The following is a 144179-nucleotide window of genomic DNA, read 5'->3' as shown; positions in this document are numbered from 1 at the left end:
GATTAGTTTGCTTAGCAGATTCCTAATGCATTGATGGACAAGATTAAGCCAAGATGGGAGCATGCAATGCAAACTATAAAAGATATACATGAGTAGACACTAAGGCAGCTTATGCCAAATTTAAATGACAAGGAGATGAAAGAATCTTTGAAGAAAAATGAAGAAAAGTTAAAAAATTTAAGATTCAACACCTATCATATACTATTAAAAGAAATTGAGCATGTTGTGAAGAATACTACAAACACATGGAAGAATGTCTATCTTCTTCACAAACTAAGTGATTTTGTAGTAAGTGTAAGTGATAAGGATGATGATGATGATCAAGAGGAGAAATATGAAGAGAAAGATGATGAAGAGGTGACTCATTTTGATAATGTAGATGATGAAGAGGAACAAAAGCAAGAAGCTACTGAGGAAGATGTGCAAGATACTGAGGAGACTGGCCCAGTGAAGATTATTGCAGCAGTCATAGCCTCACTTCCTCATTTTCCCAACAAAACATTGATAATATCAAGCCTGGAGACAGCCTTAGCAAGATTGATTTTGACTAGCACTGAAAACACAAGTACTCAATCAATCTCTGCACTAGTCTAGCTCAGTACTTCATTGATAGTAGTGCCAAGTACTTCATCTACTGAGCTGCAAACTCTTCCCTCTACATTAGTTTTGGCTACAACATGTATTTCTACTAGTATTTCAATGAGTGTGGTATCCATTTTTGCAGTGAGTCCTACCATTTCCACAATTGTTTCCATTCCTAGTATGCAAGCAATAAGTGCAAGGATAGTTGAGACCAAGCCTAAAACAAGCACAAAATTTTTGGGTAAAGGAAAAGAAAAGGAGGAGGATATAAATCTTAATGAGGAGATTGACATTCCAAAATAGGACATCTCAAATCTAAATCCAAATCAGATGGAATTTTTTGGAGAACTACTTCAAAAGAAAGCTAAGTGGCAAAGGCTTAGAAAGGAGAGAAACAAAGAGTTCAAAATCATTGAGGATGCTAAGAACATTCTAGCAGAGGCTCTAGGCATTGAGGTTGATACTTCTCAACCAATTTTGTATCAATTGGCAGAGGTAGTCCAGAAATATAATGAAGATTTGGATGGACGGGATAAATTATTGCAAAAAGTCAGGAAAAAGTTTGAGAATAAAGTTTTAGAACTTATTGCTCAATAAATTGGCATTCATCAAGTAGAGTTATCTACTATTTTAGGCTCTCTAGAAACCTCTTGCATTAATGAATCTTTAATCTTTGGCAAACTATGTGATACATCAATTTTCACAAAAGAGATAAGAATAAATTATCAAAAATTGATGAAGATCTGAAGGCAAGTGCACAATAATTGCAGATTGACCTGAGTTCTAGCTTTGCTAACTTCAATAAGATCAAATTTTTGATAGAAAAATAGGCATAATTGCTCAGAGAAGAAGCAAGAATCAAATCTACATTGATAGATATTTAGAATAAGATTCTCCCTAACATGGATGCATTGCAAAAGCACATTGCACATTAAAAAATGCTCATCCATGACAATAACTTCTCCATTGTAGACCACATGATTGAATTATCAGCAAAAGTATAGGTTGCATTGCACACATGCAAAGTCTTGCAAGAGAATTGGGACAAGACTTTGGCACTCATCCTAAAGGTACATTCAGACTTCTTGTCACGTGTTGACATTACTATATATATATATATAGCATAAATCTTTTGCATTAATGTCAAAAGGGGGGAGAAGCTATAAGAAGATATAAGGGGGAGAAGATGTTAGAAGATATAAGGAGAAAGGGGGAGAAAATTGAAAGAAAATTGTAGATTGTATAGAAAATTTATATTGTATGTATAGTATACTATAAATTATGTATGGGGGAGCATTGCCATGTACAGAAAAATATCTCTTACAAAACCAATTTTGAAAAATCTCAAAAACAGTATACTCTACCGAGCTGGAGACATAAGGTGATGAATTAAGATGTTCTTGAACATTCTTGAATTCAGTTTTGACTTATAAGTGTTTTTGTCACTAATGCCAAAGGGGAGATTGTTGACATTCCAATCATGTTTGTTATTAGTGACATACACATATTCAAATTGTAAGTTCATATCGAGCATATTGTACAGTTAACAGTGTTAACCAAGCATTTGAGTTATTACTGAGTTTTATAGTTGCTACCGAGTCCTTCGGACTGATTTCAATTTGTGTTGAGCAATTACTACAAAATTGATGATCGCCAGTGTAAACCAAGCATCTCAGTGTATGTCAAGTTTACCAATGCAAACTAAGTTGTGCAGTGCTTATCAAGTTCACAATTGATGTAATGCAAGTCTAGTGTTAACTGAGCTACTCGATGTTAAAAAAATGACTCATTTTATATCGAGCTTGAAGTGATAGCATTGACCAAGCTATGCAGTGAGAATCAAGTGATTCAGTTTATATGTCGAGTTTCACAGTATTCATCGAGTCTCCAGTGCAGATCGAGTTCAAGACTACTTGGAAGTGATTAGTATGGACCGAGCTTCTATGTCTACCGAGTACATGATGATGTCAAGCATTGACAGTGGATGTCGAGTATCAGAACCTCACTGAGTCAATCTTCAGAACTTGAGTTTCTACACTTTGGTCGACTTTGTAATATTTGTGTAAACTTGTATTGTGGTCAATTTTGTAATTGTGTAATTGGATTGGTATATATGTAATGTATTGTATTACATCCAATATATAGAAGAGAAGTAATGTAATCATCAGAGAAGAGCAAAAGAGTGAATTACAAAGGCTACAATAGTATAAGGAACAACAAAGATTTATCTATACAACAAGGTAATTTGTACACTCAAAAGAATCTCATTCAGGAAACCAAGTTGCAGATCAAAGATCAGCTACTGCTTCTTCCTAACAGGTGGATCAGTCAAATCCTTTAACAAGGTAGACCTAATAGTATTATATAAATCTCTTTACCAAGTGCATACTTTATTGTATGTTTGTAAATTCTTTTGCAAGGTGGTTCTAGCAGTCCTTATTGCTCCTAATAGGGCAAATCATCAAAAGTTATCATTGTAAGCCTTAACAGGCCAACTTTATACTGCAGTACTAAAACTTATGGGTATCATCCCCACCCTAGTTTTACTTTCTATTTGGAAGGTTTTTGGATCACCAAATCTTGTGTGTTAAAGTGTTGTGTATGCTTTCATGTTTTCAGTTTCTCATGCATGCAGTTTGATCAGAATTCACATAAAGGATTAATTAACATTTAAGGATTAAATTTTTACAAGTTACTGATTCACCCCCCCCCCCCTCTTAGTAACTTAGCCTATCATAATATTTCCAATAATAAATATGTTAGGTTTATTTCTATTCATTATATTTATTTATGATAATTAATCAAAAATATCATTAATGATCTGAATAATAAAATTGGTATATTGTACACCATGATTATAGATATTTATATATTTGAGAGTATAATGTTTTTTGTGACATATCTAAACTAATGTTGTGTCTAAATTGAAAGATAAAAGTATAAGTAAGTTGGATAAAAATCCCTTTTGGGTCTCAAAAGGAGACATGATTCAAACTATTTGTGCTTAGATTCATGATGGATAGGGAGTGTGCACAAGGGGAGGAGTAAATCGATCGTATTGGGGCAATAAAATCTCAATATGGATAAAGATCTGAGGGAGCCCCAAGTTGAGCATGTCCAACCTTGAGAAGCAGCAAATCTACCATCCATATCAAAATTAAACATGTTCCTAGTGGGTAGGGAGTGTGCACAGGGGGAGGAGTAAATTGGTTGTGTTGGGGCAAGAGAATCCCAATATGGATAGAAGTCTAAGAAAGCCCCAAGCTGAGCATGTCCAAATTTGAGTAGTAGTAAATCTACCATCCACTATGGAATCATACACCCTATTATAGTACTAGCTATAGAAAAGTTGTTAAAAATATGCATCTTCAAGAACTTTTGATTTTAAGACGAAGGAAAGGAGCACTACATTCATGATCAAAGTGGTAAAACATTTCCTTACCTTTTATTATTTCAATTTGTAAGCAAGATTCTAACATGTATACTATGTGTCTACATTGTGTCTTCATGCATCAATATGTTTGCTTCGTGTCTTCTTCATGCCTTCATGCATTTGTGTGTCTACCTCATGCTTGCATCACGTCTTCATGCATTAATGTGTTTACTTTGTGTCTTCATTCATATGTTCTTGTACATGCTATTATATACCAACATGTTTACTTTGCAAGTGTCTAACACATATGCAAGAAAGAGAATGAATCCAGACTATGAATTAATGAGGATCAAATCAATTGCTTGAGGACAAGCAAATTTGAGAAGGGAGGACTATGATATCCCCACTTTAATAGGATTAAATAATAAGTAATTATTAAAATAATATAAAAGAATAAAATATAATTGTATTATGAGTGAATAATAATAACTATAGTTATCTTGATGTAATAATAAAATATCATATAATGATAATATACTATAATACTAATGTATTAAATATAACTAATAATAATATATTAATGAAATGTAATAGATTATTAAATTAATTATATATTATAGTTATAAAAATATTATTAAAATAAGTTCCAAAGGACATGACCATTGGGAATATTAGATATTTAATAAGGGAGAAGCAAGGAGAGAGGGGGGTATCAAAAAATTATTTTTAATTCTTCTCCAAAGTGTAAGGATCTGATTTGGGATCATTATAGACATCAGTAAGAAAACAATGATTAAAACATATTTATCATACTTGTATCAATATGTTTTCAACACTATCCAACACTCAAAAAATTATGCTTCAATCCATCAACAAAATAAGCATTGTCAGTGTTAGTTTTACCATCAAGAGTAATGAATCCAATTCTTGTTATATGACAGGTTGCATTGTTACCAACTCTAATAATACCTCCATCATGATTATTGAACTTAACAAACTTATTCATTTCTCATGTGATGTGAACAACCACTGTCAATTATCCAATCATATTTCTTTTCCACTTGGGAAACTAGTGTTCTTTCTTCTCTAATTTGTCTATCAAGATCATCTTCCTTGATAGCCACAAACCCCAATTCATCATCAATTTCACTTTGACCTTTCTCATCTGATTCTTCATCTTCATTTGCATACAAACAATTTCTATCTCTTCTAGTCTTAAACTTTCCCTTATACCTTTTCTCTCTTTTAGGACATGTAATGACCAAATTCATCACAAGTCCAACATTTAAAGATTTTCTTACCATCTTTTTTCCTTTTCACAAGAAAGGATATACCTTGCTCAATCTTCTTGTCTTCATCAGATCTGTTGCTACCAGCAAAATCTCCATGTGTGCTTGCAGTCCTTGTCAAATTACGTCAAATGTTTAGGGCACTAAAAGTTGTTTTGACTCTAGCTAGATCTCTAGACTATCTCATATCTACTTATGTGGCTTCTAATCTTCTGAGCAACATTTCCTTGGTAAAATCCTTAGTGTAGGGTATCAATAGTTGAATCATCTGAACTACTTGCTTAAATGATGGCATCAATCTTTTCAAGATTTTCCATACTACCTCATCTTCTTCCTTGATTTCACCATGAGACTGAATTCCTACAACAATTTTTGATATCCTACTAATATAGCTTTTTACATATTCATTTTTCATCATCTTAGCATCTTGAAATACACATATCCAAGTCTGCAATCTAATTATTTTTCCATGTGTATCACCTTCAAAAGTAGATTCTAATGCTTTCCAAATTTCATGAGATGTTTGAAGTGAATTTACCTAATTGTATTCATTCTATGAAAGAGTTGATAGTAGAAGTTCTCTAGCTCTCATGTTGCACATGAACATATCTATGTCTATTTTGCTACATTCTTCAAGTTGTTGTTCTTTCACAATTGACTTCTTACTCTTTATCAAGATCCAATAATTTGAGCCCATGGACAACAAATGAGTCTTCATCTTCTCCTTCCAACTGTCATAGTTGGCCCCAACATATCTATGACTATCCTTTCTAAAAAGATTCACCATCAATCTCCTGAAGATGTTAAGCTTATCTTTGAAGGACCTAGTGTTCTGATACCAATTGTTAGAATATATAGTTCACCATTATAACTGAGAGGGGGGGGTGGATTAGCTATCCAACTAATATCATAGTTATCAACCTTATTAAACTTTAACCATATGAGTAATATAATCAAAAACCACAACAAGATACTCATATACAATAACACTAGATATGTTAACTAGGGAAACCCTTGATTAGAGGGAAAACCCTAGTGGGGATGATACCCACAAGATGATGTACTAATATAAATATTCCGTGTTAGAGGATGGACCCTGTTAGGAATCTATGAATACATATAGTACATATGAGTCCCTACTAGGAGACTTTGAATCCTCGTTTAGGAGTTGCCAACCTTGTTAGGAGTTGTGGAAAACAACTAGACCCACTACCCAAACATCTTCAAGGATAAGACCAATGAACCCACTATCCAAATGATCTATGTATTATTCATTGTAGAATAATAGAAATGAAATGTATTTTCTTGCTCTTCCTTTTTCCTACCAACCGAACCTCTACTCCTTATGATCTTTTAACCAAATCACAAAACTTGCATCCAATAATCCATAGGGTTGCTTACATGCATTCACACTTTGCACTTCATACAACGATCACAACACATTACAATCAAGGAAAACATCTTTCCTTTATACCACATCTTTAAAATAATTTCTTGAGTTGGCCTTGAGCCTTTCCTAATTAATTATAATAAGATAATTAATTAGAATTACAATAGCATTATCAATTCATAGTCTATATAAAACTTCACACATGCGATACTAGGGCTTATGCACTTGCTGACATCACCAACAAACTATCTTCTATCATTGCGTAACTGCACAACTCCTCATTGCATCTTAGATGTAAGACAGCGAACAAACATCGAGAACACTTTCCAAATGCTTTGTCTCTAAACTACTCTGTGCAAATCAGGTACAAATTTTGTATGTCTTTGACTTAGACTCTGCACAGTGAACCACATCATCAGGACATTGTGCTAAACATGTCCATGACCATGCATCACTAGAAAACCAAACCATTGTCCATATGACTAAGATCTATGTCTATTACTCAGCCAATCTCTACAAAAACCATACTATGTTGACATCAATGACAAACATAATCATGAATGCAACATGTCAATACTCTCCAATGCTTAGGATACTCCCCCAAGTTAGTATCATCAACATTCATGCTAACAGTAAATAACACAGACAACAAGGACTATTCTACAAACAACAGACATGAACAATAAAGTGGAAACATTTTTTGTTGATGCAAGACTGCCAAAGAACCCAAGATGCTCTTGCATTAGACATCTCAAGTAAATGAGGACTAATATCCATATTAGGAAGCCCCAATATTCTAAGAAGAATCACAAAGATCTAGCATAGCTTCAGATATCAAAGAATTGTCTTTACCTGGTTATTCTGCCACTAAACCAGATACTCCTTGTAGTATTTTCCTCTAGTGCTCTTACTCACTCTAGTATCCAAAGCTCTTTCTATTCCCTCTATCTTCTTCTCAAGGGTAATCAGGATTATTAGCAACCTCCTCATCAAACTCAAAATATTTGTAGATGTATAAAATGTTGAAAATAGGTGAGATGTCCATGTCTTTAGGCAATTCAACTTCATAAGCATTTCCACTATCACACTTCCTTAAGATTTTACAAGATCCAAATTTCTCCATCTTCAGCTTGTTATACGTCCCAACTAAAAATATGTTCTACTTCTAGTGTACCATCGCTTCATCTCCAACCTTAAAAGCTTTATGTTTTCTCTTCTTAACTTCTCTCTCCTTATATTCCTAGTTACTATTATTTAGATTATTCTTCACTTCCACATGAAAATTCTTCATAAAGTCTACAAATCCCTCTGCTTTAACACCACTCTTCATTCAACACTTAATATTCTCAATTCTATAGTACCTCTAAGATGCACATCATTCACAATTTGAAAAGGAGTATTCTTAGTACTTATGTTACTAGCTTGTTATATGCAAATTTTGCGTGTGCCAAAATCAAGTCCCAATTTGTAGGTCTATCTTCAATCAAATATCTCAACAAGTTACCCAAACTTGTGTTCACAACTTCAATGTGTCCATCTATATGTAGATGAGATGTATAACTAAAGTTAATCTCAATATTCAACTTCTTCCAAAGTGTTATCCAAAAGTAACCAGTAAACTTAATATCTCTATTTGAAACATTAGTCTTAATTTCTCTTAAAAATAGACATGTTATGTGTATTGCATCTGATGTCTTCTTATGAGATATGAAATGTGTCATCTTTGAAAAAAATTCAACTACCAAAAAGATAGAATCATTACCTCTATGAGTTCTATGTAATCCCATAACAAATTCCATATTGATATCTTCCCAAGGTTTACATGGAACATGTAAAGGTGTATGAAATCCTATATGCTGACTAGTTCTTTTAGCTTCTTGAAAAATTTTAAAATTCTTCACCATCTTTTGAACATCCTCATATGTCTTTGGCCATAAGTATCTCTCAGAAATCAACTTCATTGTCTTATCAATCCCAAAATGTCTTGCAAGTCCATTGCTATGTTTCTCCTTAATGATATTTTATCTTATAGATCCTCTTGGTATACACAACTGAATTCATTTAAACAACATGTCTTCTTAAATGAAATAATCAATTGAACCATTTATCCCACTCATCTATCATGTGATTCTTACAAGCTTTCTAGATTCTACAAAATTAGGATTATTTTCATACAAGTTCTTCAAATCATCAAACCCAAGTACTTCAACCCTCATCTATGTCAACAAGCTTCTTCTTCTGATCAAAGCATCTGGTATCTTATTTTATTGTCCACTCCTATACTTCAATGCAAAAGAAAAGTTCTTCATACACTCAACCCACTTCACATATCTCTAATTCAACTTATTCTAAATTTTTAAATACTATAAAGCTTTATGACCATGTACAACACAAAACCTTAGGCGTCAAGTAATGTCTTCATTTCCTCAAAGCTTGAATAATCGCATAGAACTCTTGATCATAGATTGTATATTTCTTCTTATAATCATTCACTTTATCACTATAGATAGCTATAGGCTTACCTTCTTGACTCAAAATAGCTCCAATTGCATTCCCACTAGCATCACAATCAACTTGAAAAACTTTAGTAAAATCAGGTAAAGCAAGCACATACAACTCTACTACCTTTCATTTTAATGTTTCAAAACTTTTTTTTGTTCCATGTATCCATTTGAATTCCCTTGTATCACCTTTCATTGTCTATGTCATAGCATTATATATTGAAATAAAATCTATGATAAACTTTCTGCAGAAACTTGCCAATCCATGAGATAATCTAACTTCTCTAGCACTTTTAGGCATAGGTTACTCAAGAATAGATTTTTCCTTTTCAAGATTCATCTTAAGTCCATCAACAAAGATCACAAAACTAAGGTATACAATCTCTTCCTTCATAAAAGAACATTTTTTTAGGTTTATCAAAAATTGCCCTTCTTTCAACTTCTACAACACTTGTTTGATATGCATTAAATGTTCCTCTTTAGCCTTGTTGTAGATTATTATTTCATCAAGATATGCAATCATAAATTTACCCAATAATTTCTTCAAAACTTCATTTATCAACATTATGAAAGCACTAGGTGCATTAGTTAAACCAAAAGGCATAACCGACCACTCATACAAGCCCACATTAGTCTTAAAAGTAATCTCCCATTAATCTCTTTCTCTTATTCGAATATGATGATATCCACTCTTCAAATCAATTTTAGTAAAATATTTTTCTCCACTCAAAAAATCCATAATGCCATCCATTCTAGGGAAAGGAAACCTATACTTAACTGCTATTTTATTTATAGTTCTGGAATTAGTGCACATTCTCCATTCTCTATTCTTTTTAGGTGCCAATAGAATAGGTACTGCACAAGGACTATTTTTTTTTTGGTCAAACCTTTCTCAATAAATTCTCACACTTGTCTATTCAATTATTTATTCTTTGTAGGTACTAGTCTATGTGGTACTTTATTAAACAAATGAGCTCCAGGTATCAAATCCATAAAATGATTAATACTTCTCATAGGAGGTAAACCATTAGGTACATTTTCTGAAATAATATTTTGAAATTCCATCAACAAAGATCTACCCTCGGGTGCATGCTCAATTTAATCTTGTTTCTTAATCTTTCTAGGGATCAAAGCAAAACAAACATTATGTTTCTTCATATCCTTAACAAACTGATTTCCTTCAACCAAGTAGACTCTAATGGTGGCACATCGATTCTCTTTAGGTTTCTCTATCAAAGGTAACAATACTTGTTTCTTTTCATTAGCCCAAATAATATACTAATTCAATCTACTATCATGCCAAATGTGTCTATCATATTGACAAGGTCTTCCAAAAAGAATATGACAACAATCCAAAGGTATAATATCACATAAAACTTCATCATAGTAATTATCAATCTTAAATTTCACAAGGCACTGTTCACTTACAAATAACTTGTGCTCATCCTTGCTTCAAGCAATTAGGATGTTTCAATATTTGCAACTACAACTTAGATACTAACTCCTTAGATGCCAAATTATCCAAACTACCATTGTCAATGATCACTTTGCAATTTTTTTCTTCAATCTTACATCTAGTTTTGAAAAGAATTTCCCTCAAAATAAGTCCTCCATCCATTTGTTCATTTGACAAGGTTTTTATGATCGTCAGGTTCTCTCCAAATTTAGGGTCATTAGGGGGATCAATAGCTTCTTCCTAAATAAAAGCATTTATGCTACTAATTCCTATTTTCTTACCAAAAATGGTACATTCAAAATCTCTATTTCATTCTCCACATTTAAAACATGTTCCCTTAAGCCATGATCTATCTTCTCTCTTGCCAATACTATTATTTCTAAGGTAAGAAGAATTACCTCTAGTGTGGCTACCTCTTCCTCTGCCAACATTGTCTTCTTTCTATTCTAATTTTCCTTTGTCATGAGATTTGTTTTTAGATATGCTACTTTGTATGTAAGATCTACCTCTACTTCATTAAAATCTTCATCCTCTTATCCTTTGTCTATGATCTTGGTTCTTTGCCAATATTTCTTTAGCTCTCAAGGCATACAAATATGCTTCTTCCACACTTTCCATCTTCACAAAATTGATCTCATCTTGTATTGAAGTTCTCAGACCATTTAGATATCTAGAAAACCTTTTCAACCTCATCATCAATATGTCAAAATATGATGTTCAACTTGTAGAATTCCTCAGCGTAATCTTTTACAATCATATCTTTATGTCTCAAATTTTGTATTTTTCTTAACAAATTAACTTGATAATTAATAGGAATAAATTTATTTTTCAACTCAACAACCATTTTGACTCAAGTCTTGATCTTTTCCTTTTCTCTTTCTTGTTTATCAATTTGCAAGTGCTCCCACCAGAGAGAAGCATGTCTTCCCAATTTAGTAGATATTATCCTCATTTTTCTATCCTTAGGATACTTTCATAATTAAACTACTTCTCAATCTCAGAGATCCAATCCAAAAAAGAATCTAGATTAAGTTTTCTACAGTAACTTGAAAGTTCAAAAGAAGGTATTGAAATCACTCTACTCATGGATTTCAAGAATCTTTCTTCATCTTCTTCCACTTCAGGTTTCGGATTAGGTGAAACTACTTCATCACTAACATCATCAAGATGTACTCCTCTTCTTTGGATTGTCTCAATATCTTCAAGTCTAGCTGCAATTTGTCTCAACATGTTCATAATAACATGATCTACATTTCCTCTACCTTGGACAATTTTGACAATAGTTCCTACAAGAATCATAACCCTCTACAAGTTATAGGTCAAAAACTAAACTTGTCACCCTACAACCACTCCAGGTAAGTTTCTGCACGATCCCAAGACTTTACGAGGAAAGGTACCTTCACTTTGATACCACCTAATGCAAGGGATAATGGATAAATGGACCCAAGGGAAGAATTCACCAAACACCCTAGTAGAGTTACACACAAAAGCCAACAAAAATATGGAAGACATAACAATTTATATTAAATTCAATGCAGATATACTAAGATAATCATCATACAATGTGTCAGGCATACAAGATAAATTGATTTTTTAAAATCATGTTACAAGTGGAGAAGACATTAATGTTCAAGTCTTGAAGGTGTGAGCATAGACATATCAAATGCATAGGCTTGACTGAGCAATACAAAAGAAGACTACGTAATTTTAAAGTACATGTTGAGTGATGATAGTGTCAACCAAGCCATGGTAAGTGCGAAGAAAATTTAGTCTTGACTGAGTGACAATGCATGTGCCAAGAAAGAATTTTAATAGTGATCGAGTAACCCAATGATGACCAAGTGTCAGAATAAAAGGTTGGTTGAGGAAATTTTTTTTTAACTGTTTATGAGAAATCATAATTTCTAGCTGACTAAGTTGATTTCTTGGAATATGGAAAGCCCATTGAAGATAAGGATCAATGAGTTGGATCATTTGATACTAGGAAAGGATTAGGTAAACGACCTAACAGATGGATTCCAAGAGAAGTTTCTAGAAAAGAAGAGATAAACAAAATGGTGATCAAGTACATTTTATTTGATGGATCTAATTGTAAACCCTAAGATCTACAGTGTTGTTTAAGCAAAAAAGATCACAATTACTTATTTAAGGAGGTACAAAGACAAACTTTCTAGATGCCCAAGTATGTGTAGAGAGTATATGTGTATGTGAAATTGTTCCAGAGAGTTGGAGTTGTTGTTGATGTTATTGACAGGCGAATCTAAGCAAAATGTTGAGATGAGTTGAGAAGAAGTGAAGGGTGATTACTTGAAGGGTTGCCAAGCAAATATGAGATTGAGATGATAATGGAGGCCTATCGGTGAATAAGCTCAAGAACTAAACATAGATTTGTACATACAAAGTGAGTTGTACTTAACAAATCAAAACCTGCTATTAATTTCTAACCATTGTAAACAATATTTGAAATCCTTTAATCAAGGTTGACCTAACAGTCATAATGACCTAACAATCATATGTAAATCCTCTAACAGGGTGACATTCTAATGGAATATCCTAAAGTCCTATAACAAGGCTACTCCTAGTGTGTTTTGTAACCTTTAACAAGATTGGCTCCTAATATATCTCACTTCAAAAGAGTGAAATTTAGTGACATGTTAATGGTGGATTTTCCCAAATTGGGTTTCCACATTATATCCTAGTATTAAATTTATGTGGATGTTATTATGGTGTTTTACCAATTAATATTTGCATTATGCAAGTTTGTTATATTTAATAGTTTATAGTAGAGACCGAGCAATGGAGTGATAAGATTTGAAGTTGTTTAAGTGTTTGTTTATTCAATTGGTACATCTGAACCTTGGATATCTGATTCCCCCTCCCTCTCAATTATTCTAAATATTCTAACAATTGGTATTAGAGAATCGGTGCTTGTAGACAAAAGTTTGAAGGCACTCAAAGCTAAAGATCATGGCATACAAAAAGTAGGTACCAAAGTTGAACAAAGAGAATTTTCCTATATGACAAATGTTGATGAGGCTACATATAGCTAGTATTGGTGATGCTGCAATAGATTTTCTGGACAATGCATATGTGAACATAACAAAAATCCCTTTGATTGCTCAACAACTGAAAGAAAAGCAAGAACATAATTAAGCAATGTTGGAGATTGTTTCAACCCTAAGCTATGTTGAGTTTGATGACATAAAAGAGTGCAAGATTGCAAAAGAGATGTGGGATAAACTGAAGACCATATATCGAGAAGATGAAAATATCATGAGAGCCAAATCAAAAAGTTTGAGAGGCAAGTTTAATGAAATGGGAATGACAGAAGGCAAGAATATAGTTCAACACTATGCAAGAATCAAAGAAGTTGTTAATGTTATTCAAGGTGCCAATGGAAAGATTGAGGATGAAACAATAATAAGCAAGGTATTGAGAACTCTACTTCATATTGTTGTGGTTTCACAACACACACCCCATTTCTCTTAGAAATGGGGACCCCCTAGTAATTTTTTTTCTTTCCCAAACCCCTAGTCCAGGGTCTGAGTCTTTTTTAGGGCTCTACCTAGAGTTTGGGTCTTGCCTAGTACACTGCCTAAAAAACCCAATTGTCAAATTTGAGAGATTTGGACCAGAAAGGTGAAATAGAGGTTAAGGTGTGCATTACTACACCTAGCACACATGCGCACCTATCATGGGTACACAAGTGTGCTAGATGTGGAAGTGTGCATGTACACCCTTTGGAGGTGCGCACTTGCACATGTGCACATATCCCAAAGGTGTGCATGGTCCTGAGTCTATAAATACCCAGGACCACCCCTTCCCTCATTCATTATTCTTCTTCAGGCATTTACAAGTGCACCTCTACACCTACAGAGGTGCGCCAAACATCTTGCACACACCAATACACACACTTAAACATTAAGGTGTGCACCTATGCACATATCCTAGGTGTACAGGTGCACACCTTTATTTACCATTTAAAAGGTTTAAAACACAAACACTCCTAAGGGGAAGGTGCACACATGCACACCTATCCAAGGTGTGTAGGTGCACACCTTTCATCAATACCTAACTAAGAACCTAGGTAATGGTGTGCATATGCACACCATTTTAGATCCTATTAACTGGAACACAAGTAAGGGTGCGCACATGTGCACCCCCATTAAGGTGCATACGTGTGCACCCTTAACCTTGCAAAGTCAACCAAGTCCCCATTGCACATATAATGTGCACAATAGTTTACATACACATGTGCACACCCTATCTGGGTGTGCACCTACGCAGGTGAGCAACTGTGTGCAAATGACTATTCTCAAGTCATTAAGCGCACCTAGCACACCTATTAAGGTGTGCAAGTGTAGTAAACTACATAAATATAGCTAAATGAAGGATTTGATTGGTTTTGTGAGGGTTTTGGGGTTCTGGATTTGGTTTTTTAGCAATTAGGGTTTTGTTAGGGTTTAATTTTCACCCTTTTGGACTAATGTTTTTATGTTTTGTGCAAATAAAATGGCTTCCTCATTATCCTCACTTGTAGAGAATATGTCTCCAAAACTAGTTGTTTTCAAGTTTCAAGGTGCACCAAAGAAATCATGCTTTCAAGATGCACATTTAAAGATTAGAGATACATAATTGGAACATATAGACTAGAATGCATTCTTAGTACTTTGCAATAAACCTAAGGATAGGTCCTCGATGGTCTCAACACTTTTAAGATCAGGCTCGCATCCTAGTGCAATCTTCAAAGCTTGTCATGGCCTTGGCAGAGAATTATGTGTCAGAAGAAAGAGTTGTGAAGAGTATAACAGGGGAGATAGTCTTGGATTTAAGACCAAGGAACATTGAGAAAGTCTTCTATCTTCTGAGAGCAGGATCAATATGTGAAAATTACTTATCATCAAGCAGAAAGATGGTATAGGGAACATGAAAAGGAAGCTAAAAAGATCATACAATTGTCATTCTTGATTGATAGAACACTAGTGGGACAAAGACCAAGCAAGGTAGATATGTTCAAAGGATGCATGAAGGATGATATCAGATACTCCATTATGCTTTTGAGTAGGGTTATGGATTTACCAGCAACTAGGCACCTGAATATTTGTATGGTACATTTCATTGAGACCATTAGAACAACTAAAATACCAATTGATTGGGCTACAATACTAAGTGAAAACTTAGATGAGCAGTTGGTAGGAGTCAAAGTCGACCCCAAGTTTTACATGACATCATACTTGGTGTATTTACTACTATTAAGGACAATTGACTATCCAAGATTGTATAAGAAGAAAGCATGCAAGATGCTAATGCTTCGCCTTATGCAATATATCTCCAACTAGTAATGAAGAAGCTCTCAGATTAGAGCAAAGAATACATAATAGTCAATGATGCTTTCATTTTTGCAATCATCTGATTCATTGAGGGTGATTATGCCAAGAGCATGTCAGTAGAGGCAACGGCAAGGATTCCAGAGATGTGTGCCTATTACATCTAGTTCAAGACATTCACCTACCCAAGGGTAGCGGGCATAATTGTGAATCCAAATAAACTCTTAAGATATCCATCAAATAGGCTCATTTTACTAGAGACTGCAAGAGAACTCACATCTGCATATGATAGAGTGAGAAAATAGCATCAGAAGACCTAGGTATGGCCCATCACTATAGGTCCATTTGAAGTTGAGTAGAAACAAGATATCATGGCCTTTGATTTAGAATGGGATCAATATCCCTTGGAAGACTACAACTCTCCTCATCCATTTTTTGATAATATTGGTAGAGTTCAACTTTTGGCAAGAAACCAATTCGTTCATGAAGATGTAGTAGAAGATCATTGGATGAATGCAATAGATGACTATGATATCTAGATTAGGGATTATTGTAGGATGACTCTATATATAGCAAGTAGTGCCTTGAAGATAAAGATCCCACTTAAGGTTTTTCAACAAGACACTCAAGAGGTCTTGGATCCCTTGTACAATCGTGACAAGATATTTGATAGACCAATTATGAATGTAGAGGTTGACAGGGAAGAGAATGTAGATATCAATCATAGGGTAAGACATATAATCAAATTGACAAAGGACTAGATCAAGAAGCCCTTTAAGCTGGACCCAGTTCCTTAAAAAATCACCTTCCAAGCTACAACAAGCCCAGTTAAGGGTAAAGGTGCAAAAGTAATAATACCAACTTTCCCTACACAGTCTTTAGTCAAGCCGCAAATAGTATATAAGCATGATGGAGATGTTGGATACTTTAGAGTTGACCAAGGGAAGAATAAGGGGAAAAGAGCTTCTCCAAACCAAGTTGAACCCAAAGCTGAAGTACCTCAACAAGAAGAGACAACTCAACCCCAAGAGGCAACTCAAGCAGCTAAGAACCATGAGCCTCAAAATGAAGGAGCAACTCAAGTTCAGCATATTCCATAGGTGCCTCTGCCAGAACAAGAAAAGGAACAAGCACCAAAACAAGAAGCATAGGAGGTTTCACCACCTGCTCCAGAGGAAGAAGCCTCTCCCTCAGTTGCTAAAAAAGCTAAAGTTAGACCTATGGTCGAAAGGACTAGAAGGCATAAGATACAAAGAAGGGTTATACCTTTTCCTCTAGTCCCATAAACCATCCCTAAAGAGGATGAAGATGATGAAGAAGATAATATCTCGTTGAGTCAAAGGACATGCTTGGCAAGGGCCACTCAGGAAGAGAGAAGAAGAAGCTCCATCATCACGTTGCCATCTATTCCCAGGTAACCTATTGAGGTTACAACTTCAGAGGATGAGCAACAACAATAGATGGATGAAGAAGAGGGGGAGGGATCAGATATTTTCAAGATGTTTGATTTCAACTTTATGCCAATAGGGACTGAAATGGTGAGTGATAAAATGTGAGATACACCTATGAACCAACATTTGGGAGAGGATTGGAATCAAATGCCACCTCTACCATAAGGATCTTCACGTACCTCACCACCACCATTACAGGATTTGTCATTTTTGGACAAAGGACTAGCTACTCCCCTCCCTCCTATCACTGAAGAAGAGAGAGAGAAGTGTGTGAAGAAGAGCCCGGGAAGAGACCAACCGATGAAGTATCCAAGGAAGGACATATACCTGAAGGACCTCAATGAACTTCTTAAGATACAGAGGCTACGACTTTCGGTACAATAGATGCAGGGGCACTAAATATAGATCTCTCACAGAAGGAGAAGACTCTAGAAAGGAGGGATAAGGAAAAGGGCCTACAGGGAAATCCTCCTTTTCAACCAAATATATGTCTCCTATGGGCACTATACTAGCCTAGTTGAAAAGGGAAGTTATGGTCTGATGAAAGCGACAGTTGAACCTCAATGAAGAGGAGAGTATGGATGCATTAGTAGAAGCCATCAAGAGGCCTAAGCCACCTATGAGTGATGTGCAACAATTGACCTTCATAATGAAGAATAGAGATTAGGACCTACTTGCTCACATAACCATTCCTCCTCTACATGCTAAGATCGAATATTTGACTCCTAAGGACTATCAGATTATAAAATTCCTATTAGGAAAGCCCACAGTTGATGAAGTTAAAGTAATGATCACGACGAGTGTTAGGGAGGTATTCAAACATTTTGATGATACTGAGAATGAATTAATAAAGTTGCGCAAAGAAAATGAGCTACTAAGAGGATATCTGCATAAAATTGTAGGTCCATTAGATCAAGCCCACCCAAAGGTTACTCTCGTTGTGGCATTAGAAATTAGAGATAAGGAGAATGTCCAAGTTGATTCATTTTTGGGAGCATGTTAGCAATGGCATGACAATTTTGAGCAGAAAGGTGTAGAAATAATATAGGCTAATTTGAACTTATTGCATAATGTTCATTCTAACGTAGAGAAATTGATATCTATAGTAAACTAGGATTTTGGGCTTATGGATGAGGTGCATACCTGGGGAAAAGACCTTCAAGCACTCCAAACAATAAAAGGTCAAAGGTATCGTACACTCACATAAGTGTATACAATAAATGAGACTAATAAACTTGAGGATTGGATTGAGAAGATAGCTATTGGAAATAAGGTCATGGAAGCACTTCATGAATATATTTAGAAGTTAAAGGGCCAATCTCAAGAGCAAAAATTGGATGCAGATATGTATTATGATGCCATTTCCCTTAAGATTTTTGAAGATGAGTCAAAGATGAAGCTCAAGTTAGTCTAAGTAGTAGTTGAACAATTTTGAAGAAATTTTGAGGATGCTTCATCTGACGAAGATATTAGGCAAGCATTCAAGACTGAAGAGGTATTGTTGAGACTTGATGGTAGACTTAAGGATTTTGCAGAAAGTCTCAAGAGCAAAAATTGGATGCAGATATGTATTATGATGCCATTTCCCTTGAGATTTTTGAAGATGAGTCGAAGATGAAGCTCAAGTTAGTCCAAGTAGTAGTTGAACAATTTTGAAGAAATTTTGAGGATGCTTCATCTGATGAAGATATTAGGCAAGCATTCAAGACTGAAGAGGTATTGTTGAGACTTGATGGTAGACTTAAGTATTTTGCAGAAACTTGAATGGATATCAATAACCATCGGTAAATAGTTAGGCATAAATATGAGGCTTTAGATTTTTCAGAAGCTTCCCAAGTGATGGAGATTATAGAGAAATTCAAGAGAAAACATCAAGACATCACTCTCGTATAAAGAGGAAGAAAACCCAAAAGATAAAAATTTAGTTTTGATACTTGGGAAAATTTTCGATTTTCGAACCTGCTACCCAAGTGCGTAGGTGCATTGCTTCAGAGGTGTGCTATTTCAAAGGTACATCAAATTTTTTGAAGAAGTCACAGGTACACCGATAATTAACTACCAACTCCAAAGTTAGAGCTTTCCATGCACCGAAAACACATTCTAACGACAGTTTAACTCCTAGAAACATTCAAAGAAGGCCAAGCTTCCATTTTTAGAGCTTCCAGTGACTCCCATATCCTCTTACAACTTCCTTCTTCTTATCTACTACTTCTTTCTTTGTTTTAAGACATATAAAGGCTCATGCACCCATTAATTGATATAAATAAGGGTGGAGTCCTAATTAGCACATTTAGAGAGTCAGCTTGTACATAAATAGATTTGTTTTATTAGTTTAGAAGCATATATTTGCATAAAGAGATCTCTCACTCTCAACACAAATTGAAGAGATGATTTCTTATAAATTCAAGAATGTAATATGTATTACAGGCCATTATTTTGATGCAATAATATATTCTTTTGGTGCTCTCATTCTGAGTGTAGTTATTCTTGCCATAGTGTGTTATTTTTGTGGATTCTTATTCATGATAATAATGGAGCCAATAGTTTTGTTGTGTTGATTTGATTGTGTGATATTTTAGTTTTGGTGTTTGTTGTGTGTTGACGAATTTCGCTTACATATAGAGGTGGAGAAGAGATCACCTCTTTTGTTCCTACATAACTTCCTATCTTGCATGAGCACACTTTCTATGGCATTGTGATTTGATAAGAAGTGAAACATCTTTTGGTTTTACTAAATTCCCATCGACGATTGCATCAGTGGATTTGAGGAAGCATTGCTCCTACTTTCATCAGTTTTCTACCTGATCTTTTCAACGATTTAACTTGCAAATGTGTTGTTACTATGGTTTATGTCCATTAGGACTTTCCCTTTTATGCTATTTACTTTCATCTCTCGTTATTTTATCTTTGTTATTTTCTTTGCAAACCCTTGGTTAAATTAGGAATTCATATAGTTACATTGTTATATTGCATTCATTAAAAAATATAAAATACCAAAATCATATCTCTTTTTTTTGTGGTTAATTTTGAAACAACAAGTAGATTGATCATCTTATTTGAAATTGGTACGAATCAGCAAAGGCCTCTTTATGAAAAAATACATTTATCTTCAATTGAGTGGATTCCAGTAGGTCACAAGGTTGCTTGAAACCTTTGAGTTGGTCCTAGATCAACTTTTCAAGAGAGAAGTTCAAACCGATTCCTGTTGTTAAGCATCGTGCAAAATGATAGCTCAACACCTATATATGCTATTAGGGTTTTGCAATACAAGAACTAAAATGTACACCAAGTAATGGCCTAACTCTGGAAGGTGTAATTGGTAGGCTTATTGCTTTTGAGATGTCTAATTTTGATAATTACACTCCTGCTACTGTTGAATCTACTTTTAAATCACAACTGATTCTTAGCAAGAAAGAAAAAAGGAAAACATGCGAAAAGTGGTAGTGATACTTCTAATGATGAACTTGATGAACTTAAGACAGTGATAGCTAAAATATTTGGAAGAGGCAACGGAAAATACAAAGGTAAACTTCTCATTATTTATTTTTCATGCAACAAAGTTGGTCATATTGCGACAAGATGTCTTGACTGAGAAGACAAGGATGAAAGAAATGAGAGCAAGTACAAAGGAAGAAGAGATGATTGTGACTACAAGAAGAACAAGGACTACAGAGACAAAGGTAAGAAATTGTTATATTGTTGAAGAAGAAACTGATACTGAATCTAGAAATGATGATAAAGAAGTAGTCTATGTCACTATGAAAGAAAATTCTGATGAAGATGAGAAAACTATTTTAATCTCTTATGTGAATAAAAGTGATAGATGAATAATTGATAGTGGTTGTTCAAATAACATGACTAGTGATAGAAGTAAATTTGAGAACATTGGACCATGCAAGGGTAGCTATGTTAAATTTGGTAATGATGTTCCATGTCTTGTGAAAGGTAAATGATCACTTCAACTGACAGATAAGATCAAATGTGACAACATTTATTGGGTTGAAGGACTTAACTATAATTTTTTGAGTGTTTCACAATTAAACAAATTAGGTTACAAAGTTGAATTCCATCACAAAAAAGGCCAAAATATTTGATGTTGATGGTAAGTTAATAGGAAGTGGTGATCAAACAAGAGTTAACTTGTTCTATCTAGATTTATCCGGTGAGACATGTTTGTTTGCACAACATGAAGATATTTGGTTATGACACAAGAGGTTATGACATTTAAACTTTGACAATTTGGTTAGCATTAGAAAAATGAAAAGAGTAAGAGGTTTTCCAAAACTGAAGAAAACTAACAATGCTATGTGTAAACGATGTCAATTGAGAAAAATAACAAAGTCTAGTTTCAAGAGCAAAACATTTTCATCTAATGATAATTTGGAATTAGTTCATACTGACTAATGTAGACCTATTAGTGTTCAAAGCTATTGTGGAGACAAATGTTTCATTCTATTTGTTGATGACTACTCTAGAATGATGACTGTAATGTAAAAATCTGATGCTTTTCAGTTATTTAAGTGGTATTTGGCTAGAGTTGAAAAGGAGACAAGCAAGAGTTTGAAGTGCTTGATATCTAACAGAGGTGGTGAATTCATTTATAATGAGTTCAACATATTTTAGAATGATAGAGGAATCAAAAGATAGACATATGTTTCGAGGACCCCTCCTTAGAATGGAATAGTTGAAAGAAGAAATAGATCAATAATGGATTGTGCTAGAACATTGATGATGGAGAAAAATGTGTCACAGAAATACTAGAGAGAAGTTATTGGAACAAAGTGGGTATTCAAGAACAAGCTGAATGAAAAAGGTGAAATCACAAGGAACAAGGCTGGATTGGTATGCAAAGGATATGCACAAGAAGAAGGTTGTGACTATGGAGAGACACTCTCCCATTTAGCATGACTAGAAGGAGTTAGAACACATCTTGCATATTCTTCTTATAAAGGATCTAAGGTATATCAACTAGATGTTAGATTTGCATTTCTAAATGAGATACTTGAAGAAGAAATATACATTGAACAACCTCAGGGCCCATTTGGCGAGCATAACAGGAATACATATTCTAGAATACGTATTCCAAAATTTTTGAATTCCTTGTTTGGATGCACCAAAACGAAATTGGAATATGAAGTAAAATAGGAATACGTATTCCAATTTTGGCCCAAAAATGGGGTTTTGCAATTCCACCCAAATAGATGTTATTGGAATACGTATTCCTATTCCACTTTTTTTTATTTTAGAAAACATAAATTTTGGGGTCCACGAATTCCCATCAAATATTGGCTGAACCAAATGGAGAACAGGAATACGTAGCCCCATTTTCTATTCCAGAATACGTATTCCTATTCCGCTCGCCAAATGGGCCCTAAAGGATTTGTGGATCCCACCAAGAATAATATGGTGTGTAAGCTCTGTACAAAGCTTTATATGGTTTGAAACAAGCCCTAGAGCATGGTATGTAAGACTGCATAACTATTTGGTGAAAGGTTTTGCAAGAACAAATGATAATAACAATCTGTACTTAAAGACTGGCAAGAATAGTGAGGTATTGTTATTTAAAATTTTTGTTGATGATATCATATTTGGAGGCAAGGAAGCATTATACAAATCATTTGGTGATGAAATGGAGAAGGAATTTGAAATGTCAATGTTTGGTGAGATCAAATTCTTTGTTGGTTTACAAGTGTATCAAATGAAGCAAGGTATCTTCATTACTCAGTCCAAATATATCAAGGAGATACTAATTTTTTTTTGGGATGGAAGATTCAAGACTAGTGAGTACACCTATGTCTACTAGACATAAGTTATCTAAGGATGATGATTCTACTAATGTGAACCAAACTTAATACAAATCAATGATTAGAAAACTACAATATGTTGTGCATAGTAGACCTAACATTGCATTAGCAGTTGGGATAGTTGCAAGATTTTATGTGAATCCTAAGGAAAATCACATGATGGCAGTGAAAAGGATACTAAGATATTTGAAAGGAACATAAGACTTCCTATTAATGAATCAACCCAAGAACTGAACATAGATCTGTACATGTAAAGTGAGTTGTACTTAATAGATCAAAACCAATGGTTACTTTCTAACCATTGTAAATGATATTTGAAATCCTTTAATCAAGGTTGACCTAACAGTCATAGTGACCTAATAGTCATATATAAATCCTCTAATAGGGTGACATTCTAATGGAATGTTCTAAAGTCTTATAACAAGGCCACTCCTAATAGGGTGATTAAATCCTTTAACAAGGTCACATTTAACACTGTGTTTTGTAACCTTTATCAAGGTTTGCTCCTAACAGATCTCATTTCAGAAGAGTGAAAATTAGTGACAAATTTCTGGTGGTTTTTCCCAAATTGGGTTTCCACATTAAATCCTTGTGTCAAACATGTGTGGATGTTGTGATGGTGTTTTATTGATTAATGCTTACATTCAGCAATTCAGTTATATATAGAACATTGGGTAACTAGTTGATGTTGCTAATAGTTTACAATAGAGACTGAGCAACAGAATGATAAGATTTGAAGTTGTTTAAGTGTTTGTTTGTTCAATTAGTACATTTGGACCTTGGATAACTGATTCACCCCCTCTCGGTTATTCTAAATATTCTAACAAAGGCATACTTGGTTGTAGCCATATATAACTGAATTCACAATCAATGAGCTTAGAACATCAAGCTTACAAAGTCAAACTTATTGTTATCTTTCTTCTACTTACTTGATTAGTTCCTACTCTAATCCTAGATCTTAAATATATAGCTATCAAGACCACAAGTCGACTTGACAGATACAATTATTACAAAAATATAGGTCCTTCCGCAAAGGGAAATCAATAACCACATAACTAAGCAAAATAACATATGTGAGATCAAATATAGGTCCACACCCGATCCAAGGAGGAATCCCCAAGACCCTAGAAAACCTTGAAATCACAAAAAACCTCACAAAAGCAAATAACCACACGTTACTTGACATGTCAGGAAATGAGCACACTACAAGCAAAGAGAAAGAATAACTCTTCACCAAGATCAAACATAGTTCCGTGAACATAGGACAATGATCCACAACAAGTCCACATTAGGTAACCAATTGTGCGGAAATAAGTAATATAAACAGCAAGGGCTATTTCACAAACAACAAACATGAATAATAAACTAGAAATATTTTTGGTTGATGCAAGATTGCCAAAGAACCCAAGATGTTCCTGCATTAGACAACTATAACATGAATAGCTAATCCTACATGGTCTCATATGGGCTTGAGAAACTCAATATATGTATCATTTACCGAATTGTATTCAACACACAAAAAAATCATTACAAATTATTACATGTCTATTTGATAAAATGAGTAAAATAATAAAATTAAAATACATATTGACCAGATAATAAATTGTATTTAAATCAAATCAAAATGGTAAATATAAACTTATTGTGTATATATTTTACTAGCCAATATTATTCACAAGTAAAATTTCAAAAAATACTAGTTTCTTTGGACCCACTTGATAAAACCAAACCTCCACCCTTTCTCCTATTTAAACTTAAAATAAATAAGTGTTTGAGATTTGATGAGTAGCTTTTGTAGTATTACAATAATAGGATTTGGTTACTAGTCAATAAATAAATCATAACATATCTATTTGAGGATAAACTAGATTATAATTTGAGATATCAAATTATTGTAAGCCATATGTATATTTTTTTTTACTCAACCAATGAATATTAAAATTGTAAGGTTGACATTGGCTCCAAGTTTGATTTTTACCAAATACAAGTATAACTAGCAAGTTTGAGATCGAGTTTGTTACTTATAGCAAGCATTTGTTAAATATTGATGACCAAATTGTGTGAAGGAAAAGATAACAAAACAATTTCTTATTGTATTCTTGAGAGGGGTAATGCAATTTTTTAAGATCTTTATAACAATTGCAAAATTTAAACAATAATAAATATAAATACCAATCATAAAATAACATAATGACTTGCATTGAGAAAATCCCTTATGGAAAAAACCTCACTCTAAAAGCTACCCAACATATTATTATAAAATTAACGATGTTACAATATACTTGCAAAGCATGATTCTCACATGAGTATCAACATCCAAACATTTAGAGGTACTTAAACAACTATAAGAATCTTACATTCAACCTCCATTTCATTCTTATAATATGTAAGAGATACAGCACATGAAATCATCAGTATGTCACAAAGCCATGAGCTAAAACTATCTAAAAATTGTGCCCAACTTATGCCCAATCCAAGATGCCCTATGATTGTGCTAGAGCGCACACCAACATGTATGATTTCCCCCTTACAACTCATTTATGTGTCCAAACATTTTGCATCTTCGATTTGAGAGACCTACCTTTCAAATGCCATAATTTTTTTTCCAAGAGTCTAAATGATATTGTTCAATTGTGAGAAAGTCTATGAAGTGCTATATCAAGTTGCAACCTACTACATTGGTTACAACTTTTTTTGGGCCGAAGAATTCTTAAAAGACTTTCAAAATGGACTTTGAGACTTTCAAAAATGAAAACTTTCATATAGTAAGATCTACTCATGATCTTGCAATGAAAATTTGCCAGTGTTTTCGTTTAGACAATCCTTTAGATAAAAAATTCAAATGAATTTGTGCTCAAATGTAAACTTACTATTAATAGTAGCCTTAAATGATTGTAAAGTTGAGAGGCCATTTTTTTAACATATGATTTGTTACTAAAGAGTGTTTGTTGATTGATTGATTGATTTTGATTTTGACTTTGTGTGTTGTAGTAAATAATTGTTAAATATTGATACCAAAGGAATTGTTAGTAGATCTTTGTAAATTTTTTAGTTGATATGAGTTGGTAGGTGGGGCTCCTAGAAAGCAAATGTACCCTTACCTATTTCAATTGAAGATGATTGAGACTTGCAAGGCCATGAAGATACATAGGAAGGTTAGGAGACATAATGCATGAAACTGGGGTTGTAGATGTGCTAGTTCCACTTGTAACCATAGTCATGTAAGAGGTACTCATGGAAAAGGTTGTGGGGTTCTTGTGTTGAACGCAAAGGTTGATACCATGGTTGTGGTGGGTTTGCTAGTGATAGTATTGTTCAAGATGAAAATGACATTGGTTATGTCGATTGTTGCTCTATTTACAACCCTTCTCATAATGGGCTCCATGTAGGAAGGGGTTTAGATGGTGAAGTGATCGGTTGCAGTGGTATTGGTTTTAGGGGTGGTTTATCACCCTCCAACACACTTTGCCTCACCCAAATTTCTATTTTTTGTCAAGCAAGTGTTGGTACTAGTCATGGCCATGAAGTGCGTCTGTTTATAGGTCGCATATATGTTATTTTTTGTATGATGCTGATTTGGAGTTGGGTGACAAGTATTGTATTGTCAATTTTTTTGTTTATGTTCACCAACCAAATGGATGTATCTGGTTTGCTATTGTCTACACTCGAGTGGTTGGATTTCGTAGGACTTTGGGACTATTTTTAGAAAAATGATGAACTTCCATTCTATATGGGTAATGTTAATACCATATACCTACTAATAATTTTTTTTTTTTACTGATATAAAATAAAACAAAATTTTATTAATTAATTTATAAATGATTAGAAATACAATTACGAGCAATTAGTCAAAGATAACCAAATATTGAACATGGTTGAAAGTATAGTTTATAACAAATCACTACCATAATAGTAATTCTAATATCATTTTCTAAATTCAATTCACTAAGAACAATCAAAATTTTAAAATGATAAAATTCAAATGTTTCATAATATTAAATCAAATCCTTTCCAACTCCACATAGAACTATTACTAATGTGCTAGTGATGTTGTAGCATTCTCCTAGGTCCAAAAAAATCTTTTAGAAATTTTAAGTGGGGAGTCCACAATTTCATTCATTTATGAGTTTCTAAAAATTAAGAGATCACTTTTACGCATAAAGTTTGGCTCCATAAATATGAATTCAATCATTACATATATACATATTCATAGATTCAAATTTCTCTATAAAAAAAAGGAAGAAATACCACTATTTATTCTATAATTCTTATTCTTATTATATTTTTCAAAAATTTAATTTTACTTTTTTTGTTCTCTTTATAAATTATAAAATATTATTGTTATTTAAAATATTTATAATCATATAAACTTATTTAACATGATAATCTAAAAACACATATCTCACTAAATAATAAATATAAACATAAATACATTTATAAACAAATCATTTTTCAAAATTGATGACCTTCTTCCCCTCCTTTTAGAAAGCCAAGCTCCCATCCTTTCTTTCATTCAAAATTATTAAACAAACAAATATCTCTAATTATAAAAAGTCCTAAATAATCCCCTCACACCACCTTAAGTTTCCATTCTTCAAATTTTTTTTATAATTCATAACACACATCGGCTCCCGTTGAAAACAATACAAAATCGTATATTTCTACACCGTACATCATCGACCGTATATACACTCTCTTCATTGGCAAAAACAGAAGCCAATCCTCTGTATTCGTGTACTTACGGCACCGTATAATACAAATCCGTAGCTTCTGATGACAATGGTGGCATCGAGGTCTGCACGGGTTACAGCATTTGGAGGAATTTGAGGGTTTTGCTCATACAAAACCCTCGTTCTTCGCCACCCTTGTCCATTCCTTCTCAGCTTTCTCTCCTTTCTTCACTAGTTTGTCTACTCAAACTCGCGCGACAATTTTTTCTGTTCGTTTTGAGCCGCGAACGATTAAATTTGGCGGAGTATTCGTTGTAAAACACTAATTTCAAAGGCTTTCACCTTTCTTTACTTACATGGAGCTTTAATTCGAGCTTTTGGTGCCTTTCCGAGGCCGCTGCAACCATGACGACGTATTGTTTTAGAGGTATTTGAATTTTTCGGAGATATATTTTCAAATTTTCAAATTTGGTTGCTTCCGCGCTTTCAGCATGTAAAACATACGTTGTAAGTGCTTTCGCAATTTGTATGATTCGCAATGTCGTAGCTGTGAAATTTTCTCGTGCTTTGGAAGCCCTAATTTTTTTTTTCAATTCAAGGAAAAAATGAGTAGTTTATGTGATTTAAGCTTCTGTATGCTAACTACGAGTGCTCTCGTAAATTTCAGAATTCGTGTTTGAACGTTTTAATTGTGATTTTCTTCTCGTGCTTGTTTATGTCTATGGAAGCCCTAGTCCTATATTTTCATTTATTTAAAGAGTTTTAAAAATTGTTTTGATTCTACGCGTAAGCTTTGATATATTAAGTAAGCTTGCTATTGCGAGTTTAACAATCCGTATTCTAACGTTGTTGTTGGGAGATTTTGCAAAGTTAAGGAAGCCCTAGAAATAATCATTTTTTATACGAGAAAAATGATAATGTCGTTTAAATTTTTTTATTGTTAAATGACAGAGTTTTCCGTGTGTTAGTAAGCCAGGGCGTGAGAGTGTTTATATATTGTATTATTTTAGTATCGTTTTTATTCAGTTTTCCAGAGTTTGTGAATGTTGTCAACCTGAGGTTAGCTAAAATATAATATTGTATGTTTCCAACTTACAAAAAATTTCCAATGCTGGAATTTGTGAACGTCCAGTTTAGATCCTGCTCTGAAGTACGTGAGGTGCAATTTTAGTTCCTTTACATGTAGGTATGAAGTAGAATGCAATGCTGTTGCTGTTTTCTGAAGCTGCAAATTGCACGTGAGTAGTCTATGTAATGGAAGCTATTTTAGTCACCTTTGTGTAAGTTCATCGTAGAATGCAAATCTTTTTATGGCCTTTTCGGGTAGGAAATTGTTTGTGCTACTGGACAACTTTAATTTAGAATTTTCAAACAATTTGAGTAGTTTGTACCTCAAGTAGATTAGATGCTATCTATAGTTTTAGGTTTGAGTTTTTATGCTGTGATCCAATGCTTGTTAAAATATAAACATTGTTTTGTGTTGACTTTGAAGTTAGAATAACTATAGTCCATTGTCTTATGGAATGGTTTTAAGGCCATGACCTGTCTGTTGTTGATGTTGAATGCTAAAACTATTGGAATTAAGTGGCCACTGAATGCTTCCATTGCCATCTTGTGTCAGTGTTAAATATTAAAGTTGTTGGAATCCAATGTGCAATAGAATCTTCTAAGATCACATTATGTTAATTTGATTGTTAAAACTTTAAACTGTTTGAATTTAGTGGGGACTGGAAACTCTGAGTACTACATATCTTCCATGTTAGATATTAAAGTTACTAGAATGCATGTGTACCCAAAACTTCAGAGGCCATCTTGATTTAGTGTTGAATGCTAAAGTGTTTGACTTTGTATACAATGTTTCCTAAAAGCTTCCGAGTCCATCTTGTGTTGACACTGGTTGCTCAAAATGTTTGAATGCAGTGTTTTCTGAAAATTCCAAAGCTATCTTTTTTCGATGATGAAAGTTAGAACTTAAATCCGCTGTATTGCAGTGTTTACTTTTGGTTGCTCTGTGTTAATATTCTTGGAATCCATTGTTTGCTGAAAGTTTCTATAGTCATTTTATGTTGATGTTGAATGTTAAAATTGGTGGGATGCATTTTCTTGAAGTTTCATTATTGTCTTCCGGTGTTAGCGGATTCTCAAATTCTTGGAATCTAGTGCTTAGAAAAATCTTAAAAAGATATCTAATATCCATGTTGAATGTAAGAAATTAAAATTGCTGGAATCCAGTAACTATTGAAAATATTTTGTTCATCCTTTGGTGTCATTGAATAAGAATCTTTTTGGATTCCAGTCTTTACTGAGAACTTTCAAAGCCATCCTCTATCTCAAGTCTGAGCATTCTTTCTGGAATCCAGTGCTCCCTGAAATCTCTCAAGGCTATCCTGTGTTGACATTGGATGTTAATATCATAAATTATATTTGATTGATTGCAGATCCCGAGGGTGAATGAAAGATGTCATATTGAGCTGTTTATTAATGCATCCTTTATTGACAGAGTGGTGGACTTTAGTTTTTAAGCATTTAGCATTCTTTGGGAATAGAGAGAAAGAGGGTTTGATGCAGTGCTGCTGCAATTTTCAGCTACAAGTATTTACTCAATGAATTTGCTTTCTCATACGTATTATATTGGCAGAGCATATTGACTAGGGAGAGGCTTGGTTTTTGTTTTGGCATTATCTGTATGACAAGATAGCTATCTAAAAATTTTACACAATAAAAGTTCAATTGATAATGCTACCTGTAAGAGTAATTGTGCTTAACATTATTATTTTTATCTTGCAGGCTCTTTTATCAAATATCGGCTTGTTCTTTCCATGGTTGGACAATTGGTATAAATGTGTGAATAAATTTTGTGTGATTAACAAGTTAGGAGCCTAATTTAATACATGGTGTACTGTTGAAGTGGAAATCATCTTGGCGAGGATTGGGTATTGGGAAATGAGCGGACATGAGTAGGGCATCAATTAGGCCTCGTCCAGTTGACATTTATAGGAAACTTCCTATATTAAAATCAGTCAAGGACCTTGAAGATGATGAGAGTGCGGGAACTCGGGCTTCTCAACTTGTCCGCCTTACATTGGAGAATGAAAATGATGTGGTAAGTGCTTTTTGAAATTGTTATTCATAGCTGAATTTGCTTCATATATCCCTTCCAGTTGCACGAATGCATGAATTGCATCTTTCTTTACAATGATGTTCTGTTCTATTAGGTTCTCATGAAGGCTATATTAAACTTTGACTTAACTTTAAATTGCTCTGCTAGGATCTGTTTGTCATGGTGTTCACACTTCTATACAGGTTACACATGGGAAATGTATCCCTTAATATCTGAAATACTGGGAACTACCCAGTGAGGGCTGGGAAACGTTTGCCTCTATCTATGAATCTTCATGAGATGATCAGGGCATATCCTGGGGATGTTCAAACTGCTGAGGGATATCCCAGATTTTATAGTCCAAGGGGTTCTGTCCAAACTTCTGTTGGGTGTCTGCCTCAAGATAACAAGAAGTGTAGAAATATTTGCTGAGCGACACATCCAGATTTTCTAATCTAAGGGTTTTTGTCCAAATTTGTGCTGGGCTGTCTGTTTCAAAGTACAAAAAGTTGCAGAAAACTAAATCTTTTTACCTCAGTTCCTAATAACCTCTCCCCTGCATTCTGTGCACGCAAACAATGACACATTAACTCACCAACTCAACAAAATTGTGGAAAACTAGATAATCATTGGTTGTGTGTTGCATTGTGTCATTTAAATTCTATATTGTTGTGAATAAAATAGAATAGAGTAATCATCAAGACTTGTGGATTTCCTTCTCTCCAAAGAAAACAAAGAAATACAATAGAAGGTTTAATATAAAGATACTGATGATCGATAATGCTTTGTCATCTGAAACATTGTTTCCATATTTTTTACACAATTAAATCCAGAAATATCTTTCTATAAATTCCTATCAGTATATGTTGTGGCTATTCACTCTTTTTCCGCCCTTTCTCATTGTTTCAGTTGCCATAGAACACTAATATTTAATTTTAATTTTTTTTCTTCCTTCTGAATTCTTTTTGCAACCCAATTCATGAAGATACAAAATAGTTTAAGATCTGGGGTACACAGAATGAAAGTGAGTATAGCTATTAATCTTCAGCAGTACTGCTTTTGACAATATTTTCACAATTTTATTGAAACCCCTTGCTTCAAGTTACGGTTAACAAACATGTTATTCAAGGATGATGCATTGCCTCTGATTTTTTTTCTGTTTTAGTTTATTATGCATAGAATATAACTGATTTCTGTTGATTTGTCATTAAAAGATGTTACTAAATAGTACCTGTCCTTTTTGGGTTTTCTTACATATTGTTAGAAGAAGTTTGCGAGTCTAGTATAACATTTTGAATTGAATTGTACAGGTGCAGGCAATTCCTGTCAGGAAAAATTCTGATGAGATACCTACGCCACAGTTTGTTGTTGTGGATTCATATGAAAGAGATTATGAACGAACATTTCTGCAGCCTACAACTTATTTGCGTGGAGGGGGAAGTAGGTTCCACATTTTTTCCGTTATTCCACAGTTCAAATTACATTTTATTTGATGACTGGCTTTTTAAGAAATGATTCTAAATTATTCTAATTTGCAGACAGGGCAGAAAATTCAGACATCATTGAATATGATTTAGATGATGAAGATGATGACTGGATGCAAGAATTTAACAAAGAGAAGAAAATGCTCTCCCCTGATAAGTATGCAATCCATGCAGTTCTAATATTAATTGTTTCCAATAATTTTACATATTTATGTATTAATGTATGAGATTTGGTTTTGCAATGGTCTGGGTATAGAGTATTTTTCTGGTGAGGGCAATGCAATTTTGATTCCCGCCTCTCTTTATGTGTACCATTTCATAAAACTGATGTTTGAATATGATGAATATGTTCACATATCTTATAAGCTATATAAGTTAACATGCTAGGCTTGATTGGTAACCTAGAATTTGTATTGGGTGACTATTTTCTAGGAGTGAACTATGACATAGTTTGTTTGATTACTAACACTGATATAAATTGTGTCATCAAACATATAATGGAATTCCTCACTTTTGTTATATGAGGTGGTTGGAACATATTCCTATTTAGAATGAATTTATCTGAAATGATACATGCATGTTGGATAGATTGCTACATTGGTTATTATATGTTGTTGTACTCTTTTTGCTAGAATTTGAGGGAGCATGGCCAATAGATGCTCATCTAGGTTGATATGTTGCTAAGAACTCTATTAGAAGTTAATGATGGAAGAATTAGAGATACTTTGAGGCAATATTATATTGTATATGCCATATGGATTCATGCTTAAAGATTATGAAATTCAAGCATTCTACCATAAAGAAATGAGTCTTACAACACTAAAGGCCTGTGCATTATGTTTTATTGATGAACTCTCTCCGATTTCCATGGATAGAAAACCAGGTGGGTACTTGCAGAGTTGCAAAGTACTTGTGGATTTTTCAATTGAGTGAGTATTCTCTTGTTAACACGCAAGCCTCTATAGATGAGTTGCAAAAGAAAAATTACTGGATAGAAGACGGAAACTCATCATGTTCCACACAATTTTGAGGTGAAAAATTATTATGTGGGATTGAAACATGGCAACATGGGTTTAAAGTTTTAAATATGTTGGTGGAGGTTTAAATGTGAGTTAAAATGATCTAGGACAAGTTTAATGTGGGTTAAAATGCATATTTCACAAGTTACTTTTCTATAAAAGTTTAAAACCTTGTATTTGCCCCTCCAATAAACATTAGTCCAAGTGTATGAATTATGATTGTATTGTTTGATTTAGTTTCGAGGACAACTTCTTTTCAGAGGCTCTGTGACATTGGGACTTTTGAGACTCTTTTGATTGCGATAATGAGACTTTATGAGACGATGGTTGAATGCATTAGGACCTCCCTATGGGTTGTTCGATTTTATTTGGAGCACCATTGGGGTAAAGCAGGGCTTCCCTCTATCTCCCACATTGTTTGGAGAATACATTGATGAGTTGGAGGATTATCTTTAGGCCCACTCTCTTCCGGGCAATGGTTGCTCCTTACATTAGCTCTTGATCTATATCTTATATTTTGTGGACGGTGTGGCCCTAGCCTCCTCCCTCATGGGTTGCAGAGATTTCTTGATGGCCTCTCCTCTTTTTACAACTCACGACAATTGATGATCAACCTGAGTAAGACCAAGGTGATAGTTTAACTGTCTCAAGACTTTACACTTCTTTTTCTAGGGCACAAAGATTGAGATCTCATCTTCCTGCACATACCTGGGGGTCATGTTCTTTGCCCCTCATTTCAACATGAGACCAACACTTCAACCTCGCACCAATAAAGGGTATGGTTCCTTGGCCCTTGTTGAGAGGCAGTGTTTCAGGCATCACTATTAGAACACAACATTCAAGTTGACTCTTATGGGCACTTTGATTAGACCGACTGTGCTCTATGGTTTTGTGGGTTGGGGATTCTCCTTATTGGGTCTTGGTTGAGAGGGTTCAAACCCATTTTCTTCGACGCATTATCTAGTGTTGGTAGACTCCTCCACATAGTATTGTCTTGGCTAAGTTAGGGGCCCATCGTTTCAAGCTTCACACCATCTTCAATTTTGCTTGGTTCTTACATCGCTTGCGGTTCTTCACGATTCCTTTGAATGGTGCCACAAATACTCCTACCTTACTTACTGCTCTTCTGAGGCTATTGCACACTTGGATCCCACAGGGCGGGATGTTATTGGTTCGCTTAAGCTTCGACTCTCCTGGGGTCTGTCAGGATTGACATAGATTGCTTTCCACCTTTCCAGTACTTATTGGATGCCCTTCTCATTTTCCACCTTGATAGAAGTTGAATAGGCACATTTGGATGGGTATTATAGATAGTACATCCTCACTACTTGGGTTAACCCCATGAGGGGTTGAGCTTGAGAATGGCTTTCTATGCTGAGCACTACATGGTTATTCAGGGTGGGGTCATTGTTCATCCCTCCAAGTTATGCCACTGCTGGTTGAATGCGCTTTGTATCTCTTGGCTCCTTTAGAGTGGGTTCACATAAACTTTGCATTTAGACTGACCATCATTTATAGAGGATGATAGGATTTGCTAGCCTTCTAACACGAGGATGGTTGAGATTGAGGCTTACTTCATTTTCTATTGCCCCTTATACTATGAGATTAGAGGGAGGTTCTGCTAGTAATTCAAGGAGACCCAATTTCTTCCCCCTTTAGATATGTAGATCAAAAGTGCCTTGCTCTTTATCTTTAGGAGGCCTTGAGGCTCTGGGACTAGACTTTGCAACAATGCTTCCCCACAAGACCGCACTCATATTAGCTCATCACCTCATTCTTCACGATAGAGCGGCCTCACGACCCCCCTTCTGGGCCCCTCAAGGTTGTGTGTTTCATAGATCCTCCACGCAACTATGACCTTCCTCTCTTTCATCCAAAGTTTTTGAGCGACGACTTAGGGTCTCTTCTTGCCCTAAGGCCTATCCATCTATTCTGGATATTTTCTTGGTTGCTTAGAGCAGCTAGTAGGGTGGTCTGGCCACATTTTGGTTTGTGGGCTCTTGCTTTTGTTGTTTTGTTTACTTTTCCCGAACACCATTTGATGGTCTTGTTGCTGGCTTTCCCTTCGCTGGTTTTCTGTAGTCCCTTACCCTTTTGTTGATCTTTTGTTGAACATTAATAAAATTAATTTATCTTCTCTTATGTTGATGCTATAGCATCGGGAGCTTTCTTTCTTGCCTAATTTTGAAATATATAAATAATCTATTTTTATTAAAGACAATGAAGGGTTGTGGCTTTGAAGGGCCAATAAATTGAAGAGTTAAGACAATGAAGGTTCAAGACAAGTTTATATACTCCAAGAAGGAATTCACACAAATATACAAGTTTATATAACTCAAGAAGGAATTCACACAGACACACACGCACGATATATTTGTGGTTGGGTTTTTCTCCCTCAAGTTAGAGGCTTTTCCTAGAATAATTCTTTGTCTTAGTGTGTGTTATTTTGTTTTGTTGTTTACTTTCATTTTTGATATTACATCTTTAATATGTTATCAGAGCGGGTTTAAGTGAAAGCTAGATAGAAATGAAATGGGATTGGATTTGAATCTGAGTTTTCCTGTGTTTAAATTTGTGATTCAGCAAGTAATGGAATGCCGGGGCTCTAAAGGCTTATAGCTGAGGGGCAAAGGAGTAACAGAAGCAAGATGGAGCAAGATTTGAATCCCATTACATATAGTAGTGGAAGTCAAAGCTTAACAACTTAACATGAATTTATTAATGATGATGTTGTGTCAAGGAAGCCTACTGCTATTGAAAATGGATATGGCCATAGTGAGGCACATTATGTTAGTCCCTCCTTCCTCTGCACACAAATTTGATTAGGTGTTTGAATCCCGATAACCTCAATGACCACAAAAACCCTCAAGAAAAAGAAAGTAGCGTTGTTGTTATTACAAGCCATCACATAATAACTAAAAATGAAGAGGGTGTAGAAGAATTTGAGTACAAGTTGAGGGCCTTTCTGTACCATGTAAAACAAGTGTGCTAGGAAAAGGCAGATAAAGTGAAGGGAATGGACCCTAATAGATGGCATCATAATTCACTCAACAATATTGTTCTTCATTAGCTAGTTGGTTGCTTAGATTATCTATGCCATGGCTATGGTCACTTTGTTCCCTATACTAAGGGTGGAAAAGGTATAAGAGAAATTGTCAAGTTTTGCAGGTTTTTTGCATATTGATACCACTAGTGTCATTCCATTATTCATTTGGATGGCGAACAGGAAACGGTTTGCCAATTGCAATAGGGGATTTGTGGAGGAAATGGAAAGAGCGAAAGAGAATGTAGGTGGCAACTTTATATGCCCATCGTTCGTGGCCTATATTTCAAATTTGTTGGGACATTTGGAGGGTAGTAGAAGGCTTGGAAGTGGAAAGCTTTCCTTTATGCCTATACAAGGATGCCTTCGAAATTGGTGAACGAGCCCTTGGAATGCCATGTAAGTATATCTATCACTCTGATTGTATTCTTCCATGACATTCTCAATAAATTCCCCTCCTGTCTACCGCCATGTGATGCTCTCAAAGGATCGGATTTAAAGGTCTTCACCTTCCTCAGTTGGGATAGGGGAGATTAGGTTAATCATATGGAGGCTTCCTGGTAGTGGATTTTCAATAGGGAGGTTTTCTAGTGGATCTCTTATAATTTTCAATAACAGTACTAGGGAGGGAGTTAGAGACTTGGGTTTTGATAATCGAAGAGAAAATGGGTCCTAGACTCTAGCAATGGTGAGAATCAGGTGCACATGCATAATCTTTTCTCTATCTAGCTCCAATACAAAGTCTTAGAATACACCAAGTTCTAGCAATGATCAAAGCTCTAGGAGATGCTCTGGTTGGCCAATTTGAAGATGTCATTGGTCCTTCCTGGTGGCTCAGCTCAGGGAGATTCAAGGCTTAGGATTTGTCACTTGGACTAACCTGGATTGGACAGTTTACTGTGCGCGTCTAAGTCTATGGATAGGAATATACCTTTCTTTGCTATTCTACATGCAGATAATTTCTTATTCACTTATAAGTTTGAAGATCCTTGGACTTCTAAACTTGAGCAAGAGTTTAAATTGTTGGTGTTTTTTGTATAGCTAGGAATGTAACTGATAGGGAAATAACATCTAGATGTTGCTGTAATTTGGGGTCTGTCACGATTTTCTAGAATAGTAGGAAGCAAATCTTTGTGGCTCAAGGAACTACAGAAGCTGAATGCATTGCAGCATGTGTAGCAGCTCGAGAAGTAGCGCAACTTCGAAAGCTCCTAGTAAGATTGTTTGGTCAAACATTGGAGACAACTATGATTCATTGTGAAATTTACACATTTAAGAGAAGCTTGGTGTTGTGGATAAGGTTGTCCTTGCTGAGCGAGAATCTTTGCTAAGAGGAAGTCTCAGCATCAATGACTATTATGTTCTAAAATACATATTTTTCTGAGACAGAGAAATATGAGGTGGAAGCCCTTGAGAGATGTTCCACTTTAATGTGTATTTCTTTGAATCAGAGATAGTGTGAAGGGCGTAATATTATTGCTGTATACGACATTCATTCTGTATATAGTTGCAAGTTCATTATTTGTAAAGGGAGTTCTATGAATTCTTTAGTTGTGTGAAAAGCTTAAGAGTTTTCGAGTGTTTTACCTAGCCTCTGATATTATTATTCGATAAAGGAGAAGTTTTGGTGTGGCTGGGTTTTTTCCCTCGAGTAGGAGGGCTTTTCCAAGGCATCTTTGGTGTTCTAGTGTTTTATGTTTTCTGCTTTTTAATTTTGTGCAATTCTCGTTCTAAAGATCCAGAACCAGAAGTATTCAATCTTCAATATATTCTTTTCTTTTCTTCTAGATTGATTCTTTCAGGTTTCAATAATGGTGAACGAACTCAAAGTTGAAAATAGGTTGGATGGTGCACCCTATTTCACGTCATGGAAATTCAGAGTCCTCATTTCTCCAGAAGAAAATGATCTTCTAAACTATGTGAAGTTTGATGTGGCTGAGCCAACTGATGATACTGAGAAAGCTCAATGGAGGAAGAGTAATATTGTGGCAAGGAAGATACTGATTGATTCTGTAAAGGATCATCTTGTGTTTGTTATATCCAAGTTGAATTCAGCTAAAGAAATATTTAAGAGTCTTCAAAGCTTGTACGTATTCAACAATATTAGCAGAGCTTTGGCCGTGAGACATCAACTCCTTCGTATAACAATTAAAATGGTAGAGAAGAATCAATTGTCTCCTTTATGAAGATTACAGAATTGAAAGATCAACTTAATACTATTGGAGATTCAATTGAAGATAAAGATGTTGTCCATGAATTGTCTCTCTCATTCTTGGGAACCTTTTATTCAATGCATTAGTGGAAGAGATGTACAACCCAAGTTTGCTCATCTAAGAGCTGATTGCATTCAAGAGGAATTCATATTAGAAGATAGAGGAAATGGGCAAAAATCTCATCATGAAGAAGATCATGTTCTTGTTGTTCATGTATCTAAATGGCAAGGAAGAGAAGAGAGAAGAAAAATCCAATAGGAGTAGAGTTTGGAATTCAAAGTCAGCTCTTGAACCAAAGAAGAAGAAGGATCTCTCTAGGATTCAGTTTTTCATATGTGACAAGTATGGTCACTTTGCCAGAGATTGTGTATCAAGACCAAAACATCAAGCTGTTGATGCAAATGTTGATGTTGCTTCACCCCATAAAGAATCTTGTGACAATTCAAAGGGATTTTTATTTTAGGTGCAAATATTAGGAAAGTACAATTGGTGGGTTGTAAGGAAGATTAAAGAATCATTGAGATAAGTATTTTATTAGCACGATATTCGAGTTATTGCATTTTAAAAGATTTACTCTTTATTGCTGAATAGTTAAATATTAGTGTTGCTCTTTTAGTTTATGATATATTCAATATTATTATTAATATGAATGATTAATGTACTCTTTCTTCTATGATTTTGTTACAAACACTAGAGTAGTTGTATTTATTATTATTTTGTTGGTATTGTATATGAATTTGGTATTTTGTTTTGTATACAATAACTATAGGATTTCCAGGTCGAGCTGGTTGAAGTCTCCTATGATCATCGTTTCATGTAGTTTGAACTTTGTATTACTGTGAAAATGTAATTGCATCTGAAAACTGAGACAGGAAGATCATAAGTTGGATCAACCTCATTTCTTATTTACGAGGCCATTTCCTTTGTGTGAAATACATTGCTAGCAGTGTTTCTGTGAGAAGTCATGCTACAACCGCCTCATATATTTATGTTTCTATGATTGGAAATTGCTAAGCCCTCTTATTCACAAAAACCTGTCAATGAAAGATGACCTAGGCTGCAGTCTAGTATTTTGGAACAGTAATATAACCGTGATAGAGAAAGATTATACCAAGGCTTACTTGTCTGGTACGAGGATTGGGTTGCTATTCTGCAACTTTGATTTCCAAATCAGATTTGTTCTCTTCTGGTATTGTACATATCCTATTTTAGCTGCTGTTATTTTTTTCTTTTCAGTAAGAGAATCATGTTGCTTGGACACTATTTCCAGCCACAAAACAAAGAACATTTCTTGTTAAGCAAATTTAGTCACTACTCAATCACACTTTGTGGTAGTCAAGCTTTAATGACTCTTTCATATCTTTGATGAGGGATCTGAGTATTCTGGGAAGCACTACCGATTAACTTCAGTAAATAAAGGGTATTGTGCTACATCTGTAGGGCCTATCAAATTCAATGTTGAGAACCCTGTTGTAGGAGTCTATTGCATGGGTAAACTTACTAGGAGACATCTCTATCTTGAAGAATCTATTCAGACTGTCTAGTGCTCGGTTTCTTCTAAAAGGACGAAATGACATTCAAAGGGAGTTCATTCCAAGAATTCAAGGTTCGAGTTGAGAGCATTCAGTTTCTAATATCCATAGTTTAGAAACTCAGTATCAGCAATATCTCGGTCCGCCCAAATTTTTTGGAAAACTTGGAATCGGCAAAAACTTGGCAAAAAATTCGGCAATAAGTCGGTACTTTTATCGAACATTTGAAAATATAAAATTTCTTAAAATATTCTTAAAAGCGCATACATACACACACCAAATTTGTAGAATATATAATAATTTGAGATATCCACCATATGGTTAATTGTTGTTTAACTTAAATACATAGCAAGTGGAACTTAGCAAATTAATACTGGCAGTCCTAATGTTAGCTACTTATTATTTACATTTTAAATTTAAATAATTAATATATTTTAATTTTATATACAGATATTTATTTTATGTATATATTGAATATTCATGTAAATATATTTCAAATAAGAGCTAACTATATGAATTTATGTGTTTGACAATTCAAAAAAATAAAAAATATATATATATTGTTAGTCTATTGGTAAAAGAAAAGCCTTTGTAAAATTTATTATAGAACTCTTTAGCAATACTAGTATAAGAGTTTCTAAATAATTTAAAAAAAACTAAACACGAGTTTTATAATAAAAAAAATTACGAAGAATTTCTAATTTTACCATAATTTATAAAATCATTCATAAACAAAAACGAATTAAACATGACTTTCACAAATACATTTATATAAAAGAATTAAATTCCCTCACTTATAATGTCAATGGAAAAAAAACTATTAAAGACTATTTTAATATTTGAAACCCTTAATGCTGAAGGAAGTAATGGCGTCAGGTGCGATTCCCAATCTGCATAAAGTAATGACGTCGACCAGAGAAGTCTTCGGTCTGTGTAGTCACTGTTGTCGGGAGAAAAAAAAAATCGGACTTTTCAATCAAAAGATGGAGACCTAAAACATGTTTGTTGTTTCCGTTCGCCGAATTTTAACAGCCAAAAGCGCAATATTTCGTGAGATTTTCTGGAAAAAAATGCAGTGATATTATGAAAAACATGTCTCCGATATCTACTGCATTTTAATCAGCTGCCCATCTGACCTGCGATATATCGTGACTTTGGCGTTATACTGCCTTCTTTTTATAACTATGCTAATATCTATAGAGTAGAGTTCACTTCCGGAGAATTTCTTGCAATCTTCTAGTAGGGATCAAGAGGGAGCTCTGTGAAGAAGTGAAAATGTCAGCTAAGAGGGTTGCAATGTTGCAAGGTTAGGTGCTAAAGTTCCTGGTAAATTTTTTTCAGTTGTAGAGAATTGAATTGCACAGGCAATTTGTATTTGACATTTGTAGCTTTGCAAACTTATTCAGAATAGGGTGATCTAGGATGAAGCTGAGAAGGACAATCCCGGACTCTAGCATGGCAGAAGTTTCAGAGGTGTATATTGAAAACCTTTCTCTAAGGTAAGCATTACTGGCAATCTTGAACGAGGAGGTCAGGAGGTTGATGCAAGTGCTTGAAGACTTAGAGGGAGCTTGAGTCATAGATGGAGATTGCCAAGTACTTTGTAGAGGACCATCAAGCTTGAGAAGCAATATGGCTTCGAAAGCTCCTTGTTTGGTCAAACATTGGAGACAGATGTAATTTATTGTGATGATCTAACTTGTGAGAATGCAACCCTTGATTAGAGGGAGTCTCAACATCAGTTACTCTTATTATGTGCTAATGCATTTTCTTTGGGATGGAGAAATTTGAGGTGAAAGCCCTTGTAATGCATTTTTTTCTCCCTAGCCCTTGTAATGCTTTTTTCTCTGAGAGGGAGAAATTTGAGGTGAAAGCTCTTGTATGCATTTTTCTCTGAGAGGGAGAAATTCGAGGTGAAAGCCCTTGTAGTAAAGCCCTTGTAATGCTTTCTTCTCTAAGAGGTGATTAATATTATTGTTTGTAGAACATATGATTATACTGGCTGTTGGAGATAGTGTGAAGGGTGTGCATTATTATTTCTGTATGCAACATTCATTCTGTATATAGTTGCAAGTTCATTATTTGCAAGGTTGCACGGGGACAGGGGTACTTGGGGTACTTAGGGTACTGGTACGGGTATGGGTACAGTTATTTTTTATAATAGGGGACGGGGGTACTTGGGTATGTCAAACTTTATTTTTAATTATACTTTTGTATTTATAGAAAACCTGAATTTATGAGTCATGACAATGATTTTTCAAATCAAGAGCAGTGATAAAGTTTGCAAATGTAATATATTGTTTTCAGTTTCAGATTTGTTATTTGTTTGTAATAATAATTTATGATAAATGTTTAGATGCATAACATAGAAGGCAGACTTTAAACATGAACAAGAATCTTAAATCATATGACAATGACATATTGCAAATGATAAATTTCTGGTTTAAACAGTGATAAAGTTTATTGTTGATCAATATTGTATCAAAGTTTCAAACTGATTAGGTATTGAATTAAGCTTGATAAACAAATAACGGAGAAGGAAAACTTTAAACATGAACAAGATCATAAATCATATGACGATGACATATTGGAAATGATAAACTTATGCTTGAACAGTGATAAAGTTTATTGTTAATCAATATTCTATCAAATTTTCGAACTGATTAGGTATTGAATTAAGCTTGATAAACAACGAGCTGATATACAAACAAAAAACTGAAAAAAAAAAAGTCAGAAATCTCAATCAAGGTCCTTAGCTATGATGCTCTCCACCAAGTACCCAGTACTTGGGATACATGTACCCGGTACTCGGGTATGTTGGTACGAGTACCAGGGGTGTGGGTACAAGAACTCATGCAACCTTGATTATTTGTAAAGGGAGTTCGATGAATTCTTTAGTTGTGTGAAAGCTCAAGAGTTTGTGAGCAGTGTACTTGGACTCTGTTATTATTATTCAATTGGCATGGCTGGGTTTTTCCCTCGAGTGTGGGTTTTCCCAGGTTGTCTCTTGTGTTCTAGCGTTTTATGTTTTTTGCTATTTTATTTTATCCAATTCTGGTTCTAAATTTAGCAAATTGAGATCAAGAAAACCCATTGGTAGAGGGAATTGGAAAAAGTTGCATATGCAAAACTAGGCAAAATTGATTCTCATCTATCTGGAAATATCAAACAATAAAAAGAAGGCAGTTTATTGCAAACTCTACATGATTCTATACCTATAGCAATTCTGATTTCAGGATGTATCAGAGCGGAATTCAACCTAGTTTTTCAATAATTCAGCAACCCAGCTATATGCATATAAAGGTGGTACTATTTGTAAAGTTGTGTCCATGTGTATAAAGATGGTACTTTTTCCTTGTAAAATATATGAAGCTTAAAGTATCCTATTAAGTTCAATGGAATACCCTAAATGTCTCAACTGATTATGGAACCCTGCTTTTACATCTTGAAGTTTGACCAGATCAAGACTATCACATGAAAGTTTGAAACAAATATGTCACGAACTCTGTGCGAAGCAAATGTCATGAAAAAGAACTTAAATTTGCCAATATTGATTATTTTAATAATCATACAGATCGAAATATCACTACACCTGAAAAACCTTTAGTTTAATGAATAACATGATATCACATGAAATGGTTCCAAACAGGTGGAGTTTGGCTAAATTATCTGGAGTCCAAAATTTGACTGTAAAAGACCAAAGTGTTAAGTCAAATATTCAAAATGAGACCTACGTATTAACTTTTTCTGCACTTGGTTGCTTCTTCCAGGTCAATTACTTGCAAATTTGGAGCACCATGTTTTTTTCCAAAATGAATGTGCTGTTTCCATGTGGGAGTGTATTGATTTCTCCTTTAGACCTCAGAGTAACCATTGGTTGCCTTAAGTACTTTGGACTGTGAATATCTCATATGTTTTGAATGCTTCAATCTGGTCCATGAACTGTGGTCTTATAGACTAAGTACGCTATTTTGTGATTTCCTGTGTGATTATAACAATCAAGGACTTTTTCTTTTGATGTAGGTTTGAGAGCATGCTGTACAAGCTTGAAATTTTGGATCACAAGGCTCGTGAACGAGCAGTAGGTTCAGGAGCAACATTTGGTCAAACAATACCTGTTCTTCTTCAGCATGACACAGCAGTTGAGGTGAATGGATGAATCAGTATAGCATGCCATATATACTTGATTGAATATAAAGAAATCCTTGTTTCTTTTTAAAATTTCTTTTAGCATTGAAATGACTGTTTATTTTTGGGGATTTATATCTTCTTACTTTTAGTAAGTGGTTTTTAATTAATATCTGAAAATTACCTCAACTATTAGTTTTGATATCTAAAGGTTGTTCACATCAAAATGATTCTTTCTTGTAAATTTCATTCCTTCTAGAAATTTATTTTGTCATGTAATGGCAGTTGATTTTCAACTACTGGTTTTTCTCAAGCAGATATTTCCTTTTTATTGAATGCTTATATAATATTTCCCTTTTCACACAGTTTTACATAGTAGAGAGAATCTATTTAAAATTGTTCCTGCTTCCATTAAATATGATACAATCTGATCTCCCTTTTTTCTTGGGTCCTGAGAAGATCTGCGCTGTCATGTTGATCCATAACTAGCTATTCCACAAATAACCTATCTTTTTTTCTATAGAAGCCAAGAATCTTCTTATGGCTCCAATTATTTGAACTCAGCTTTTGCAGAAAAACAACTAAAAATTGTCTTAAATAGAATGTACAATAGAACTCCAAGATATCATGCATCTACACATTTTTTATGTGGTTACATGTGGAGGAACCAATGTTTTTCTGGATTTTGAGGTTTTAAGGAACCAATGACTCTTACAATAGATATTTTGAAAAATGAATATAAAAACCTTTGTTACACTTAGTTTTCAGAACAGGGATAGCAAGAAATGGTAGGTGTGTTTCTGGGACAGCAAGGGATACGAGTCCTGTTTAAAGGAACATCATTTGAAGTTATAGGATTTAGTTTATTCATATATAAGCATTCATCATATTATCATTAGAGTGGAATTCATAATTCACTTAAGTTTACATACATTTTAACAAACATTGAGTTTGAATGTTATTAAAATATTTTAATGTTTCTAAAATGGTCATCTTAGTTGGTTTAGGAAGTTGCCCTTTCTGCATTTCTTAATGACCATGTTATGTAACTTTATTTTCAATTATGAACGCTTATATTGTGATTTAGTATCTGCAGAAAACATTGCACTGATTATGTTTTTAATATTTTTTTACTGCTTGCCTTGTTGAAAAAAGATTTGAAAAGAAAAATTGGATTCTATTAATTTACAATACTAACAAGTGTAGGTCAATAGTATTTGTTAGTACAATTGAAACTAGCCTTAAGGCTTAGAAGCTGATTTAGCAGAAACTCAGAGGATGATTTAATATCTTTTGGTCTTAAGGCCTCTGGTTCATTAATTTAAGAACTGTTTATTGTTGATAATTGACATGGTTACCAAGAGACCTGTCTCCCCCCTAAAAGTCGCGTCTCGGAGACTTTTCGTGTCTCCGGAGACCTCAAAAAAGGTTGGAGACTTCACGACGAAGTCTCCTGAAGTCTCCCCATCTCCTAATCCAAAAAGTGAAGTCTCCCTGAAGTCTCCTTGTAAAATATAAATGTAAAATATAATATTAAATAATTTTATATATTGTAGCCCTCATTTTAATGTTTCTAATACAAAAATTAAGACCACCGACAATTTAAATCAAATGATTAAATCATTTAAAATATTTTATTTAATAAATTAATAACTTTAAAAACATTAGAAACACTTTAAAAAAATTATTTTTATTCAACAATTTAAATGATTAAATCATTTATAATATTTTTGGAGAGTGATGATTTTTTGGAGAGCATGATAGCTGAAGACCTTGAGATGGATGATCACAACCTTGTGGAGTAGATAATAGTACCATCGACATACTAATATTAGATATATTTTTGTTTTTTGTTTATTGTACAAAGTGTTCATTTTTGTTTGCATATCGGCAATTCAGCATCAAACTATACTTTTTTGAATTTAAAATTTGAATATGTAATGATAATCTCAACGATTATCAATCTGATATGATGGTGATCATATGCAATACTCAAAAAACAAATATATCTATGAGATACAATATTGTGATCATGTGAGTTTTGAAATCTTTTGACTCTATGACTCTATTTTAATTTTTAATGTGACATTACTATTATTATTTACTTTAGTCTTACAGTATTACTATTTTCAAATTTTGTATTTACTTTTAGTATTAGACTCTTTAAACTATTAAAAAAATTTATAAAAAAAAAAAATTGCCGTCTCCAAGTACCCCCATCTCCTATTTGAAAAATTGCTGTACCGGTACCAGTACCAGTACTGGAGACCTCGAAGTCTCCCTGTCTCCCGGTGACCTTGATAATTGATTTCATTAGTTGAGTTTTCCAACTGTTATGTTCTGCTACTGTTGGTTTCTATGCTATACATGTTATTTGTAGTGTGATAAGGAACGCAGAAGGGCTTGCTGCCACTCTACCCCTTATGGGGGACAAGGGTCACAAATTATATTATTGTTTATGAAATTTTCCTAGAACATGCATTCTTTTGTGGAAATTCAGTAATTATACCATCCTTTTCATAGCTTGTTTCTGCAGGTTATGAAAATACTGTCCTTTTCATAATCTTTTGTTGTCAAAGTTTTGAGATAATTTTGTTTGTTTTGTTTTTAAATTGATTCTTATTATGAACTATAGTGCCTTTTCCTTTCTGCAGGCCTTGCAGTCTCCAAATACAAGATATGCAGTCTTTCAGGCAGTGTACAACTACTGGAAAGCAAAGGTCAGATTTGCACTGGAAATTTCACAGCATATTTCGTGTCTTATTGTGATTATTCAGAGGACAGTCTTGCCTCGAGCCTTTAGAGTGTAGTTATCTTTCATACATATGCAATGTGACTGTTTTGCATATGACTGTTAGCAGTGAGTTCGTAGTAGCATCACAGGGTCAATGTTGTACATATGATAGTTATGGTGATATCATACTAGAAAGTTTAATTCCTTTCAGAAAGTATGGTCTGCAAACTGTTGCTTGCATGGTTTCCATTTCAAAGGAACTTACTTTTTTTGTCCTATGGTAATTGATTGGCTTAGCTTGCTTTGTTCATTACAGAGAGATCGATGGCAAAAGCCTATTCTGCGTCGATTGCAGGTAAGTGGCAAGGAGTTTTGATACATTTTCTTCCTCTGCTCTTTAATATTGTGTTCATTTTTTTACGTTAAAAGATCTTAAATTAAAAATCTATAACTTAATTGGAAGCTCCTTGGAAATGTTTATCAATAATTTTATCATTTAATTTATAAGTTTTGATTCTTCATCCTGATTTTTCTTTTCATGAATCATAAATTTTAAATTTATTAAACATTGACGTTTATAGAAAATATATAGATGATGCTTGTATTCATGCCTTCTTTTGTATATTTGCATAATTATCACTTATGAGTCAAATACTGCCATTTTTAGTACCTTTACTATGTAAAATTAAGTGTTCAAGCCAGCTTTGCTTGCATTTGAGTTATGTCAATTTTAAATTGCTTTTGTTAATTAATTACCTCCAAGTGAAATGTTTCTGTCATGTGTTCTGAAATAAAATTTCTGTAATGTATTTCCTATCATTCATGTTCAAACCTACATATTTTTCTTAATCGATTCTTCAACATTGCATACCATCTTAATCAATTCTATTGTCATTCTTGTATGTCTGTATTCATATTCTTAAATATATAATCTTCATTCACACTCTCATATATACAATCACATAGAATAGCAAAAGGATTTGCAGCATTGAAAGATTCAACTTGTTGGTTTGGGCTGTTGCCTTCAATTTCCTTACTACAATTTGTATATATTTATATTTTGTTGTACAAATGTACACCCATTTTTAGATTTCCTATAAGCTATAAAATAATACCAAATGAATTGCCATTTCCAAGTTACCATCCCCCTCCTATTTTGAAAAATAATCGTACTAGTACTGGCACCAGTTACATTTCCTAAAACACATTTTCTTAGGCCTTTTGCACCTTTCCTTTCCCTGTGCTTCTTTTGCTTGCCATTTAAACTCTTTCACAAATACACTATCCTACAAACCAATAAGCCAGATGGTCCACAATTAGCTCCAACTGAAAATTAGGCATATTCTTCATCTGCTGCATCTCTAGAAAAAGCCTCTTTGGCATGTGTGATTAGTAATCACCATATAAAGCTTCAAGCATCTGCAACACTCCAGTTGTTAGGGAACAACCCTGCCAATGCGTTAATACACTTACTAGTAAATTTAACACTAAACCTTTGATATCATTATCACATATGCCAACCAGCTAATGCTCACTAAAAGCCTTCTATTAACTTCTGCTGTCAAAAGAACTTCTAGAGTCTACACCATTGCATCCGACTGAAACATCAGGCATTTAGAAACATAAATATTGAGGATAATTCCTACAAGGCCAAAATCAGGTCTTCATACATACCTATGCTTAGCAAAGCTCAAGGCAGCTGATGACGAAAATGATGGTCTGAATCTCCCATGATCTAGGATTATGACTCTAAATGCCCATAACTGTCTCTTTGTCTATGCTTGCATTGGCTAGATAATCTGCAACTGTAATCAAATTCTGTCAACAATGCCGAAAACAAAAGCATCTCAAAATTGTCCGTTATTGCTGTAACTTCACCTATGTATCAGTTGAGTTTGGAATTGGGAGTCTATCCTTTTTTGGTTGTTAATCACAACCATTGCATCATTTACTTCAACGAGATTCCTCCAAGGCTGCCAAGAGATTGCTATTGGTACTTGTATGCCATTTTTGGAAAAATAGGAAAGGTACTTGGAGTGAAATATGTAACTATAAAAAATAAATATTGAAATTTTATGTAGATGTCAAGACTAATATTCTATTCCTGTTTCGATATAGTTTTAAACTTACGAAATTTTCAAAATTTAAATTTTAGGACTCCAAATGGAGTGGCCATGGTAGGGAAGCAGCTTATCGTGGAAAAATACAGACTACTCTTTGGCTCACTGGAAGCTTGTTAAAAAATAGGCTCAAAAGTCATCCAAACATAGGAGGCATACTCAAAGAATTTTCATAGCCATCCAAATTCAACTCATTTAAATTTGTTGGCAATGTAACTCAGCTCTGCAAACCCTTCGACTCTACATTCCACCATGTGCTACCTTTGAGCAATTCATTTGAATTTTTGCTGCTCGTCCTGTGTGTTCAAGGATAAATTTAAATTATTTAAGTGTAATTAGGATTAATTGTCTCTTTTTGTAAAGATTTAAAATCTGTTTTTGGGAGATTTGTGTGCTTTAGGGCTTTTAAAAATGAGATGTCTCAAATGACATGGTTCCACTGTTTAGCGGAGTTTTAGAACTGGGGGACAGCTTTTGGGTAGGGCAAAATATAATATTTGAAAAATGAATTATACACAATAGTGATAGAAATCACAATGGAATAATTCATCGTTAATAATAACTAAATAAATATAAATAGATGAACAGTAAATTTAGCATATTATACCATAAAACATAATAACTATAGTTACAATATACAATTTAATATTATTAAAATATCTAACATGATATATATTAGTGTTAAATATATGTATTATATCTTTAATCTGATAGCAGCTAGTAATTATTAATAAATATAAATAATAACCAATATATTATTAAATTACACAAGCATAAATAATCAAATTATAACTTATTATATTTCATCACACATTAATAGAAATGAGAAATTTTATTCATTGTTCAAGAACCATTACAGGACTCTTTTGTCATTTTTTAGATTTATTTTCTGCTCTGCGTTCTTTTGTAGGGGATTCATATTCTTGCAAGCATTTGCAAAAAGAAAATTAGAGCTCTAACCATTTTTTATTAAAAAAGGAAGAAAAATACACAACCTAACTGTGATTGAGAAAAGCTGTGACTGCCACCACAGCATGTGCCTGTGGAATAGCAGGGGGATATCTCATCCCCATTCAACTGACCCTGTCCCTGAAATGTGGGTTCTTTAGGGGGAGACACTCCCATGGAACACTGCTTATTTCCTTTGACCTATTTGATATGCTGTTGTAACTATTCAAGGATATTTGCTATTTCTGTACTCTATTTTTTAATCTTGAAGGTAAATTGATTGGTTGCAGTTCATCAATGAGCGTGCAACTACAATGATATTTGGATCAAGTATGAAAATAAGCTGAAAGTGGACAGTCTATCCTTATTTAAGGAAGCAAGGCTAAGCTAAACATGTTTTTTTATCAAGATCCATAACAGAAGATTCAACACTGAAAAGAGTTCAAAAATGTTTTGAGGTTGTGGCTCTTGGTCCCTTACAAAGTTCCCAAACTCTGACTCTGCTCAGACTCGGCAGGGCCAACTTGACTCGTGACTTGGCAACGACTTGACAAAATGAAAAAACACCTTGAAATTTAGAGATATTTAGCGATTTAAAACTTGTTATGTGCACCCATTATTGAATAAAGCTTAAGCACACTATAACATCATCAAATAGAAGCTGAAAGAAATAGAAAACATATAAATATAAGATTATAAATGTTGTCAAATGTATTTTAAATCCATGAAATCCGTGACATCAAATGTTCCCAAACATTTGTATAATTGTAAACAAAAACAAGTCTATGGCTCAGGCTCTAGCTCAGCCTCAGCCTCAGCCACAGGGTAGTCTGTCTGCCTCCTACGAAGGTGTCTATGGTAGGTCCTTGATGATTGCGTAGCTGTAATCTCCTCTTGCGAGGTGCCATAGTGATCAACATCAGTTGTGCCTATGTCGGGTCATGCTTTGTCCTCCTCCCTTGCCATAGCCATAACCTCAACATGTATGTCTGCCTAGTCAACCCACTAATGGCCCTCCTCAGTGAAGACGGGATCAATAGACTCAGTGAGCCACTCAGACTCTAGATTTGATCTCCATTAGAGTGATTGAAGAGGAGTCAGTGACCAAAATCTGTCTGGTCCTAAGAGGAAAGTTGTAATGAACAAAGACACGATCATTCAACCTCTCCATAGACAATCTATCAAGTGAATGTGGTCGAACATGGACCAATTGCATTCACATCCAAAACTGCTCCATGACTAACTCAAAATACGAATGGCAATTTTTCGAAGGTTTAGGGTAGAGGGCCCAAGCATTTGCCACCATCTATCTGAAATAACGAAAAGAAAAAAATCAGTCTCATTTCCAACTTCAAGACTAGATTATAGAATTAAAATTAAAATGCGCAAGCCATTAACTTAGGAATTTTTAACATATATTTCTACTTGGTTGCAATGGTGTCCCAGCCTCTATGTACATGCTACTTTCAAAATCCTCCCCTTCTTGATTATCATATTTATCCAGCTGGAGCATTGTACTTGAGGTTGTGCCATTAGTACACAACTTCCGTACCACTGTATACAGGCCACTAAGAACATCCTCATCTGCCTTGAAGTCATCACTTAAATGAAATGCCAGATTGGGTAATAAGCTGCTGCATAGATGGGCTTGTGAAGCTGTTTTGCTATCTCTTATCAATTATCTCCTACATGGGGCCATACTTATTCTCAACTCCTGCATATATGGATTTAATAGCCTCCTTGGCCCTATCCATGCCCTTATATATATAGCCCATAGAAGGCTTGGCCCCATAAACAACTTGTAGGAGAACTATGAGGGGCTTAGTGCCCTACACTTAATGTTAAACAAAAATAGTTAAGTCACTTGAATTAAATAAAAAATAAGCGAAATTGCAAATTTGCAAACGAAACAAAAGTATGCATATAAATAAAAGTAATTTACTAAATAGTAAACAGTAAATGTTAAATTGTAATAAATTTACATGCATGATTTCTCCACGAGAGTTCCAAAAATGCGGCTCATAAAAATGCAATTTTCCACATTTATCCCTACACTGGTCATAGCATAGGATGAGGAAGTCCATGCCTCGCCAACAAACATGTGCCTCAAAGCTGCCTTTGTTTTCATCAAGGAATTCAGTGTGAGTCATGCGGTTTATGTGCAAAACTTGCCGAGTCAAGCTGATGAGTCAGCAAAACTCACCAAAACTTCCCTGGCGCACCTGCTCACATGACTCACAGCGAGTTTGGATTCTCTGGTCCCTTAGACTGCTTGGTCTCATGGACATACTTAAAGATCTTTCTTTCATTATTCAACATTTATTGAATAGGAATCATTCTCTAACTTGATCTATAACCTATATAAATTTTTATAGATTTCTGCTGAGGAGGAATTGAATTTTGTAGACTAAAATATTGTATTGTTAACAGCTTCATAGTTATGAAGTGATTGAATCATCTTGAACTAGACAGTCAGATAAACCTTCATCAAAGGCAACTTGATAGTCGTTACAGCTCTTTGCAGAAATTTCAGAACAAAAAGGAAATTCGTCCAATTGGTGGATACTCTTAAATTTAAGAGGACCTTATTTACCTCTGTTTATTTTGTTTATGCTGTCTCTGTTATTGATTTATTTCTTATTATTACAAAATTCAGAAGTGATTTGAATACTGTTATCATCTCTTCATGGAGGAAAGCTTGTGAATCGTACAATTTTGTAATATGTGTTTACTGTTTTTAAAAGACCACATTTTAGTTTGAGGTATTTAAATGGCTATTTTAATTTGGTGAAACCAGGCTGTAAAATCTGTTTTTCTCATCATCAACTGTGCTCTTCTAAATCTTTGAATTATTTTGTGTTTGCAGCCACCTCCTCCGGTCAATGACACCAACCCATATAATGTTTTCAGACCCAGAGAGAAGGCTCATCGGCTCCACACAAGGCGGGTATGTTTTATATAAGGAGAGAGCAATATTTTTCTCATCATTTATGCTTGTGTCCAATTTTTATTAGATGTAAATTTAGTGTTATAATAGCCAGTTAGCAAACAAAAATAATTAGGCTTTTTATAGTTATAAGATTTATTTACCTCAATTGGAATTTATTTTCTAATTCACTTTTTTCTTTTCTAATGGGTACACATAAGAATGCACAGGAGATAATTTTCAGCCGCCTTTTCATTTTTAGATATCATAAATTTTATAATAATGTGAATTTGTTTGATTGTAGACGCAAAGGCGAGAGAACAATGTTCAGTCTTTTGAGAAACTTCGTCAGGTAGTCTTTCTCTATTGACTTTATCGATAACTTTCCTGTATATGTAAAACCACATCTGTTATTATTGTGGGCCATAAGAATTGTTTTGGTTAATTTTCTATTTAAAGGCTTAGTCTAAATATAAAATAGACCGGCATATCTCATTTTTCCAGATTGGTCTCTGTGCTTCTAAGTGTAATTACAATATCCTGGCCCGTGTAATTATTTGCCCAGTTTGAAGAAGGTTGCTGTATCTGTGGTCAGTACAGAGTTAATGCAAAAAGAAAATTGAAACTATCAGGAGTTGCATGATTATTTCGTATCTTGATCTCCTTAATAAGTATTCAATGTAACAACATCTGAAGCCAAGATGGGAATTGTTTTTTACCATTTTTCACCTACATAAATGTTGTAGAATAGTTCTCATAATTTCATAACAAGCCAACAAATGAAAAGTACAATAGTTAGAAAAAGACTGTCTACAAGAATAAAACCAAATAAAACCATTTTCCAGGCTAGGTGGAAATCCATATTAAATCATTTGTGAATCTTGCTTTCAAATCTTTGAAGCACTGGCCTCATTTGATCAGAAAGGATGAACACCAAATTCAAAGGCGATACTCAAGTATTGGTTTAGCAACCCATGCAAAAGTAGTGTGCATGTTTGATTGAATTATTTCTAAATAATGCCGTTGCCAGTGAGAATGTCTATGTCCTCACAATAGAAAGTGAATGGTCAGCACACAACAAATATGATACTTATCTCTTGGCCTTGAATACGAACAACCTAAAATACTAATACCTCCCAGGCCATTTTTAATGTAATTTAGAAACAGTAAACACATATTACTCCAACGATGTTGGCAACAGACAACACTTTTTGATATACTACTCCAATGATGTTGGCCCAAGAATTTTACCATTTATACAGACGCAGAGCAATCCTTGAGAGGACAAGGTATGTAAAACAGTTTTTTGTCTCATACATGTCATCTTCAAGATTAAGTTCCACACGTTCTGATCCGAAACTTCAGAAAAAGAAAATCTTCAGGAAGAGCATATTCTCCATTGTCATTTCCACACACTTGATGCTCTCCCTTGCAAGAAGAAGATTGTTTACAACATAGTCACCAAATCTGGTTTTATCTGGATTTCTTGGATTTGCTGGATTTGTCCATTTTAGTCTAAAGTTTTTAACACTTTAGAATTTTTACCAAACATTTTGAAACTTGCAGATTCCCAATTTGTTTGAAGTACTTTGAACCCCCCAAAGAATTGAGTTTTTGTTGCTGGTATCTATGGTTAACAAGGAACTTGTCTGCCAGAAAACCAATTGTGCTATGAATCCCTTAAGATCCACATACTAAGAAGAGCAATCCATATCCACCAATCAAAGTTTCCTCTGATGCAGTTGGGGATTATTATAGTTTTAATGGTACATCACATCACTCCTAAACTCCACTAACAATAAATCTTACACATTTGCAGTCCAAAATTTCTATGTTAAACTTAAATGATAATGCATATATATATTTAAACCACTTGGTATGCAATGGATTGGACAAAGCAGTATGGCACTTTCAAATGACGAGGACATAAGGTTCTGTCGAACTGAGCTGCTTTGCCTTCAGATGGATTATGTGTGAGATGATATCCTTATTTCCCCGCTGATGACACATTGTCTAGAGAAATCTCTTGGAAATGATCATGGCAAATCTTATTGGAGTAGCTCCCAACTGTAAGCTCTCAAAGGCTACATCCTGCTCATATCTACATCCTGTTTCAGATCTTCGACTCCTTTTAGTCAGTGTTTTTCAAGCGATTTGTGTTAAAAAGACCACTTGTCCTCTGTTGCAAATTGTCTTATTCCAATTGAAAGGATTGGATTTCACTCCAATGGTCACTTTCCAACTGATATTTATCTCATGTGAGAGGCCTGGTGATTAAGTTTCTTGCTGTTATGAGTTCAACTGTATCTGTTCCCAATTTTTCTAAATCCTAGGATAAGATTACTAGATTGGGACGTTTAGATCTGAAAAGAGAAAAGACTGAAAATTTACAATCTTGCAAAGACTGCTGTAAACACTAGATCTGAAAAGAGAAAAGACTGAAAATTTACAATCCTGCAAAGGCTGCTGTAAACACTAGATCTGAAACTTAAAATCAGAACTGAAAATTGAAATGCCAGAAACTGCTGTAGACTTTGGCATCTGTCAACTCCTAAAATTAAGACAGAAAATTACAAAACCGGAATCTGAAACTGATTCCATCCATTTTGAATACTGTAAATTGAATAAAAACTATAACACAGTGCTGAGAAGGAGATTGCAGCTAATAGCTCAGGAGAAAGGGAGGACAAAAAGACAATATCAACAAATGACCATGGTAGGGCAGTGGAAATCTTAAAGTACGAAATACAATGGTGAAGATCTGCAGGAGATGAAGAAAGTAACTTAATAATGAAAAAACATTTGTGGAGAAGGTGAACCCAGAAGCAAGGAGAGAATTTCCTGCATAGATATGATTGACGATGCAAGACAAGAGACATCCAAGAAAAATAAATAATAAACATCTCATTGGACAGGTTAATTGCATTTAAAAATATTGCCATGGACCTGCAAAACTGGATTTAATTGCCTTCTGAATTGGTCTCAGTGGGCTTCACAAAACTGGCCCCAAAGGAATTGGGAAATCTTTAATGGACAGTAGATACCAATAATTAATACTTAAACGGACCATCTTCATTGCTTGGTGCAAAGACAAGCATTTCTTCTGAGTTGGAACTTTATTTGCAGCATCATTCTTCTTCCAAAATAGCTTCTGTGGGAATAGCCGCTTATTCCATAGGATCATTTTCAGTTACCTCAATTCAATTGCTTTTGTGTAACGATGTCTTCATTTTGTTTACAAATGCCAGTTATACAATTAGTTACACTCATTGTTTATCTTCTAAATTGTTGAGAAACATTATGCCATGGAGATTACCAAAGTTTTATGTTTCCATGATTTGAATGCAACTCTTTGTTGAATTCATTTTCTATCTTCTATTTTGCATCATAACTCACTTCTCATTGAAACTATGCTAATTGTTTTACCTATGTTGAGGACAAAAAATGCAAGTTGATATAGTGATAACTACTGTGGATAGATTAGCTTGTTATACACCCAGTTGAAAGATCTTATGATTCTCATGATGTTATTGCATAGCTAGTCTGGTTACTTGTATGATACTAATGGGTAGTTTGGGGATTGTCGTATATGGTTTGGCATAGTTTGTAACTTGAGGCTTTTTGGTTGGCCCTCTCCTGTTCTTAGACAAGAGATTATACGTATAAGCCTCACATTGTGGTAAAGGTCCAGTAATTATGGACCATTTACATTGAGTAGTAGAGATTAACATGGCTGGTTTATTTCTGGCTTTTGTTCTGCTTCTGACTTATGTCAAAAAATATGATACATTGTCTTACCATATATTTGTGCTACACATTTCAGCTATTTTTCAAAATCATTTATTTATATTGAATATGTGTTTCTCATTAGAGCAATGCTTTCGAATTGTTATTGCAAACATATGTTGTGTACTGTTTTTTAGCACCTGTCAAAATAGTAAGATGATGAACTAAGCTACTGAGCATTTACTATAATATTCAGGTTAGGCGCAATCTAGAGCAAGCAAAACGAGTGTTCGAAGCTTTGACAAAGGTATTAACTAGCTAACACCTATATATTCTGCTAAAGGTTATAACTTTTTGATTTTATGTGGTTTGTACACATGCTATAGTAATCACTGTTAGATGGCTGATGGTGGTACACACTACATCTGAGATTTTTTTGTTGTGATCATTTGATAATCATACACCTGTTGCTACAGAGGGAAGAGAAGAAACGGGAATTTATGGAGTCGGAAATAAATTTGCAAAGGGAACAGATAAAATACAAGGTATCTGTACCTAGCACGAAATATAGTTTATCTTTTTATTTGATTGTGTTTTACAGTTTTTATTAAACTTGGACTTGATAGTCATTGACATAGGAGTGTTTGATATTTCTATATGAATTATGGAGCATTATCTCGTTTCCAATATTGTGTCGAAGTAATTTATGCCTTGCTCTGAAATAGCTTTTGAAGATCTAATTAATACAGAGAGAGGGAGAGATGTGACATTCTTTCTTTTGACTCAACAAGGGGAAGGATGCATTTATTCCAAGCAGGAACTATCATTTGCTTTGAAGGATTTGTGTTTGTAAAATACTGACGGATACTTTCAGTTTTGGAGGCCTGAAATTTTTAGATCTATTGAATTAGTCTGATCTAATCTAGGCATTTTGTTTATATTATTATTATTATAAACAATATGAAAATTGAATCCCTACACAGGTCACCACTCAAATTTTTGGATATTTATTTTTTGTGGGATTTGACACGCATACTTTTTTTATCATCTCTAGTTGATATCAATGAGTAGTCGCTACACTAATCCCATTTTCCTCATATATTTGGGTGACAAATACTAGGCAAGTGAAACCACTTCACATAGAAGAATCTTTAGTCCTTTCTTAGTAAGGGGGGAAATGGTGAATGCAATCCCACCTTTCTGGATTATTTACTCTCTAGCCTCATTCCATTAAAAAAGATTTTGGAACATGTAATTCATTACAAGCAGAGTAACGAGAATCGCGCTAAAATCGCGTGAATCGCCGATTCAGCGATCAGATTCATGCACCCCGATTTTTTTGGAGTCGGAAATCGTGATCGGCGATTTCATCGGGTGAATCGCCTGAATCGCATGTATCGGCGATTCACTCAAAAAATCGCCTGAATCGCCATTAGAAATCGCCAAAAATCGGCTGGCAACAGCATGCATGTTTAGTTGGAAATAATAAAAAAATCGCTTATGTTTTTTGCTTTCTTTTTTACCTTTCCTCTTTGTTATAACCCTAAAGGGCTTTCTAATTGTTAAGCATGACTAGAAGAGAGAAGAGAAAAGAACCATAGGTTATAAAAAAAAAAAAAAAAAATGACAACAAATAAAAAATGTTTAGAATGCATAACGGATGATGCCCAAGGGAAGGGAAAGACATAATCAGGTAGTAAAACATCAGCGGTTCCCAGAAAGAGTGTGGGATCAGAAGAAAATCACAAAAACACTGTGTTCCATATAGTTTTGTGTGGGTTTCAGAGTGCAAATTTGGTTTTGGCGACGGGGGCGCTGCCCCTCGACCCCGCCCTGTATCGCGACAGGGAGCGCGCCCGGGGCGCTGCCCCAGGACCCCGCGAGGGCGCTGCCCCTCGACCCCGCTGGGGGCGTTGCCCCCTAGACCCCCAGTCGCTGCGGTTATCAGTCGTGGGAAGTCTCACCAGTTGATGAGACCTGAAGCTGTTGCAAGCATGGAGTGTCTGTGGTGGAGAGAACAATAGAGCAAGCCTTTCGAGAGGGGTGATATGCTTTGAAGCACTTGGAGTAGGTGTTGGATGTGAAGCTGTCTTATAAAAACTCTTTACCCCATGTGGTAAACACAAACTTCCATGTTTATATATGTTAAGTTTCAACTTCTATTTGATGATGTTATAGTGTGTTTAAGTTATATTCAATAAAGGGTGCATGAAATAAGGCTTAAATTGTTAAAATCTCTACATTTAAAGGGTTTTTTCAAATTTGCCGATTCATCGCCGATTCACCGGCGATTCACCCCCGATTCACGATTCGATTCGGCCGTGCTGATTCCGATACGATTCCGATTCTCGTTACTTTGATTACAAGTCATCCTTGTTGCATAATTCAGGCTTGTCATATCCCCCCATTTGAAACCCTAATTGCATCATCCCCATTTAAAAGTAGGATTTAATAATAAATATTATTTAAATAATAAGATTTTATTAAATAAATAATGATAATTAAGTAAATAAATAATTATAATGTAAATATTATATTTTATCATATAATATATGAGATTAGAAGATAGATAGTTCAACCCAGAAGATGGATGGTTCAAATTTAATCTTGATGGTGCAGTGAAGGACAACCCAGGTCCATCTGGGGCTAGTGTGATTATTCTAGATAGTAAAGGGAATATGGTGGCTATAATCCCAAAGAGATTGGAAGATGGTATTAGAATATTATAATGTTAATTTAATGATCATCTTAGTTAATCTTTAGTTTATTAAGTAATTTCTATTATTATCTTTAGTTCACTATTGTTTCTTTTAAAAAATATTGTAATGTCCCCGTTTTCGGTGAGTATGCACAGTTGATGAAGTTAGCTCCTCATAGCAACCCTTGTGAGCTGATAGGGTGATTAGGGTGTCTTAGTTGCAAACTCACTATTTTTAGTAAGTTTATTTTTGGTAATTGCCATTTTTGGCAGTGCAGTGGGTGGCTCTAGCAGTTGGTTTGTCATGTGTAGTGGATGTGGTTATTAATTGCGTGAGCTCTTATTTATTAATTAGTTATTAAAGTCGCATTATTATAATAATATTATTTTATTATAATAAAGTCATTAAGAGATATTACTAAAAGAGTTGAGTTGGAAAGTTTTAGGAGTTGAGTTCTTTTGGGAAACTTTTGCAGTTCTGGAGTTTAGTTCTTTTGGAAAACTTTTATAGTTCTGGAGTTGAGTTCTGTTGGGAAACTTTTGCCAACAAGGGATTATAAATATGAGCTCATTTCATTGAAAAAAGTATCCGATTATTTGATTATCTTTTTTGTTTATTGTCTTTGTGACATTCTTGAAGGTCTGATTTCTGAGTGGTGTCTTTGCAAGTTTGCTGCTGAAGTATAGCATTATTGCCATTACTTCTCTTTTGTATGTAGTAATTCAATCTACAGTAGTGATATTGTGGGTTGCATAATCTGAGAATTGTTTCGAAGAAATTATAGGATTTCCCAACTGTTATCACTGTTTCTGGAGATCCAATTGTGACTCTTGCAATTCTGATCTGTGGGACGCCATTGTTTCTTACTGTGTTGGTGTGGGATTTCTTGAGGAGAATTGGAGACCATCACCCTTGCAAGTTGGTGGTTGGGCATCGGTTGCATCTGTGCAGGGAGATACGATTTCAAGGTGGGAATTGCATTTCATTAATCATTTGGGCTGGGGACAAAGTCTGGAAGAGAAGCGAGCTTCATTATAGGCAGTGCGGGTTCTGATTAATACACCTGTGTTAACCTTAAGAGGTGCTGGTGCCATTGCATATAGCCTGCAAACTGTTCATGATATCCTGCATTTTATATTAGAGGGCCAGCAATTATTTGCTAGGGCCTGTGAGCTCTTGGGAGGGGTTTCTTTCAGATCCTTGTGACTTGCGATTCAGCATGGAGGTGTTAAAGAGAATTCCCAAACTGCTGCGTGGGACTTCCTAAGTGCTCACACCAGGTTTCTTTTCATTGGGAAGAATTAAATTTATATTTCTCTGCAACTTAGTTGGAATAAATGAATTGTAAAGAATTCTGGAAGTAATGTAATCAGTTGTGTTCAATGCATGTTTTTAGAGCTGAAATATATTGATACTCCATCAAACATTTGGCTTGACTTTGCATGCCGAAAATTCCAAAGGTTCAAATTTTATTTGGTGAGTTGGCATTTTACTAGTTATGAAATTGCTTTGCTTGTGTTTTACAAAATGCCAATCCACCCGATTGGCATAGAAAGTTGGTGAAATTAGATTGTTCAAGCTATAGCCAGGTGGGGGTTATTACAAACATTGTCTTTGTAAATGTATATAAGGAGTTTTCATCTTCTTTGTTTAATACAACTACAACAACATTGATTTACCATAACATGGTATCAGAGCAAGTTGATGAGATTTCATAAAATTTGGCGAGTTTTTCTTAAAAAATTCAAGCCTCTTTAATCTGGAATTTTTTCCAGAAATTTGTTTTCTGATTTTTTTTGAAACAATAATCATTAGGGGTATTTTTATGAAATTTGTGGTTTGCCTTCGAATATTCTTGCTGCAAATTGCAAGCCTAGTTGAGGGTTTTGATTGCGCGATTTCTTGGTCTAGGCAAAAGTCTCTAGTTTGTGAAGGTTGCATGCACTTGCATGTTTGTTGCATGTACTTGCATGTGTTTTTTACCATGCAAAGTTTCGTGTTTTGCCGCATGAAATTTTTTCTGACGGGTTTTCATAATTTTTCCCTCAAAAAAATCTGATTTTGTGGTTTGCAAAGTTGTGTGGGATTCCTTTGTAGGTTTATAATTTTTTCCGAAAAAGTATATGTTGGGTTTTACCATTTTTCCTAAAAAACGAAGCTATGTATTCTTTGATCTGCATCTCGGATTCTATCGTCTAGTTTTGATCAATTTTTCACCTCATAAATATTGTTTGGCTTTTTCAAAGTTTCTCTTGAAAATTGTGGCTTTTTTCAGTCTGTTTTGGGGCATCATGCTCATCTGCAAAGTTTGAGGGTTTGCCAAGTTTCCCTCAAAATTGTGCTAGCTGTTCTTATTGTTTGTCTCTATCTCCAAGCAAGAGCAACTTCGTTATCCAACATTAGGTTGGATGTTTTTGTGATGTTTTTTGACCAGGTGTTTTGCTGATTTTGGGAGGGTTAGTGGCAAAGCCAGTGGAATTTACTCTTGTCTCTTTTTACATTTCCTCTCTGAAGAAGGGGGCACCCTTCTCTGTTCTTTTCTAGATAAATATTGGCTTCTTGGTCATTAGCATTTTGTAGATCCAAGGAGGGTCTTAGCAACAACATAATATTTTAAAGAATTCATGACCAAAAGACAAAACTTCGACAGTGACCATTAAGGGAGTGTTTTAGAATGTTATAATGTTTCTTTAATGGTCATCTTAGTTAGTCTTTAATTTATTAAGTAGTTTCTATTTTTGTCTTTAGTTCACGATTGTTTCTTTTAGAAACACTATCTCTATAAATCTATATAAGGAGTTGTCATCTCCTTTGTTTAATACAACAACTACAACAACATTGATTGACCATAACAGATAGGACCAATAATGTGTTAGAGGCTATAATAATCCAAGCTATAACATGTTGGTTTGCAAATGTTTGGCATTTGCAAAACTATATATGGTTGATTCATAAGGTGTTAATGCAGTTTGAGAACTATAAGGTAAGCCATATTCCAAGGCAAGGCAATCGGGAAGCAAATGTTTTGTTCAAATGGGCAGTTGGTTTTGAGGATGTTGGGGAAGTTAGGCATGAAATTTATGGGAATGTAGATATTTCATACTTGGGATATTAGTGGACTAAGCATGGAATTTTAAATTTTTTAAATTCAAATGTTAAAGATATTCTTGAAACTTAAGTGCTTTCAACCTATTTTAATAAAACGAAGGTGGTAGTGGTGTTATGGTTATATTTCATGGTAGATTTGATTGGACAATGTGGTGTTTGAAAGTGTGCATTAATCAATGTATTACAGGGACGCCCCCCCCCCCCCCCCCCCCCCAAAAAAAAAAAAAAATGAAAAAATAAAAAATAAAATCACAATGTTTTGGAGTCGTGGACTGTGGGACGCTATTCCAGCATATCTAGTAGCACCACCAATCAGTTGTCATTTTGGCAGAGACAAGGGAATGTCCGAGCGTCCCCTAAGGAAACGGGGGGATGAGAACAAGTCCCTTGGCCCCTCCATGGGATGAGTAGACGTCCCCTAAGGAAACAAGGGGACGAGAACGAGTCCCTTGACCCCTCCATGGGATGAGTGGGCATCCCCTGTCCAACCAAAAAAATAAAGTATGTATTGGGCGTATTGAATATCATATCATGCTGCTCAATATAATCATCTGTATGATGTGATACTCATACTTTTGATATCTATGATTATTATTATTTAATATTTATATAATAGAAGTTAGAACTCTTCCATTTGTGCATTCAAGTATTTAAAATCTTAAAATTTATTATTTATTGTTCAATGTTCCACTTTCATGTTCAATGTACAATGCAACGTTCAAGTATTTAAATTTTAATAAATTAATATTTTACATCTTTATGTCTTATATTATTCTACATATTTCCATAACTTGCATTTTAAGTACCACATGTATAGTAAATAGTATATACACCCCCGCTCTTGTCCCTCACCACTATCCCCCCGTCATCCCCAAATTGAGGCCCCTTTGTTCCTCTAGCTCAGAAACTTGTTGTGACATCCCCTTATTCCCTAGGGCAGTGTAAGTATAGCATTAATGAGGCAAGTTTGGTGGATGTGTGATTGAAAGCCTACATGAGCGGAGATCTTTTTATTGGTTTTAAGCAGCTATTAATGGTGCATTGTTGTAGAGACAAATTTGGGTTTGTGTGAGGTGAAAGTATAGAGTGATTTGGTGTGACTTTGGAAGGGAGGAATGGAAGCAACGTTCACCTTTAGGACGAAGGAATAAGAAAAGAGGCTCTTTGGCCCTATGGAAGAACATCAGCTTAAGTTGTTGCTTGAATGCCCTTTAAAATACATGGTTATGGCTGTACAAATGACATTTGGTATTCTTTTTCAGGAGGCTACATCACAAGTGGAAATTAAATGTGGACATTGTCGTACAAATCCTAGGTTGGGGACTTGAGATTGGAGAAGAAATACCCGAGGTGTAATGACCCTCTCTATAAAGGCCACAGAAACCCTCAAACTGAACTTAGGAATTTTGTCAAACACTTGGCGTGTAACAGTAACAATATTCAGAATATGGTAATTTCAGATTTGATACTTTCAGAATATAATCACAGAATTACAATATATATAAAGCCATTGAACTATATTTCAATTACAATGCAATAAATTCTGAAATTATTTTATTACCAATTCTGGACTGATTATTACAACGACTGTATGACAGCAAATTTACCCAAAAATTGACATATATTTCAGAATGCAAGAACCTGGTTTGAAGAACTATGGAAGAACACCACGTTTTGCTGCAGATCGTTGATGAAGACCTCCAACCGCACCCCCAAACTGTCCTTAATTTGCTGCTGCTGCCCAAACTAGCAGGGCCGTACCAGGCCGTACCTGTACGGCTGCTGAAATAAAATAATATTAGGGTTTTGGGACCCCCAAATGTAAGAAAAATGGGCGCCTAGGGTTAGGTAGTAACCCTGTAAAACCATAAAAAATAACTCCAAGGGGTTGAGGAGATATGAGCAATTATGTGGTTCCGAATCCTGCTTTGCCAATTCTGAAAATGCACTTATTCTGTCTTCAAACTCTTGTCAAATGCTTCTCCAATGATAGGGCAAATCTGAAATCCTTATTCCAACAAAAAACAAACCCTAACAACGAATTCTCAATAAGCTCCAATGAGATGGCTGAATACCAACTCCAATTATGCAACAATTCAGGTGATATTTCACACCCTCAAAGTCGCCAATCCAAGGGAGTGATTCGTTCCCAAAGATCGAATAATTTGCAGATCCAAAGTCCACAAATGTCTTCACAATGAAGAAGTAGAAGAGTTCTCCAATCCAAGCATGTCCAAATGAGAGGCCCAGCCCTCTATTTATTCACTTTTCTAAGAAGTTGCTAGAACTTCTAGAAACATCCTTTATAATTTCTCATTATAATGCACTTTTTTATAATAAAGTAATTTTATAAAATAAAAAATGCAACTCAAATTAAAATTATAACATGTGGGCCCCAATATCACATAATGATAAAATATAACCTCTTAACACTTCTTCAAGAGCAAGATATGAATATCTAATCCGCAGAATTGACTCTCTTTCCACACCATTTGCCTACGAGAGTCTGGAATAGGCAAATCCATGATCAATGCCATGTCGAACTAAAGAGGGGACATTACAGTCCGCCCCTCCTGAAATTGCTTGGCCTCAAGCAATCTCAACGCCGGGTGCTGCAAAATAGCCTCCCCCTCCCAAGTAGCATCCTCAACAGGTAAATCTTTCCACTTAACCAAGTATTCTCTGATCACCCTTCTACGAAGCTGCTTTTCTCTGCTCTCCAGGATGGATTCTGGTACTAAAATCAATTTTCCCTCATCGTCTAAAGGAGGTAATACTGCAGAAGGCACCACATTCTGACCCAACGCCTTCTTGAGGCGTGACACATGAAACACATTGTGCACTCTGCTGTCTGCGGGAAGCTCCAACTCATAAGCCACTTCACCAACTCGCCTGATAATCCTGAATGGTCCATAATAGCGTGGCTTAAGTTTCTCTGCCCCACTCTTCTTAAGAGTAGATTGCCTGTATGGCTGCAACATGAGGTAAACCATATCATCTACCTCAAAACTACGCTCAGTTCTCTTCTGGTCTGCATACTGCTTCTGCTGGTTCTGAGCTCTTGCAATATTGTCTTTGAGGGTAGCAACTATATCCTTACTCTCCTGTAATAATTCACCTGCACTGGGTACCCGGCTGTTGCTCAACAACAAATCCAAGAAACTAGGTGCTTCATAACCGTAAAGTGCCATGAAGGGTGTCATCTGTATAGTCATATGATATGTAGTATTGTAACAATACTCGCAGAGATATATCCATCTGATCCAAGCTCGCTACTGAGCTGCCACATAATTCCTTAAATACCCTTCCACCCATTTGTTCACAATTTCTGTCTGACCATCGGTTTGTGGGTGATAGCTAGTGCTGGGTGTAAGCTCCGTGCCACATAACCGGAATACCTCCTGCCAAAAGTGGCTCATGAAACGGCTATCCCTATCACTCACAATGTTCTGAGGCAAGCCGTGCAATCTGAAAACCTCCCGAAAGAAAACCTCTGCCACCTGAGCTGCTGAATGTGTAGTGGTGATAGGAAAGAAATGAGCATATTTCGTTAATCTATCTACCACCACATAAATACAATCTCGTCCTTGTACCTTGGGCAAACCTGTGATAAAGTCTATGGAGATGCATTCCCACTTCCTGTCGGGAATCGGAAGTGGCTGTAGGAGCCCTGCCAGATAGCTGTGTTCTTGTTTGTTTTGCTGGCAAACATGACACTCTCGAACATACTGCAAAACATCAGCTTTCAGCCCCTTCCAAGTGAACCGCTCTCGAACCGACTTGTAAGTCTTGAAGTACCCGGGATGGCCTGCTGTCGGTGAGTCGTGAAGTGCTCTCATAATCAGTTGCTTAACCTTCGATCCTGGGACTAGGTAAATCCTGTTCTTGTAAATGATCAAATCATCTACAAGTGTGTATCTGGTATCAATCACTGTTCCCTCTACTATATCGGAGGCCCATGTATCCCTGGCATACTCTGCTATAATCAAGTGTCGCCAATCCTCTAATATCTGAACCATAAGAGTGAGGTGTGGCCTTCGAGATAGAGCATCTGCAACAACATTCTGAGTTCCCTTGACATATGAGATGTCAAAATCATATGCCTGCAACTTACTTACCCACTTTTGTTGGCGATCATTCAGGTCCTGCTGTCCCAAGAAATGCCCCAAACTGTTATGATCAGTTTTAATACAAAACTTGCTACCCACAAGATATTGTCTGAATTTGGCCAAAGCATGCATGATGGCCAACATCTCCTTATCATATATACTGAATGAACACTCAGGGCCTCTGAGCTTCCTGCTCTCATAAGCTATGGGGTGCTTATTCTGCATAAGTACAACACCTACTCCCTCTCCAGATGCATCACATTGAAGCTCAAATGGCTTCATGAAATCAGGTAATGCTAGAACTGGGCACGTAGTCATTATCTCCTTAAATCTCATAAAACAGTCCTGTGCCTTCTGAGTCCACACAAATTCCCCTTTTTTCAGTAAATCTGTCATGGGAGCTGCATGTCGTGAGTAGCCACTGACAAACCTGCGATAAAAACCACATAAACCAAGGAACCCCCTCAACTGTGTAAGGTTCTCTGGTGGAGGCCAATCAACAATAGCGCGAATCTTTTCAGGATCCATCCGCACTCCCTCTGCACTAATGATGTGTCCTAAATATAACAGCTCGGTCATCCCTAAGTCACATTTGGACTCCTTTGCATACAAGGACTCCTTCTGTAGAATGCTCAACACCGTCTCCAAATGCTCTAGATGCTCCTGCCATGATCGGCTATAGATCAAAATGTCATCAAAAAACACCAGCACGAATTTCCTCAACTGATGGTGGAAAACTCTGTTCATAGTGGACTGGAAAGTGGCAGGTGCATTGGTCAGGCCGAAAGGCATGACTACAAACTCAAAGTGCCCACAATGACATCTGAAAGCAGTTTTCTCAATATCCTGTTCACGGACTCTGATCTGGTGATATCCTGATCTCAAATCAATTTTCGTGAAATAACAGGCCCCATGCAATTCATCTATCAACTCATCAATGCGAGGAATAGGATACCTGTTCTTAATGGTTCTCTTATTTAATGCCCTGTAATCAATACACATCCGAAGCGTTCCATCCTTCTTTTTTACCAAAACAACAGAAGATGCAAAAGGTGACTTACTAGGTCGGATGTGCCCCATAGCTAGCAACTCCTCAATGGTCCTTTCGATCTCATCCTTGAGTCGCTTTGGATGTCGATATGGTGTGACCATGATAGGTTTAGCACCTTCCTCCAGCTCAATAATATGCTCAATGCCTCTGTCCGGTGGCCTGCCTGGTGGAATCTCACTGAATACCTTTTCGTACTTAATCCTCAACTTCTGAATATCAGGATGATATTCCGCCTTATGTTGCTCCTCTTGTGTAGGTATCAAAGTACAAACTGCTGCCCACTCTATATCATTATGCCTAGTTAATCTCTCCAGCCGCCTAAATGAGATAGTCCTGATGTCTCCATTACGGATAGCCTTTAGCACATGAGTCCTACCATTCATTTCGAATTGTATCTCCATATCCTCTAATCTTAGGGTAACCACCTTCAATGAATGTAGCCACTGCATTCCAAGTACTATGCCCATGTCACCCATGTTGACCACATGATAGTCCGCCTTAAACTCATAGTTGTTCAAGCGCAAAGGTAAGTCTCGTACCATCCTGTCACAACGAAGAGTGTATCCATCAGCTACCTTGACTCTTAGTCCCTCGAATTCCTCAGTAATGAGTCCACGCTTCTCTACGAATCGTGCATCAATGAAATTATGCGTGGCACCTGTGTCCAACAATGTAATAACCTTCTGCCCAGCCAAGACTCCCCGAAGTCTGAAAGATCCCTCTCTCTGGATACTAGACAGTCGTGCTTCCTGTAAATGTAGCTCTGTTTCCTGCCTTTGCCCTGCACTGTCTATCTCCTGCTCTCCCTCTGCTTCATCAGGATCCTCATCATGATGTTCTGAACCATCTGAATCTGAGCCTTCGTAATAAGCCCACATTGCCCGGTTGGCCTTCCCTTTTGGCCTCATAGGACAGTCATGGCCGTACTCATACGGGCCTTTGCAATAGAAGCATAGCTTCTTCCTACGCAAGTCATTAAGTGTCTCCTTGTCCAGCCTCTTACTTTCTTCCTTAGGTAGCTGTGCCTCTCTATGAAAGGGTTTCCTGTCCTTATCTTTTCCTGAAGGGAAACTCTTTGCCTGAAATTTGTTTTTTGAAGCTGAAGAGGAATCCATGTCACGAGCTTTCTTAATGGCTTCCTGCAAAGTGGGAGGGTTGAGAGCTTTAATCCACCCTCTCAACGGATCAACTAACCCATCCATAAATAAAACCAATAGCCTTCGTTCAGATACATCTGTTACTAACACTGCAAGTTTCTGAAACTCTGAAATGTATGTTTCCAATGATCCCCACTGTTTAAGCTGGGCTAATTCCTTGAAATGGAGTTCTGGATCTTTCTTATCAAAACGTTCAATCAGTCTCTCCGTAAACTCCACATATGAGGTAATGTGTGCATGACCCATAGTGATCATACCATGATGCCACCATTCGTGTGCTAACCCATCCAGGTGAATTGCTGCATACTTAATAGCTTCTTCCTCAGACATAGGGTTCAATTGAAAGTATGTGTCAAGCTTTTGAACCCAAGCTCTTGCTATAGACTTCCCCGAGCCATCATAATATGGTAACTGTAGTTTGCCTACTTTCTTTCGTAGCTCATAGTTCTGAGTCCTGTCTTGTCCACGGGGCATATGCTTCATCCGCACATCCATATACTCTCTAAAGGTGATTGCAGCTGTAAAATTTGGACCTCCTGCTTCCCAATCTCTCCTTAGTTGATCCTGTATGTCAGTGATCTGGGGTTCTGGTACCGGCTGCTCTGGAGCTCTAGGTAGGAACGTAGGAATCATAGGCCTCGAACTCACTGTCCTAGCTTGCTGGGGGGCATGACCGAAATTGTTCCCAATTTGTTCGCCTCCATTATGTCTCTCATCCTGATTATTCCCATTCTGATTGTGACCATTCTGATTATTTCCTCCACCTATGTTAGCGTTCAACCCCATTTGTCGAGCCATCATCTGCATCATAAGCTCCATTCTCTGATTCCGTTCTTGTGCTCTTTGTTCGGCTAATCGCTGTCCTTGTGCCAGGGTGTCTAATAACTGTAAAATTTTTTCCTCTTGCGGATCTGGATTGGCATTCCCGCCTCTATCCATATTGTAGTCGTAGTCTTGATCAAAAAATACCTCCCCTGTGTCTGTATGACTGGATTCTATGTCCACCTGGATAGATGAGCTAGACTGTTCGCTCTGCAGGTTAGAAATCCTATCTTGTCTTGCTTTGGTATTGCGGAAATTATAAGGCCTTTGTCGCATGCTCTGATTTTAGTGTTTTGACATTTCGTCAAACACTTTCCCTCCTATCCAGCTGTTCCAAATTCCCTATAAGACCTCCACAGGATGGCATGACTTATAGCTCTGATACCACTGTAATGACCCTCTCTATAAAGGCCACAGAAACCCTCAAACTGAACTTAGGAATTTTGTCAAACACTTGGCGTGTAACAGTAACAATATTCAGAATATGGTAATTTCAGATTTGATACTTTCAGAATATAATCACAGAATTACAATATATATAAAGCCATTGAACTATATTTCAATTACAATGCAATAAATTCTGAAATTATTTTATTACCAATTCTGGACTGATTATTACAACGACTGTATGACAGCAAATTTACCCAAAAATTGACATATATTTCAGAATGCAAGAACCTGGTTTGAAGAACTATGGAAGAACACCACGTTTTGCTGCAGATCGTTGATGAAAACCTACAACCGCACCCCCAAACTGTCCTTAATTTGCTGCTGCTGCCCAAACTAGCAGGGCCGTACCAGGCCGTACCTGTACGGCTGCTGAAATAAAATAATATTAGGGTTTTGGGACCCCCAAATGCAAGAAAAATGGGCGCCTAGGGTTAGGTAGTAACCTTGTAAAACCATAAAAAATAACTCCAAGGGGTTGAGGAGATATGAGCAATTATGTGGTTCCGAATCCTGCTTTGCCAATTCTGAAAATGCACTTATTCTGTCTTCAAACTCTTGTCAAATGCTTCTCCAATGATAGGGCAAATCTGAAATCCTTATTCCAACAAAAAACAAACCCTAACAACGAATTCTCAATAAGCTCCAATGAGATGGCTGAATACCAACTCCAATTATGCAACAATTCAGGTGATATTTCACACCCTCAAAGTCGCCAATCCAAGGGAGTGATTCGTTCCCAAAGATCGAATAATTTGCAGATCCAAAGTCCACAAATGTCTTCACAATGAAGAAGTAGAAGAGTTCTCCAATCCAAGCATGTCCAAATGAGAGGCCCAGCCCTCTATTTATTCACTTTTCTAAGAAGTTGCTAGAACTTCTAGAAACATCCTTTATAATTTCTCATTATAATGCACTTTTTTATAATAAAGTAATTTTATAAAATAAAAAATGCAACTCAAATTAAAATTATAACATGTGGGCCCCAATATCACATAATGATAAAATATAACCTCTTAACACTTCTTCAAGAGCAAGATATGACTATCTGATCCGCAGAATTGACTCTCTTTCCACACCATTTGCCTACGAGAGTCTGGAATAGGCAAATCCATGATCAATGCCATGTCGAACTAAAGAGGGGACATTACACGAGGTTAGATGGGTGATGAACTTTCTGTTTAAAAGGGATTTAATTGTGGGTTTGGAGTCCTTGTTGGAGTGGGCTCACCCAAGGTAGGCTTTGACTATAGTGAATATTACAAAGGTAGTGATGAAGGTCAAAGAGTTGGGTTGGTTCCCTTTTGTGCGTTGGCAAAAAAGGGTAAACATGGAGGCTTACAAGCAACAGAGTTTTGTGGAATAGGGGAAATTGAAGGAGACTATTAGAGATTTTCAAATGCAGGGGCTTATGTGCTATGTGCGGTGGGGTTTATGGCATTTTAGATGGGTGATGAACTTTCTGTTTAAAAGGGATTGAATTGTGGGTTTGGAGTCCTTGTTGGAGTGGGCTCACCCAAGGTAGGCTTTGACTATATTGCATGTTACGAAGATAGTGATGAAGGTCGAGAATTGGGTTGGTTCCCTTTTGTGCATTGGCAAAAAAGTGTAAACATGGAGGCTTACAAGCAACAAATTTTTGTGGAATAGGGGAAATTGAAGGAGGCTATTAGGGATTTTCAAATGCAGGGGCTCATGTGCTATGTACAGTGGGGTTTTTGGCATTTTGGTGAAACGTTTTGCAGGTTTCGAATGGGGACCTTTTGCAGGATTCGAAGGTGGATTTTTTGTAGGATTCGATCGGTGTTATTGTGCAGAATTCAAATGTTTTTTTTTCCTGAGCAAAGATATGCTGGCTGTATTATCATCTGACTATGCTGCATGTGTAATTGATCAATGGTGGGGAATTTCTTTTGTAAGGTCTGTAATTATGGCTGCCAGGTTGTTATTAGGATGGGTAGTATGTAAATTGATGAAGAAATTTTGATATATATGTAATGAAGTGTTGATGTTTTTTATATGGGTAGCGGTTAGGTCTGGAGATGGGTGTGTAGGGTTTTCTCCAGTAAATATGGAGCTGTGATGCCAATATTTCTTGTTACCTCTTTATTTGATAATATTAAAAAATAACTATTATCGAGCAAAAACAATATATCTGATGTATTATATATATTATCACATTATGATATAAATATGAATATTATAAATAATCATATATATATAATCAGAGCATAATACAATTTATAATTTTATATTAAACAACAAATATAAAATGAGATACCAAAGGCATGAGAACAGCGACAAATGCTAGTTGCGACCATTCATGGGAAAGTCATTTCTTTCCCTTTTTCTCCATACAGGGATAAGGGTGGAAAGGTAACCATAGGTGGAGGCAAGAGGAAATATGTTAAGAAAACAGGAACATAAAAGGACAAAACGATGTCATCCAATCAGAGCATGTCATGATCAGAGTCAGTATATAGACAAATCAATATGAACTCATCCCAGCCAGCATCGAAGGTAAATGTATCAGTCTGAAATACCGTCAGCACCTTATAAATTTATAATCCAATCTGCACCTGATGTCTAAAACAGTCAGCAACTATATAACATATATTTCTATTGACTGCAAGGGCATATTAATGCAACCAAACGCATGGCCTGTAAGGCTTTTAAATCGATATAGAATCAGAAATAAATAATGTACAGATTGTGATTATCAATAGAGAACTAAGCCAGTCAGAAAATGCTATCAATGATTAAGGGAAGACATGAAAATTCTATAAAAAAGACACATTAAAGACTTTATTTAAATCCTTAAAGATTATAGAAACCAATGGGAGAGATTGAAGAACGGTTTATGCAGATATCGTATGAAAGTGGCAATAAAGCTTGAACAGGTTGGACACTTCTTATACATAGGATATTCAGATCAGAACAGGGAATTTGATGTTAATATACATATACATATACATAAATGCATGTGTTTTCTATTTGGTGATTGCAGCACCTAAGTTGGGACTTACCTATTTAAAAGGCCTTTTAATTGGTAAAGCTTTATCCCTAACCATCTTACAATTATTATTTTAATGGAATTTGTGATTCTTGACAAAAATTAGGACAATCCCAAAAGGGGGGACATTACAATGCTATCTTATAATTCTTAGTAAGTGTAGTCCAATCATTTATTTATGTTATGTCAGAAAAAGGTTTCCATGGGCATTTTGATGAGATTTCTTATTTTTAGTGGAATTTGACCAATCAAAATTTTAGTCATGTCAAGTTGACCTTAATGAATACTTGTTACACTAACTCTTTTTTCCTTATTTATGCTGCTAATAATTGCCTAACAAGGAGACTCACATCGGGATTGATGTAGGAACATCCTTGGGTGATTGTTAATCATGCATCACCCAAAAATATTTTCTTTAAGTTTTGTTCTTGTTTTCCAATTTCAGTGTTTTTGGTAGTGAACCTTCAATTTGAATCATTTGCTGTTGCAAACCTAGGGTGATAATCTAGACATCATGTTCTATCTGTGTTTGGGATTGCATCTCTTTTGGATGCCTCACAGTCATGATATTCTGGATTCTTGTTTGGTTCTGTGTGTTCTTCATAGTTCTAATGGTTAGTTGAGTTTCCGATCTCATGAAGCTCTGTTTCAAACGACTAAGGTTAATGGCTCACATTATGGTGTACCTGGATATTTGGCAGACATCTCTCTTGGATCACTCTTATATTTCATCAAGTTTAGGGAGATTCTTATGATCTGGGATTGGACCTATATTTCTGTATAACATTTTCTTATTCTTGGAAAATGTAATTGATCTGGGCTGACATAGATCTTGTTAAGGTTCTATATATTCAGGCATTTGATTTTTGTTTAGGGAGCAAGGAAGGGATTCTAAGAATAACCTCTCAAAGCTTAGATCTAGGGTTAGGATCTGAATTGCTATTGTAATGAAGGTATGCATGTCTTGAATATAATCTTTATGTTGTAAGCCAACTTGATGTAATTCCTTGATCCTGTGATAATGCAAAGATCTGTTGTAGCATGTTGATAGTCAATTCTTGCATCTGAAGTTGTTCATTCCATTGTGTTGACATATGCTGCATGGTTTGGACCATCTCCATTTGGGAAACTCTTGCCATGAATGCATTAGGGATGGTGAGGAAATGTCCTTAATTTTTTTCCCTACAAGAAAAAATTGGCAACATTTTTGGTACATTAAAAAAAAATCAAAGGTGATTGCCAAGGTATGCCTTGACCCCTCTATCCCTTTATAATAACCCTAAACCTAAGGCAAAGAAACTAACACTTGAAAACAAAAACTATAACACTCTGCCATTTGGAATAGCAATTGAAAGTTGTTGTGTATCAATTGAAGACTTGTCGCATAGCAGCCAAAGATTGTTGCTCAATTTTTGAAGACTCTGGGCATTACACTTTGTCAATCTAGTCTTAATCCTTTTGATTTTTTTGCAAATGTGTTTGCTATGTCATCTCACTTGTGTAGTCATCGAATATGCTTATCCAAACTCTCATATTTGTGACGAGATTTACAAGACATTTTATATCATGCTTAGGTAGATGAAGCAAGTGATTCATCTAAGTAGTCATGATTTTGAACACTACGAACTCTTAGCTTCATATGGAAACCTATACTCTAAATCCCAAAGGGAATGCACTAAGACCTGGGATAATGCCTCTTAATGATGATGAAGATGTGAAAGAAAGGCTCATGAATGTTCTTTGAAAGATATATGGCAAGTAATAGGCAAATGTACTTTGAATATAATGGCTTTTCTTTATCAATCATTGGGGTCCAACATGTAACAAATCAAAAAGCAAGGGCATATATGGTTGTAATCATAGTTACTGTGCAAGTACTCTCTAGAACTTGCCAAACTTGTGAGGCAAGTCTAGATGAATCCTAGTGAATATTTGTCCGAGTCTTGCTCTTGGAATCTTTGAGTCCCAGACTCAAATTCTCAAATTTTGGGCTGGACTCTTCTGTCTATCTGGGCTTGTTGAAACAAAAATAAGTGAATATTGACCTTTTTTGTTGAATATTTTGGCTCAAACTTGTCAATTTCAACTCCAAACAAAGAAATAAAAAGAGGAGGGGAGACACGAAGCATTTGGGTAAAGAATTAAAGGGCACTATGGCCAACAAAAGGTTGAAAGAGCAATTAAAGATGCCACAAATTTGGCCCTATAAATCCAAGTGTTTTCATTTTTTGCTTCATCTTTACTATCGTTGGTATTTTTTTTACATATGAATTCTTGTGCAACGTATTGTAATCACTTCTCATGCCCAATGAGGGTCTTCACTTTCAAACCCCCACTAGTTATTGGGATCTAAGAAATTTGATTGCAATGAGGGGATCTTAAAATGCAATTACACAAATGAGGTTAAAGTTGTCAACTAATTTTTTGTGTGTAATTCTACATTTTTTTTGCACCAAGTTTTTAGTCAAGTTTGTGTTGAGTCCTAAGTTTGAGTCATAATTTTAGAATGTCAAGTCAAGTCTGAGTTCGTGTTTTCAAACATTGGTTACAATGCCTGAATTCAACTTACTAGATGGTTGACATGGCATGGCATGACAAGGATGTTATCGAGTAGAGGATGCTGTCACTCAACTTCTTTTGTGGGTTATTAATTTTTCTATAGCAAAAAGGAACTGGTACACATAGAATTCCATTCATTTAGTCAAGATGAAAAGGTGTGCCTTGCAATAAGGATGAGAAGTTGGTGGTTTGTATAGTGCCTTGCGACTTATAGATTGTTAGACTTTGTTTACATGATGATATGTTGATAAAAAAGATGTCACATAGATTGATGAGAGGGCATAGGAGGGATTGGTTGGGAATCCATTGGATGAGGCAATTCATATTGGTAGTGATTCAAACTTCAATCTCTAATATTGAGTTATTTAGTATGTGAGAAAGCTCTTGATCGGTCTTCCTTGCTCAGTTTTTTCTAACTGATATTCATCTTCACTATCATATGCTGGAAGTTGCATAAATCCTAAAGAAAATTTAAGTTTGGGGTGTTTTTGGTCAGTTTCCATGGACTAGGCAGAGTTAAAGGATTTTAGAGTTTCTCTTCTTGGCATATTTTCCTTCAACTCTTGCACTCCGCACTATGTTTTTCCTAAAACATTTAAAAGATTTGATGAATGTTATGACATTTAAAGCATTTCAAACTAAAGAAAAGTTGTTATCTAGGGGATTGGTGTAGTTGCAATGAATATTTTCATCACATAATGATATAGATGCATCTATTGACTCTTGCTTTGCATCCTTGGTATTATGCATAGTTTGGTAATCCTAGGATTATTATGAGTCCAATTTCTTTTATGTCCATATTTGAGGTGGAACATTCATGAAAATAATTTGTGTAGGTATAGAACTAGCTAATATCTCATTGTGAGAAGCTTTGCAAGTCCAAAGAACAACTTTGAAAAATGATTTGCCAATCTTCCAAAGTTCTATATGCAAAACTTACTCTGCAAATAATGATTTTTGAAAAATATCACAAATTATCCTCTTTGGATAATTTTGATTGATTGCTTGCTTGCCCATTTTTCTGGATATAGAACTGAACACCCTTTTGTCTCCTTATCAACTAGAGCTCATTTGTTGCCAAAATAGACCTAGCAAAAATAGACTTACTAAAAATAGTAAGGTTTTCCGAAGTCAAAATAAGTCCAATTCGGGATGTAGTGAAATATACTAAAATTAGACATCGCTAAAAAAGCAAGTTGTTCTAAAGTTAAAATAAGGCAAATCTGGGATGCAATGAAATTGACTAAAAATAGAAACATCAAAAATAAGAAAATCTGCTTTTAGTATTGATGGATCATTCTTTCATCCTGATGATGGATCATTGAGTACGATCCAAAATGTTGATGGTAAAATATTGTAACGCAATCACACCCAGATAAACATTTGCATATATCATGGATTGTGGAAATCTTCTTACTTTAATAGTAAAATCGTCAAAACACTCAAAATTTCACCAACATGCCTTTTCGATTTTTTTCCCTTTACATGATTAGCGAAATTAGTTATTTTGCATGCCAATTGAATGCTTGGGTGCACTTTTGGGGTGGTTTTTTTTAACTTTGAAGAAAAATTCTTTGCACGTGTAGAATTTTGTCACTTGGGCACAATACCTCGACAGTGCCAACATTGTCACATGGGCACAATTCTTTGGTTGTGGGGGATTTTGCCACTTGTGGGCAATTCCTTTGGTATCATGGAATTTTCCATGACGACCATTTTTGTCATCTTCAAACCTATTTTGAGATCCATACTTGACCATTTCCCGCACACTTCCAATTTTTGGCATTCTCAAGGATGTCATGGAACTTTTACTTAGTCATTTTTTATCAACTTCATGTTCCTTTGATCCACACTTAACCAACACTTTAGCCATTTTCTTGCATTGCCTTTCCCTTTGGTCCTGACTCAGTCACTTTTTACATCGCCTTCATTGACTTAGCCATTTTCTTTGGCCTCATGGAATTTATGCTGCACATTTTAGCCCAAGTGAAAGATATTGTGTTTGGCGCAAATTCTTGAGTGTAGAGGATTTCTTCCTTTGGGTGGGGATCCATGCATGTGGTGGAATTTGTTCATGAGTTATTCATTTTTCAACTTTCTTTGCATAAGGGAGATTCCAGATTTCAGAAGTTCCTAAAATTTTTCAGACTTTTCCAAATTTCAATAATCAGCATGTTTCCATCGACGTTCCTGTCTACAATTTTTTTCATGATTTCTGATAAATTTCATATTGGAACAAGGATTTTCCAAGAATTTCACATCTTTTCCTGGATTAGAATCAGAAATCTTCACAACTTTCCATTCTTTTTAAATGGGTTGTCCAGCTTTCTTCTAGAGATTGAGGCTTTTTGGGTCAGACTAAGTCAATTTCGCTCATTCTTCTAGAGATGGAAGCTTTTTGGATTGTCATGTTGGATCTGAATTGGACACCTTTTCTGATTTTTTCCTCTTTTAGGTACATTTTCTCTTTTCTTCAGGAGTTGCTTTTTCAGAAGATGCTTTATGGTTGCCCCTTATTAGAGGATGCTTTCGTAGGCTTAGTAAATTTTCATCCAGATGTCAAACTTCAACAGTTTGGATATAGAACTGGATACCCTTTTTTCTCTTCCTCGACTAATGCTTATTTAGCTTGCCAAAAATAGATTTACTTTAAGTAGTAAGTTTGTTTGTATGCAAAATTAGGCAAACTCGAACACAATTGAACTTCCTTAAAATAGACTTTGCTAAAAAATGGTAAGTACTTCCAAACTCAAGCTAAGGCCATTCTGGGACACAGTGAAACTAAAAATAGAAATTTCCTAAAATAATATGTTAAAACATTCAAAATTTCACTGGGTTTCATTTTGAAAGATCAATTCCTTCTCACATTTGACCTAATCTACTGACAAACACAGTTTACATTTCTAGGAGCTAGGGGGACAACACTTTTCTTCTAGACTTAGCCAATTTCACGAGTTCTCTTTTGAAACATGGGGAACCTTAGGGGACTGAGCCAAAAACTACCAAGAATGAAAACCAAAGAGACAAGGCCTACAACGTAAAAAGGGGTCTCTATTTTGCAATAGGGTGATGTGGGAAAAGTTCACAACAGATACCAATGGTACCAACTACTAATTTTATAAATTTGAATTAAAATTAATGTCTCGAAGAATCAAAGAGACATAATGGAAAGACAACATAACATAACCCAAAGATCGATCCCAACATACAAAGTTGACAATTCAAAGTAGAATTTTTGAGAAGAGACACCAAGCATGATGAAGAGCACTTATTAGAGTTGATTCCAGCAAAAAAATCATATCAGTTCTGAAATGTAGGACCATCGGTTGTCTCCCTCACAAACAAATTGAGATTTACAATAATTATGCAATTTTACAATGTTCGCATGTATGCAACATAACTCATCTTTCCTGTAACTAGAAGTAGGTTGAATTTTGTAGGGTTTCAACAAGACCATTACAATGAGTTTTAAGAAACACATAAATCTTAACCTTCGTATTACATTATGAAATAGGAAGAAAGGAAGCAAGGCTTCAACTTACAAAGGAGTACTTGGAACTTGGTCTAATATTGAATTGCATATTTCACAATTAACATGATATTTTTGGGGCTCATTTGGCCTTAAGACTTAGTCATATCCCCCATTAAGTGCCATATGACATTTTCGTTCTTCAGATTGGAAAATCATGTTGTCATTTGATACTTAAAGATGTAGGATAACTCCATAGCTTGTTTTTTGTGAGTAATGAAATATAAAAAAGGCATCAAAAGCCACTAACTTTTGTGGGACTAGTAAATAGAAACTTCGCTACTCTCAAGCATTCTTCCATGGGAGATTTGATTCATGAGCTTCTTATTTTCTTACCATTACCAAGTAGCTCAACTGTGACTTTGGGCTTTTTGTTGTAGTTAGCTATATGGGCAAATGGCAAATTTACAATGAAATAAATGTAATGTTGTTTGTTAACTATTGTGCTCTCAATTGAGCCTTGATGCTATGTGATATGGTTCTATAATGAAATGATGCATGCCTTAAATATGAATAACTCACATTTTCAATATTTTAAAAATTTCTCAATTTTTTAATTCCTGTCCTCTTCGAGGTTTCTGCCAAATAGGCCTCTCATTCCCTGGTTCCACATTCCTGTGTTCCCACATCTATCTCAGAATCACTTGTCGCATATTTTTCATGAGAATTTCTGGGTTAACAACTGCATCCATGTGGCATTATTTATATGTAAACACATTGATTCCCATAGTCACTCTCTCATCCCACGAAATGATAAGCAGGTAAATCTACGGTCAATATGTTTATTTTTAATCACGGAAAATGGTCTACTCAGACACAGAAAGTGCTATTCACAGACTCATGGAAAATAGAAGAGGGTAATCAAATACATGGATTAGCAGAAGTTTTACATCGGAGGAGATATGCTGATTTTTCCTATTATAATGTTTAAGCAATGTGAAGATCATAAACCCTGTTTTGTATGTATTTTCTTTCTTTTTGAAGGGACTACTTGTATAAATTTAATCAATTTATATAACAACCATATGTTGAAGATTGTAGCTGCGATAGAGATCTTTATCTCTGATATTGTATGTTTGTTATGACCATAATGGTCATCTTCAGCTGAAAGAGACATTTGTCATAATATTATATAAAGAGACACGTATCATATGCCCTGCGAAGAGGCATGCATATGGAAATACAAAGTGTTGAATATTTGGAAATATGAAAGATCTTGTATTTGGAATTTGAAGAGAGCTTCGTAAGATGTAAAGTTTAATTTCAATCTATTCAGTGATTGCTCAGTGTATTGTAAAGCAAGTCAAGTGAAAGCTTTGTACCATAACATTTTTTTATATCAGTAAAAGAGATATTTTGCTGTTGTGGCTAGTTTTTTCCGTTCAAGTGGAAGGTTTTCCTAGGATAATTTCTTGTGGTGTTTGTAGCTATCTTATTCTTCATTATTGTTGTTTATCTTTATTTCTGGGCAAACCTTAACACCATATTGCATTGTTTCCAACTTCTTTTTGGGGAGATGATAAATCCAGGATATTGAGTATAGCAGGTTCTACATTGAGTTCTGTTGTGGTGAACTTGATGGTGTTATTTTTGTTGATCCTTATATTGTTTCGGTTATTGTCATGAAGGATCATAAGATTCATAACAATAGATCAATGCAATTAATTAGTAGATAATATTAAGAACAACCCAGCAAGAAGGAATAACAGATTGGAGAGTTAATAATAACAGTGCATAAAAATTTAAATGCATATACCACATGATGGCTATAACAAATGGAATGAATGCAAAAATCAGAATTCCTCTTTCTCTTTTGTTAAGTACATTTTGAAGATTAGTCCTTAGATTGCAATCAATAGTCAGATGTGTTTTATCAATAACAGATGGTGACTCATTCAGAGTTTACAGATTCTAGCAGACATACAGAATGTTGAGACATTTAGGAAGCCCATTGAATAAGATACTTTTTCTATTTAACAGATTATGCTTGTTTAAATTCTCAAGCACTTTCATGTTAATGGGTATTATCTCATTATATCGCTAATTGATTCCATAAGTATTGTTTGAACTTCTTGTGGAATTAAAATGCTTGTACCTTCCCCTCCTAATTATCTGCCATTTCTTTGCAGCATGATACCCAGCATGACGAGGATGGATTTACACTTATTGGCTTCACTCCCACAAATAAATCCACAGTAAACAGACGTGGAGACGATGAACGTGTTACAGGTTTGCTTGCAAATTCTTCAGATCTAGCAAATGGTCATGCACGCATTCGTCCCGGATTTGCACAAACACCACCTGTTACAGATGCTATGCCAATGGTAGAGATGTCAGATCAAAACAGGAGAGACTCGAAAAGAAATTACGAACAGCTCAGAGGACGTGTGAATAGAAGGGTATTCTTCTTGCTTCTGGAGAAAAGAATACAATTTTGAAAGTATCTTCAGAATTTGGTTTTATTAGAATGTCACTTGTCTAGATTTATTATTATTAGCTTTATTATAGACTAGTTAAGTTGAAAGGTGATGTTACAGAATAATAAGATTCAGCCTTGTAAATGTTAACAAGTAATAAAGTCTAATCTCAACTAATTAGTATATGATGTAATTTGCAGGACCCTCGGGAGCCAGTATTATTGTTTACAAGACCTCTAGATCCAGAAAGATTGGCTGCTGCGGGAATTGTGCTTCCTCGAGGGCGTGTCAGGATGGGTCGTGGAGGGCGTATTTTAGTTGATCGGTGGGATCCTCTCACTCAAACACCTTTGGGGTGGGACAGGTCTCCTTTTTCAACAGAAAGTCTCCAACCACCACCTCCCAGGCTATAGATGTGAATTAACAAAGTTAGTTCAGTTTAATTACTCTTTAGCTGGCAAGTGTCTCAGGAGAAATTGCAAATGCAAATCCAAGGCCTTCACAAAGAGGAATCTTTGTAGTACCGTTGCTATTCACAGAAAGCTAATTGCATAGATCTTCCTTAGCTATTTTTCCTTCCCAGCAGCGATAAGTCTGCACAAGTCTCTGGTTGAGGCTCTTGTACTAGTAACTTTCCAATGTATTGCCTCTTAAAATTGGCATTCATTTGAATCCACTTGAATGGTATCAGGATGAGATGTTATACAGCTATACCCTTGTTACAAGTTTGTGTATTCATAGCCACTGAAGGAGCAGTGAGGGTGACATTTTTCATGCCCAAATGATGGGATTGCCAGCTGCTTGGCAGCTTCATTTGTTGTCACTCCTAATTTGGGTGTTGGATGTGATGCGGTCTTGATATGACCCACAATGTTGTACAATTATTCACTTTATCTTTGTTCGGCTAAGGCAACTTTGCATTTTTTGATCTTACAGGCTCATGATGCGTACAGGTTTTTATTGAAAGTACTCTTTATGGAGCTTGGGTGCTCGTTTCTCCAATGTATCCATGTGTTGATTGGAACTTTCATTATTATTTTTCAATAGACGAAGAGCCTGAAGAGCCCTTTCAGTGAATGGTTTCATGTTAATGTTATTATCACATCACTGCAACTTTGATGTTCAAGTTGTTATATAAAGTACATTGATTGCAGAGGCAGCTACACTATGTTTTCATCCTTTGACCTAAATGGCGTGTACAACTATAAAGAATATGCTTACCAATTTTCAACAGCATCTATGTTCATTACATGGTTCAAATAATTTCTTGAGATTTGCAAAGCAAATTTAACTTACCGAAAGATGGGAGATATTTAAAGGTCACACTAGGCCACATCCTACAATTCCATGATTAATTAGCAGTCTTAGAGAGGATATTTTCTTGCGTGAACTTCTACGAATGGATGGTTGGCGCTTCTTGATCCCTTGTAACATCACGGTCCTGTGCAATATGTGATTGTTTAAATAAGTTTGTCTTGTTGACAAGCATGATGGCGAAGTGTAATCATTGTGCACCATAGTTTGATTTGCATATTTTAGTGCTGACCTAATCCATAATTTGTTTATAGTTCATTACAACAAGGTAAGTGATCTCTATTAACTCTCCAACTTACGTCAGAATTTAATATGTTACCCTATATTTTCTTCACCGTAATTATTATTGAGAGTGTTAGAACACAAAAGGTGATTCGATTTAACAAAATGAGGGCACTTTTTTGTGTGTAGGTAAACAAGGGATACCATCCCCAGGGTTTCAACCCTAGTCTCTTTCATTGAAGGCTCGGGGGAAATTTCATGGGAGACCCAAACTTATCTCTCCACCAAGTCCTTTTTGGAGGCAAAATTGATTTGAGTATGTACCACTAAATTCAAAGGAAGTAGTTTTTTTCTGTTTGATTTGTTTCTTGCAACAGAGAGCAAGTTAAACAAGACACATTTTTTATAATCTCAATCTTGCTTGACTCATACCAAATTAGATCCTAAACCCAGCTTTGTTACTAAATAGCAAGATAAAATGTTGTCTCTTAATTTTTTTTTTGTAGTATATCGTTTTAAATTTGTACATTGTCTTGCAAGCAATGATCAATATTTAGGAAGTTTTGTCTCAATTGAATTCAAAATCGCCCTAAACTAGTTATCAAGCATGCTAATGAAAAAAAACATATATTCCTTTCTTATTCATAATAGGCTGATTAAATTGATCAAATCATCCGAGTATACCATTCTTAACTGTTCTGAAAAATAGCGCCAAAGTAATGATGTGTCAAAGCGGTGCAAGGTACACTAAAAAGTCATTTTATTTAATCAATTTGTTTGTTCATTGTAAAATATGTTACAACATTGCCCAAATGTCTGCATTATTCAGCGTTACACAGGGACTCACACCCCCTCCCAAATCTAATAGTACTCGTCCTTGATACGTCCGCACACCAGGTACCTGCGTACCCCCACCTCCGCCATTCCACAACCATGTTGCTGCTGGAATGGGGATATGGATTTCTATTTGAGTTTTGATTTTTGAATGTTACTATTGGGTATGTAATATGTTACTATGTTGAATGTTCAATGGTTCTAGTTCATGTTGCAATTTTGCTATGTTCAAGTATTTTTACTTGGTATGTTCGATTGAAACATCATTTCAAGTTCTATATGTATACTATACAACACCCTTCCTTGCCTCATCTCACCCTTGTCGTCGTCTCCTAGCCGTCCCTCGATCGTCTTGAAAACTCGTCCCGACATACCCCAATATTGGTGTTATGTTGATGCTATTATTCAAATAAATCATTTCAATTGAAATCAAAATCGTCAACAAGAAAATGTCAAAAACTATGCAGAGAAACTCATATTTTAACTTTATTACAAAAGAGTAAGTGTTGGAATTGATCAAATTTTGCAAGGATCAATTAGGACTAGCCTCAAACTGCGATGTTTGTTATCATGATGTTCGTGTAGGCTGCCATGTATGGTTGACATTGGTCTTTCAATATGTATTGGGTGATAGAGTAATGATACTGATATAAAGTACTACCAGATTATTAAGTTAGCTTTGACAGAGCATTCATGAGATGCAAACATTATATTTGTAGTGAAAATGTAAAGGTTTTGTAAGTGGATGAACACTATTTTGAAAGGCAGGTAAGGGAAGGTGTTGAGATAAGGAGGCATTGGTGTAACTTGAATATGATGAAACATTAGGACTCAACCAATCAAACAACACGACTAATAAGTGTTGGAATTTGCACTATGTAAGAATGATGATGAAGTTTTGTCATTGATGTCAATATCTAAGGGTAATTCATTGATCTGATAAGCTCATTTATTGTCAATACTAGTGAGGAGAAGCTACTATCAGAGTATATGTATAGTTATTGGAAAGATAAAGTATCAGAGACAAGTATGAACAACACAATCAAAAGCTTATGAGAAAAGTTTTGTTTGGAAGTCGAGGATGAAGAAAGTGATTAACCCTAAGATCTATGGTTAGTATTGTGTGTAGGGTTAGGAAGCAAAAATGAGCTAACAAAAAGGGATTGAGATATAGAGAGAACAACGAAGAGATCATCACAAAGTGAGAACAAAAGCACTAAGGGCTCTGACAAGCTTAAGGTAGAAGCAAGAAACAAGTCATCTTGTACAAATATCTAATCAGTTTTCTACAAGATTTGTAAAGTCTTTTACAGGGCTAATAAGTTTGTGTATGAAATTTTGTTAAATCCTCTAATAAAGTGAACGCCTAGAAAGGTAGGATAAAATCTCTTAGCCAAGTAATCTTTCTCAGAAGGAAACTTTATTTTAAGCCTAATTGACAACCTTTTTGATTGTAGTGAAAAAGTTGTGGGTTCCATCCCCACCGTAGTTTTGCCCTCTAAACAAGGGTTTTCTGTGATACCAAAATTTGTGTTGTGTATAGATTTCTTATGTGTTGTTATTCATTATCATGCATATGAGTTGTTTAGTTATGAATCACAATATTGGTTACATACAAAGGGTTGTCGGATTAAAGTTAATATAGACTATCGGTTAAAGTGATGAAAGAATGTTGAAGTTTCTTAAGTACCGATTCACACCCCCCCTTTCTGATTCACAAATTGAAGATAAACCACGAGGTAAATGAAAAACTAAGTTTGATCTAAGCATGAAAAAGATTGATGAATAGTTAAAATGACAAAGGAGATTAGGAGAAACAAATGGACTTGGCTATGAAAAATATTATTGGCCACAGTTGTATACGGATGTTCAAAAGTTTGTAAGGAGTTATGGAGTTTGTCAAGTTACCAAAGCAGTAAGTCAGAAATTAGAATATTGTATTGTATACACCTATTTCATTACTTGAGAAACCTTGGAGTGATATCTGTATGGATTTTGTTCTTGGCTTACCTAGGACAACAAGATGGCATGATTCCATATTTGTTGTGGTGGATAGATTTTCCAAGATGACACATTTCATACCTTGTAGGGAAACATTTGTCGATGCAGTACATGTTGCTGAGCTTTTGTTTAAAGAGAATGTTAAATTACATGGATTATCAAGGAGCATCATATCTGATAGATACAATAAGTTTGTTGGTTATTTTTGGAAGACTTTGTGGAAAAAGATGGACACCAAGTTGAAGTCAGCAGTAAATTTGAAATTGGTGAATCATCCAAAGCAATTGCATAAAAGACATCACAACCAATCAATAACCATCATAAGAAACCTACCCACTATAACTGTGGGAAACTAGGACATACAAAAAATGTGTGTAGAAGTAGATCATTGAATGCCTCATCGAAAACATCTTTTAATGGTTACTGCTACAACTGCAACAAATTTGGACACAAAATAAGAGACTATAAAATGAGAGCATCAAGTATTTCAATTGAAGGAAGCTTTGTGGGTTATTGCTATACTCGCAACATATTTGGTCATAAGGCTGAATAGTGTAGAAATGGAATGTCACTAACAAGGAAACTAAGAAACATATATTGTAACAATTATGAATATCTTGGACATATGCCATGAGAGTGCAGGTTCACAAATACAAACATGGGTGTAAGATCAACAAGAATAACTTTCTACGTCTATGACAAATATGGCCATACAACACAAGATTGTAGATATTGACAAACTATGAACTATATGAGAGTTAGAAGAACAAGGAACAATGTTAGACAAGTATGGATAAAAAGGAAGACAAGAATGTATCCAACAAAAAATCACCAAACTCAAGTCAAGAAGGAGCATCTTTGAATTGAGACAGTAAGTACTGCTTAGGGACTCATAACAATGGTAAAATCTTTTTGCGTCCCCTATAAGCTAGATAAGTATGTTGAGCAAGAAAGTACATATGAAGGACTATGGTTATGAAACTGGTAAGTAAAGGCAAATTCTATAAGTTCAAGTAATGTCTATTAGAGAACAAGTTATTTTGTAAATGCATTAATTACACAATTAACCGTTTGCTTACTTTTTGGGCTATAAGTACATGTAAAAGGTAATGCATTCGACACCTTGCTTTCAAAAGTTGCTAAGTGTAAAAGAATTTTGAAGCAATTTACTATAAGCATTAAAAGCAATAAATTGCAAAGAGCGATTTATGCCCTAAATTGTAGAAGGCAAAATACTCTGTTTGGTGCATACGTTAAGCAAGCAGAAAATCTCTGAGGAAATGACAGTTTTTGCTAAGAGACTCTTCGTCATGCAACATCAACGTAAGACCAAAACCAACATGCAAGGTTTACCCAATGCATTCATGCGCACAAGATGATGTCCAAGCTTTTATCGTCTCTACCATTGAGAGTAATATTGACTGAGGATATTAGTACTTTTATTCATAACAAAATTATAGTACTGGGTAATGTAGGAATTGAAAAAATGTATATCAAAGAATTGTGTAGACGGAGTAATGCAAGATGGCTACATGCACCTAGAAGCTCAAGGTCTCACGCCTATAGTGCACATGCCTAAGGGCTTTGTTGATAAATGGATTAGATATGTATTGAGCTGAGTACATGATGGATATGTAGTGCCTATCCCTAGTTTACTTTTCATGTTATATTGCCGAATTCTTTTATAACAGCTTTTATAGTCATGATCTATGATTTAGTGGTACTTGGTTACCTGATTTGATGGATGTTATTTCATACTTATTTATTTGATGAGCTATTTGATACTTAATTCTTTCATGTGTTCATGGTTATTCTTTTGATGATGATGCTTTCTATGTTTCATATAGTGATTTTAGTTGTTTCATGATGATAGTTGGATGATTTATATACGATTTTTATGGTTACTTACCCCATACTTGCATGTGTACGGTGTACATGTATGTTTTACTTTATGTTTGATGTTTCTGATGTGGTTGAGGGAGGGAGTCGTAGTCACTTGCTAGTCGGGATCTACACAATGCACCACTCTTCGACATTACATGTTTAGTTCAAATGTATATGCATATGTATATGTTAGGCTTTTATGAAGATTGTAGGTACTGGGCATCGACTTCCCTGAATTGCTAGGATGAGCGTGCCTATTGTAGTATCTCAATGGTAAAGAGGGGAGATAGTTCTCGAGTCCAAATCCTAAGCCTGAGCTAATTGTCCAAGAATATAGGACAAGTATCTAAATTATGTACCCTTCTAAATTTGTCAAGTGACGTGAATTCGAGAATTTGACCCTTAAATTTGAATTCATACTGTCTTTTAGATGGGTTTTATTATTAAGTTTGTGAGTCTGCTGTGATTTTTAGTTATAACTGAATCAAATGAAGAAATTATTAAATGATTTAATTTAAGAAAATTTTATAAAGAAAAATCATATTTTTATTATATTTAATTAATTGAGAAGTTAATTAAATAGAGGAAATAAATTTAAAGATATAATTAAAAGTCCAAATTTGGTGTAATTTTATTTATATAATTTAATAATAATAATTATATAAGTTTTTTCATTTTAGTAATGAACTCTAAATATTATTACTAGTTAAATTAATAAATATGCTTTCTAAATACGTCTTATTATTTAATAAAAACAAAGTGAGAATAATTTAAATAAACTTTATTCTAATTAAAAAGCAAATAGTGTGCACAAAGAATTAAATTAATTAAAATAATAAAAGAAAAGACTTGCATTTTTGTAAAACCGAAACCCTAGGTTGAGAAATCACTTATTAGAAGATTAGAGCTCACTTTTCCACACAGATTTGGAGAAGCAATTTTTGGAAAGGGTTTCAGGAGACATGATTTTTTGCATTCTTCGAGCGTTTGTCAGGTTTAGCATCAGATCGAGGTAGGAATTTTGTTGAGATTATCACAGTAAATCCTTTCGAATTACCTCTGTGTTCTTTGTGCTTGTTTATGGATCTTGATTTGGAAATCATATTTTAAATTGAAATCCTTGTTTTTTTTTTTGAAGATCATTGTTCTTCATTATTGAAACATATATGAATGAAAACTAATTGAAACCCTTGTGATAGGAATTGATGTTTGGAAACAAAACATAGCTAGGATTTGATTTGGAATTCGGTGTGTATTAAATTAATAATTTAATTTGAGAAAATCATTCTTTATCTTTGTTTAAAAGGTGGGGAGGGGTCTGTTGGAAACATTTGCATTCCAGGTCTATACTTGCAAATATATATATATATATATTACAATTTTATAAAATGTAATAAAAAAAGAAATTGATTGGGGAAGCCCCCCGCCCATCCCACCCCCGGCCGACAACCTTGGCATATAGCGGCACCAAGGCAGTCTATGGCTGCCTAAGGCATATCATGCTTGCCTAAGCAGTCTACGGTTGCTTGGAGCAGACCACATCCTCCCCTTCGTGGGGAATGGTAAGTTGTGTTTAAATTATATATATAGTTTTTTAAAAATTATTATTTTTAGTTAGTTAAAAATTATATTAATTTTAAAACGTAAATTGTAGGTTATTTTAATAAAATTGTTTAATTTAGTAATATTAATTTAAAAATTGATTATATTTAAATTGTAATTATTATTTAATGACTAAATAAAATTTAGTTAAAGGCTCATTAATGGGCTTGGTAGGGCTAATCCTAATATGAAAAAGGATGAGGTATGTTAGACACTACCAGAGGAAGGATGGGTTAAAATAAACTTTGACAGGGTTGCCAGGGGAAATATGGGGGTCTTGGGATGTGGTTGTGTAGTGAGACATCATAAGGGCAACACTCTTGCTTTTGTGGCCAAACGACTAAGTGATGTCACAAATAATGTGGTAGAATGTTGTACGAAAAAAGAGGCTCTAGTATTAGGAGCTAAATTGGGTACTTGAAGAGTCCATCTTGAAAGGGACTTGAAGATAATCATTAATAGAATAAAGAAAGGGAAATTGGAAGCGTGGCAACTCGACAAATACATTCAGTAGATCAAAGGACTGTTAATGGAATTTGAAGATTTTAAGGTTACCATATTTATTGAGAAGCAAATAGGGTGGCAGATAAGCTGGCCAATATGGGCGCAAATGCAGCTTTGGAGATTCAGAATGAAATATATGAAGACCTTACACTTCTTGTTTTAGATTAAAAAGAGGAAGTTATTATGAAGAGGCAAAAAAAAAAGTTTTTGCCGATCATTTAGGGAGTACAACTTTCATCATGATTCAATGGCATTCATGAATTTACGACATTCATGAGATCTTAATCTCCAACACGTGTGAAAGTTTGATATAATTTATTGGCACCTCGACGTATATTTGTTTCCAAAGTGTTTGAAGCAAGTGAATTTAAGGAGGAAAGATAGGGCAATATGCAGAGTTTGTGGATTTTGCGCTAGGATCAGAGAACCAGATGCAAACTTATGAAGGAAAGATTATAGTCCGACACTTGAAGAACATTTTCATGTTCGACGATCCAAAATTTGTGGAGGGCATACAATAGATGTATGGTGTGGAGTACTTGGACACTTATTAGAAGCAATGCTTGAATTTGGACATAGCTTCGCTTTTCGTGGTGCTGACATTGGTGGTGGGCGAATCCAAGGAGGAAGTATGTCAGGTCGTGTTAGCATATGTCGACCCATAGTGGCTACTAGGGTTGGAAGAGATTGTGGAACACATTATGTTGGGTGTGGGCTTAGAGATGGGACAAGAGCCATGGAGATTGATTGGAGGTGGGGATCTAGTCTTTGACAGGCCCAAAAGGGTGCACGTCCCCAAGGTAGAGAATTGATGGAGGAAGATAGTGGACTTCTTGAAAGGGAGGATTTTGGTGTCGATTGAGGATAAGCGTGGATTCAAGAAGTCAACACCGCACAAGAGTGTGTTAGCTGCAGGATAGAACCTGCAACATCAACTTGTGAGGAAGAATTAGAAGGAAGGGGGCGAATCCACGGTGAAAGGCATGTGGGTGGATATTTCCTTGACAAAAGAGGCAGGATCAAGCAACAACAAGCATCACCAAGATGCCATTCTGCATGGGAAGCCAAGGTTGAGGTCTGTATTGAATGATCGATCCACTCCAACCTTCACACAGGAGGAGGCGGTTAGTTGGTTCAAAGACTAGCCACAGGTTGTTGGTGGAGGTGGTGTTAGGTCTTTTGGCACTTGATTGTTTACTTTTTGGTGGTTAAGTGGGTTTAGGCGGCTAGTGTTAGTGGTAGGGTGTTAATGCCTAGTTTTTTGTTCTAACGAATATGTATGACCTTGGGGTTGGGTAGATATAAGTTTGTAAGGACTTTGGCCAAACTTTACATATGACAATATTTGTATTTTCTCTTTTTGATATTAATTCAAAATCACAATGTTACCTATCAAAATAAAAATAAAAATTTAGTTAATTAAATATAATTGTTATTTAATATAATTATATTTTAATATTAAATGATATAAAATATATAGTTCTTTGCATATTTGATTTTTTTTCCAAAGGGGGATGTTTTATAATTAAGGTATTTGACCATCGAACTAAGAGGATAATGCATGATTATTAGGAAAATATAGGTTTTTACTATGAAAATGAAACTTTCATTTTGATCAAGCTAAAATGTAGAATTTTATCAATTGAGAGCCTTAGCAAACTAAAAACTCTAGTGTTACTTAAAAATGAAACTTTAGAGAATTTCTATAGAAAATTGGAATGGCTAAATAATTACACTTGTTTAGATTACTTGATGAGATGTTATGTTTTATGTCATGTTGGGGTTTGGGATAAACCTAGTTTTGACCAGTTAGGTATGTTCTACCAGAGGCTTGGGAAGTGTTTTGATTGTGATGTTATGTTATGTTGTGGTTTAACCTTTGAGGTATTGATCAATATTTATTGTGATTTCCAGTTGCTTGTATAGGCTTGATGTGGTCATTGTGATATTATGAGATTATTTGTTATGATTTTAGGGTAAGTTATCTTTATGTATGTTGAGAAGTGGCTTGCAATGGAGGCCGGAGCCGTAAAGAGGCTTCCCAGGTAACCCATTGTAAGTTGTATTAATAAGTGATAATATTTCATTAATGAGATTAAAATAAATTAACAAGAGTTAATATATTCCTCGCCTATGCCTCGAGTGCTAATATAGGCTAGGATGGGAGTAGAGAGGATGCTCGGTTGCGACCTTGCCTCGTTAGTATGCCTTGTTTGTAAGCGGATACTGATGTCACATAGAGTCACCAGGGGGGCAGAGTCCAGAGAGGTTTCCATGGTAACCATACAATTGGCTCATGCAATGACCCTTTTCCACTTACATATTAGGTTTTCTACGTACGTGTCTTTGTTGTCTCTGGGATTAGGTGTTTTTTTTTCACTTGGTACCTTTGAGATAAATTGCTATTAGGATTTCCTTGACCTAGATCCTTGCTATGATTTTTGGATTGTTATCCAGTTGCAACTTGAGATTATCTCCTCAACACGGTGGGAGTGGGCCATTTAAGTTCCATGAGGTCAGGTCATAGTGTTTCTTATACCATTGAGATCCGATAGCTGGATGTCATTGCTAGATGTACATGTGTAATTGTTCTATTCTTCTGATCTTGTGATTATGTTCTATGGTCATATTCTAATTAATCATACTTTGATCTTGAGATCCTATGAGATGTATCTTATCATGATGTATATTCTTTTAGCATTTCATATCTTGTGACTTGTACAAAGGATGATTATGCATTTTGGTTATGCCATGTAGCATCTTATGTACTTGTAAATTATTTCATTTGATTTCATACTTATGGTTATCCTATGATGTGGACTTTGTTATCTATCAAATTTAATCCTAATAAAACTTATGTATGTGATTCAATGTCATGGAACTCTTGAGAGATGTCACTATTATTGTATTGCTTATTAATGTATGTGAGTTATTTCTCCCGCTATGTAATCTCTTGTTGTTTTAATCTTTCAAAAAAAAATTTTTAGCAACAGAGTGAGATAATTGGTCAATTTCTTTTGGGTTCCTTTGAAGGTGTTATATTTGGTATCAGAGCACGAGTTTTTACATTGGGAGCTCTGGGTATATTGTTATGCCACTAAATGACAACTAGTTAACATAAAAAAAACTTAGAAAACTATATGCATCTATTACGACTTGAAAACCTTGAACTTCAAACTCAATTACTTAAAGATTGAAAAAGGAAAAACTGGAATAAATCTTGATTTGATTTTCAAACATGTTTCTTATGATTATGCTTTACAGTAGTATAACCTTGTTGATTTTTTTGTTCTTTCTTGGATGTTTTAGGAGGATGATTTTTAAGAATAGGTCGACTATGAGAGGTCATAGCTCAAGCCGAGGCAGAGGCCATGGGCAAGGAAGAGATATAATCTTGCATAGGATTGGTCTTGAGAGTCCTATTCAGGAATAGAACTTGGAGGAGAAAAATGGAGAGCAACATGCTGATTCAGAAGAGGTCAATTTGAGGGAAATGATGAGGATTATTCTAAAGCACCTTACCTCCTCCAAAGGGTGCTGATTAGGAGGGATCACACCAGGCTGGAAACAAGGAGAGGCAAAGATCTACTAGTTCTCAGGGAGATCCCCATGGTGATAGATAGAGGTCGGCCAAGGCCACACAAGTGAGGGAACTACAGTGGTCCAAGATTAAACCTTTCACTGGGGTAGGTATTGGTTATGTTGCATAGCAGTGGTTGATCACCTTGGACAAATGTTTCACGATACAAGACTTTGACTCCAATGTTAAAGAAAGATATGCCATCACACATTTGGAAGTCTTTGTAGCCACATGGTGGAATATTGAGGAAAAGAAGCTAGGTGTGGGCATGAATATTGTTATGTGGGAGTTGTTCCTTGAAAACTTCCATGATCACTTCTTATTGAAAAAATGACACCGAAAGAGGGCAGACGAGTCTCATAATCTGAGGCAATATACCATGACTATGGTGGAGTATGAGCGAAAGTTCTATGAGCTCATGCCATACGCAGTAATCAATGAAAGTTCACCACTAATGGTACACCACTTCATTTGGGGTCTGAACAACCGTTTCATTGGGGGTGTAAAGGTTTTCCAGTCTACGACCCTTAAGGATGTGATTCATCAAGCCATTCTAGTAGAGTAGAATGTCACCTTGGGACATGGAAATTTTTTGGGGGCACTGCTAGTGGACATGCACCATCAGGGTCCAAGGGCACACAAAACCAGGGCACATGCAATAATAGGAATCCTTCTTACTCCAAAGGCAACCCAGGGTCACCAGAAACAACAACAACAAGAGGCATCTTATCCTCCAACACAAAGTGGTGGCAATGGTTCCAATTCTTGGAACTTCTGAAACACTCAATGAAATAGGTGCAATCAATATAGTTAGCCTGGGTAGAGCAACCACTCTTTTGCTAGCAGAGACAATCATCAATAGTCTAGTGCACCTCCAACAGGGAGAAGTTCTGGTAGAAGTATAAGGTGTTTCTCATGTGGACAGTTTGGGCATATTCCAGCCAATTGCCCACAACATACATCTCAGTATTTAGGACCGAGGCCAACAACATTTGAGCCTACAGTTGGTGGTGCTGGGAAATCACATAGAGTTTTGCAATGATTGATCACCGCCATGCAGATCACCAAGGTACCATAGTTGAGACTATAGGAGCGATTAGAGGTACATCCCTTTCCATATTATTCAATTAAGGTGCTATAGATTCTTGCATAGCACCTTCTATAGTTGTAAAGTGCGAGCTTGATGCAGTTAAGCAAGACATAGGTTGGCATGTGGAACTAGCTTCAGGAGCTAAGATACCCACTAACTCTCTAGTATAGTAGTGCAACTTGAAAGGAGGATTCATTACTTCAGTAGACCTTCAAGTTATTCCCCTTGGTTCTTATGACATAGTGTTGGGCAAGGATTGACTAGGTTCACATAGCTAGCATTGACTACAAGAGGAAGACTATTTAGTTTAATTATGACCAGGGTAAGGACTTTGAGATTGTAGGCATCTAGAGACCCATATCCCTCTGGATGATCTATGCTATACAACTAAAGTGGAACATCCACAAGGGTTTTTAGGTGAATATTGAGCAAGAAGACCCTAGATCATGCTATCGTATAGGAGTATGTTGATGTCTTTTCAAGTAAGATTCCAAGTATGCCACCTAAGAGGGACATTGATTTTTGCATCAACCTCATTCTAGGAGCAGAGCCCATATCTAAAACTCCTTATCGGATGACCACTCAGGAGTTGAGTGAATTGTGCCTATTGTGTGTACAAAATGTGTCACACTTATATAAAGCATTATACTTGAGAATACCCATGGAAGAGAGCATCTCAAGAGACAACTTATAGCTCTCTATTGATGATGTGTAAAGGTGTAAATATATGTATGATGGCTCTCAAATGAACCAAGCCATGCAACCCTTGTAAGGTGCACCATAGAACGAGAGATTCAAAGAGTAGAGGAAAGAGTGCCAATATCCAAGAATCTAGAATAAAATGCAATGCAAATGCAAGCTATTCTAAATGAAATGCAAGCTAACAAAGAAAGTTAAAAAACCTCCAACTTAAGCTATGTGATCTAAGCTAGAGCATAAAATAAATCTAAGAAAGGAATGCCATAATGCAAGTAGAATGAGAGGTAAGCTAAAAATGCAAGAGTGAAGAGTGCTCCAAGTAATTCAAAACTCCAAAATAACTTAAAAAATCCTACAACATAATATTAGCATGAGAGACTTAGAATTAGATAATGAGGAGAGAGCTCTCCCTTTTAAAGAAAAATTGATGTTAGAGATTAAGAGATAAAAGAGGCATAATCAAGGGAGGAGAATGCATCTTGAGTGATCAATGTGCACAAGCATCTCAACCAATAAGAAACAATGGTTGAATTTTGAGAGGGAAAGAAATGTGTGGAGAAGAATTAAAGTTATTTTAAAATTAGAAGATTCCCCTCACATAGAAAGTCATGCATTCATTTGTAGAGAAAAATATTTTTTCCTCTTATTTTTAAAATAGGAATAATGCTTTATGTGTGCACACTTAGGATAAGTGGGAAGTGGGATTTTTATTTAATTAAAAGAGAAAGTGTTCTTTTACTTAAACAAGAGACTTAGGATAAAGTGGTTAAACCATAGGTTATAATCAAATTAAAATAAAAGTGATTATTTGATCAAAGATGAGTGATAGAAAAATTATGTAAAAATGCTAGAAAGGGGGCTCATAGTCTAGATGAACATTTTGGGTGATTATATTTTCCTCTCTTTGACTAATATGTGATTGATTTGGGAACACATTACATCAAAGAATAAATAAGCCAAACAAGTAGCAAAAATTGACTTTGAATAACAAAGTGAAAAGAGATAGAAAACCCTAAATGCACAGCCTAGTAGCAACAATATTGAACATTAGGAAAGTGATAAAACAATACCAATACCCGAAAAAAACACTGATATGTCAAAAAAAGTAGGAAAATAAATCATAAAAATAGATAACCATAGAAGAAAAAGTAATTTGCAAAAATGATAGAATATTCTTGCCCCTCGGGATCGAAATCGAAATGAGATAGAGGAGATGCAGAAATGATCTAAATTTAATAAAATCAAGATTAATGTCCATGATGATAGATAAGTAATTAATACCAAGGAGAATGGCCACCAAGCAATGATATTATGCCCCAATTCGACTAAGTTTGACTAGAAAGACAAAGAATAAGAATTAGGTCAAAACAAGAAGATAGGTGAAATGAAATGAAATAGAATGAAAGATAAGAGAGGAAGAGGGTAGAAATGATGAAGGAATGAATAAATGATGATAGCCCCAAAAAGATTTGAAGATTAAGCCTCAAAAAGTCAGCTAACTGTGAAGAAGGAGGAAATTTTGAAACACAAATTTGATCATCAAGATGAATCTAGATTTCCATTTTGATCCCAAAAATGGATTGAAGATGTCAAAATTAGGTAGGGGTATATTTTTGCTTTAATTCAAGGAGATAAAAAATTAGGTCAAAAGAGTATATAAGTGTTAGATTAGATACGACAATTTAGATTAACCCCTTGTGATGATAGGAAAACAAAAGAGATGAGTGAAAGCTAAGAGAAGATGGCAAGATATGATTGAGAAGAAGAGAAGAATGGACACAATTAGCTGATACATCCATGAAAGATAAATAAGACTCTCAACATTAAATAATGCAAAGCTAAGCTAAAATGAACCCTAAAAAGAAAGCTAGTATTCAAAAGGTGCAATTTCAAGGGTTATATAGATAGGTCCTAATTTTTATCATTGAGCCTTATTAGGCACACCAGAAGATCATACAATCATCACTAGCATAACTATCAGGATATGAATCTAATTTATATTAGATAGGAATATGGGAACCCAACCTATGTATCAAAGACATATAGGTCAAGATGACTATGCAATTAGATTCCCAAGTTTTAATGTAGAGAGATTGTGCTTGCATCGAGACACAAGAAATTTGAGATGACCATAAGTACGCACTCACAAAACATACAAGGATGAGGCCTTTGAATTGATCCTAAGTGTCCATGGGACCAAGAAAAATGCTTAAGACACCTAAGATAAAATCAAAGAGAACACCCACATACATAAATCAAAGGAAAACATGCCCCATGCCATAGTCTTCTAGTTCATGACGTCCTCAAGAGACTATTAGGGAGGAACACTTAGCAAAGAAATTGTCATAGGCAACACACAAAGAGAAATAAAGCCAACAAGTTTCAACCAATTATTAGTTTAAGTGTGTGTGTGGAAGCCAGATGACTGTCTCTTGTAGGACTCGAGTCTACCAATGAGAAATATTGCAACATCCTAGACTGTATCTAAAGTATTTGATAAATGTTGAGAAACACTTGATGTCAAAGGGAGTGTTGAAAAACATTGTTTGCAGGAGTTTCCAAAGAAATACCAATGCAACAAAGAGACACTAGATAAAGAAAAAGACTACCTATGCCCCCTAGACCTAGACTAGGATCAACTCCAAACCAGGAATACCAAAAGGACATATGAAATGAAATGGATTAATTTTAGAGTGCAAAGTGATATGCTGATAGACATAAGTATAAGGGTCTCAAGTAGCACCTATTTCTACATTTCACTTGGCAAGAGTTTTTTTTAGGACTTATTATTTTTTTTTTTTGTATTTTTGAGATATTTGATTTTTTTTGGAATTACATAAAAGTGCCTATTGCTAGGTTTTCACTGAGATGATTATTTTTTTAGGACATTTTTATACTTTTGAGGATTTTTTAGGACCATATATGATTTTTTAGGATTTTTTAGAATGATTTAGATCACAAGTTCTCAAGCAAGATCACGTCATTTTGTTCCAATGTCTAGCAAGGTGAAGGGAAGGATGAAGTAGCAAGATGATAGACAAAATGGATAAGAAAGGATAAATGAAGAAAGTGAAAGCGATCCTCAAGGACTGGCTCCCCTAGAGTACCCAAGCTAGGAAAAGATAGCCATATAAAACAAGTTTTTGATAAGCGAAGAAAGCCAAGAAAGGAGATAACATGTAGGATAAATAGTTGAAGCCAATAAGTGAGATAGTATGTAAAATCATGTAATCCAAAAAAGTAGACATGTCAAGAGGCCTAAGAACCATGTTTTTCTTTATTTTGATCATGACCAAGGGGTCAATTAGATAGGTAGTGATATGATAGAGAAATAAGAATGAAGCTAGATATGAAGGCTATGAATGAATGAGAAAGAACAATAGGGAATCTAATGGATATGATAGCCAATATGCAAGGGTAGATCAACATTGTCAAGATCAAAGAGGAAATATGGAATAGATGGAAGAATTATGCATGATGCTTGTTTGCCAGGTTTTCATCATGGTACTTATCAATGGTGCCATAAGAAGTGGTTTTCACCATAGGATGAATTTATTTTTCTTTAAATTTTTTACCAAGGAGCCTATTTACCAGGTTTCTACCAAGGCACTTTTTTAATTCTTTTTGGATTTTTAGAAATAGTGTATATGTGAAAATCCTTCTCTATTGGGAGCATGCATAAACAAGAACGTGTTAGTTGTACATGTATATCAAGATTCAAATAAACTGAAATAAAACTAATCTACTTGAGTTTTAGAACCAACACAACCAATGAAAGGATCCCATGCAACCTCGGAGTAGCTCAACAAGGGCACCCATATGAGACCTTGTTTGTGTGCTCAAGATTGAGGGATGTGGATGTGCTCTCCTCAAACAAAATTATTGAATCCCAAGATGATACATGATGTGCAATGATGAGTATGAAGCTATTCTAAATGATCAATAATGCTTCAAGAGATGGCTATGGAAGAAACCATTCTTGAGAGCATTCAAAGGAGGTGAATGTGGTTGGAAATAATCAAACTAACAATAAAAATCTAGAATGAGAATGAAAGATCTATGAATAAAATTCAAATAACTACCAAAGGTTAGCTCTAAGCATAAAATCTCTAAAAATCTCTAGAACTAATATTGCATGATAACAATGCAATGAAGGAGATGAGAAATGCTTGAGACAAGGGCTCTATTTATAGGCTTGAGGGAGACCTTGAGGAGGTGGCATCTATGTGGCATCCACATAGGTGCCACAAGGGAGACACATGGGCTAAAGGATAAGCCATGTAAAAGTCAAAAAAAGCCTTTACGATTTGAGTGGTGCAATATTTTCTCACACATATGTGAGCAACCTTGGGGAAAGGAGCGGGAGACAAGGATGTAAGTGTCCTTTTTGGAGAATTTAATGAGAGAGGGGCTCCTAGGGATTGAGTTTCTCACACATGTGTGAGCACCTACTTAGGGCTAAAAAAGGTGTTTAAGTGGGAGCTTAGGTTTAATAAAGTGGATTTAGCAAGTGGGTAGGCTTAGAAGGATGAGAGTGATGGGTGGTAGGTTAGATTTTAGGCAAGATTAAGATTAGATTAAATAAAATTTAATATAATCATGGGTTAAGAGTATTTAATAAAGTGGAGGAAATTAAATAAATTAGAATTTATTTAAAAGGGGATTTATGGAGCACTTTATATTAAATAAATTTAATACATTAGGGGAAGTATTTAAATTGAATTTAAATATATTAGGGAAGTGAACCTATTTAACTAAATAAATTTAATTAAATAAGTAGAGGAATATGACCAATATGGTTAATTAATATATAATTAATTATAGTGTCAAGGGAAATATTAATAAATTAATATAGTATTTTAGGATGATTTTAAGCGTCTACATTTTGGCCCTCTTTGATGTAGTGTCAAAGAAAAGAAAATATAGGTTTCCCCGGAGAAGAGAGAAGTCCTAGAAGTTGCATCATAATGATGATAGGGGAGGAGGGTAGAAGTTGTGTCGTAACGATGACAGGGGAGGAGGGTGCCCCCTCATGAAAATAGGGAAAAAATACAAATGTTGTTCTATTTTTGCGAAAAAGGGCCTAGGGAGAAAATAATGAAGATGGACATTTTACATGACTCGGGGATATACAAGGGTGGATAGGGCAAAGAAACTGGGATAAGGGAAAGAAAAAGGGTCAATAAAAAAGGGGACCTATATAAGCCTCCAAGGGGCTCTTTGAAGGGTCATTTGCACACCTAGAGAGCAAATAACTAGAGTGAAGAATGGATCTAATCGAGAGATTACAACTTGGAGAGTGCATTCAAGTGCACTAGAGGCCGACTGACATGGGACCATTGGTAAGTTGACTATCCCAACTTGTCAATTTTTCTTTCAACAATCAAATTAGCCACTTTTTTTAGCAGGGAATTGGAAAAAAAAGGGGGTCGGGTGGAGATGACATCTCTTCACTCTGTCATCTCTGAAGATGACAAAACAAATAATCTTTCTCTGCGTTGATGACAAGACTCATCTTTTTATCCTCATAGATGATTGGAACCATCCTGTCATTTCCACAAATGAAAGAAGGGTAGAAAAACAGGATCAAAGATGAAGATCTCCATGTCATCATCTTTGAAGATGGCAAAATGGATGTTATTTGGTCACTGAAGATTCCCTGTCGGTGTCTCCATGGTTTGGCATCTTCGCTAATCCATGTTTGCGTGGATTGGCATCTTCCCTAATGTGGGCACATCAAAAAATCAAACAAAGTGAGGATGACCGAGTTTGATAGGGCAAGATGCCCCATACTTGTATAAAAGAAAGCTATGGTTAGAAATTAATTATGTGTTGACTAATGCATATTTGTGCTAGAGGAGTCGAAAGTGACATTCTAGTCGTGAGAGCACTATTCAATGACTATGGCCTTAGGTGATAGATTGATAGAGGAAGAGTGGGGACATGTACGACTTTGTGGGCTTGAGCATGTCCACAAGTAACTAGAATTGAGGGCGCATTTAACACAACTATCAGTGTTGGTGGAGTGATGGGATATGCTGCCTTCTAGCTTCCATTTGTCGATAGGAGAGGCGACAGTGACATTGTTAGATGTGTGGCAGATACTACAGGTTTCCATTTGTGAGAGACACCTAGAGTATGTTTTGGAGAGTGTAGATCCTAATCCATGGGAGTGCTTTGAGTGATGGAGACACTGACTGCCCATTCAACGTACTTGGCTTGCATGGAAAGAGGTATTGGACCAGGGATTTCCATGGCTAACCCTCTACTTGGCATCATTGATATGGAGGATGGTACTTGACCACGTTAGGCATGGATTTATGATTGGATGGGTGCGACTATTAAGCACTCTGCCATAGGGTGAAGGAGTAGTCTTCTACTGAAAGCATACTATCTTAGCCCACCTACACTATGACCTACATATGTGTGCCTATAGGATACTGAGGACCATAGGCCCTGGATTGAAACTATTGATGGTATGGTCATGAGAGCACATATGCGTGACACAACCTATTAGTCAACGAGAGAAATGATAGCTTAGGGAGTCATACATATTTTGATATAGGCCACCCATCTAGTTCACCTTCAACAAGTCCACAAGATTTTGGCAACGCTTCTTGGATGAGATTATCATGTTTGACTAGACACCATACACAAGTTGCAAGTGTTGGGGGGCTATACTTCATGCATGGGAGAACATGATTCAAAGCATTAGTTCTACCTGCAGTTAGTATAGTGAAACTATTGGTTGATCAGCCAGATGGTGCACATCGTGATGCGGTACATTCCCTCTAGGGTGAAAAGATAGTTTAGATGCATCCGGGATGTAGTACTAGATAGATTTATGTATCTAATAGTTTTCCAGGAGATGGGTAGACTATGGGGATTAGGGACTGCTATTAGATTGGTGAGAGCTTCATGGTGGGGTATGCTACAACTACCATGGGTTCGTGGGAAGGATTAGGGAGATGTAGGGACAAAAATCACATATACATTATGGTGGAAAGATCATCAACCAGTGAGATTGAGGGTGCCAGGGGCACTGTCACCAGAAAAGTAGACACGAGGTAGGGGAGATGGTGTCAGAGGGGAAGATGGAGGAGAGGAGGGGTAGGTGCCATAATTATGGGGACCACAAGGACCTAGGCAGGTACATGGGCCATAGGGTTAGGGACAACGAGTTTGTCAACAGGAAGGGAAGGTACCAATAGTGCCATCACTAGTGTAGGTAGCACAACAGGGTCCATAGGTACAAGGACAGGGAATGCAAGTAGTACTCCTACCACAAGCACCATAAGGGCCACCACTAGCACAACAAGCCGACAATGATATGATCAAAGCAGAGTGAGATAGCCTTCAAATAGAAGTTGCTCAATTACAAGGTGAGACAATGACATAGACAACCAAGGCTACCAGTGCTTAGACAAAGATTGCTAGGCTACAGGCAGAGCAAGTGAGAGAAAACAATGCTTAGGAGGCTTAGGGGGGATTGTAGATGAGGATAGATGTTGGAGATTTCAGTGATCTTACTATGCATACCAATGTAGAGGAGATTTGAAAGCTAGATGCCTTTCTCTAGGAGGTAGCCATCCTCAAAGATGACAGAGAGACCCTACAATGGCAAGTAGATGATTATCTCATAAAATATGATATCACCATGCAAATGATGTAGGAAAGTGGTATGGTGATAGTGATGTAGGTGGCCATGTCTACACGTAGTCATGAGGCATGAGCTCTATGAGTGGCAAGCTACTATTAGGCACTATATTATGATGTCATGTTGGTAGACCAATGATGTCCTAACTTTTAGGAGGCATCCAACTCTTGGGCCACATGAGGATGTCAAAGATCAGAGTAGTCAGTAGAGTAGTTGAGGCCATCATGAGGAGGTGACACAGGAGGAGTAGGGGCCTCATAGCCAGGCAGTTGATCCCTAGAGCTATCCATTTTTTGGCATAGTGATAGACATATGTATGTGCAGATGCAACGATTTTTTGATGATGCATCTTGCATGATGTACTATATGATTTTTTTGTATATGGACACTCATTTTTTGATATATATATGATGACATGATTTGATGATCCTACATGTGTATGCGTTATGGTGTTTTATTGATGTTTATGCATATGATGGTTATGAGTACTATATGCGATGCATGATTTTATGGTGTTGCTTTTGACATTGTGATGTTGGATGTGTGTGATGTAGTGTAGTTATTTCTATGATGCATATATAATGGATAGCATGTGTATGATGCATGTCCTATAGGATGATGATGTATGCATTTTTATGTTGTATGTATTGGATCACTATATGGATGTATCGTGATATGTATGTTAGTAATGTAATCAATGTAATGATGATACCTAATAAATCAATGTAATGATGATACCTAATAAATCAATGTAATGAATATGGTAACCTAATGATTAATAACTGATGAGATGTATAATATAAGTGTAATGAATGTAGCCTATAAAATGAATGGAACCTAAATGGAAATGTTAGTAATAGACTGAATCACAACAATCATGAATAATAGAAAGAATGCAAAATGAATGATGATAACAAAATATGAAAATGTTAAACATGAAAATGTAACGTATGAAATGATACCTAAAAGGATGGACTTGTGCCAGATTATAGCTCATAGGAATCAAGTAGCCAACATAGGAGGGGAGGGGGTAAAAAAAATCCTTGCCTCAAGCGGAGTATAATGAATCCCTATACTACATGAAACATAACTACATGATATTGAGGGATTCAATTGTGTTTATATGGGATAGAACACCCTAGTTTGATTTTGCAAAAGGAGTTATGCATCAAATGCTATAGTAGCATAGATGACAAGGTTCCTTTGCATGGACTAAAATCTCAACACCATAGAGACTTTAGGACAATGGATGTATTTTTAATAGTCATGATGGAACAAATGACATATACGCACTGGAGAGGTCTAGGCACACCCAAAATAATTTTAGGGATCTTGGTGGAAAGTGTGCTAACCTAGTGCCCCTAGTGAGTAGTGCATAGTCATAACTTGGAAACTAACATTGACATACTCAAGAATAAAAAATGGATCATATTGTAAATGACACGTGTAGTCATTTTGAGCCATTTAGGTGATACCAAGATATGGAAGATTGAGGAAAACTTGGGGACATGACCACTAACACACAAAGATGAAATAAACAAAAATATATCACATTACCAAGTACGCATTCAGTTTGCAGTTCTTTCCATGAACTTTATTCTAAGATTGAATTTTGTAATGTCATTGTTGGAAGGAGTCATCTTGTGAGGCATTGTTTGTCTAGGTTTTTGTTATGGGGGTTCATTGGCAATAGCTGTAAAAAGAACAATTTTCTAGAATTTTTTAGTCTCAATGGTGATTTTGTTTAGGTTATGTTGCCGTTACTATTGTGGTAAAAATCTTAGGATAATGGGAGTAGAGAGAACACTTGATGGGAAAGTGCCTCATAGACTAGAGGTCTTGTGAAAAATGAAAGGAGATGCAGGTCTCACAAACAATAGGTCTTCTATTGGATGCATGAAAACCATGAGCCAAATAGGACACTTGTACAAATATGGGATGAAATGGAGAAAACATGGTGAAGTGGGATGAGTCTCATAGATAATAGATCTAGTTTTTACACATGGTACCTGAGAAATGTTTTCACCATGGTACTTGTCTAGAGTGCTTGAATTACCATGTTTTCACTGTTGGATGGATTATCTCTCTCTCTCTCTCTGTCTCTCTCTCTCTCTCTCTCTCTCTCTCTCTCTCTCTCTCTCTCTCTCTCTCTCTCTCTCTCTCTCCCTCCCTCCCTCCCTCTCCCTCCCTCTCTCTCTCTCTCTTCTATATCTCTTTTGATTTTTTTGAGATGACTAAGATTCCTGTTTACTAGGTTTTCACTATGGCAATCTTTTCAATAACTTTTTTTCTATTTTTAATCTTTTCTTTAGGAAAATTTTGCAAATGTTTTTTGATTTTTTTACTTTTTAGGATTTTTTGCGGAACTATATGACATAGTATAGGAACTACAAAACTCAAGCATAGAACCACTTGAGGTGCTAAATATTTACAAGATCAGGGAGTAGATCTCCCTCTGAAGTGGCAATTTGATATTGCCCCAAAACTATATTTGGTTGTGATGATAAATGGACTAAGCCAATTGGCTTCAAATTTTCCTTTCTTTTCTCGATTCTTGAGATTTCTCATGTTATACTACAACACTAGGTCACCAACCTCAAATTCCTAACATTTAACCTTTTTGTGAAAGTGGAGTTGAAGGAGATGTTGATACATGCAGAGGTGGTTTAATGCAATGAGGCGTCTCTCATCGAGGAGTTGCAATTCTTCCAAGTGAGCAATTCAATATTCTTCTTCAGACATGAGATCCTTGAGAGATATTTTGAGGAAAGGGAGCTCAATTTTAATGGATAATATAGTCTAAGAGCCATAGTCAAGGGAAAATGGAGTGGATCTTGTGGGAGTATGGATGGAGGTGCGATAAGCCTAAAGGGTGAGAGCAATTTGGAGGTGCCAGTCACAATAAAAAACATCAACGATTTTCTTGAGGATTTTCAAAATGGTTTTATTAGTTGCTTAAGCTTGACCATTGCCTTGAGGAAAGTATTTAGTGGAGGAATGATGGGTGATTTTGAATTTTCTACATAATGTGGTGACCTTCTGATTTTTTAAAGGAATCCCATTATCAGTCATGATATCTTGGGGAATGCGGAAGCAATAGATGATGTAGTTCAAGATGAACTTCGATACCTATTTTTCAGTAGTGTAGGTTAAAGGGATAGCCTTGACCCACTTTGTAAAGTACTCAGTGGCAATAATAATATACTTGTGGCCATTTGCAAAATTTGAATATATTTGACTGACAAGATCAAAACCCCAACAAGAAAAGGGCCATGGTGTGATGGTAGGTTAAAGGTCTTGGGTAGGAGCACATATCAAATCTCCATGTTGCTAACAAGGAACACAACATTTCACAAAATGATAGGCTTCAACTACCATAGTAGGCCAATAATAACCCTTTCTAAGGAGATTTTTTGCTAATATAAGTCCATTGGAATGGGCCCCAAAAATTCCTTGATGAACCTCTTCTAACAGTGTTCTAGCTTCATCTAAATTGAGACATCAAAGGAAGGTTTTGTCAAAGTCTTTTTAGAAAAGTGTCACCTAGGATAGTATAATGAGTAGTGTGATAAACAAAGGTTTTAGTTTGGTTTGTAGAAAGGGATATGGGGATTGTTTAGTGACTAAGGTAGATGAAAATGTTAGAGTACCATGGAGGCTTATGATCGACAATCTCACACACCAGCTCTTATTCAAATTGCTCATAAGCAGGAAGGAAAATATTCTCAACAAGAAATCCACACTTGGGACTATGTTTGAGCATGGTGATCATGGAGACTATGGTAGCCATGGCATCTGATGCTTTTTTATTTGTCCTCTTTATCTGTAGGAAGACTGTCTTAGTGAAATTTTGTTTAAGATCTTCTACTATTTGGTGATATGGCAACAAATTTTAATCCTTTGTTTGATATTCATCTGTAAGTTGTCTAATGACCAATTGGGAGTCCCCAAAGACAAGTAGGCTCTTGAAATTCTAGTGTATAGCCTGACACAGTCTTATTACTAGTCCTTCATATTCAACTATGTTGTTTGTGCAAGGGAATGCAATTTTGTAAGACTTGGGGATGAGGTCTCCTTGTAGTCTAACAAACCAGATACCTGCCCCCGATCCTTTATGTGTGAAGGAGCCATCAAAATAGAGTTTCCACTGTTTACTAGGGGTGATAGTCATAATTGTGTCATCTAGTAAATATGCTATGATAGGATGGTCTCCTTGAAGAGAAGCGTCTGCAAGTTGGTTAGCAATGGTTTATCCTTTTATAGCCTTGTAGTCTACATAGACAATGTCAAATTCACTTAAAGTCAAGACCCATTTTGTAGCATGACCAATGAGGGAATCTTTTGATAGAAAATATTTGAGAGGATCTATCTTAGCAATGAGGTTTTTAGTATGATTAAGCATGTAATGGCGTAGTTTCTATGTATAAAAAACTACAACCAAGCAAGCTTTCTCAATAGAAAAGTGGTTCAACTCATAGCCAACTAATGTTCGACTAAGATAGTAAATAGGTTTCCCATTACCATTTTCATCTATCCATGCTAAAAGAGCACTCAATGTAACTGCAGTAGAAAAAATGTAAAGAATTAATGGTCAACCTGCAATTGGAGGAACTAGCACTGGTGGATTAGCTAGGTATACCTTGACATGTTCAAATGATTTTTGACACAGGAAATCCCATTGAAACTTGGTGTATTTTTGAAGAAAGTTTTGGAGTGGATGGACTTTATCTACTAATTGGGACATGAACTGTTTGATGGACTATACCTGACCTTGAAAGTTGTAGAGTTGTTTCAATGTAGTAGGTGGAAGTATTTCCATGATGGCTTTTACCATTTTCATCTATCCATGCTAAAAGAGCACTCAATGTAACTGCAGTAGCAAAAATGTAAAGAATTAATGGTCAACCTGCAATTGGAGGAACTAGCACTGGTGGATTAGCTAGGTATACCTTGACATGTTCAAATGATTTTTGACACAGGAAATCCCATTGAAACTTGGTGTATTTTTGAAGAAATTTTTGGAGTGGATGGACTTTATCTACTAATTGGGACATGAACTGTTTGATGGACTATACCTGACCTTGAAAGTTGTAGAGTTGTTTCAATGTAGTAGGTGGAAGTATTTCCATGATGGCTTTTACTTTTGTAGGGTCTACCTCAATGCCTCTTCTTAACACTATGTGATCTAACAAATTTCTAGATAGGACATAAAAAAACACTTCTTAGGGTTAAGGAAAACTTTGTATACCAACCTTCCAAATATGGTGGTAAGAACAACAATGTGTGAATCACGTGCTTAGATTTTCCTAAGATGTCATCAACATAGTACTCCATTATTACATGCAGAGGATCATGGAAGATTGTGTTCATTGTGCATTGATAGGTGGCACCAACATTTTTTAAGCCAAAAAGCATGACTTGATAACAGAAAGTTCCCCATGGAGTAGTAAATGCCATTTTGTGTTGATCTTCTTCTACAATTCTAATATGATTATAACAAGAGAAACCATCCATTAGAAATAAAATTTCATGTTCGATAGTCAAATCCACTATAATTTCTTTGTTGGGTAGTGGAAAACCATCCTTAGGACATGTAAGATTCAGGTTTTGAAAATATGAACAAATGTGTATGCCCCTAGAGGCTTTCCCTATAGGTGCAATGTTAGAAACCCACTCAGGATAATCAATAGGTCAGATGAACTTTTCCTCTAGCATTTTTTACAGTTCTGACTTTACCAAGAGTGTTACCTTAGGATGCATCTTGCATAAATTTTGTTTAACAAATTTAATCTTTGGATCCACTGTTAGGTGATGTACAATTAAGTCTGTGTCTAAACCAAACATGCCTTTTTATGTCGATGCAAAATTGGTTTTTCCTTTCTGTAGGAACTGAGTCATCACTTCTTATTCTTCTATACTTAGGGTAGCAACAATGTAGATGATTTGTTGATTATCTACAGTACTAAAGTTAACTAGAATGATGTCTTCATTCAATATAGATGAATTTTCTAGTGGTAGAGTTCTGAATGACAAGGAAACCTCTCCCTCTTCTGGCGCCTCTAGGAGGTTTTCACCAGAAGATGCGTCCTTTATTTTTTCTTTTCCTTCATCCAAGAGAGCTCCAAAAAATTTTTCACTAGAGGATGTATCTTCTATTTTTTTAATTTTTGTTTTCTTTTTAATTTTTGAGACTAAGAGAGTTGACTTGGCTACCAAAGTAGGCTTCCTTATTGTATTGAATTTCATGCTCATAATCTTGTAGATTCTTGAGGCCAAAAAGGGGCAACACTACTTCATCAAAGTTATAGATATCAAGAGCTAGAGATGTATCTTGAAGGTTCCATTCTATCATGTCAGGGGTAGTAATGAGTAGGTTGGTGGATGAGAGGTCAACTATGGTGATGGAATGGACACAAGTATCTAGGTCATCCTTAATGTATTGGAAAGATATTTTGAAGAATTCCTCCTCTTCAGTCTTAGAATCAGGTTCAAACATACAATAGTTGTCAACATAGGACACCTTGAGTTTAATGGAGCCCAAATCTCATCCTTTAGGATAACTAGTAACCTCAAGGGATTTTCTAATTCCATCTTCTTTAGGTCCAAGGCTTGTGCCATGATAGCCCATTTTATCAATGATGAGAGGAGCATTAACATACTCATCTTTGGGGAATTTCACAAGATCATCTTTATCATCATAATATAGCCCATCTAAGATATTAGACTCCATGTATTCATCACTAAGAGAACCCCAATTTTCAAACATTGCTTAATTAACATGTATAGTGTCCTTATTTTTAGAGGGAGGTATTTGGGAAGGTTTACAAAAGGATTGGGGAGTGAGTGGTAGTTGTCCAATGCACAAGGCATTCTCAAACTTATACTCTCTCATTCCTTGATCAACAAAGGTAACCTTCTTCATTGTAGTGCTAACCTTAATGACTTCAACCTTGTCTTTTCCTTTACTAGAACTGGAATCAATTAGGAATTTCTATGATTGTTGTCGAAGGTATTTCAGTTATGGTGAGAGATGTAGGTATGACCTTAGAAAACTTAGTGATTGAATATAAATTTATTGGAGCACCTTCCAATCTCTTACAAAAAGAAAAAGGCAGGGGATCTCCTAGAATTGTGACCTCTCTTCCCTAATGGGGAAATTTTAAGAACTAATGATAAGTAGACGGGGCCACTTTTGTATGTATCTAGGGTCTATTGAGAAAGATGTTATATGGTAAATCCAAATCTAGGACATGAGATTCAGTATTGATTACAATAGGTATGACCTGCAGTGGTAGTGTAATAACCCCTTTTAATTCTCTTTCTCTCTCATCATATACTTTAATGGCTATCCTTTTGTTTATATCTAGGAGGTCTTTTGGAAGTCCTAAGAAGTGGATAATCATCAATCTACATAGGTTTAAACTAGATCCATTATCTATAAGGGCTCATTTTATTTTGTGTCATTGTATAAGGACTTCAATGTGGAGTGAAAAATTATGGTGGTGGTTAGGACCTCAGAAATCTTTGTCTATGATGACAAGGTGTTATTGTGAGGCAAGATTTCTAATCATGATAGTGAATTGGGATGCATTGATGTTTTTAGGGACATGCGACTCTAAAAGAGCAGTCTCAAGGATCTCTTTGTAGATGGGTGAGTTGGTGAGAAGCTCTAGAATGGATATTTGTGCAGTAGTCTTCCCTAATTGAGACATGAAATCATAGCAAGAAGTGGGTCTTTATGAAGTGGATGGCACAACAGAGGCATGTGGAACTAATTGATTTGTGGGATTGGAAGTAGAAGCTTGCAAAGCAATTCTTCCCCATTGAGTAGTTACACATAGTTAGTTGCTTGTAATGTGAGCATGTTTACATGGGTGTCTACTTCTTCAATGCATCCCCACATAAAGTCAAAGCCACATATATCATTTGTTTCTATTTTTCCATACAAGGAGTCAAAGCCTAATACATGGTTAGTAGAATAGTCATACTAGAGTACATTAGATGTGGAAGCTCAGTTGATAGTGTTTGTGTTGTTGTTTCCATTATTGTTGTCATTTTTGTGGTCAGGGAATGTCTTTTGAAAGATCTTCAGGTTAGCATTTTTAGAGGGTATTCCTCCCTCAACCTTAATTTTTCTATCATTGACAAGGTTTTGAATGAGGATTTTGAGCTTAATACACTTCTTAGTGTCACGTCCTTTGATGCAATGATAATTGCAATATTCATTGTCCCTATACCACTTGAGTTTGGGTTGATTTTTGTTAATAGGTCTTGTGTTGGGAAAGACCATCATATTGTGTTCCACTAGTTTTTGGAATATGGCATCTCAGGGTTCATGAAAGCTAGTAAAATTTCTATTTCAGTCATAGTCATGATTGTAGTTGTTAATAGGATTGTTGTTGTTGAGAGGAAAGAACTCTGGTTGATTGCGAGGTGGTTGGTTTTTCTGATTGTTATTTTGATTTTGATTCTGAATATGACAATTTGGATTGTTGTTATTTTGATGATGATAGTTATTATTATTATTTCCACCATAAAGATTTTGCATATTCTTGACATCAGTGACACAATTGTGAGTAATGCCTTTATTTTTGGACCAAACTATTGGCTTTTCATTGTGGTTGGGATCACTAGTTGATGATGAAGATCTATAATGTTTAATGGATCCCTTTTCTAAGAGTCCATTTTCAATGTTCTTTCCTTTCTAGACTAATGTTGCAAAGTCTTCAGGACTAGCCATCTTCATTTGGAAATACATCTATAGAATCAAGTTTTTATTGAATATGTCTACAAGGTATGAGTCTTCAATTTTGTAGGGCATGTAGTTTTCAAGGTGTCACCATCTTTGTAAACAATGAGCAAACATTTTACCATTTATTTGTTTTGTGTTGCACAAATTACTTAAGGAGGCATGATGTTCAATATTGTACGAGTATTGTGCTATGAATTTTCCTATCATGTCATTAAAGGAGGTGATAGATCATTTGGGTAAGTTCATTAGCCATTGAAGTGTGGGGCCTCCAAGACTTCATGTGAAAAGACTCTTAAGGTAATCCTCATTGCAAACAACTTCTTGACATAAGACAAAAAAACTCTTTCAGATGTGTGCATGACATGTTTCTCCAGTGTATTTGTCAAATTCAGGGATCTCAAAGCTTGGTGGAAATGGTATCATGTTGATAGATCTATCAAATGGAAAAGGGAAAATTTCCTCAAAAGAGAAATATTTCATCCCTTTGTTTCTCATATTGTGGAAAAAACTCTGGAGTTCATGTAATTGTTGGGCTAGATCCTGGTTTTGTTGTATCTGTGATGGTTGTAGATTAATGTTGGATCCACCTCTAAGATTTTATGAGTTTCCAAATGGACTATAAGGTGGTGATGGATTATGAGGTGGTGGAGGTGATGGTGCTCCACATTGACCAAATTATTGGTATGCGGATGTCAAAATTGACTTAGATATTTTTAACATATTTGTTGGAATGTGTAGATAAGAGGAATATATTGGTTGTGTCATGATTACCATTTTTTGTATAGGTACTTGTCCAATGTTTAAGAATCCTACAATTGGACTCGTCAAGGTTGATTGAAGAATACTGGTATGTGTAGTTGTGTTGGACATAACACTAATGATTTGTTGAATGTGTTCTACACTTAATTGGAAAGTGGGTTACTCTGAAGATGATGTAGGTATATAATTGGTTCCCACTATAGGTTCCTTTCCTTTGCTAGATGTTTGTGCTATGGAGGGATTTGGAAACACGAGCATTTTCCATGGTGATTTTTCTAAACAAAGTAATGTCATCAAAGTCATAGGGACATTAACACCATCCTTGATAAGGTTAAGGAAGATCTTAGTTATGTTTTCCCTAATAGATTTTCCAACATTTTCAAGTTGCATGGGTTTGCAAGAAACATTTGAAAATTGTTAGGAATGTGATTATCTTGAACATGATCTTCATCTTGGTAGGATTCTTCCTAATTATCCATGTTACTACCTATAGTGGTGTTTCAAAAGGGATCTCAGGTTCCTGTATCGGTGTTGAGCTAGGCATGGAAAAGTTTTTACTAGGGGGAAATGTGTTCTCCAATGAGTTTGATCAAGGAGGGAAATGATTCTCCATCTCTTGCTATCTTAGTGATTCCAATAAATGAGACATGAGATTAAACATGAATCTGCCAGATCATGTGTGTACCATACAATTGTGACCAAAATGATGAGTGAAAGTTTGTGGAAGAAGGAGAAAATGTGAGAGAGAAATTTTATATGACAAGAGGGAAAATACCTCAAAGGTTGCATGATCTATTATGGTGTTGAAGATGACTAGAGAATAAGACAACCTAAGTGTGAACAAAAGGCCTTGATAATTTTGCAAACCAAGTGTGATATAGGATAGTAGTATCTTTCTCCTATTAAAGATGGACAAATGATCATTAGGAAAGATAGGAAATGTTAGGATTAATGTCAAACATAGATAACAGTTACATGTAAATATAACCAATATTAGAAAATAATAGATCACACATAAGGGAACACAAGACACCAAGATTTAACGTGGTTCACCCAATCCCTGGGTTATGTCCACCAACAACAAGTCCAATATTATTATGATCTAGTGATTACAACCTGATTACAATCTGTAATCCCTTGCAACTCAGTACCATTGCAAGAACCAATTTTCACATCACACATTTTTGAAAGTCCATAACCCTAAGCCTTTTTATGCAAGCTTTTTTTCGCTTACAAAAATAGGGCCAGAATAATATAAAAATAGTAGCTGATTCCTTTTACAATAAACCTCTAAGTCTGATTAGGCTCCACATCACAACAAAAAACCATGTTGAATAAACCTCTAAGTCTAATTAGGCTCCACATCACAACAATCTCCCACTTGGAGACTAATCAAGCTCCACAACAATAACCTCCAACTTGGAGATTGATCATAGCACTGCTAAACATGAAGCTCCCACTGGAGTTCAACTTCTCCCATGTTACTACCTTTGTAAATATATCTACTAGATTATCATCTATATGAATCTTCTCTAGCTTTAACTATCCATCATTCAAAACTGACTGAATGAAATGGTACCACAACTGTATGTGCTTAGTCTTTGAATGTAGAGCTGAATTCTTTGCAAGATGAATAGCACTCTGACTATCTATAAGAAAAAAATTATCTTTTTGAGGGTGTCCCAATTCTTCCAAGAAGAACTAAAGCCATATCATCTCCTTGGTTGCCTCTGTAGCAGCAACATACTCTACCTTTGTAGTGCATAAAACATTAACCTTATGTAACCTAGAAACCCGACTCACTATTGCCCTAATAATAGTAAATACATAATCTATAGTACTCCACCTAGTATCAATATCGCCTACCAAATCCAAGTCAACATAACCTTATAAAGTAGTAGTAGAGCCCCTAAAGTGTAAAAACATACTAGATGTTCCTCTCAAATATCTAAGAACCCATTTAACTGCATTCCAATGCTCAATGCCTAGATGACTCATATACTTGCTAATGATTCCCACTAAATGTGCAATATCTAGCCTTGTACATACCATAACATAGATTAAGATTTCTACAGTTGAAGTATATGGTGCCTTGGAAATCTTATCCTCTCTTCTTATGTCTTTGGACACACCTCCTTAGTCAACTTCAAATGACCAGGTAAAGGCGTGCTGATAGCTTTAGCATTCTCCATACAGAAATGTTGCAACACCTTCTCACCATAATCAACCTAAGATAGAATCAATTTATTGTTCTTCCTATCTTTGCAAATCTTCATACCAAGGGTTTTTTTTTCTACCCCCAATCCTTCATAGCAAATGCATGTGCTAATTGGTGTTTCAACCCCTTAATATGATCCATAAACCTAGCTACAAGCATATCCTCAACATGTAAACATAAAATAATGTAGTTGTCATCATCCAACCTCTTAAAGTAAATATAATGATTTGAATGACACCTACTATATCCATGCTCATGCATAAACCTATCAAATTTTAGATACCATTGCCGAGATGCTTGCTTCAAGCCATATAAACTTTTCTTCAATCTTCACACTAAGTTCTCCTTACCTTTGACCTCAAATCCCTGTGGTTGTGCCATATATATCTCTTCATCCATATCACCATGAAGGAAGGTTGTTTTAACATCAAGTTGCTCTAAATACAAATCTTTAATAGCTACAATACTTAAAACAATACAAATAGAAATCAACAACAAGAGAGAATATCTCATCAAAATCAATGCCCTTTTTCTGTACAAATCTTTTTACCACTAACTTGGCTTTAAATCTTTTCTTACCTCCATCCTCTTCTTTTAACCTGTACGCACACTTATTCTATAAATCCTTTTTACCTGCAAGAAACTTGCATAAATCCCATGGCTTATTTTTCAATAAAGTGTCCATTTCTTCTTTCATTGCAGACTCCCATTGAATCGTTGTATGCACCTACATAGCTTCATCATAACATTCAGGTTCACCAACATCTGTTAGTAAAAAAGAGTATAAAGAAGGAGAAAATATTTCTAGAGGTCTACTTAGCCTTGTTGACCATCTAACATTCACTGGGGTGTGTGGTATTTGTTGTTGCGCTTGTTGCACATCATGAGGAATTGCTGGAACATCATCTTTTGGAGTATCCTCCAACACTACATAATTATCTTCTTTCTTTTCATGTTGCTACAACAGATCTTTGAACAACACTTTCTCATTGAATATGAAATCCCTGCTTCTTAAAATTTTATGATTTTCAAAATCTTAAAGCCTATAACCAAATTCATTAATGCCATATCCAACAAGTATACATTTATTTGACTTGGCTTCCAACTTGGTTCTATTTTTAGAATCTATATGAGAAAATGCTTCACAATCAAAGGTTTTGAGAAAAGAATAACTCATCTTCTTACTGGTCCATGCTTCCTCTAGAATACTACAACCCAAAGGAGTAGAGGGACCTCTATTAATAAAAAATAAAACAATATTAATAGCCTCCATCTACATGTTTAAGGACAACCCTGCATGCAACCTCATGCTTCTTGCATGCTCCATTATAGTCCTATTCATGCGTTCAAACACTCCATTTTCTTGTGGAGTCCTTGGAATAATTTTCTATTTATGAATACCATTAGTGAAGAAATAATCTTCAAATTCATGAGTTCAATGCTCACCACCATTATCAGATCTAAGACATTTTAATTTCTTTTTAGTCTCATTTTCAACCAAGCATTTTTATTTCTTAAAAGTTTGAAATATATCATATTTCTATCTAAGGAAATAAACCCATACTTTTCTAGTTGCATCATCAATAAATGTAACATAATAATGAGAGTCACCAGGGGAAGATACCTGAGATGGTCCCCATACATCTGTATGCACAAGCTCTAATCTCTCACTTTTCTTTTCCTTCCCAGTCTTCACAAAACTCACTCTCTTTTATTTTCCATACACACAACTTTCACAAAAATTCATATTGACACATTTCAAACTTGGTAAAACTTACTTTAAATGAAGTACTTTCATACTTTCTCACTCATGTGTCCAAGTCTATTGTGCCACAACGATGTATCAAAATCTATAACAACTATTTGTTCTCCTTGCTCAACTACAACAATTGTTCTTGAACATTCATTTTTCTTTGAAATAATCAAAGTAGAGGGAACAATATAACCTATATCAAGATATAAGGTGCCTACTTTCACACCTTTTGCTACTACAATGGAACCTTTTGAAATCTTCTAATTTTTATCATTAAAAGTAACGACACAACTCTCATCACCAAGTTTTCCTACTTAGGATTGGAACATGTCTTACCTCATGTAGTAGCCAATGATTTCCATTCTGCAACTTAATCTTAACTTTTCCCTTTCCAACAATTTGACAGGGTTCACTATCCCCCAAATAAACAAGCCCAAAATCCCCTTGGACATAATCAATGAAATAACTTCTATGAGGTGTAGCATGAAATGAAGCACTAGAATCTAAAACCCATGAATCATCAACACTTTCTAAAGATAGAAGAAAAGTATCCTCTTTGGATTTTTTACTTACCACATTTGTCTCCTTGTTCCCTTCTGGTTTATCTCCTTCGTTGTTCTTTAGAGTCCAACAATCTTTCATCTTATGCCTATTTTATCGCAATACCAACAATCTCTAGGTCCTCTGGATTGAGACATCTTCCCCTTTGACTTTCCTCTTGATTTTCCATGATTTCTAGATTTATTTCCTCTTTTAGTCATTCTGCCGAGCTACCTTGTGAGTTCAAAGCACTTCCTGATGTAGATCCACTTGAGCTTTTCTTATGAGTTTCCTCACTCAAAATAACACCGATTGCATCATCATATTTTAGGGTATTATATCCAAAAATATAATTACTCATACCCATTACCAAGCCATTCCAACTTTCAAGAAAAGAACACAAAATCAGGAGAGCCCTAATTTCTTCATCCAAATTAATACCTGTAGAAGATAACTTACTAGTAACAACATGAAACTCATTTAAATGATTTGTAATAGATCCACCTTCTGCCATTTTCATATTAAATAAATACTTCATGAGAAATACCTTGGTTATAGCGGAGGGCTTTTCATACAATTTTGCTTGAGTTTCCATCAACTCTTTTGTCATCTTCACTTTTGCAATGTTAAATGTCACTGGTGGTGACAAGCATAATCGAATGCTTCCAAGTGTCTTTCTATCTAAAATCTCCTATTCCTCATTTGTCATAATTCCATGGTTTTTAGTTTTTCTTTCCAATGACTTCCATAAAACCCTTTTGATAGAGATAGTCCTCCATTAACATTTTTCATCACTAAAAGTTATGTCCATTAAACTTGTCAACCCTCAACTTACCCTCATTTTCCATCGCTCCCACTCAATCGTGAGACTCCTACTCAATCATGAGACCTTCCTGCAAGGGATCACTCAAAAAAATGATGACGGTCTAGCTAAAAAAAATGACGACCATCAAGCTTTGATACCACTTGTTAGGATTAACCTCGAATAGAAATAACAATTACATGCAAATATAACCAATATCATAAAATAATAGACCGCACATAAGAGAACACAAGACACCAAGATTTAATGTGGTTCACCCAATCCCTAGGGTACGTCCACCAACAACAAGTCCAATATTATTATGATTCAGTGATTGCTACCTAATTACAATTTGTAATCTCTTAGGGTCCATTTAGTTCATGGATTTTAAAAAACCAAATTTCTACAAACCTTGGTTTAGCCAAATCAAGGTTTTGCAAATCTTCATTATGATTTTTGGGATTTTACTTAAACCATTTGTTTCACTCGAAAGATGCATGTGAAGGAACATTTTTATGTGTAAGCTTGGAGTTGAAGGAAAAGTTCAAAAAGTAGTCCAATCTATTATTTTTACACTCCTTAAAAAACTTAACCAGGTTTTGATTTTCAATTCCTACGTACTAGTAGAAAGTTGAAAAACTTGGTTTTGAGGCAAAATTGGAAGTCTGGTACGCTAATCCCATTTTGCCAATTTTGAAACAAACACAAAAATTTTTAAATCTAGATTTTGAAAAAGGCAATTCCTATCATCTTCCTAGAACCAAACGGACCCTTGCAGCTCAATATCGCTGCAAGAACCAATTTTTGCATCCCACATTATGAAAATCCCTAATCCTAAGCCTTTTTATACAAGCTTTTTGTCACTTACAAAATTAGGGCTAGAATAATATAAAAATAGTAGCTAACACCTTTTACAATATAAGTTTATTTTTGGCTTTGGGGGTGTTTCACCTCAACTCCACCCTGTACTATGATAGGGAGCACACCTGGGGCACTCCCCTAGAACCTTGCAGGGGCGCTGTCCCTTGAACCCATATTGGGGGTGCTAGCCCCAAACCCCTTAGAAATAATATGGAGAGAGAAAACTGCACTAAATAAACCTTTGAGCCTGATTAGGCTCCACATCGCAACAAGACATTGAATAGAGGACTCAATATTTGGATATGGACTTGTGATCTCAAATGAGTGAGTGCAACTATGATAAATTTTTTCTATGGATAAAGGTTTGGTATTGTAATCTTGGAAGTCTTGCTACCTAGGATTGAAATTGAAAATTGTCATGTCTTGATGTTTGATTTTGAATAGAGGATCATGACTAAGATGTTCTTGGACTTAAGGATTAAGGTTCAAATGATAATGCTTTCTAGAGGAAAGTTTGCAAATGTAAGACTAGAAGCTTTGAAAAATAGATTGATGTGGAAAATTAGGGTGATATGGTCACTATGTGGGTAATTAATCTTCTCTCTTTGGAAATAGAAATCTTGGGTTTACTCCTAGGAAAGTGGACCATTTTTGAAGTTTGGCATTGTACAAAATTATCATAACAATCTTGTCTATCTTCTTCTTTTTTGATGTCTTTAATGATGTATGAAAATTATTTAGTATTGTGTGCTAAACCTTTCCTTTCCTTGTAGGAAAATAGTTTGAATAACTTCACCTTCTTATGTTTAACTTTGTTGGATATGGAAAGAAAAAAATAAACCCCAACCGTAAGACCAAGCACAATAATTTCATTAAAATATTGTGAAGATAAGAAAAGAAAATACCTAATGAATCTCAAATGTTGGACCAAGTACAAATACTTATGCAAATAAAATTGTAGGTCAAGAGGACCTACTTACAAACCACTTTGCTCACTGAATGTTTAGCTCACCATTTCATTTATTTGGACCTTTTTAATGTTTGTATTGGTTTTGGATTTTGAACACTCAAGAATGCCAAACACATCAAAAATCCTATTAAGGCTTCAAATAGGATGTGAAACAATCAACTAGAGGGTGTCCTCAATATACACAAAGTATGTGAGGTTCAAATCTATAGATGAAAGAAAATAATGCCACATAGTTAGGAGGAGACAGTAACTAAAATCTCCACCTTCACTTCCCAAAGGTATAAAGTTCTTTGGGGTTTAGCCAAGAGTGACAAGATTTTACTTCCAAGAGATGTGTCTTTGGATTTCACCTCTTGCTATTTATACTCTACTAGAACATGGGAGTTGAGGTCATCCCAAGGGGTGATGAAATCCTCAAATAGGCCTCCTAAAAATAAATAACAAGAACACTCATTTCTTGTGCACTTAAGATCACCCGAAGGCGTGAGAGGAGAGAATATGTAAGTGGCTTCAGGTTTTAAAAGATACTTGTTCTTTACCAATTGAAGCTTTAGGTTTTTTTATCTACTCTTGAATACACTCGTGTTTAATCATGCAAAGTTCCTTCCAACTTGAAGAAGTCATCAACATAAGAAATCAATTGTTGGCTAGCATAATACAATCAATAGGGATAAGAACGAATTCCTTTAAGTTAGTTAGGATTGAGTGTATTCATTTTAAGCACCAATTCTAAATATTTTATAGCAATCTTCTTTGTCCCTCAGGCATTCAAGATTTTATGAAAATGTTTTAAGTCCAAATCAAAATATTTGATCGCATTCTTGTTTAATCTTTAGGCATTCAAGAGTGTGTTTTGTTATCCAAGCATCCATTCCAATGAAAAGATTGTCAATTCCCTTAAGGAATTCAAGATTGTGTTGAAACATTCATTCCAATGAAAGGTGTGTAAATTTTCTTAATGCATTCAATATTGTGTAAGTAATATTACTTTTAATCACATTCACTAGTTTGATTACTTGCAATATTCATTCAAAGAACAAGTGGTTAAATCATGCAAGTTCATTCCATTCCCTAATTCTAAAGTCCTCCAAAGTATGTCTCCTACAATGAAATATGATCAGTAATATCTATATATGAAGTAAATAATAAGGTGAATAACAAGAATCCTTTAAGTATCAGTAAATCTACCAAATAATAGAGACAACAAAATACAGTCATAGACAACAAAATAATAGAGATGATTAAACACAAATTACAGAAGACAAACAAACAAGTTATACATGATACTTACTCTTGAAGATCACAGATGAAAGTATAAAATCTCATATGCTAAAAATTGTAGACGCCAAAACATGCAGATGTTGAAATGCCTAGATGCAAAAACTTGAAAATTCCTGAAAGTCGCAGACACTAGAGACCAAATCAACAGATACATATGAATTCAGAGATGAAAAAATAAGTTTTCTTAGGTAAGCGTGTTAAAGTTTTCAACAATGCAGCCACCAAAATGCGGAGATGTAAAACAATGAAGATGGGGAAACATCTTTGTAGATGACACTACATTGGAATGATGATGACAATGCATGGTTTTTTCAAAAACCACTGAGTTTTGGTTAATTTTTACTTAGAAAAAGGGGACGTGGGTCCCATCGAGCATGCGAAAATGTATATGCGAAAATCCTTCTCTATTGGAAACACACATAAACAAGCAAATGTTAGCTGTACATGTATATCAAGATTCAAATAAACTAAAATAAAACTAATCTACTTAAGTTTTAAAACCAATGCAACCAAATGAAAGGATCCCAAACAACCTCAGAACAATTCAATAAGGGCACCCAAATGAGACCTTGTTGGTGTGCTCAAGATTGAGGGGTGTGGATGTGTTCTCCTCAAACACAATTATTGAATCCAAGACGATACATGATGCGCAATGATGAGTATGAACTTATGCAATTATCAAGAATGCTTCAAGAGATGGCTATGGAAGCAGCCATTCTTGATAGCATTAAAAGGAGGTGAATGTGGATGCAAATAACCAAACTAACAATGAAAATCTATAATGAGAATGCAAGATCTAAGAATAAAATGAAAACAATTTCCAAAGATTAGCTCTAAGCATAAAATCTCTAAAAATCTCTAGAACTAAGCTAGCATGATGAAAATGCAATGAAGGAGATGAGAAATGCTTGAGACAAGGGCTCTATTTATAGTCCTTAGGGAGACCTTGAGGAGGTGGCATCTATGTGGCATCCATATAGGTGTCACAAGGGAGATAGATGGGCTAATGGACAAGCCATGGAAAAGTTAAAAAGAGCCTTTATGATTTGAATGGCTCAAGATTTTCTCACACGTGTGAGAAACCTTGGGGAAAGGAGTGGGGGACAAAGATGTAAGAGTCTTTTTTGGATAATTTAATGAAAGAGGGTCTCCTAGGTATTGATTTTCTAACACATTTGTGAGAAATCACTTAGGGCTAACATAGGTGTTTAAGAGGGAGCTTAGGATTAATAAAGTGGATTTAGCAAGTGGGTAGGTTTAGAAGGATGAGGGTGATGGGTTAGTCTATTTTTTAGGTAGAATTAAGATTAGATTAAATAAAATTTAATTTAATCATGGGTTAAGAGAATTTAATAAATTGGAGGAAATTAAATAAATTAGAAATTATTTAGAAGGGGATTTATGGAGCATTTGTATTAAATAAATTTAATACATTAGGGGGAAGTATTGAAATTGAATTTAAATACATTAGGGAAATGGAATTATTTAACTAAATAAATTTAATTAAATAAGTAGAGGAATATGACCAATATGATTAATTAATATATAATTAATTATAGTGTCAAGAGAAATATTAATAAATTAATGTAGTGTTTTGGGAAGATTTTAAGTGTCTACAAATAATTCAAGCTTTTTCAACTTAGATAGTGCTCCTATAGGAAAGATAAGTCATGATAAGCCAAGACCATAGATAATTATGCTCAAAGATGTTGATAGGGTGATGGAAATTAGGTGGTAGTAGGAAGAGTATATGGAGGATAAGAGTTAATTCCTTGGAAAGCTAGAAGGAGTATGGATAGAACATAAGTGTAGTCTTGAAAGGATTGCATAAGGGTAGGTAAAAAAAGTGGGCAAGATCAACATCAACACATGCCTTGAAGGGTTGTGAAATGATGAAGAAATAATGGAGGAAATATCTTGAGGTTTTGATATATGAGGTGGTAGAGTAATCTTGGATGAAGATGGAGTGGAAGGCTTTGAAATATTTTGAGGAAGATGTTTAGAAGAAGATGGAATGGAAGCCTTTGGAAGCTTGAATTTCAACCTTGAAGTGTTTTCGATATTCAAGTCTTTCAAAAGAGACTTTGAAATCCATATAGCTTTTTATTTTTCTTTTTCTTTGGATGATTTAGAGCTCATTTCTTCATTAATGGATTTTGGAACCCATATTTGTTTTGATTTTACTTTTTGGTTTATGGACCTTTGCGGTCTCTTGAATAATTATTTTTTCTTTGCATTCACATGTCATTTAGATAGGACATAGTGATCATCATTTGTAAATATATTCTTATGTTTGTTATTAAGTTGATCATCCAAATCACTTCCAAAATAATTGGGGCTTATGGATGGATAAGGCTGATATGATTTTTTTAGATGGTTGAGTGGATGAATATTTGTCAAGTATGAATATCTTTGTTGATCTTGAGGTATGATAGGAGAGGTAGGAGTAGAAAATGTAGGACATGAAGGAACATAAGGCCCAAATATGGAAGGAAGGTTTTGAAGGTTTCAACATTGATGGAAAAGGATCAAGGATAGATTTGGGAGATGCAAATGGGTAGTGAGTAAGGATATCAATATCTTTAGAGCGAGCAATGTGGCCAAAGCCATCAATAGACTCATGAGAAAATTTGATAGGAGAAACATTCTATAGTAGGAACATTTGAAGCTTGAACATAGTTTTTAAGTGGATATGGAGAAGTAGAACATGAGGGGACACTTTGATCTTGACACATTTCTTTAGATAGCATAGGCATATAAATTTTCTCATAATTTTCAAAAAGCTTAGTGGAAATGGTGGAAGTGGTATCTTCATCATATTTAGGAGATAGAAGAGTGACATCTTGAAGGATATGAAAGGTTGCTCAATCTTGATCTTTAGCTGACATGGATCCACTTCGAAGGACAAGGGAGAATGTGGGGTTTTTATGGCAGTATCTTGAAGAGATAGCAAAGGAATAGTGGAAATGGGCATAGTAGGCATAGAATTGCATGAAGACTAAAGATCTTTAGTCTTAGTAGCATGAAAAAGATTTGAAGCCAAGTGAAGGTTAGCTTGAGTTCCTTTTAGAGGCATCCCTTGAGGATAAGCATAGTCAATATGGAAAGCATTAGGTTCTTTGTTTGATGGAGGCATGTTGGAAAGCTTTGAATTTTTGAGAGATGCATGAGTGTTAGGAGAAGTGGAGGTGTCAAGGAGACCACTATTAGACATAGGTTCATCAATATGATATTTCTCAAGAGAAATTTACTCATCACATGAGTCATTAGGGGTTCCAACATTAATGATCCCACTATCAAAAAGATCTTGAATTTTATATTTGAACTCAATGCAATCTTCATTTTTATGCCCTTTGTTTCTATGGTAGTCTCAATAGTGATCATCTCTCCACCATGGAGGTTTGATTTTAGGTTCATAAGGTCTAGAGTTGTCTGGTATTATGATGAACTCATTATCAAGAAGTGTTTTTAAGATGACATCATAAGAATCTTCCAAGAAAATAAAGGTTCTCTCAAGAGTATGTCTAGGATCTTCTTCTTGTTCATCAAGTGAATAGCATACATAAATGTCTTCATCATATTGGTCAGAGATAGGCTTGTTATGAAATTTTTTCATATGATCCAAGGAGGTTTTACTTGCTATCTCTCTAAAGAGGTCTTTATATCCACTAGATGAAGACAATTGATGTCTTGGAGTGGAGCATGTAGACCTAGAAGAAGATGATCCATGTGTATATTGATAGCTTAAGGAAAGCTCACGTGATGACTCTATTCTTTGCTCTAACCTTCATGTGCCTAGTGAGATGAAGGTAAGAAATAATTTTTGTTTCATCTAGTTCTTTGTATTGACTGTATAGGTCTTCAAACTCTTTAGTGGCATGGAAGAACTCATGATCATCTGGACTTGGTTGAGGTTTGGTAGCACAAGGTTTGAAGCCCATAGTGGTAGATAGAAAATCAAGCATGAAGTAGACTAAAGGAAGCTAATAAGGTGACACAAGAAAACTTGATTTCCAAACTAGAGAGGTGGAGCATTCACTTGCCAAAATAGTAAAGATAGAGTAAAGTGACTTGTCAAGAAAGTGTCCAAGCAACTTACGACACCAGTGATTAAAGTCAAGAGCTAGGCAAGACACACAAATAGCCATGTAGATAGATAAGAAAAAATATGTGAACAAATATCCTAATCAAAGAGTGTAGTCAAGATATCAAGGTGACCTTTCAACAAAAGAGGGTCCTAGCAAGCGGACATAGATCGAGAAGGTGGAAAAGATCAAGAGTGATAAGACCAAAGAGCCATTTTAAGCATGTTCAAGAACTAGAGACATAGAAAATAAAAGTCAAATGATGAAACTACCCTTGGTAAGAAACATAAAAAAATGTTTGGACTTGGAGAAAAATGTTTGACGATAGTGGATAGTATAGAAAGTTTAATATTCAAAGGAAAGTTTTTTCAAGCAATATAGTGACACATGGAGGAGTCTTCAAACAATAAAGCAAGGGACAAAGCAACCTTACATGATACAAATATATGTAAGGTCTAAAAAGGAAAACCTAAAAATACCATCATGTGTATGTTCAAAAGATTTTCATGGGTGTAGCACATTTGAGAACACATCAAGAAATATCTACCTAAAGAACATGGTTAATCACTACCTTGGCCCACAAATTGATGCTCCCTTGCCTCACACAAGTGGTTGCCCATAATAGATATTTTCTTTATTGTCTATGGGTTAGCCACATCTAAAGGAACACATATGGTGAGTCAAATCTTGGGGTGATCTGGGTAGTCCACTAAGATCAATCCTTGCACAAAGATATTAAGTAGAAAATAAGGGTAGCCTCTATATTAGGTTCTTAGTAAGGGCTTCCATTCATAGCACCCCTATTTCTCCCACTACAGGACAACTTATCATATGATAAGTAACAAACCTCATGGCTATAAGAGTACCTTAAGAATTCTCACCTAGTGATTTCCTCATGGTCAGAATCCCACAAGTACTTTGTGTTGCTCATTTTTACGCCCCCGCCAATATTTGAATTTCAAATATTGCCCCACCAATGATCACTCCCCCAGTTTAATATTATTTTAAATGTCCCAGGGATATCAAAAAATTAAATGATCAAACCCTATGATATGTTTCTGCAGCCCGCAAGTTCTCCATCATCAAATCTGAGGATATTGACGGATGGCGCTATGTTGCCACTGAAAGTTGCACGTTGTTTTGCATTGGTGACATAGCACCCTTTTGCCGCATGTCAAGTGGGTCCCTCTTTGCCTGGTTATTTCTCCAGTGCTGGATTTGGATAAATTAATGGAGGGCACTATGGCGCTATCGGGAAGTTGGTTCTTCTCGTCGTTAGTGACATAGTGCCCAGTCAAAAAGTGATCCTGCGGCGAAGTTTGGAAATACGGTGGGTCCTAAGTATGCTCCGTTGGATATTAGCAAGGATTTTTTAGACATGTTGGCAGTTGATTAGTCTTTTAATTGGCTAAGGCATGACTACATGGAATGTGGGCCCTGCGAGGACTTGTTAGATAGTTTGGCACATGGCTGGCTCTCATTAGTTGATACACTGATAAGTCAGATCTATCTTGCTCACTATCAGATCTTCCCCAGATCCACGACAGGTGCTATCTCGCTATGGAGAACTACGAGAATTTTAACCATAGAAACATAGCGCCTTGGTGACACATGGCATGTGGGTCCGTTTTTGTCTTGTGGACCATAGGATGAACATGTGGCTTATCTTCCGTGGCAGCTATTAGACAGGTCAGAGTACAAAGGAAAATCTCATTAGCCCATCTAGTTGACTAGGTATGCAGTCTTGCAAAGAGTTTGAGCACCGTAGATGTGAATTTGATCCACGGTTGGCATTATGTCACTATTGAAAGTTGCACGAAGGATACCCATAGCAACATAACGCCTTGGTGACATGTGTCCCTGTGGGGCTGGGCTGGTTCCATGGATCGTCAGGTGTTTCCCAATGTGGTATGAATTGCTGAGGTGGTGCCAGATGTGATGGGCTCAGGGGTAAGAACAAGTGTAGATCTTCCATGATTGTTGATCTCATGGAGATCAATGGTGGGTGCTATCTCGCTATGGAAAGCTGTGAGAATTTTAACCATAGCGACATAGCACCTCAGTGACATGTAGCAAGGTGGGGCCAAGTATTATGAACCGCAGGGATGGTACTGGTTTAGGCTTAGTCAGATGCCAAGTTGTGCCAGATTGTGCTAGGTGTACTGAGTTGTTTCGTGGGTCCAGAAGTTTAAAGGAAAAGTGCAGGAAATGGCGAGTCTTCATGATTATCAGATTAAGGAAGATCCACAATGGGTGCTATCTCGTTATGGAAAAGTTCCCAGAGGATACACATAGCGACATAGCGCCTCAATGACACGTGTCTTTGCAAGCCTGGCCAAGGTTGACAGTTAAGCAGCTAGCAGTTCACGTGACTGTCGCGGTTGAAGTTTGAGGAAATAGCTCAGTTAGTAAAGTTAAGATGCAGTCAAACTCGCAAAGACCCGCAAGGTGGCATAAAGAAATAAGCCCGTTGATCCATGTGGCTCCTCTTGCTTACAGGTCTCATTTGAATTGTTGACTGTGTTGACTCCCAGTCTAGAAACAGGGAAAATCAAGAGTTTTACACGAATCTAATCTTCATGATCGATTCCAGCTACCAAGAGTAAATGCGAAACATACAGGAACACTCTACCCCCCGATCCAATCTATCTACCTGGTCAGAATGGCTTAATGGCACCATTTCTATCTTCTCAAGGCATTATTTGACATAGAAGATTAGATTTTCTTTAGATCCCCATGATTGTCCTTGGCAGAGCCTTGATGGTGGTGGTTGCGGGATGGTTTTGGAGGGAAAATCTCAGTTATGCTTGAACTATAAAGGAAAATTTTTTAGATTTTGTAAAGGTCGACCTTTCTCTATTTTCTCTGCTATTGCTCTGCAATTCTAGTGTAAATTCCCCTGTGCCTCTGAACTGTATGATTCTCTACTTATCTCCTTCAGCCATTGGTGTGAAAGTGCAAGAATCCTTGCCTCTCATTGATGTTTTGTGGATATCTGTAACCTACATGACTATATCTCTGTTGGCCTATGAATGATATATAAGTGAATCTTCTCTTTCCTTGTGTCATTCATTGTGGTTTTTTGATCTGCATGTGATTATTAGATTAAAGCAAGTCTGAATGTGTATATCCTTAGTTTTATTCTGGTTCAATAGTGCATATATGGGCAGAGATTGGTCTGAATACTCTATTTTGGTGCATCACCTCTTTAGATTAGGTTAGGTAGATTTTCTTTAATGCTCTCCTTCTCCCTTTTCCTCTCCATGAGTAGTTAGGTTAATCCTGAGGAGGTTAGAGCCCTCCAAAGGCAGGTGCAGGCATTGCAAGAGGAGCTCCATAGAGGAGAAAATGTTGCCGCTAGTGACAACAGTGAGAATGACAATGAAGAAGAAGTTATGGGACCAGAAGGAGAATTTGATGGGGAAGTTCTGAATCATGCAGAGGAAAGGTTTTTTAGGGCCATTACTAAGTTTGGGAAAAGACCCACAATTGAAGTGGGTGTATTTTAAGGAAATCTGAAACCAGATGAGTTGATCGATTGGATCAATGAACTGGAAGAATACTTTGAGTATGAGGATATAAGGGACCCAGATAGGGTTAACTTTGCAAAGGAAAAATTGAAAGGCCATGCCAAAATCTGGTGGCAAGAGGTTCAATTGGAAAGAAACAGAAGAGGAAAGGAGAAGATCACAAGATGGGATCACATGGTGGACAAATTGAAGAAGCAGTTCATTCCTGTGGACTATGAGCTTAATTTTTTTAAGAAGATGCATGGGTTAAAGCAAGCAAGAAGATTAGTCCAAGAATATACAGAGGAATTTTACCGACTCTTGATTAGAGCGGGACATGCAGAAGCAAATAAGGAGAAGGTTGCTCATTATATTAGTGGATTGCGACCTAGCACCCAGGAGGAATTAAGTTTGGTAAGAATGACCAGTGTTGAAGAGGCATACCAGTTTTCCCTACGAGTTGAAGAGAAGTTGAATAAAAGGTTTGAAGGAAGACAAAGAGGGTGCGGTCAAGGAGGAAGGGGAAGCGGTAGATCATCTGGAGGCCGCAATGAAACCCAAAAGAAAAATGAAGATGTGGGTACTAGCAGGAACCAGAGGAATGAGGGTTTCAACCGTTCCCATGATCAAGACTTTGGAAATCACAGAGGAAGAGGTAGAGGACATGGACAAGGAAGAGGAGGCTTCCATGGTACCTGTTTCCATTGCAATGAAGAAGGTCATCGTGCCTTTGAATGCCCTCAACGACAAGGAAGGACAGATAGGAGAGCTGAGGGCCAAGCTAGGGTTGCTCATGTGGATCAGGATGCACAATCATCACATTCAGAGGATGCAGAAAGAGGAGAGATCTTGGTAAATGAAAGAGTCCTACTAGGTGGTGAGATTGAACCAGGACAACAGAGGAGTTTGTTCCGTACCAGATGCAAGTGTGAGGATAAATGTTGTGACGCGATCATTGATGGTGGTAGCACTGATAACTTGGTATCAGAAGAGATGGTCTCTAAGCTGAAGCTCAAGAGGGAGAAACATCCCCAGCCCTATCGGATTGTGTGGGTAAAAGATGATCATAAGGTCCTGGTAAGTGAACAATATTTAGTAAAATTCAAAATTGGGAGTTACCATGATGAAGTTCTCTGTGATGTTATTTCGATGGATGTTTGCCATCTATTGTTGGGTAGACCATGGCAGTTTGATAGACATGCAGTGCATGATGGACATGCAAACACATAATCTCTGATAAAGGATGGAGTTCGCCACAAATTGAAGCCCATGAAAAAGGAAGGTGAAAAGGTATGTAGCAATGCTAGGATTTGTCTTGTTGATGGAAGGAAGTTTTTAGATGGCATGAAACATCATCATATGTGCTATGCTTTGATTCCTAGGAAAGATAAAGAAGGTAGTAGTGAAATACCACTTGAAGTTTTAGATTTACTAGGGGAGTTTGGAGATATTATCCCTGATAATGTTCTAGATGGATTGCCACCAGTAAGGCAAATCAGTCATCAGATAGATCTGATTCCAAGAGCTAGTTTTCCTAACAAGGCTACTCATAGGATGACTCCTACTGAAACAGAGGAGCTAAAAAGACAGGTTCAGGAGTTGTTGAGGAAGGGCTTGATTCGAGAGAGCCTGAGTCCATGTGTAGTACCTGCAGTACTCACACCAAAGAAGGATGGAGAGTGGAGGATGTGTACAAATTCTCGAGCTATAAATAGGATCACCATCAAGTACCAGTTTCCTTTGCCAAGGATGGATGATATTATGGACTGCTTGAGTGGAGCTCAGTACTTCACAAAGATAGATCTCAAGAGTGGCTATCACCATATACGGATTCGAGAAGGAGATGAGTGGAAAATAGACTTCAAGACCAAGGAGGGTCTTTATGAGTGGTTAGTCATGCCCTTTGGATTGACGAATGCCCCAAGCACCTTCATGCAACTCATGAATGAGGTACTTAAGAAGTTCTTGGGAAAATTTGTTATTGTTTATTTGGATGATATTTTAATTTTCAGCAAGACTTTGGAAGAACATTTACTGCATATTCATAGTGTCCTTGTAAGGCTAAGGGAAGAGAAATTGTTAATTAATCTGAAGAAGTGTAACTTTGCAAAAAGGGAGTTAGTCTATTTGGGGTTTGTTATATCACCTGAAGGTCTCAAAATGGATTCGAAGAAGGTAAAAGCCATCTTGGAATGGCCTACTCCAAGGTCTGTTACTGAGGTAAGATCATTTCATGGCCTGGTTAGTTTTTACAAGAAGTTTATTAAGAATTTCAATGGCATATGTGCACCCCTAACTGATACAATAAGAGGGGATAGAAAAGAGTTCAAATGGACTGTAGCAGCTACAAGAAGTTTTGAATTGCTAAAGAAGAAGGTGAAAGAACAGCCTATGTTGGCACTTCCAGATTTTAGAAAAGTGTTCCAGGTGGATTGTGATGCTAGTGGCAATGCTATTGGGGCTGTATTAAGCCAAGAAGGTAAGCCTATTGCATATTTTAGTGAAAAATTGAATGATGCAAAGAAGAAGTATTCTGTTTATGATCAAGAGTTCTATGCAATAGTTCAGGCCTTAAAGAAATGGAGGCATTATTTATTGCCAAAGGAATTTGTTTTGTATACTGATCATCAGGCATTACAGTAGCTAAATAGCCAAGGTAAATTGAATTAGAGGCATATGAAGCGGGTGGAGTTCTTGCAGAGTTATACATTTGTGTTGAAGCATAAAAGTGGAAAATCTAACAAGGTTGCAGATGCACTAAGTAGGAGACAGTTGTTGCTTACAACAATGTAGGTTGAAGTAGTTGGGTTTGATGAACTCAAGAATTTGTACCCTGAGGATCCTGATTTTGCTGAAGCCTGGAAAGCTTGTAAAGAACATGTTGCTGTAGATAGAACCAAGTGGTTAGACTATTTGATTTAGGATGGTATATTGTTCAAAGGTAGTCAATTGTGCATTCCAAGGAGTTCCATGAGGGAAAATCTAATTAAGGAGAAACACAGTGGAGGGATGGCAGGACATTTTGGTCGAGAGAAGACCATTGCCATTCTTAGAGAACATTATTTTTGGCCTCAAATTTCACAAGATGTGAAGAAGTTTGTACAGAGTTTCCAGGTTTGTCAAGTTGCCAAGGGGTTTAGTCACAATACTGGCCTATATCAGCCATTGCCTGTTCCATCAAGGCCATGGGAGGACATAAGTATGGATTTTGTTCTTGGATTGCCAAGGACACAAAGGGGTAATGACTCAGTATTCGTGGTCGTTAATAGGTTCTCCAAAATGGCACATTTCATTCCATGCCACAAAACTCATGATGTTGTCCATATTGCAGACTTGTTTTTCAAAGAGGTGGTAAGACTACATGGACTTCCAAGGAGCATAGTTTCTGATAGAGATACTAAATTTGTGGGATATTTCTGGAGGACATTATGGAAGAAGTTGAGAACAGACCTAAAATTCAATTCCACGCATCACCCACAGACTGATGGCCAAACAGAAGTCTGGGCAATTTGCTGAGATGTTTAGTTAGGGATAAGCCCAAGGGATGGGATTTGATTCTACCACAGGCAGAGTTTGCTTATAATAACTCTATAAATAGGAGTACTGGAAAATCACCATTCCAAATTGTATATGGGAATAGGCCAACGACTGCACCAGAATTGAGGAAGATAGAGCAAGGGGAGAGGACAAGTGCTGAAGTGGAAGAATTTGCTAAACATATCAAGCGTCTACATGAGGAGGTTCAGGCACACATTACCAAGATGAATCAAGAGTATAAATCTAGGGCTGATCAAAGGAGAAGACATAAGGATTTTCAAGTAGGAGATTTAGTCATGGTACACTTATGAAAAGAAAGATTTCCAGCCGGTACTTACAACAAGCTAAAAATGAAGAAATTTGGCCCCTGCAAAATTTTGAAGAAACATGACTCAGGAAATGCATATGAGGTGGAGCTCCTAGATGGTATTCACATTTCTCCCATTTTCAACATTGCAAATTGAACAGAGTACCATGATGATGGTGCAGATGAGGAGCTGGTGTTAGAGCCATGTCCAATTCCTGCTTCTAAGAAGGAGGAGATAGAAGACATTCTAGATCATCGTATGGGTAGGAGTACTAAAAACAGGCAGTATGAAGAGTATTTGGTGAAATGGAAAGGACGACCGATCGAGGACTCAAATTGGATTTCAGTAGCTGAGGTTTCCCATTTGGGATTCCCTCTACATTTCATAAAGTGACAAGGTCACTTTTCAATGTACCCTGGGTATCTGATGCAGGAGCATCCAGAGGTATAAGGGCAATCCTGTGTCATCCAAAAAAATGTACTTAGAATTAGTTTCTGTTTCATGTGTTTTCATTTTTTGATACCCATTTGGGTCAAATAAAGGTTCCAACTCTCACAGTTCCACTATTAGTGAGTTAGAAAATCTTGAAAAAATAGGAGCATGTAATTGGGCCATCATTTTGGTGAACTAGAAGGTGTAAATTGGCCAAATGAATGTAATCGTGATTTAGAGAATTCCAAAAAAAGAATTAGGTCAATAGGCCCCACGGTTTGAAAGTTATTGCAATTTTTCGAGTTTTGGAGACCTCCTAAGAATGCTTCAAAGTCAGGTTAGGGGCATTAAATGACCTAAAAAAGGGTCAAAAAATGGGGGATGAGTGAAGCTTGTCCATAGGTCTATAGAGTGGTTCGAGAGCTTTTTAAAAATGTAAACGGTTCATCAATCAAAGCTACGGTTCAAAAGTTATGCCTCCCGGAAGTTCAGTTACCATTTTTGGATTCTTCTAGATTTGCGCCGACTTCTACCGCAGCTTCCAGAACCTTCTATTTGGTCGGTGGGTGCCTACTAGCACTTTCTAAAATGTACTCCTAGTCCTTAACCCTTTGGGGTCTATTTAAGGAGATTTTTGGCATTGTAAAAGGCAGTTCAGAGAGTTTGAGAAGAGGGACTGAAAGGAGAAATTATCGCCAGATTTATGCTATTGTAAGCCCTTAGGGCATGTTTTGAAGATTATTTTCTCTGTACTATTTGTACTAGCTTATTTTCTCAGTCAATATAATTTTCCTCTTTTTTGTTGTGTCCATTCTGTTCTTGGGTTGTGCCCCCATCAAGTGGTATCAGAGCGGGTTTTCCTGAGTGTGTAGACAGAGCGTCGACTGTGAGGCAGTTTGCATAAGGACTGTGTGGTTGTGGGTTTGAGTTAAGAAGATGCCTCCATGAAGAGAGCATGGTGGAAGGGCCAGAGCTATTAATCCTAAGGAGGTTAGAGCCCTCCAAAGGCAGGTGCAGGCATTGCAAGAGGAGCTCCATAGAGGAGCAAATGTTGCCGCTAGTGACAATAATGAGAATGAGAATGAAGAAGAAGTTATGGGACCAGAAGGGGAATTTGATGGGGAAGTTCTGAATCATGTAGAGGAAAGGCTTTTTAGGGCCATTACTAAGTTTGGGAAAAGACCCACAATTGAAGTGGGTGTATTTTAAGGAAATCTGAAACCAGATGAGTTGATCGATTGGATCAATGAACTGGAAGAATACTTTGAGTATGAGGATATAAGGGACCCAGATAGGGTTAAGTTTGCAAAGGCCAAACTAAAAGGCCATGCCAGAATCTGGTGGCAAGAGGTTCAATTGGAAAGAAACAGAAGAGGAAAGTAGAAGATCACAAGATGGGATCGCCTGGTGGACAAATTGAAGAAGCAGTTCATTCCTGTGGACTATGAGTTTGATTTGTTTAAGAAGATGCATGGGTTAAAGCAAGCAGGAAGATCAATCCAAGAATATACAGAAAAATTTTACCGACTCTTGACTAGAGCAGGACATGCAGAAGAAAATAAGGAGAAGGTTGCTTGTTATATCAGTGGATTGCGACCTAGCACCCAGGAGGAATTAAGTTTGGTAAGAATGACCAGCGTTGAAGAGGCATACCAATTTGCTCTACGAGTTGAAGAGAAGTTAAATAAAAGGTTTGAAGGAAGACAAAGAGGGCACGGTCAAGGAGGAAGGGGAAGCGATAGATCATCTGGAGGCCGCAATGAAACTCAAAAGAAAAATGAAGATGTGGGTACTAGCACGAACCAGAGGAATGAGGGTTTCAACTGTTCCCATGATCAAGACTTTGGAAATTAGAGAGGAAGAGGTAGAGGACATGGACAAGGAAGAGGAGGCTTCCATGGTACCTGTTTCCATTGCAATGAAGAAGATCATCGTGCCTTTGAATGCCCTCAATGACAAAGAAGGACAGATAGGAGAGCTGAGGGCCAAGCTAGGGTTGCTCATGTGGATCAGGATGCACAATCATCACATTCAGAGGATGCAAAACGAGGAGAGACCTTGGTAAATGAAAGAGTCCTACTAAGTGGTGAGATTGAACTAGGACAACGGAGGAGTTTGTTCCGTATCAGATGCAAGTGTGAGGATAAATGTTGTGACATGATCATTGATGGTGGTAGCACTGATAACTTGGTATCAGAAGAGATGGTCTCTAAGCTGAAGCTCAAGAGGGAGAAACATCCCCAGCCCTATTGGATTGCGTGGGTAAAAGATGATCATAAGGTCTTGGTAAGTGAACAATGTTTAGTAAAATTTAAAATTAGGAGTTACCATGATGAAGTTCTCTGTGATGTTATTTCGATGGATGTTTCCCATCTATTATTGGGTAGACCATGGCAGTTTGATAGACATGCAGTGCATGATGGACATGCAAACACATACTCTCTGACAAAGGTTGGAGTTCACCACAAATTGAAGCCCATGAAAAAGGAAGGTGAAAAGGTATGTAGCAGTGCTAGGATTTGTCTTGTTGATGGAAGGACGTTTTTAGATGGCATGAAACATTAGCATATGTGCTATGCTTTGATTCCTAGGAAAGATAAAGAAGGTAGTAGTGAAATACCACTTGAAGTTTCAGATTTACTAGGGGAGTTTGGAGATATTATCTCTGATAATGTTCCAGATGGATTGCCACTAGTAAGGAAAATCAGTCATCAGATAGATCTGATTCCAGGAGCTAGTTTGCCTAACAAGGTTGCTCACAGGATGACTCCTACTAAAACAGAGGAGCTAAATAGATAGGTTCAGGAGTTGTTGAGGAAGGGCTTGATTCGAGAGAGCCTGAGTCCATGTGCAGTACCTGCAGTACTCATACCAAAGAAGGATGGAGAGTGGAGGATGTGTACAAATTCTTGAGCTATAAATAGGATCACCATCAAGTACTGGTTTCCTTTGCCAAGGATGGATGATATTATGGACTACTTGAGTGGAGCTCAATACTTCACAAAGATAGATCTCAAGAGTGGCTATCACTAGATACGAATTCGAGAAGGAGATGAGTGGAAAATAGCCTTCAAGACCAAGGATGGTCTTTATGAGTAGTTAGTCATGCCCTTTGGATTGATGAATGCCCCAAGCACCTTCATGCGGCTCATGAATGAGGTACTTAAGAAGTTCTTGAGAAAATTTGTTATTGTTTATTTGGATGATATTTTAATTTTCAGCAAGACTTTGGAAGAACATTTACTGCATATTCGTAGTGTCCTTGAAAAGCTAAGGGAAGAGAAATTGTTAATTAATCTGAAGAAGTGTAACTTTGCAAAAAGGGAGTTAGTCTATTCGAGGTTTGTTATATCACCTGAAGATCTTAAAATGGATCTGGAGAAGGCAAAAGCCATCTTGGAATGGCCTACTCCAAGGTCTGCTACTAAGGTAAGATCATTTCATGGCCTAGTTAGTTTTTACAGGAAGTTTATTAAGAATTTCAGTGGCATATGTGCACCCCTAACTGATACAATAAGAGGGGATAGAAAAGAGTTCAAATGGACTGCAGCTGCTGCGAGAAGTTTTGAATTGCTGAAGAAGAAGGTGATAGAACAGCTTGTGTTGGCACTTCCAAATTTTAGAAAAGTGTTCCAAGTGGATTGTGATGCTAGTGGCAGTGCTATTGGGGCTGTATTAAGCCAAGAAGGTAAGCCTATTGCATATTTTAGTGAAAAATTGAATGATGCAAAGAAGAAGTATTCTGTTTATGATTAAGAGTTCTATGCAATAGTTTAGGCCTTAAAGAAATGGAGGCATTATTTATTGCCAAAGGAATTTGTTTTGTATACTGATCATCAGGCATTACAATAGCTAAATAGCCAAGGTAAATTGAATTAGAGGCATATGAAGTGGGTAGAGTTCTTGCAAAGTTATACATTTGTGTTGAAGCATAAAAGTGGAAAATCTAACAGGGTTGCAGATGCACTAAGTAGGAGACAGTTGTTGCTTACAACAATGTAGGTTGAAGTAGTTGGGTTTGATGAACTCAAGAATTTGTACCCTGAGGATCTTGATTTTTCTAAAGCCTAGAAAGATTGTAAAGAACCTGTTGCTGTAGATAGAACCAAGTGGTTAGACTATTTGATTCAGGATGGTATGTTGTTCAAAGGTAGTCAATTGTGCATTCCAAGGAGTTCCATGAGGGAAAATCTAATTAAGGAGAAACACAGTGGAGGGATGGCAGGACATTTTGGTCGAGATAAGACCATTGCCATTCTTAGAGAACATTATTTTTGGCCTCAAATTTCACAAGATGTGAAGAAGTTTGTACAGAGTTGCCAAGTTTGTCAAGTTGCCAAGGGGCTTAGTCACAATACTGGCCTATATCAGCCATTGCTTGTTCCATCAAGGCCATGGGAGGACATAAGTATGGATTTTGTTCTTGGATTTCCAAGGACACAAAGGGGTAATGACTCAGTATTCGTGGTGGTTGATAGGTTCTCCAAAATGGCACATTTCATTCCATGCCACAAAACTCATGATGCTGTCCATATTGCAGACTTGTTTTTCAAAGAGGTGGTAAGACTACATGGACTTCCAAGGAGCATAGTTTCTGACAGAGATACTAAATTTGTGAGGTATTTTTGGAGGAAATTGTGGAAGAAGTTGAGAACAAACCTAAAATTCAATTCCACACATCACCCACAGACTGATGGCCAAACAGAAGTGGTAAACAAAAGTCTAGGCAATTTGCTGAGATGTTTAGTTAGGGATAAGCCCAAGGGATGGGATTTGATTCTACCACAGGCAGAGTTTTCTTATAATAACTTGATAAACAGGAGTACTGGAAAATCACCATTCCAAATTGTATATGGGAATAGCCCAAGGACTGTACTAGAATTGAGGAAGATAGAACAAGGGGAGAGGACTAGTGCTGAAGCGGAAGAATTTGCTGAACATATCAAGCATCTACATGAGGAGGTTCAGGCACACATTACCAAGATGAATCAAGAGTATAAAGCTAGGGCTGATCAAAGGAGAAGACATAAAGAATTCCAAGTAGGAGATTTAGTCATGGTACACTTACGAAAAGAAAGATTTCCAGCCGGTACTTACAACAAGCTAAAAATGAAGAAATTTGGCCCCTGCAAAATTTTGAAGAAACATGACTCAGGAAATGCATATGAGGTGGAGCTGCCAGATGGTATTCAGATTTCTCCCATTTTCAACATTGCAGATTTAACAGAGTATCATGATGATGGTGCAGATGAGGAGCTGGTGTTAGAGCCATGTCCAATTCCTGCTTCTAAGAAGGAGGAGATAGAAGACATTCTAGATCATCGTGTGGGTAGGAGTACCAGAAACAGGCAGTATGAATAGTATTTGGTCAAATGGAAAGGATGACCGATCGAGGACTCAACTTGGATTTCAGCAGCTGATGTTTCCCATTTGGGATTCCCTCTACCATTCATAAAGTGACAAGGTCACTTTTCAATGTACCCTGGGTGTCTGATGCAGGAGCATCCAGAGGTATAAGGGCAATCCTGTGTCACCCAAAAGAATGTACTTAGACTTAGTTTTTGTTTCATGTGTTTTCATTTTTGGATACCCATTTGGGTCAAATAAAGGTTCCAACTCTCATAGTTCCACTATTAGTGAGTTAGAAAATCCCAAAAAAATAGGAGCATGTAATTGGGCCATCATTTTGGTGAACTAGAAGGTGTAAATTAGCCAGATGAATGTAATCATGATTTAGAGCATTTCAGAAAAAGAATCAGGTCAATAAGCCCCACGGTTTAAAAGTTATTGCAATTTTTCGAGTTTTGGAGACCTCCTAAGAATGCTTCAAAGTCAGGTTAGGGGCATTAAATGACCTCAAAAAGGGTCAAAAAATGGAGGATGAGCAAAGCTTGTCCATAGGGCTATAGAGCGCTTAGAGAGCTTTCCAAAAATGTAAACGGTTCGTCAATCAGAGCTACGGTTCAAAAGTTATGCCTCTCGGAAGTTTGGTTACCGTTTCTGGATTCTTCTAGATTTGCACCGACTTCTACCGCAGCTTCTAGAACCTTCTATTTGGTCGGTGGGTGCCTACTAGCACTTTCTAGAATGTACTCCTAGTCCTTAACCCTTTGGAGTCTATTTAAGGAGATTTTTGGCATTGTAAAAGGCAGTTTGGAGGGAGTTTGAGAAGAGGGACTGAAAGGAGAAATTATCTCCAGATTTATGCTATTGTAAGCCCTTAGGGCATGTTTTGAAGATTATTTTCTCTGTACTATTTGTACTAGCTTATTTTCTTAGTCAATATAATTTTCCTCTTTTCTGTTGTGTCCATTCTGTTCTTGGGTTGTGCCCCCATCAGTTTCACTAGGTTGTCCTCACACATAGGCTCTGGACAAGGGTGCAAACCTAAGTGACAACACTTTGACTATATGAAGAAAAGTAATATGTCTACCAAAGTTTTGTGTCCTTGATAGCCTTGAGTTTATAGTGGGTTGGAAGAGCTAGGTTTATTTGTCCCCACTTGGGTCATTCCTCTTGATCTCTCAAGAGTAGGCCCACTAAAGGATTCTAGACTAAACAAAGACAAGTAACACCAAGAACTAATATTACAAGGGTTTTCACCAATGCAATCCAAGCTCCTAATGCTTCCTCAACACACTCCAAGAAAGTTCATGTACCCCTTACTCCACCTTGGCATATCAAATGGGTCTAGATTTCTAATTCACTTAAAGGTGAAGAGCATACTCTCCTACCAAGTGACAAGGTTTAGTAAAGCAAGTAATTATGCATCTATGAAAAAATGAAATTTAACTTAAAATAGGAAAGAACATTAGACACATGAAAGCACGAAATGAAAAATGTTTTTTTTTATAAAATTATTTTATTTGAAAAAGCTAGGACAGCTCTGCAAACAAATGTTAGTAGCCCTTTTATCTTTGACAAGCTTTCTTTTCTTTCATTTTGGCAAGTAAGTGTCAAACTCCTACACAAGAAAAGGTTAGGTCATAAAAATTAAGTAAAACCTAAAACAAAAAGTGGTTAATTTTCTCTAAAAACTCAAATTGTCTTCCAATCAAGTGTATGCAAAAAAATGCAAACTAATCACAAATTCTCTCTTTTTAACTTTTTGCTTTTGACCTAGTCAACAAGATCTAATTTTTTTGCTATTATTTCAGATCCAAAAATAGAAATGAAAAGAAAATACCCCTATTAAAAACTAGAGAGATTTCTAAAAATGCAAGAAATTCAACAACATCTCTTAATTTGTGCCCTAGAGACCTATTTGGTTAACACAAACTAGATTTTTGAAATCTAGTTATTGAGCCCTAATATGACTTCAAAATTCAAAACACAAAGAATTAACCCCTTATATAATTTGAATACCTTTCTGAAAATGTAAATTTTTATAATAAATTCACTAATTTATGACCAAAAATATTTTCTTATGAAAAAATAAAGAAAAAATCTTAACTAATGCAAATCAACTCAAAACAATCTAAAAATTGGACCAAGACATTTTGGATGCATTTCCAAGCTACAAAAAAAAATTTAGATCCTAAATACAAGTGGTTGGAAAGATATGGATAAATATTTCAAAACTAGGATTTTGGTCTTTAAACCAATCTGCACAAGGGTTAGCCTTAAAAACCAAAGTGAGAACCTTGAAAAATCACTTGATTAGATCCAATATGCTATTGTGAAAAAGTAGCAATGAGAAATGAAACTAAAATGAAAGAAAATGGAGCTAGAAACTTGATTCAAGCCCTACGGTGGGCACCAAAAATGTGTGCACAAAAAGTGCCACACTTCTATAAACCATTATACTTGTAAATACCCATGGAAGAGAGCATTTGAAGAGCTGGCTTATAGATCTCTATATATGACATGCAAAGGTGCAAATATAAGTATGGTGGCTCTCAAATGAACCAAGCTATGAAACCCTTGCAAGGTGCACCATAGAATGAGAGATTCAAAGAGTAGAGGTAAGAGTGCCAATATCCAAGAATCTAGAATAAAATAAAATACAAATGCAAGCTATTCTAAATGAAATGCAAGCTAACAAAGGGAGTTACAAAACCTTCAACTTAAGCTATGTGATCTAAGCTAGAGCATAACATAAAGCTAAGAAAAGAATGCCATAATGCAAGCAAAATGAGAGCTAAGCTAAAAATTTAAGAGCATACGAATGCTCCAAGTCCTTCAAAGCTCCAAAATTACCTAAAAATGCTGCAACTTAGAATTAGAGAATGAGGAAAGAGCCCTCTCTTTTAAAGAAAAATGGATGGTAGAGATTAAGAGGTAAAAGAGGCATAATCAAGGGAGGAGAATACATCTTGAGATGTGCACAACATCTCAACCAATAAGAAAAAATGGTTGAATTTTGAGAGGGAAAGAAATGTGTGGAAGAGAATTGAAGTTATTTTAAAAATAGAAGATTCCTCTCACATAGAAAGTTGTGCATTCATGTGTAGATAAAAATATCTTTTTCTCTTATTTTTAAAATAGGAATAATGTTTTATGTGTGTAGACTTAAGATAAGTGGGAAGTGGAAATTTTATCTAATTAAAAGGGAGAATGTTCTTTTAATTAAATAAGAGACTTAGGATAAAGTGGTCAAACCATAGGTTATAATCAAATAAAAAGAAAAGTGATGATTTGATCAAAGATGAGTGATAGATAAATTATGAAAAAATACTAGAAAGGGAGCTCATAGTCTAGATGAACATTTTTGGGTTATTACACCTATAGCTAGAGGACCTTTTGTCTAAAGATTGTATTATATTGAATGTTTCTCAATGGGGAGCACTAGTGCTCTTCATGGAGAAGAAGGGTGAATCATTATGCTTGTGCATTGACTAGACAAATAGTTGAACAGGGTAATGATTAAGAATAGGTACCCTTTATTAAGGATCGATGACTTGTTTGAATAGATCAAGGGAGAAAAAGTGTTCTCTAAGATAGATCTAAAGCCAGGGTACCATCAGCTATGCATTCAGGATGTTGATAAATGTAAGACAACCTTTTGCACTCGTTATGGACACTATGGTTTACAATGGTTCCATTTGGGTTGATGAATGCTCCATCAGTATTCATGTGCTTGATGAATGGAGTATTTCTTTCTTACCTAGACCATTTTGTACTTGTGTTCTTGGATGACATATCAATATATTCTAGATCTTAAGAAGAGCATGAGGAACACCTATGATTAGTCCTTTAGCGCCTTAGAGACAATCAAATATATGAAAATTCAGTGAAGTGTGACTTTTTTTTAGTCAGAGGTACAATACTTAGGACATGTCATTTTAGGAGATGGTATCTTAGTGGACCCTATGAAGATCCAAGTGATGGTAGATTGGCCTACACCCACTACTATGTCTAAGATTCATAGCTTTATGGGTTTGTCCAGATATTATTATAGATTTGTTCAGAACTTTCAAGAGTTGCATACCCAATCACTTCCCTCTAGAGAAAGGGGAAGAAGTTCATTTGGATAGATAATTGTGAGGAAGCATTCCAGAAGCTCAAGGAGCTTTTGACTAGTGCACTGATTATAGCAGCACCTGATCCAATAGGGGATTTTATGGTGTGTATTGATGCTTCCCTAAAAGGGATTGGAGAAATCTTAAAGAAGGATGGACAAATGCATGATTTCCTATGAGTCTCTCAAGCTCAAGGATCATGAGTTGAACTATCCCACACATGATCTTGAAATAGGTTCAATTGTTCATGCTCTAGTGAGATGGAGACACTTCTTATTGGGGCATTGTTTTGAGCTTCATAATGATCATTTTAGTTTACATTATATATTCACATAGCCTAATCTAAAATCTAGGAAGAGGTGTTGGATGGAGTTTTTGTGTGAGTATGACTTCAAGGTGAAGTATATTCAGGGGAAGGAGAATGTGGTAGCTGACACTTTGAGTCATAGGAGACATGAGACATTAGCATTAACTCTTAGTATGGATTTGAGGATTTGTATACTTCAAGCACTTCCTACAAATACTTGGTATCAAGAGGTGAGCCTTGAGATAGATTCAAGAAAATCTTTAGAGGGAATATTTTCAAGCTATGTTCTAGAGTCAGATGACCTTTTGTGTTATATAGGGATGATTACTGTACCACTGTTGGATGAGATTTTTACATTGATCCTATCTAAGGCCCATCATGCACCTTACTTGACACATCTAGGTGTCAAGAAGATGCATTCAGACTTATAATGATTATAATTTTGGATATGGATGAAGCATGATATTGTTGATTTTGTGGCTAGGTGTCTTGAGTGCTAAAGGGTTAAGGAAGAACACCAACACCCTACATGAATTTTACAACATAATATCATTCCTTCATGGAAGTGGGATATTATTTATATGGACTAAGGTGGTACACTAAGGTGGTACACTTCTTACTGATAAAATGCAATCATGGTCGCTATTGATTAGTTGACTAAGGTGGTACACTTCTTACTGATGAGGTCATCCTACACAGTGACTTTAGTAGCCAATGTCTTCATGTGTGGTATTGTGAGATTGCATGGTATCCCCTAGAAGATCATTTTAGATAGGCATCATGTATTCACATCCGCATTTTGGACATCCTTACAACATGATCTTGGAGCATAGTTGAACTTTAGCTCAACATATCACCTAGAGATAGGTGGTTAGATTGAGAGACTAGATAAGGTTCTAGAAGATATGTTGAGGATGTATGTTATGGACCGACAAAATCTTTGGGAGGATTATATTTATCTGGTGGAGTTTGCATATAATAATGGTTATCACAATTCTATTGAGATGTCACCTTTCTAGGCCTTGTACGGTCATCCTTGTCATATACCATTGAGTTAGGATAGTTTAGAGAATCACATCTTGTTAGGTTTTGAGATGCTTCAAGTTATGGAGCAATAGGTAGTGTGCATCCATGAACATGTCTCTACAATGCATGATAGACAAAAGAAGTATGCTGATGCTCACATAACGGATATGCAGTTTGCAGTGGGAGAGAAAGTTTTCTTGAGAGTGTGTTCGCAAAAGAGCCCAATCCATTATGAAAAGATTTTGAAGCTAGCACCTCAGTTTGTGGGACCATTTGAGATTCTTGAGAGGATGGATCTAGTTGTCTACTATCTTGCATTGACCCCCAACTTAGCTCGTGGACATGTTCTTTTCAATGTTTTTGTTCCTAGATAGTATATTTTTTATGTGATACATGTTCTTGATTGGAATGTGTTACAGGTGGATGACATGCAACTAGCTTTGGAGCCAGTGCACATTCTTTAG

The 144179-nt window shown here is 35.8% G+C and overlaps 1 protein-coding gene and 1 pseudogene across 2 annotated transcripts; both read left to right on the top strand.

Moving 5' to 3' along the window:
- The first annotated feature begins 27749 nt into the window (after positions 1 to 27749).
- On the top strand, positions 27750 to 82804 carry LOC149580702 (uncharacterized). 2 transcript variants are annotated; one of them, XM_089792941.1, is made up of 14 exons: positions 27750 to 28270; positions 30282 to 30435; positions 30631 to 30946; positions 32254 to 32383; positions 32482 to 32584; positions 44258 to 44381; positions 47017 to 47082; positions 47413 to 47451; positions 53031 to 53111; positions 53395 to 53442; positions 57073 to 57123; positions 57293 to 57361; positions 81440 to 81709; positions 81928 to 82804. In XM_089792941.1, exons 3-14 carry the CDS (start codon positions 30797 to 30799, stop codon positions 82138 to 82140), a joined length of 1344 nt encoding a protein of 447 aa, XP_089649067.1. In that variant the 5' UTR covers positions 27750 to 28270; positions 30282 to 30435; positions 30631 to 30796; the 3' UTR covers positions 82141 to 82804. The 2 variants fall into 2 exon arrangements, with proteins under 2 accessions (XP_089649067.1, XP_089649061.1); XM_089792935.1 differs by lacking the exon at positions 30282 to 30435.
- LOC149580703 (uncharacterized) lies at positions 36662 to 37349 on the top strand (annotated as a pseudogene).
- Positions 82805 to 144179: the final 61375 nt, after the last annotated feature.

Source organism: Cupressus sempervirens, chromosome 1 (assembly GCF_028749045.1).
Source record: "Cupressus sempervirens isolate cs-2001-9-10 chromosome 1, ASM2874904v1, whole genome shotgun sequence".
NCBI classification, from domain to species: Eukaryota; Viridiplantae; Streptophyta; class Pinopsida; order Cupressales; family Cupressaceae; genus Cupressus; species Cupressus sempervirens.
The sequence above is the reverse complement of the archived record's forward strand: the minus strand, read 5'-3'. Positions and strand labels throughout refer to the sequence as shown.

Coding starts and splice junctions, on each gene's coding strand:
- LOC149580702 (XM_089792935.1), top strand. CDS start 30,797: ATGAGTAGGGCATCAATTAGGCCTCGTCCAGTTGACATTTATAGGAAA. Junction 30,947..32,253: donor TGGAGAATGAAAATGATGTG/GTAAGTGCTTTT, acceptor TGAATTGTACAG/GTGCAGGCAATTCCTGTCAG. Junction 57,362..81,439: donor GGGAACAGATAAAATACAAG/GTATCTGTACCT, acceptor ATTTCTTTGCAG/CATGATACCCAGCATGACGA.